General features: G+C 39.8%; 8 protein-coding genes and 1 non-coding gene across 14 annotated transcripts; all 9 read right to left on the bottom strand.

The window, feature by feature from the left end:
- Positions 1-265: 265 nt before the first annotated feature.
- Positions 266-16,368, bottom strand: nectin4a (nectin cell adhesion molecule 4a). Of its 2 annotated transcripts, none has more exons than XM_074623938.1 (11): positions 16,005-16,368; positions 12,093-12,290; positions 11,396-11,563; positions 10,498-10,776; positions 9,202-9,319; positions 5,088-5,242; positions 4,827-4,986; positions 4,414-4,489; positions 4,070-4,132; positions 2,942-3,112; positions 266-2,804 (listed from the first exon to the last, which is right to left on the bottom strand). In XM_074623938.1, exons 1-11 carry the CDS (start codon positions 16,057-16,059, stop codon positions 2,400-2,402), a joined length of 1,848 nt encoding a protein of 615 aa, XP_074480039.1. In that variant the 5' UTR covers positions 16,060-16,368; the 3' UTR covers positions 266-2,399. The 2 variants fall into 2 exon arrangements, with proteins under 2 accessions (XP_074480039.1, XP_074480040.1); XM_074623939.1 differs by having other exon boundaries at positions 2,966-3,112; positions 16,005-16,208.
- A 1,233-nt stretch (positions 16,369-17,601) lies between these two features.
- Positions 17,602-26,091, bottom strand: fcer1g (Fc epsilon receptor IgFc epsilon receptor Ig). The gene is made up of 5 exons (XM_074622797.1): positions 25,876-26,091; positions 20,417-20,508; positions 19,837-19,884; positions 19,366-19,389; positions 17,602-18,253 (listed from the first exon to the last, which is right to left on the bottom strand). Exons 1-5 carry the CDS (start codon positions 25,943-25,945, stop codon positions 18,200-18,202), a joined length of 288 nt encoding a protein of 95 aa, XP_074478898.1. The 5' UTR covers positions 25,946-26,091; the 3' UTR covers positions 17,602-18,199.
- A 225-nt stretch (positions 26,092-26,316) lies between these two features.
- Positions 26,317-35,305, bottom strand: ndufs2 (NADH:ubiquinone oxidoreductase core subunit S2). The gene is made up of 14 exons (XM_074622796.1): positions 35,147-35,305; positions 32,502-32,605; positions 31,873-32,063; positions 31,314-31,434; positions 30,940-31,052; positions 29,930-30,004; positions 29,692-29,769; positions 29,501-29,586; positions 29,272-29,391; positions 28,449-28,578; positions 27,928-28,023; positions 27,082-27,165; positions 26,621-26,678; positions 26,317-26,516 (listed from the first exon to the last, which is right to left on the bottom strand). The coding sequence occupies exons 1-14, from the start codon at positions 35,251-35,253 to the stop codon at positions 26,479-26,481; spliced, it is 1,401 nt and encodes a 466-aa protein (XP_074478897.1). The 5' UTR covers positions 35,254-35,305; the 3' UTR covers positions 26,317-26,478.
- Positions 35,306-36,275: 970 nt separating this feature from the next.
- kirrel1a (kirre like nephrin family adhesion molecule 1a) lies at positions 36,276-74,626 on the bottom strand. 2 transcript variants are annotated; one of them, XM_074622787.1, is made up of 15 exons: positions 74,342-74,626; positions 58,629-58,778; positions 52,188-52,337; positions 51,941-52,098; positions 51,698-51,848; positions 51,313-51,418; positions 49,983-50,131; positions 49,657-49,784; positions 47,750-47,876; positions 46,611-46,711; positions 44,389-44,605; positions 43,450-43,557; positions 43,080-43,207; positions 42,684-42,797; positions 36,276-38,858 (listed from the first exon to the last, which is right to left on the bottom strand). In XM_074622787.1, the coding sequence occupies exons 1-15, from the start codon at positions 74,388-74,390 to the stop codon at positions 38,136-38,138; spliced, it is 2,559 nt and encodes an 852-aa protein (XP_074478888.1). In that variant the 5' UTR covers positions 74,391-74,626; the 3' UTR covers positions 36,276-38,135. The 2 variants fall into 2 exon arrangements, with proteins under 2 accessions (XP_074478888.1, XP_074478889.1); XM_074622788.1 differs by having other exon boundaries at positions 42,684-42,761.
- Positions 74,627-78,402: 3,776 nt separating this feature from the next.
- On the bottom strand, positions 78,403-78,476 carry trnar-ucu (transfer RNA arginine (anticodon UCU)). Its single transcript has one exon. It is a non-coding gene; the product is annotated as a tRNA-Arg (tRNA).
- A 9,048-nt stretch (positions 78,477-87,524) lies between these two features.
- LOC141760192 (interleukin-13 receptor subunit alpha-1-like) lies at positions 87,525-100,033 on the bottom strand. Of its 2 annotated transcripts, none has more exons than XM_074622793.1 (10): positions 99,792-100,033; positions 97,983-98,116; positions 96,233-96,356; positions 95,977-96,079; positions 94,399-94,595; positions 94,024-94,151; positions 92,804-92,939; positions 91,423-91,513; positions 91,239-91,314; positions 87,525-89,943 (listed from the first exon to the last, which is right to left on the bottom strand). In XM_074622793.1, the coding sequence occupies exons 1-10, from the start codon at positions 99,853-99,855 to the stop codon at positions 89,851-89,853; spliced, it is 1,146 nt and encodes a 381-aa protein (XP_074478894.1). In that variant the 5' UTR covers positions 99,856-100,033; the 3' UTR covers positions 87,525-89,850. The 2 variants fall into 2 exon arrangements, with proteins under 2 accessions (XP_074478894.1, XP_074478892.1); XM_074622791.1 differs by lacking the exon at positions 87,525-89,943 and adding an exon at positions 90,229-90,339 and having other exon boundaries at positions 99,792-100,024.
- A 179-nt stretch (positions 100,034-100,212) lies between these two features.
- LOC141760194 (interleukin-13 receptor subunit alpha-1-like) lies at positions 100,213-112,145 on the bottom strand. Its single transcript, XM_074622795.1, has 11 exons — positions 111,875-112,145; positions 110,066-110,199; positions 108,316-108,439; positions 108,060-108,162; positions 106,481-106,677; positions 106,106-106,233; positions 104,895-105,021; positions 103,514-103,604; positions 103,330-103,405; positions 101,885-102,066; positions 100,213-101,705 (listed from the first exon to the last, which is right to left on the bottom strand). The coding sequence occupies exons 1-10, from the start codon at positions 111,936-111,938 to the stop codon at positions 101,983-101,985; spliced, it is 1,128 nt and encodes a 375-aa protein (XP_074478896.1). The 5' UTR covers positions 111,939-112,145; the 3' UTR covers positions 100,213-101,705; positions 101,885-101,982.
- A 1,540-nt stretch (positions 112,146-113,685) lies between these two features.
- LOC141760191 (interleukin-13 receptor subunit alpha-1-like) lies at positions 113,686-124,395 on the bottom strand. 2 transcript variants are annotated; one of them, XM_074622790.1, is made up of 11 exons: positions 124,114-124,358; positions 122,123-122,256; positions 120,366-120,489; positions 120,110-120,212; positions 118,559-118,761; positions 118,184-118,311; positions 116,980-117,115; positions 115,602-115,692; positions 115,418-115,493; positions 113,972-114,153; positions 113,686-113,791 (listed from the first exon to the last, which is right to left on the bottom strand). In XM_074622790.1, exons 1-10 carry the CDS (start codon positions 124,175-124,177, stop codon positions 114,070-114,072), a joined length of 1,143 nt encoding a protein of 380 aa, XP_074478891.1. In that variant the 5' UTR covers positions 124,178-124,358; the 3' UTR covers positions 113,686-113,791; positions 113,972-114,069. The 2 variants fall into 2 exon arrangements, with proteins under 2 accessions (XP_074478891.1, XP_074478890.1); XM_074622789.1 differs by lacking the exons at positions 113,686-113,791; positions 113,972-114,153 and adding an exon at positions 114,160-114,401 and having other exon boundaries at positions 124,114-124,395.
- Positions 124,396-127,421: 3,026 nt separating this feature from the next.
- Positions 127,422-138,193, bottom strand: LOC141760193 (interleukin-13 receptor subunit alpha-1-like). 2 transcript variants are annotated; one of them, XR_012592291.1, is made up of 11 exons: positions 137,834-138,188; positions 135,674-135,810; positions 133,878-134,049; positions 133,689-133,779; positions 132,298-132,449; positions 132,040-132,170; positions 131,799-131,943; positions 130,582-130,702; positions 129,964-130,392; positions 129,028-129,432; positions 127,422-128,083 (listed from the first exon to the last, which is right to left on the bottom strand). XR_012592291.1 is itself a non-coding variant. In XM_074622794.1 (10 exons), exons 1-10 carry the CDS (start codon positions 137,916-137,918, stop codon positions 127,994-127,996), a joined length of 1,188 nt encoding a protein of 395 aa, XP_074478895.1. In that variant the 5' UTR covers positions 137,919-138,193; the 3' UTR covers positions 127,422-127,993. The 2 variants fall into 2 exon arrangements, 1 of the variants encoding a protein (XP_074478895.1); XM_074622794.1 differs by lacking the exon at positions 129,964-130,392 and having other exon boundaries at positions 129,028-129,112; positions 130,603-130,702; positions 137,834-138,193.
- Positions 138,194-138,544: the final 351 nt, after the last annotated feature.

Genomic DNA, 138,544 nt, shown 5'->3' with positions numbered 1-138,544 from the left:
ATTCGTACCGCAAACTTACTGACACACTGCACACCAAGCCCAACAGGACACATAGACTATATGCACCTAGGGAGGAACGGGTGGTTCATAGGATCCACTACTCATTTTGTCCTTAGCACATCAATACGGCTCTTTTTTTTAAATTAACCCCTGCAAAAAGAAATCAGGAATCTCAACAGACAACTCCCCAGCAAACCAGAATAAATATCAGTGTAAATTCCCCATAGTTAGATGACCCAGAAAATAATTTTAGTTTGCATCAAAGTTTTACAAAAAAACATGCACTTTATTTTCAACCCATCGACACAAGCTGACACCCATACATAGCCCTTAAAATGATTGAAAATCCAGGAAAGTGACTAGTTTCCAAAATCACAGTGGAATGCAGAGTCTTTCATAGTTCTGTAGTTTTTGCAGTAGGCTCATTCGGGTCCCTGCACTTTCCAGCAGTACACAGCAGGGGGCACTGTCCGCAACAAATACAACCTACATTCACACATAATACCATTCATCATCTGCTGCTCCTACCTGTTGGATGTCAGTAAATCATATATAGGCACACTGTCTTTGCCATGAACTGTCTCATATTTGTGTTGTGTTTACAGAATGTAAATCCAAATCTAACAGTGAAGAACAAAATAATACTTCATATTTGCCAATAAAGCAAAAGTGATATTTTTATATATATATATTTTCCCTTTGGCACATTGTTCCCATATCAGGGCTGTAACATAACCCAATACTACTATATACAAAATGTATCTCCTATTATCCATCTACAGATAAATAATACATGCTTGGTTTTGCCACAATATTAAAGAGGACCTATTATGCGCATTTTCAGGTTCATACTTGTATTTTGGGTTTATACTAGAGCATGTTTACATGCTTTAATGTTAAAAAAAAACACTTTATTTTTCTCATGTCGGCTGTGCTGAAGCACCTCTTTTCACCCTCTGTCTGAAACGCTCTGTTTGAGCTCCTGCCCCGTCTGCTCTGATTGGTCAGCTGGTCCACTCTATTGTGATTGGTCAACCGAACCCAACTTTTTGGACTCCACTTCAGCTCCGCACTAACTAACTTTGTTTGAGGGTGTGCCAAACTAACCGCTCGGTTAAGTGTGTTACTTGGTGACATCACCACATTAATGAAGAAGAGGCGGAACTTCAAGCAAGGCGTTTCAGGCAGTTCAGGAGCAGTGTTTCTGTGGGGGGAGAAGAACTCCCTTTGGTGTGGACTTTAGGCTTTATAACTTTGCAGACCTTTTACATGCACAAAAAATGATAGAACACACTAACGGAAAGGGGAAAGTACAAAAGTATAATAGGTCCCTTTAAAAACCTGAATCAGTCCATGTCAAATTCTTCTTGGAAAGGCATCATCCTGTCTTGGATGTTGAAAAAAATCCAGCAGGCATAAGAAACTTTGCAGATAGGCTGTGTCCACATTTATCGCAGCTTTTTTTCTCGCTCTCTATGGTCCAGATGTATTCACAAAAATAGAAAAGTAGCACACAATCCAGTAGAAAAGAATAAAAAGGTATTTTACAAACACATGTGGACTATATGTAAAAAATAGTGTTAAAGCTTCCATCCTCGTAACATGGGAGCAAGAGCGTGTACGAATTATTTATCTGTATGCTAATTTACTGTTTACTATTTGAATTTAAAATTTTTAAAAATATACATTTTTTGTAAAGAAATCATTTGCACATTTGTACAGATTTACAGATCGCCAAATCACTAGGAAAGATTAGTCGTGTTTTGGCTGTATGAAGTCTTTATCTGATCCAAAATGTCGGAGCGATCAAGTCAAAGACACACGGACAGGAAGACAATATGGAGGTATGCGTGTTGCAGGTGTGGCAAGAGAGGAACAACCCCATGGTTTGGATCGGATCCCAAACCGTTGTGTAAGGGAACTTAACACAGGCACAGCTTCTGATGAACTGAGCACCACTCCAGCATGAATCCACCCTCTGTACAGAGGTGTTGCAATCTATGTTCTCTATGTACCAACTTTCCCACAGCCTCTTCTACCACTCCTGCATTTCCTGATTTCCTACCGTGCATGTCGACATCCCCCAATAAAAGGTATGTCAGCTGCATTCACCTGTTCGTTAAAGAGCAACAGATTGCAAAAGAATATTGTCTGCGATTAAACGCTGTAGTAGCTGCACTGGAAATACTGCGACATTGTCTTTGTTTGTGCCAGTAATCCCTCATTGCTGATCACCAAACATCAGAAGACAGAAATCCAATATCCAGAAATGCCCAGTAGATGCTTTAGAGTAGATTTTTCCTTTCAAGAGTTTATTCTATTGCACCACCACACAATAAAGAAGAAGCAGCATCAAGGTCCAGAGTTGTCCAGTCTTGTACTTATTGTCCAGCTGCCCGCTAAACTATCTGGGCCTTGTGGATCAGGGATGCATGGGGACTGACCAAAGTGCCCACCGCGGGCTTTGGCCGGATTTTGGGTCTGATTGTGCCGTTAGTCTGCTGATAGTGTGCACTGTGAGCCTCGGACACCTGGGAGCTGTTGGTCTCGCTGTCTTGGTCGTCAGGGTGCTCCTGACTGGCAGGACCCCCCAAACCTTCATCTACTTCATCCTCATCGTCTGTCACCGCTGGGTAGTTGCAGCTCAAAGGAGAAGGGTGCTGGTGGTTCTTGGTGACACTTCCTGATCGCGAGCCCCCATCTATTGGGATAATGGCGCTGCCGTTCAGCTGTCTCACAATCTCGGTGGACTGCACCATTGGGAAGGATGATGGCGTGAGGGGAGGGTGGAAACGAGTTTCCTGCTGCAAAGACACAGAGCAGACACTGTTCTTAATTGCATCATTAGGTGAGTATGCAGACGTTAATAAGCTGGGAGATAAGATGCATTCCCTAATTTGGTGAAATCAGGCTTTGACTTGCCCCAGAAATACACACTTACTAAAGAAATACTGCTGTTTCTCACGTATGTCTCCACTCGGAGTCGGTTCTCCTCGTCTCTGTCCAGAAGCCTGTCTCTTCCCCTCCGCGAGTTGTTGTGCAGGACTGGTCTGCCCAGGTAGTCAAACGCTCCCCGTCCACCTGAGAGAGTAGATCGGCTGCAGTGAGCATCCTATCAGGAAAAGACATTTATCAATACTCACTCATACACTGGTTAGACGGACAGATGTTAATGTCTTTTGCACCCTTAATCTAACTATAAAGCAAGGAATCTCTGTCTATATGTGTGTGTGTCCTCCGCATATCTCGAGAACCGCTCATCCGATCGACTTCACACTTGGCGGGTGTTTTGCTAGAGACCCCATGAAGTGCTTTGTTGAATTTGGTGCAATTTGAACAGTTTCAATATTAATAAACTTTGAATAAAGCGCTACAAGCACCCGAATCAACTGTTATCAGGCCATTAAATAGGCGTCAATAGGGGCCTATTACGTTGTAAAAATGAAAGTGAAACTTAAATGCAACACGTTCTAATATGTTGTAAAACTGCATGAAACGACATTTTTTGATCACAAAAAAGAAAAGAAAAAGGCCTCTTTAGGTTTAGGCAACAAATCTACAACTTATTTAGGTTTAGGCAATAAAACTACAACTTCTTTAGGTTTAGGCAGCAAAACTACAACTTCTTTAGGTTTAGGCAATAAAAAACTACTAAGTTAAGTTTAGGGAAAAACATTGTGTTTTTGGTTAAAATAATTACAAACACAAAGACAACTACACCATGTTGGTTTCACATGGGATGCAAACTCCAGTCTCCTGGGTGAAAACCCTGTGTATTGTGTCCCATCCATCATCCCTGGCCTCCACCCCATATGAAGTTTCACACTGTCTACACTACAGTGCCTGACTTCCGCTTCTGCTCCTGCTCCTGTCATAATTACTAAGGTCGCTGTTGTGTTCTTTTATACCTTCTTTCGTTAATTGATCATGTGACTAGATGATAAAACCTACTAGTGGGTGCAGTAGGCTCCTATTGACCCACATCTATGGGGCTTACAGCGACTGATAACGCCTATTTCATGGCCTGACAACAGCCTAATCAACTGGTTAGATAGATATGTAGACTGACCCCGAGGGAAGACAGGCTGGTCCTCATGGTTCCCTCCACCCTCAGAGGGATGTTCTCCTCCGTCTGCAATGAAAAGACACAGAGGGCTTGGTTAGATGTGGGACTGGAAAAAGTCTGTGTATCACAAAACATCCAAACCCACTGAATGACGGATGACAGACGAGATATTTGACTGCTGCAGTATTAGGTATTCATCACAGCGCATATTCTAAATAAGAATAAAGGATTGTGTGAAACATATGGGACCAGCAGCCTGAATCAGGTCGTGCAGACACATGAGAAAACACAAGACGATGCTGCAGTAGGACATGTACGCTCAGAGTGAAAAGAATAATTCAGTATACCGTTCCTCTGGCGTCTGTGCTGACAGAGTTCACTCTCCTGAAAGAAGCCTGTCTGGAGAGAGTGCTTATTTCCTCCCTGTGAGAAACAAGAGGAGAAAAAAAAGAGAGATTTAAATGATTCACTGTGAATTATAAGTTTTAATGTAGTTCATACTGCACATTTTTTATTAAGTTTCCATGCATATTTTTTGCTGTTATTTTGCACATCCAGCACTCATTTATCAACTGACACTTTTTGCTCCTCTAATTCTACTTAACACGCTCTACTGTTGTAACTGTCAGTAGTAATATGCTTAATAGCCCCTGATTTGCTCCATTCTTGGTTATCCTTATTGGCTCAATCTTCCCTGCGGGGATCATTAAAGTTTCATCTCATCTTATCTCATCTTAATTAAAAACAAATCTGGACGTACTTCCTAACAGTCAGCTCCTTCTCCAGCTTCTTGTTCCTGCGTTTGTGGTGGCAAGTGACGATTATGACGATGGTGAGCATCAAGATGAGCAGCCCCCCGGCCACGCCCCCCACGATGATCATCAGCATGCCCTCAATCATGGGCTGCTCCTCTTTAGGTTCTGTGAAGGGGAGAGTCAGCAGTAGAGAAGTTGGCAGGATTAGATGGATCTATTCTCACAGTTAAGTCTTAGTATGTGATGTTGACTTTGCCGTGATCTACCTGCCACGCCAACCTCCATCTCCGCCTTCCCCACTCCCACGTCATTCTTCGCCACACACTGGTAGGTGCCGGCATCTGACAAGCTGAGGGGTCGCCCAAAAGCTAGCGTTCCATTAGGGTGGGGGATCACACCCTCCGGCAACTCTCCCCCCATTCTGCAGACAGGACGAAACAAAGTTACATTATAATAAGTACTTACTCCTTATATAAGTCTTTAATGAACTGTGTAGCCAAAATATAGACACTCAAATCCTTAAGGACAAAAATGTTCCCATTGAAACCCATTTAAACCACAATCATTGATCCCACAGCCATTACAGCATAAAAGCATGCACTCTATTATATCTATTATTCTTTCAATATAGAGCACTGCCTTCAACATTGTAGTTTTTACTATTGTCCACCAGATTGAGCCGTTTTCTCATATTTGCCCTACGGGGCAAATACTTTATCATGTTATTTTCCTGGTTTCCTGCACACACACATAAAATGCATCAAAATCAATGTAGTTTCTAATCAATGATATATCCCAGACTGTGAAAAAAAAGAAAACGTCTTCATAGAAATAACAGTGACATTAAGTAAAGAAACTTAAATTTCTGAAAATGAATGAATATTTGGTAGTTATGATCAGGATTGATGTTAGCTAAAAAATATAACTCATTTGTCAAGTGGAAAATTACAATTTATATTATTTTTAAAGCGGTTTGGGAAGGGGACATCTTTGTCCTCTAAGGTAACATGTGGGTTGCTTTTTTTTAATCTGAAACTGCACAATCAATAAAAATGCATCAAAATCAATGTTGTTGTTAATCATTGACTGTGAAAAAAAACAGCATTTAATACCTATACAGAAATTATTCAATGTTTGTGTTTTATTCATAAACAACAGTACCATTATGTAAACAAACTGGCATTTAAAGGGTTAAAATGTTGAATATTTGTTATTTGTTATTTTTGTTATTTGTCATGACTGAAGTTGGTTAAATGATTTAACTCAGTGAAAGTGGAAAATAATATTAATAGGACATTTTTGTCCTCTAAGAACATCAGAGCAAAGTGAGACACACAGGATTAACACACAGACCTCTTCTTTATAATCTGGTGGTGATCTGACTTCCACATTTTTTTAAATGTCGCAACATCTTCAAATGTCAAGGTTTGTACTATTTTTTGCAGAGGAACTTTAACTGTTAGGGACTGTACACAAATTACTAGGGTGGGGTTGCTGAATACTGAATACCTCTACTCGCCCCCTCCAAAAATAATTGAAATTCATTCCACAAAAACAAAAAATACATAACCCCCTTCTTTTCTGAGCTCCTCTCCTCGCTAAAGATTCACACACAGTTCCTTAAGAAGTTGACATTTCTGTAGGTAGATCAGTTTCCTTTGTTCAGCCATGTTGTCTATGCCTGCACATGTTGACCACACCATCATTTCTGCTTTTTATTTCAAACTAACTGCGAAACAAACAAAAACATTTTTTGAAGGTCAGTTACGTTTGCGTTAGGGATAGGGGTGACTCAGGGAAAATGTTTTAGAAAACCTCGATGAGCAACACAATCCAGGGTGTTGCCTCGGTGTTGTTGTTTTGCGCGCATTTGATTAAATCAGTTGGAACATGCTTGAACTTAATCTCTGTGAACATTATCAGATATATCAGGTGTATTTCCACTATTATAAGATGCTCTGAAACAAACCTTAATGTCTACACTAACCCCTACCACTAGCAGGAAAGAGGAACTGTCTGTTTTTACATATGCAGTACACACACCTCCATGATAACATCTCACACTAATCCACACATTCTGCTTCCTCTTCCTCCTCTCGCCGCCCCTTGACTCACCCCAACCCCCTCTAACCTCCAGTACAGTACCTGCCCCCACTAGTTCACCTCTGTCATCGGGGCCACTCATCCCTTTCCCTTTTTCTTCTTATCCCCCTCTTCCTCCCTCCCTCGTGTGAAACTGTCTCATCTGTCTGCTCTCGGCACAAGCCGCAACACGACACTGTGACACCAGCTATTACTTCACCCACCGCCTTTTATTGACAAAGCCAACAGGTTCGCCCGCTGCTGCTACTTTTGCTGCTGCAGCCGCCGCACATTCGTGTGTGTGTGTTCATGTGAAATGCAAGGAGAGGCTGCTTGTAACTAGAGAGTGCTGACATGGTTCTGTGTGTGTCTGCATGAGTGTTTGTGTGCATGCCGTTTGTCTGGTAATCCTCAGCCTACTCACAAAAACTCATTTTTTACCCAAGGTGTGTTCCAGTGACTAACAGCAAAGTAATATACGCATCATCACCTGGCAAAAACAACTCAAATCAGAAGAAACCTCACCAAACATTTTACTTTCTTTACATTTTTAGACATCTGTGCGTAAGGAATTTCTCGCTTGGGGCCCTAACTGCCACTTCCCAGGATTCCATGCGAACTTCCAGTCACTTGTTGTGGCTCTCACATTTTTCAAGCCAAACTACGCCACACCCTGAGAATACGCACCAAAAGGAAACGGCTTAAAGATGACACCAGGTGACTCAACCAGAAGAAGTCAGGCACCTGAGTCAAACCTTAGTCTGGGTTTAAAGCTGGACAGCAAAGTGCTGCATTTCTATATGACACACACCACCATTTCAATATGTTAGTTTCCACTGAAGCAGCATAATCAGGAGGTGACAATGCCAGGACTTGTTTGGTTAAATCATGGGAGAAGGGTGGAAATCCCCACTACCTTATTATAAGTTATTTCAACCTGAGGTATATAAATGACCAGGCTACATTACCCCACCAGTTCTGATTGGTCAGCTGGCCTACTCCGATGTGATTAATCAACCGAACCAAACTCTTCGGACTCCGCTCGAGCTCCGCTTTAAACTAGCTTTGTTTAAGGGCGTGCCAAACTAGGCCGGTATTATGCAAATGTGTTACTTGGTGACATCACCACGCTACGGAAGAAAAGGCGGGACTTCAAGTGAGGTGTTTCAGGCAGTTCATGAGCAGTGTTTCTGTGGAGGGAGAGGAACTCCCTTTGGGGTGGACTTGTACATTTACAGACCTTTTACACGCACCAAAAAACTATATAACACACTAAAGGAAAAGGAAAAACCACAAAAGCATAATAGGTCCCCTTTAAACATTTGCATTGCCAATTTTTAAAATATTTTTAATCATGCATTATTTACATCCATGTTTATTGCTAGCAGTCTTTTTCACTGCCATTTATGGGCGCATTGCTACGTTTCTTCAACTGTCAATCAGTGGATTAGCCAACTACTAACAGAAAGCAGGAAACGAACAGAGACCCACCCATAAAAACATTGCTCCATAGCGCTACTAGTTGTTCCAATTCCACAGGGTACCTTTAAAGGTGCCGTGTACAGGATTTCACAGCATCTAGCGGTGAGTTTGCAGATTGCAACCAACTGAGAACTACGGTGGCCGACATGAAAACGTGAATGTCCATCTCTAGAGCCTGTGTTTGGTTTGTCAGTTCTAGGCTACCGTAGAAACATGGCGGCTGGCTCCGTGACGAGGACCCGCTCCCTATGTAGATATAAACAACTCATTCTAAGGTAACGAAACACAACGATTCTTAGTTTCAGATGATTATACACTAAAGAAAACATCAATATTATATTCCATTTTCATCCCCCTAATTGTTACACACTGCTCCTTTAACTAACCTGAACTGCTCAAATATATAGTATTCAAGCAGATACTATGCAGGTTTGCTTCAGTTACATCCAGTTTCAGGGTTAGTTTTTTATTTTCCATACAGTCTAATCAGCTCGTGACTCGAAACTGGCAAACATTTCTATTTAAATTGAGTTAATAGTAACAGATGAGTTAATTTCCCTAAACCAATTTTACATTTACAGTGTATGTCAATATTGCCACATGGAGACGTTTTTTACTCCGTTTGACATTTGACTTCTGAGGATGACCTGAGTGCAACCTCGCTGAACAATCTGCATTCTTGACTGGTGGAATTATAGCAAAATAATTGGCGTAATTACTCTCAAAGTTACGAGAAAAGTAACAGTGACCAGACGCATCAGACAGTTAGTCACATGCGTACCAGACAGCCAGAGAGGGAGGCGGGTCCTACTGTACCTGGTCCAGGTGAAAATCTGTGGTTTGGGGTTTCCTCCACTCACACACCTCAGGGCAGCGTTCTCCATACCCACGGACCAGTCTCCACTGTAGCCAGACACCTCTGCATGTGGAGGAACTGGGAGGAAGAACAATAATTGATCAGCTTTGCTCAGTTGAAGCACGTGAGGAGAAAAGGAGGCATTGTTTATCACTTCAAAAAAGGAAAGACCAGAATCTAATGTAGCTTTGGCTGAATGGTGAAGTTTTTAGCTGATGCAAACTGATGTCTCATACTTATCAAAGTTTTTCTGCCAAGGCTTTTTTTTGAGATATGAAAGTAATTCATTGTTCAATAGATATTAAATTCTTTTAATTATATCTATATTCTTGGTAGTTTATTGTGGTCCTTGGTATTTATATGAAGGTATTACTTGCCCCTGCATGTGGGGGCAGATGTAACATTTAACTTTTAGTGTTTCAATCAATATTGTGACTATAACATTGCTTGTAAAACATTTGATGACAGTTAACAAGTACAACACAAATACAAGTTACCTACATAAAAATTGTATCCAAATAGCTCAAGAGGTTTTTGAGTAATCAACTTATTAGACAGGCTATTAAATAGGCGTTATTTGTCGCTATAAGCCCCATAGATATGAGTCAATAGGGACCTACTACACCCACTAAAAGGTTCTATTATCTATTCACATGGTAGAGACCATAGTAATTATGACAGGAGCAGAAGCGGAAGTCAGGTGCTGTAGTCTAGACAGTGTGAAACTTCATAAGGGGTGGAGGGATGATGAATGGGACACAATACACAATGTTTTCACCCAGGAGATTGGAGTTTGCATCCCTTGTGAAACCAACATGGTGTAGATGTCTTTGTGTTCAAAGTTATTTTAACCCAACCATGATGTTTTTCCCTAAACTTAACTTAAAAGGTGTTGTTTTTGTTGCCTAAACCTAAAGAAGTCGTATTGTTATCTAAACCTAAAGAAGCCTTTTTGTTTGCGTTCAAAACATTTCACTGAGTTTTATGTGTTGCTTTTAAGTTTCACCTTCACTTTTACAACATAGCAGGCATAGAAGGCCCCTAATGACCCACATCTATGGTGCTTATAGTGACTGATAACGCCTATTTAAAGGCCTGATAACGATCAAATCGGGTGGAATAATGACATCAAAACCAATAAATGTTACAATTGCCCCAGTCTCCCCCTATGTTTTGAATGTGTCCATGTTTTGGTCGAGCGTGTGTTCAAACCTTAATTTGTATAATGTAACACTATAATTCTGGTGAATACTCACAGTGCACCACCAGCTTGTTGCTGAGCCTGCGGGGGGCCGTTAAAGTCGGATGCCACACCAGACAGTCCAGCTTCTTGCCGTTCATGCTCCTCAGCGGGTGCAGGGAGAACTGCGAGGAGACCGCCCCGTTGTTGTTGGAGCGATTGATGGACTGGCCATTCAGGTCGGTGTCCCAGGAGAGGCGGGGAGGTGGGCGGGCTACAGAGCGACAGGTAGCGGCCTGCCGGTAGTCCATTCCCTCCACCAGAATCACCGGGTCCAGGGAGAAGATGGGATTGGCTGGAGAAGGGGGGATGTTATAATGTTTAGGTCAGAGTGAAGATGATGATGAGAAGTCAACACACTTAGTATTGAATGCACAAATAGACTTAAAGAGATCTTTAAAGGCCCTGTAAACATATTTTCTCAATCAGCTTCTTACTAAGAGCAATTGTCTCTTCCTATCTTTTGAGTGACTGCACCACAGTAGCAGGCAGCGTGAGCAGTAGCATACGATAACAGCGAGTGGGCTAGTGGGAAAAGTCAGGGATTAATGATCACTCGGTCCGTTCGACAGGCTGACCCGGTACATACCGGACACTAAAAAGGGTCATTCAAAAAGATTTATTTGTCCATTTTTGCACATGATGATATCAAAACTTTAACTTTGATTGTTCCTTATTTAGTCATAAACATTTAACGCTATAGAGAATTCAAAGTTTTCAGGGCCTTTAAACTACTTTAACTACTTAAAATTAATAAACTAGTCTGCTAACTTAACTTGTTATTAATAAAATTATCGAACCCAGGTTGAAAAAGTGAAATGGCATGTTCAAAACTATAGCCATGCAAAGAAAAGAAAGGTTGACGGTGAAAACGTGCACTTAAGGATGATTATGGCCATGAGGAAGGGACTCACTCCACACGATGAGCGACATCTCTCTGTCAAAGTTGCCGGAGGGGAAGGTGTTGACGTGGCAGATGTACTTCCCCTCATCGGAGACTTCTGTGCTAAAGACGACCAGAGACGAGTCCTTGGTGGGGTCGCTCTCTTTAAAGCGCACACGTCGAGACCACGTCCCAAACGCTGCAGAGAGGCAGAATAGAGGAAGGAGAAGCAGAGAGTAAGGAGTTAAAAGACCTGTATGAGGAAGATCATTGGATGTGACAAAAAAAATTAAGTCCAGCAAGTGCAACACGGACCTGCAGGGTTTCTTTTGTCACTTTCACTTCCATGCACATGACTGCACCCTTTCGAGAAATTAAATTTACATTCTGAGCATTTAGCTCTTGCTCTTATCCAGCATGTCTCACACAGAAAAGTAACTAAGAATAAACAGTGCAAAAAGAGTCTCTGCACCCGTGAAATGTTCCTGTGATATCGAAGCAAAATAGTCAGTGTCACTCACAGTGCTTAGTTCATTTAACACTTGTGAACACTAGCCTATTTAAAGCTCTATTAGCTCTATGAAACTGACAAATCAACTTGTAATACCACTAGAATATTTGCTCAGTGGAATGAAGAGTGAAAAGGGGAAGTTACTCAATGTGAAAATATTCTTTAAGAAACTTTTTTTAGCATGCGTCAGAGAGAATGTCACTAAGCCACAACCGACCTGTCTGTCCATCAGTACGGTGTGCGACGATGATCTGTTCCTTGGGACGATCGGGTTGCACCTTATACCAGGTGACCTGCACCACAACATCTTCACCGGTGGCCTGGTAGCGACAGGGCAGCAAGGTCTCCTCCTCCGCCAGGGAGCGTATGGGATCGTTTGAAGGGAGATCCACAAAGTCTCCCTGTATCGCTGTAACTAAAAGAGGAGAGGGATGGGTTAGTAATTGCATCCAATGAGTGCTCAAGAGATATACTAAGACTAGAATCAGTGAAGGAGATCCTGCAATTGGCTTGTTTCAATGTGCAATCCAGTGACGCTGCGCTCAACACTAAATCCCTACCAGCGCTACCACATCCTTGACAGTGACCTTTGACCTACGAGTGTATATGAGGAATTTAATAGTATGAGACCTATGAGTAGATCACTCGCGAACTCCGATCAAACGGTCAAACTAGGCAGCACATCAAATATGAATCAATATTCTGTTACTGTAATGCCTATTTCTCTCCTCAAATGTTGTCAGAAACATCTTATAGTGTCCTGTTTAGCTGTATAATGAGAAAGTTTGTGACCCGGCAGCCATGTTGAGATCAAGTTGAGGAAATACCAAGCACCGCTCACATGGCTGGAGCACAGCCAATAGGAACGCTCTCTCTCTCTGAAACGACCTGTGATTGGCCAAAGTCGCTATATTTAAAATATGTTCACCGTTTTATCTTGCCATCAGACAGCCCTTTCCGATGCAAACTAAACTGAAAGTGAAACTTGTCTATGCTCTCTTCAAAGCCACCAAACAGTATAGAAAAGTTTCACTTAAAGTTCTGTAAAATATTCCGAATATACTGTACACTTAAAGGGATATACATTTTTGTAGGCGAGCCTTTCTTTAAGATGGCTAAAATACATTTTGCTGGTGCCCCCATCCACAGCAGTACATTGCTGTGCTATAATGTCGGTGCTCCTGTCTGCTTGTCCAAGCTGGGGGCGCACCGTCCACCATCTACTGTAAGTAATACACCTATACTATAGATAATACAACCCCACTTCAAAACACCCAAACCCTCCCTTTAATGTCTACAGAATGAGGTGAAAATATCACGGCATGCATGGAAATACAAATTCAGACTTCAAGGATTGGATTTCAAGACAATAGGAGCACAGACGGGGCTGTAAAAAACAAGGAATCCACACAGAGTGTGGACAGACACGAGGGAGGAGAGAGAAAACAAGCTGTCTATCAGTAGAACAAGTGAAGATATGTCGCTCAACTAGTTGTTCGAGATAAGCTTTCAAAGCAAACTAACAGAGGGTAACCTCAGTGTCTGGACAGAGCGAGACGTTTAAGGCCTCAGGAAACATACAGGACATAAAATACACACAAAGTGCGTCTGTAACACTATAAACCACAAACGCTAGCATGCATACTCTCTTTGTTTCACTGCTTTTGTCTCCTTCTGTTTGATGTCTCCTTACCAAGAAGAAGGCACGCTGCTAAAATACAATTCTGTTTTGTGAAGCTAATGCAAAATAAGTGTAATGTTTGCGATCTAAAAGCCGGGGCAGGTGATTCATCATCACAGTGTATTATTATATTGCTGCTCTTGGCATCAGGCTTGTGTTGTTGCTGGTGATTGATTCTCTTTCAGAAGGTGCGGTTTCCTGATGGACTGAAGACTGAAGGAAAACAGCTTGCATGGAAAATAAATTTCAGCAGGTGGTTTAATCCCAAACACTAATGATATAATGATATATCAACTCACAACATGACAGACCATCTGCATGCAAGCTAAAATACAATATGGCTGGTCTTTTCATCAGTCTAAAACGGCCTAATCAGTAAAGATTCGCCTCTTGAAGCATTTCTCTCTGATCACTATTCTCACTGTTTGCTATTACAAACAGTAGCCTATAGTTATTGTCCTGTAGACAGCAGTTCTAACTTGTTTTTACTGATCACTTAGCCTGCTCTGAATTTGTTTGCATAAGTCTACATTTTCAGGTTTCATGTTGTTTGATTAAGATCTAGTTTTGAGTCACCAAGAGTCTACAGTCATGCTAGAGCCTCTGTGATGCTGTACTTGCAGGCACAGCAGTGCGTTGAGCTAAACGCTAACGTCAGCATGCTGTTTAACAGGTCTAATGTTTACCATGTTCACCATCTTAGTTTAGCATGTTAGCATACTAACATTTGTTAATAGATTGCTGCAAGATTGAGTCCAAAACCAAGGCCGGAGGAAGGAGGCTGGGACACGGACAGACACGGGTCTTGGGGTATGGGGTATGACACTTGCACAGTGTAACTTGAGCTGCGATCGTGCGTTGCGATTGGCTCAATTTCGGCGAGTGCAGACCAGATTTTACTGCGCATGTATTCTACCGCAAAGAATTGACGCTTGACCCAGCCTCTTTCAATAGGCCTTTCCTGAAACCTGGAAATGAGTTAGCATTTTAGCACTTCCAGTTCCCTTGTCTCGAAGTCAATAGATGCCTGAAATAAAGTCTGTGGTTAACACAAGATTAAGATTTTCACGTCTAGTTCTATGACATAAAATACATCAGTAAACAGCGTACACCACTTGCGAATTTCATTCATCACGTTGAACCGCATCAAACACGGAAAAGTCCATCTCTACAGCCTGGTTGCGTTTATACTCACATTCTTGCAAACTATTCTAACTCAAACTTTCCAACTTGCTTTTGAAAAAGAGATAAGCCCACAAAATCAAATTACAAGTTGGAAGCTTAGCGGTGGTGACGTTGAAGTCATGCGACCGTGCCAGCGTAACCAGACGTGGTTACCGGGATTGTCCCGGTTTCAAGCTGGGTGTCCCGAGTCCCGACAAATATCTGTCTGTACTCAAATGTCCAAATGTTTTCAACAGTCACTCTGTAAAATGAAAATGAAGTGTTACCAACAGATCTCATGTGACTCAGAGCGTTATACTGTCCGTCACACATGTGATTCTGTTGCATCACACTGATTTCGTCATTTGCAACACGTTCACACGTTTGGGTGTTTGCGTGTATCGGCCTCATACTGAGCAGCTCTTACAGGTGATTCAAAACCTGATGTGGGAGAATCTGTTGAGATATGTCAGTGCGTAGGATGTGATTCATGCATTTACCAGCAGACCTGATGAGTGTACTCTGCAGACAGGTGTGTTTTTCCATGGATATGTGTGTGTGTGTGTGTGTGTGTGTGTGTGTGTGTGTGTGTGTGTTTGTCACCCTGAGGTTTAAACCATACGGAATCTGCCTGTGCTGCATTACTGGAATAACACTCCCATTTTCACTTTTATTGCCTGATATATTGTGTAAGAATTCACATTTTTGGCATCACCTATTTGATAAACTGGTTAAGGCATAATAATACATTGTGTAATACTGTAAAAACGAAACAGTAGAAAGATGTTTTGAGGCAGACATGCATAAGCTTGCAACATGTACACACACATTTACTCTTGAGCATACACAAGGAGGGTCCATGCAGTTCCTCTGAATCCGAAGGAGGGGAATTGATCTACACAGCAACCTGTTTTTCCAGAAATATCAGACAAGTGTTTTTTTAACGGCACTGAGTTAAGTCTACCCTTAAGTCAAGCTGGTCCCCTGCGCAGAGAGTACAAAACATAGCTTGTGAATATGCATGAGATACTTTTGGTCATCTTTCATAAGTGAGAAATACTTATTTTTGTGTAATTTGTAATGTTCTCCTCAACATTACCACACAGATATTCAGTCTGTCACTATAGTATGATGAACAGGTCTACAAGAGCACATAATAAGGTCACTACATACTCATTGTTGAGTTCTGCATGCGTTCTATGGCCCTGAAGGAATATCATATCTGACACAAGACCAAATAAAGACACTTCACTTTGGACAGACTGCATGAAAAAGCCTTCTTACCAAATATCCAGAGGACACAGAGACACACAGACAGTCTGTTCAACAGAGGTGTCATTCTTCTCGGCAGTTGCTGTTAACTGTGCAAAATCTGGGACGACTTCAGCACTGAACTAAAGTTCATCGATCCAGGTAAATGGTATCCTTAATGACAGGTATGAATGAAGCACTGAGGTGGAGTCATGCCTCCATCCTTGATCCCCTTCCCAAGTCTCGTCCCGTAGAAGAAATATGAATAGTTATAGTTGAATAAAGTCCTTGTTGAAAGTGTAAATCCTCTCTGTGTTGGTTTGTCAAGCGCACGCCATCATGTTTGCCCTTTAGAAAAAAGAAGGCGCAGCTTTACCTGTTTGGCATACACCTGTTTGTGCTACACCTCTCTCTCTGTCTCTCTCTCTCTCTCTCAGACACACACACACTTACCCACAAGCACACGCACTCACATGCAGACACACACACACACACACACACACACACACACACTTGCACCGAAAGTCACCTTTCCGGTTTGGTCGAGGCAACATGACAGTTATTTTCTCGTCGTTACATGCTCTGCTCAGAGGAGAGGCAGGTGAAAAGTAGACACGGTAGAGCCTGTTTCAACTGCATATCATAACAGGCTGCTGTACGAGGCTGACGCCAAAACAAAAGGTGCCTCCTCCCAAAGGAGAAAAACAAATTAATCCTTTGATTCTTTAAACGGGATAATGACAAATATTAAGATGAGCACCACTGAGACAATCTAAATCAGAGGAATAAACAGTAAGCTGCCCACTGTTGGTACATTTAATCTCCAAATTAAATGTCATCATCTACCTCATAAATAGGGCTGTCAAAGTGAACAGTTTTAAAGCTAGAGTGAAGATACTGGCATCATATGAAACTAGAAAACCTATACCTACTCATACTAGCTTGTCACAAAGGAGATTAAATAACGCTCCAAACTTATGCAACATTTTGTCATGGCCATTTTCAAAAGGGTCCCTTGACCTCTGAACTCCAGATATGTGAATGTAAATGGGTTCTATGGGTACCCACGAGTCTCCCCTTTACAGACATGCCCACTTTATGATAATCACATGCAGTTTTGAAGGCAAGTCATAGTCAAGTCAGCACACTGACACACTGACAGCTGTTGTTGTCTGTTGGGCTGCAGTTTGCCATGATGTGAGCATATTGTTATGCTAAATGCAGTACCTGTGAGGGTTTCTGCACAATATCTGTCATTGTTTTGTGTTGTTAATTGATTTCCAATAATAAATATATACATACATTTGCATGAAGCTAGCATGTTTGCCCACTCCCATGTTGATAAGAAGATTAAATAAATCTTTAGGAGCTTCATACAAACTGTGAGTAGCCAAACCACTGTCAGATAATTATTATTATTTTTGCGGTTGTTTACCTTATGACGATTGGAGGTTTACCACTCCTTATATAACATTATATCTTACACAGGGTTTCCCTAATTCAACACTGCAATTCAAAGAGAGACAAAGTCCTTTAATAAGCAAGTTAAACATTTAATAGTTTTTGTGGCTATATATCAGCTCTATGCATCTTACAGGCAGCAGTCTGTGATATTTATTTGACTTTTCTCCCCCGCTGGGAGAGGGAAGAGGGTGTTTGAGTATGAACAGCTAAGACCTCACCAAAGACACCATCACTGCCACCCTGTGGTGTGCAGGAAACACTGCTCGGTCTCTCTAAAAGGCTTGAGCATGGCTTTAACTTCAGTATATTCACCGTCTAAAAATATTTTTGGAGCTATTTGCCATTCCTATAAATAACAACTGACATCTTTCAAATGGCATAAACAGGAAGTTAGTTGGACAGTCTATACACGCAGACATTTTTTTGTTTAAAAGCATTACAATACAAAATGCGTCTGAAGCATCACAGTTTTCAAAACATGTTTGCATAAAATTAAATATGTGCAACAGAACAGCAAACAAAAATACCTTATGACAACAAAAGTAAGCTTTTCTTACATCGCCCGTCTTGGGCTCAACTTCCTTGTTTCTGTGTCGTCATTCTTAACTTCCCGTTAATTCTTTAAAAAGAAGTAAAAGGGAAATGAACACTGGTGCACGTAATCTTACATTCTCTCAAAATCTAAGCATGGTAGCAATGTTTAAATACAAAAAGAAAAAAGGTATTTAGAGGAAAACATCTGTCTTGGTCTTTCACTCATTGGGTCACTTCTTCATGCCAATAGTTTCATAAGTGTCCTGGGCGTGAGGAGTCAAACCCTGGAGGGAAAACAGAGAAGGAAAGTGGGAAATTCAGTCGAAACTATAATTTAAAGGGTAACTAACCCAGAAATTTTTCAACCTGGACCCTATTTTCCCATGTTTTTGTGTCTAAATGACTAATACAGACAACAATTTTTTAAATAGACAGCGTGTAGACAGCAGCTGCTAAACGAGCAACAATGTAATCCTATTGGGGCAAGCAGGCGCCGTCATTTATGTCCACTAAAAGTTCTTGTTTTTACCATTCTGATTGTTATTATAAATGTCTAACAACATTATGGAAAGGACCCTACAGAGAGATATTCTTTACCTTTCGCTTGATCCGGTCTGTTTTTTATTGTGTCTGACTAAGTCTCGCTCAAGGAGAAGTCTCGTTCTGAAATCTTGCGAGGTGACTGACGTGTTGCCGGAAGACAACAGTGGAAAAGTGGAATATATCCATGGTGGAAACTACGGATGCAACAATACCGATACCGGATCAGATATGGGGGTTAAACGGCTAGATCGGGTATCGGTGAAAATGGGGCCGATCTATTCAATTAAATTCTATGTTTATGTACTGACATTTTTTTCAGACACATTGACCCTGCTGACTTGCCCTCACAGCTTGTTTTGCTGTTGCCATGTTGCAGCATTATGCCTCAATAGAGTGCTTCAGGCATGACCTATTTTTGTTGTCCAACCAGGAAGTTAGCATCGCCCAGGGTTCCCTCGAAACCCAATGGGAGTTTTCCAAATTCACGAGTGTGGTATTTATGGATTTATTTTATGTCGTAAAACAAAACGTTAAAATCTCTTCAGCTTGTGTTAACCACAGACCTTATTTCAGGCATTTAACTAAACACCCATTGACTTCCAGACGAGGGAACCAGAAGTGCTAAAATGCTAACTCATTTCTGAATTTTATGACTCATTCCTGTAGCTCTCTATACTGGACCAATTTCAAATTGTTGTCCCCATTAGTCACTTAGGCACCAAAACATGGGCAAATAAAAAAGAAATACCCAAGTTACATTTTAATAATAATACTAATAATTTAACATTTAAGCAATAAATTATTTTAATCTGTCCCCCATCTCCTTTACATCCTCCACAGCATCAAAACTCACCGTATAGATGCCCTCTTCAGCAACCTGCCAGGGGAAGAAAACAACAATATCAGATACAGTATAACTAAGGAAACACACATTGTGGCATCGTGTCTTTCTTGGTAATTGGCTGTAACAGGATGCATGCTTTTCATTGGTCTGTGATGAGATAGCCGGTGCAGAGCGGTCTAAATAGTGTAACTCGCCACAGGCAGCTACAAGTGCGGGGCTTCTGTACAAAAACAACAATAGGTATGTGTTTCCTATCACTATAGTCTGAGGTTTGACCTGACTGGTGAGATTATTTTTGCCTCCAGAGAAGCTCTGCCTCTGGTTTGTCCACTGAAACTCCAGTTTGCGCTGTGGTTAATTGTATTCGCAGCTATAGCATTTGTTCTCACCCATCTGCATCCATTTTACACGATACAACTTAGGTCTTTATGTCTATTTTAGTTACGCATGTACAGTGTCTGTGTGTGTCTGTATTCTTACCCGCTTGCCCTTTGCCTGCTCAGTTGCATTCTCCCTAGCAACGTAGATCTGTAAAAGACAGAGTTAAATGATTCAATGATAATTGACAGACCCAACACGTGTCACACTGTAGTTTTACCATCCATTTATAGTTTTTTTAAATTGTATTTTCATCAACTTTTCAACTCCATTTACTGGCCATAAGAATATATTGGTGTATGAATATTGCACTTCATGCACTTGGTACATTATGCAAATGTGGGAGCAAATGTTAATTATTCCACGATCAAAAAATTTAAATCTAAAAGTAGCACTGATAAATGTTGTATGTCAGTACATCAGCATATGATATTAATGTATTCTAGCAACATTTTCATGTCTATGATACCTTTTCTTCCCTTTCTGAATGTGTAGCATGCTTCAATTTGCTGACGACACCCTATTTTACATTAACAATGTGCCAGATTTCTGTCTTTCGTCAGACAATTAAAAAAAAATGTCATTCCCATTTAAAATGACCCTGTTCTTGAATATATATTATACGTGATATGTGTTTGATGCATGTATGTTTCTGTAAAGAGCAAATATGTAGCATGCAAACCTTGATTCTACAGTAGAGAGCCGTCAGGATGATGCCGTACAAAAACAGGATACCGTCCAGCACGTAACAGATCTGTGGCTCTGTAAAAGCGGCTGAGGAGAACACAGAAGAACACTTAATAGGAGCACAGACATTACAACAGCACTTCAACATATGTTTGTCACAGAATAATTTAAAGTGGCACCGGAGTGACATCATCAAGCATTTGTCTCGGAGCCCTTCCTCCTTAAAGTTTGCCTAATTATTGCATAAATGTAATTCATCTGTTGGTTATCATGTGATGATCGCTGCTAGTGACGATGGGGCTGTTTCGTTGTAATTTACAAAACAGTATTATTGACTAACGGCGGTGTCACCATTTCAGATTGTGAAACAAACAGCAACAGCAGCCATTACATAAGAAAACATATGGAGCAAACCATAGGTATTATCTTTAATGGTACTTCACTACAGTCTATGGAGAACCTGATTTGACGGTTATCAGGCTATTAAATAGGCATTATCAGTCGCTATAAGCACTATAGATGTGAGTCAATAGGGGCCTACTACGTTGTAAAAAAAAAAACTTTAAAGCAACACGTTTTACCATGTAAAACTGAATGAAACATCACGTTTTGAACACAAACAAAAAGGCTTCTTTAGGTTTAGGCAACAAAATTACAACTTCTTTAGGTTTGGGCAACAAAACCCCCACTTTGTTAAGTTTGGGAAAAACACTGTATTTTGGGATAAAATAACTACAAGCGCAAACCAAAACTAGACATTGTTGGTTTCACACGGGATGCAAACTCTGGTCTCCTGGGTGAAAGCCCTGTGTTATAGCACTTGACTTCCACTTCTGCTCCTGTCATAATTACTTTAGTCGCTAGAGGTCGCTGTTGTGTTCTTTTATACCCCCTTTCGGTGGTCTACCATGTGAATAAATGATAAAACCTACCAGTGGGTGTAGTAGACCCCTATTGACTCACATCTATGGTGCTTATAGCGACTGATAACGCCTATTTAATAGCCTGACAACAGTCTAATCGGCTATTTAAGGGGAGGTAGCGAGGAAGAGTGGGTGTGCAACTTAATGCTGTTTCAAACATTGATATAAAAATACAAGAACATTTTAACATTAATAAAATCAGATTTAACGGAATTACTAAGGGGTGGGGGGGTGACATATGAAGAATACTTCCTTCTAGTCTCTCACTGAGAAATCACTCTGACTAATCGTTCACATGCACGAAAAATAGCAGGATTTCCGGCGATTAATGAGACTTATATCATGTACTTATCTAATGCTTTAGATAAGTACACACACAGGGCTACATATGTAATATGGTGCATGAGAAGATTCGTTATAATTTTGTTGAAAATATTTGCATACTGATTGTAGGAGTAGGATGCATGTGGAGGCTGACACGCTATCACAGATCATTTTGCTCCTATTGCTGTTATGATATTAGTTCAACAGCTGTATACCCATGTTAAATGGATATTAAACAACCAGAAAAGATGGACATTGTTAAGGCAAAAATCATATGGATATCACACTATCACTGTTGTCTCTCCAAAGGCCACAGTATGCACCTTTTGATTCACGTAAAAGCAGAAAACATTTAACAAATGTAACAACCATGCAAGCAATAATAAAGAAAAATCACTTCTCCTGTGAGTCCCCTGTAGACGCTTTTGCTTTTGAGTAATGCTATCATTTCATCAACTAATGCCATTTACGCAAAAGTGAGGAGAAAAAAGAGAAACTGTGGGTTTTGCGTCTCTCTTTTGCAACTCAACAGAGGCATTCGATTTTAAGCTGCAATGCACAACGACCACTTCTCACTGCACGGCGTGTGCAAAACCTGTGGCAAGACGTGTACCTTTATTAAAGGCTGCCGGAACTTCAAACCCAGCTTTTAAAAAGGTGTCGACTTCTTGGCCTGACTCCAACGCCGCAGAAGGCTTTTACGTGTCTTTAACCTTATGCACAGAATATGTTGCAGAAACAAAAGTAAGGTGACATAGGGTCACGTAAATATCTGACACCGAAGAAGATTACTATTTGGGACTGTGGATTTATAAAGGAGTATGTCCTCTACCCCTTGCTTTAATTGGTTAATAATAAGTTGTTAAGCAATTGATGCTATTGTGATAAGAAGTAATAAATGTAATGTGCATGTTGATTTACTTGTACTGACTTTATTAATGATGTTTCGGTCCTCAGACCATTAGGTAAAACTGATCAAAGTTGGCTTTTAGATGTTGTTTTGCTATTTCATTTGCTAATGTGTCTTCCTGCCATATTCCACCTCACAATTCACTACTTTACTATTGACTGTTTTCATTAAACGATCACTTAACTTTAAAAGTTACTAGTTCAATTTAAAAATCGAACTCTGATTGGGCAGAGGGAAAGAGAAGCTCTAACGCACAATACTAAAAAAAACAACACAGCAACAACACCGGCCAATCAGAGGTCTTATTGCTGTGAGTCAGACTTCCTTAAATTCCCTTTAATTAAATAAATAAAAAAGATGAGATTAAAAAAATAAATGCAAAAGTTTAAAAAGATGACGAATGAATTGTGAGATGAACTACGTATGACAGGAAGACACAAAGTGAAACATAAAGGCCTCTCAGAAACACAACTTAACATTTAATAAATTTTGCAACAGAATAATGAATCTGATTTAATGATTATTTTATAACTTAAATTGACATTTAATTAATCACATGTCAAGTTCTTTTTTTAATGTATTGTTCAATTTACTCATTCTAATTAATTAACCACTGGAAAGGATTCCTGTGGCACAGATCACACTCCATAGATTTTGTTGTTGCATGTTTAGATTAATTACATTTTATTAGAATTTAAATGTGATTGAGTCAGCTTGACCAGCACATTTAACATTCGCTTTTGACCTCATAGTGTACCTTAACGAGTAAATTTAATTAAACTAAGATAAAACTCTTACGTTTATTTTCTTCTGTACCATGACGACGCATTTATGATGAAATCCCCAGACAACACATGGAATTTCCCGTCCCTTTAATCCCACTTTCTTACTTCTCCATCACAAATTCAACGAAATGAACCACTTCTCTCACTTCCAGCTAAAGTCCCCTGTTCAGAGTAACAGTAAAATTAGAAGAAAAAGATGATATTATGCTTGATATTGACTGATGTGACATATTTGGCATGTTAGTTATGTATGGACAATTATATTAAAAGTGAAAATTCAGTTGTGAATGCCTGTGTTGAGCTGTACATGTTCTCTTAGCCTCAGAGATGTGGTGTGTTATCTGCATCAATAACCTCTTTTTGGTTTCCGCATCTCGCACGTTCGCACGTTCAGAGGAAATAATGTGTAACCCCCCAAAAATAACTGATAGTAAAGTGTGACTTATATTTCTCTATGTGTCCCAGCACATTACCCAGTTAGCATCACACTATATTCTACAACAAGTTGATCTCAGCACACTAAGGGAACATTTGTTTCTCGCGACTCCAGACACCTGAAACAGACTGTACAGTGGTGCTATGATGATTAAAACAGTGTGATCTACAGTGTCTATGTGCAGTTTTATGCATTGCAATAGAAGGTATATTATATTTTAGAGGTCTAATACGGTGTCAGGTGAAGTGCGATTACAGCCACTATCTTTTTTAACTCCTCAGTACACAAAGTGGATAGAGGAAAACTGTTTTTCAAAAGTGAGATCTTTCAATTTTTTTTAAATTTCTACACACCATTCGGCTGTGACTTTGCCTTATAAACCACAAATACTAGAAGTAGGCCGTAGTCAGCTGTGGTTTGGAATTAAAACTGAAATCTCTCAGCTGTAACATCTCTAACACACTGAATAAACCCGTTTGAAATTCTGAATTACACAAGAATATATTAATTGCAACTGTTTGTGATTATTTTATTATCGATGGATCTCCCAATTATTTTCTTGATTTATCAATTAATGATTTGGTCTATAAAAACTAAACAAAAATCTGTTTTTCTTTTATTTTTGTTGTTTTATTTATTTCATTTTATTTCCTAAGTCAAGGAATGTCCTGTTCTGTTGAAAATAATCAAATTAAATATAAAGTTAAAAATAATAATAATACAAATAATAATAATAATAATTTGGTATATAAAACATGTTTTTATTTTATTTTGTTGTTTATATTAATTTTATTTAATTTAATTTTCTATGTCAAGGAATTTCCTCCTGTTAAAAATGAAAAATGAAATAAAAAGTTTAATATAATAATAATAATTTGGTCTATAAAACATTGGTTTCTTTCTTTTATTTTGTTGTTTTATTTTTTTTATTTCCTTGGTCAGGGAATGTCCTGTTCTGTTGAAAAGTATCAAATTAGATATAAAGTAAAAAATAATAATAATAATAAAAATTTGGTCTATAAAACTTTGGTTTCTTTCTTTTATTTTGTTTGTTTAATTTAAATATATATATATATTTCCTATGTCCTCTTCTGTTGTGAAATGAAAAATGAAATAAAAAGTTAAAAAAAAATAATAATAACTTTTGTCTATAAAACCTCAGAAAAGTCAACAGTCTAAAGCCCAAAATTATTCAGTTTACTATAATGTAGCCAAAGAAAAGAAGCAAATGAGAAGCTGGAACCATTAAATATTTGGCATTTTTGCTTAAAAAAAATAAATTAGTTCAGATCAGTTCAGCTTTATTGATCCCCAAGGGGGCAATTCATTTGTAGCATTCCCAGTCCATACATCCTACATACAACAGACAACCAATAATTAGTTAAGTCAGAGGAAACATATTAAAGGCATGGGGCAGTTGGAGGGACAAGTTTTCAAAATTAAATTATTAACTGATTATTAAAATAGTTGCCAATTTTCTCTCAATCAGCTAATTGCTTCAGCTCTAATATATTTACTCTACTTTAATGTCATCTTGGCCTATTGGGCCCCCCCCAATACTAACTGACCTTTTAAGGCTAGACATGCATCTATACTTGTGCATAGAAAAGCATTACGTTACTTATTCTTCTTTAACATTATAGTTTCACTGCAGTTTACCGGACAGCTGTTAAAGCAGAGTGTTGTGTTTTTTTAGCAGTCCCGAAATACAGAATATATGCTGCAAAATAAAACTTTGGAGGCAGACGAAATGATTAGGAAACCAACACTTCTCTAATGAACTTATAAGTCCGAGGAAGGGTGTGACCGAGAGCTGGTCTGACTAGTGCAGCAATTAAAAAAAGTGGCCATGCACGCCAGCTTCAGTGCCCCATGTAACGAGAACCAACAGGGTCAAACCTCACTGCTCTAAATAAACATCTGAATTAGGTTATTTGTTTCTGCTGTTCAAAGTTTCCTCATAAGGTTGTTCTTCTTCATAAACTAAAAGTCAACACTGTGACGTCTTCAGACATCAAACCACCCAGAAGCAATATAAAAACGTTAGTTACATCCCAGTTTGATGTCTCAACTCACCAGCTGCTCTCCCAAAACTCATCCACAGAGGAATCGCCACCAGTACCGGGCTCCTGCCCCACACGGCCATGGTAATAACACAGGCTCAACACGGACAACTGGGCTCCGTTAAGTGGCCAGCACTCAGCAAACACGACGACGACTTGTGGGTGGTTTATTTTTTCCTCTTTCTTTGGTGAACACTCGAGTATCGCATACCTCGCAGCCAACAGGGGAAGTTGTGGTCTGAGCTCTAAGTCCATTTGTCTCACATCTCATCAGACCACTCCCCCTTTTAACACCAGCCAGAGGAAGGACCCACATCGAGGTCTCTGCTTGTCATGTGTAATACTTGATTTTCAGATAAGTTTTAAGGAAATGGAGCATTTGAAAAAGAATGGTGTTTAAGATGTTAAAAAACACCCTACTCCAACGTGACGGTAAAAAAGCACATCTCACTACTTTGCTTTTCAGTCATAAAATATTTATTAGGATTATTTGGAGCATTGTACATCACTGATTATAAGCAGAGTCATCTGCCTCACGACAGTGACTAGTGAACAGGAAGAGAACCCGACGCACAGATGTGTGAAGGAGAGGATCCAACGCATTCGCAGCATCACGTTAGCGGTCAACTTCGCCGAACACAATGTCCTGTGTACCTGTCAGAAGAAGAAGAAGAAAAGGGCTCAGTACAACGTCACACAAAAACTCATATTCTTTGAAGTATCGCCCTTCTGAAGCTGAACAATAAGCACTTTCTTACCGATAATGGCCACCACATCAGCCAGCATGTGTCCTTTGGCCATTTTATCCAGACCAGCCTAAAAAAGAAAACATTTATTAACATTCAGCATAACCGGCTATTCAAGGTTTATAAAACTGAATATTCATAATTCATGAGATTATAGCCTGAAGTTAACGCACTAACTACTCTAATAGTTTGTTTATGCAACTATAAAGACATTCTTAGCCTTGAAGACCAAAATTCAAATGACTACGTTAAACAGCAGTTCATGTACCCATGAGCTAAGAGATGAGCAGGAAGGAGGGAGAGGAAGAGGAGGAGGAAGAGGAGGAGGGGGTTCTGTACACTTTTAAAAATGGTTCTATAGTACTTTATAAAATCTACTTAATGAACTAAAAGTAGCCTTAAGGACAAGCCGTTAAACGTGCTGAATAATTGATACCCGGTGTGTGTTTAATATTTAAATATAAAGTGCGCACCAAGTGAGCGAATCCAGGAGCTTTGATCTTGCAGCGATAGGGTCTGCTGGAGCCGTCCGATACCAGATAAACACCAAACTCTCCCTGTAAGCAACACACAAAATACACCGTAGTAAGCATATTGCATCACAACAAAGCCCTGAAGGCCTCCAATTAATTAAGACTTGTGTATACTTGAGTTGTACACTTTTTGTTTGCGACGGATTATTGTACTACACAGCTAATCAGAGGAAAATAACAAAAAAAAAGGCAATTTTATACAGAAATATTATAGACCCTTTTGTGTCACGGTTACGTCACCGTGTTAGCTGGAGGCAAAACAAAGGAAAGACTGGAGGCTAACACTAGCAGTGGGCTAAAGTCACACATCGAATATGTCATCTTGCTGTGTTGTTTGGTGCCAGAATTGAGATATCACATACATTTGAGATGACAAACTGTGATTCGAGAATCTAGCAAGCTACAATATCGGCAAAGCGTTTCAGAGATGGAGAGAAAAGACTGCTAATATTTAGACTTCTCCTAACTGCAGCTGTGAGCTGCGGTTAGCAGAAGGCTAAACTATTAGCAACCCTTTCTCTCCATCTCTGAAACGCTTCGCCGATATTGTACGACTCTCTTTTTGACTGACTTTACTGAAGGATAGTTACCTATAGGCATCTTAATAATTCCTCCATGCTGTCATACAACACAGAAAATTAGCTGTTGTCACTCATCCGGCAATAGCACTACTTTCCTACGCTCTGACAAGAGTGTGTATGAAACATTAAGTCGGAGCTACTTTGTTAACGTCACCATGTTTACTAAGAGGAAAATGGGGTCAATACACATTATGAGCGATCTCACCTTGGGTGCCTCCACAGCTGTGTAGGTGGCCCCCGGGGGGACCTGGTAGCCCTCTGTGTACAGTTTAAAGTGGTGGATCAGAGACTCCATGGACATCTAGGGACAAGGAGCACATAAAACATGTTACGTCTCAGCAGCTCTTTTGAAAATGTTGCACACAAACGTTAGAGGAAGTTGAGTCTTGCGCATGTTGACAGAAATGTAAAACTGTAACACTGAGGTGATGTCAAGCCTCGGAGGCAGCCGAAATAGAAGTGCATTTCACAGCAGAATAGTGTGAAGACAAATTAGTGACACTGCTGACATTTAATTAACATATAGAAAGGGTGAAGCACAGGGGGAAATTAGGGCTGCACAATTAATCAAATTGGATTTTGTCTTCCCGCAATTAAATGAACATGATCGACTGCGATATTGACGTAATATTGCTACATAAATAAAGCGCTTCCTAAAGTAACAGCTAGAGATGCACCGTCAAGAAAACATTGTGAGGTAGGTTCAAGCATCCCCACTTTGCTCACCTTCATCTCAGACCTCTTGGGTGGTGCAATCTTGGCATCATCCACCTTAATCTCTCCTTCTGGCATCTTGTTGAGCGCCTGGTGCATGATCCTCAGGGACTGCCTCATCTCCTCCGTCCTGCACAGATACCTGGAGCACACACAGAGTACGTTACAGATGCTGATAATACTGTGCATCCGTAAATCGTGATCAGCTTGTTGTCATTCTGTAGAGATCATCGGTGAGGAGTTGATCACACAAACTGCGTCTGTCCTTTCAAACAAAAGGTCATTTCTTTTAATTCTCTCCCAACAAAGCACTTTTGATTACTGTGTTGTATTCGACACTGACAGCTCAGTTTGATTAATCTCTCAGACTGTGTGACAGTGAACTGTGCAGGATAGAAAGCCTATGCTGCCTCAACCAGCAACATTGAGCTCACTACGACAGCGTATTAAGGCAGGAAACAAAAAAAGATTACAGAGCCGGGGGAGGAGGGGTAATATTGGTATATGGTTGTCCAGTAATGCCATAAAATCCCGTCTAATAGACACCGTGCTAGATTGAATGTCGAATGTTTAAATGATGTGGCATACTGGCTGCAGAATTTTATATGTTTTTTCAATGCAGCTTTTACAAAATAGCAATGACATACCACTGCAATTCAAAGTGTGAGTGGGTGTTCGATGTCTAAATGTGTTTGATACTAATAAATGAGTGGTGGTAAGGTGATGATTTTGGTGACGATGCAGGAAGAAATTATCTCACAGGTACATGTAGCATATTTGGTGAAAACGGGATTGAAAAAGGATGAGCAACTAGAGCCATTTGCTAATCTTTTACCTGTCATAGCAGTCTCCTTTGCTTCCAATGGGGACGTCAAACTCCACTTCGTCGTACTTGTCGTAAGGCTGAGACTTTCTCAGGTCCCACTTGATGCCCGACCCTCGCAGCATCACTCCGCTGGTGGAGGGGGGCGAGGAGAGCGGTGATAAATATCAGAGTTAATACACATTTCTGCTAAACTAACTAACTAAAATAGTGGTGCATTTCATAACAATTAGCTGGCTACCTGAAGCCGTAGTTGAGGGCCTCCTCGGCAGTAACCACCCCGATGTCCACAGTACGATTCTTCCAGATGCGATTGTTGGTTAACATCTGCACAGAGGAAATCCAACAAATATGAACATTCACTGATAGTCTTCACCACATCCTTCCCACGTTAAGAGCTTGCGGGGATTTACAAAACGATAAGTCATTCACCTCTTCCACTTCATCGATTCTGATGGAGAAGTTCTTGCACCACTCATAGATGTCGTCCATCAGGCCGACGGGCATATCCTGAAACACATTTAAGATCATTAGCACCTCACTGATCATGAATCATAATCTGATTTATAAAGTGATCTGCAGCTCATATGCTTGATACACATTCCCCAAAGAGATAGCGTTATATTGTGATAAAAATGAACGACAGGCATGATTCAATGAATTCTCCTACCTGATGCACACCACCAGGTCTGACGTATGCAGCGTGCATTCTGGCTCCGGACACACGCTCATAAAACTCAAACATCTGAGAGGAAACAAGGGTGACACAGTTAGAGAGCTTCAAGTAGTCAATCTAAGAACTTCACTGGTGTTCTATCGATCACCTTGCAGGGTATTTGATCAGGCTTTTAGCTTGAGGGCAAACTGATTGTGGAAGTGGTTTTGATCTGACTGGAAATCAAAGTAGCTGTGTCAGGGAAAATGTTCGGGGCAGAGCTTGCGCAAAGAAAACCTACAACAGAACAAGTGCATATTTCCTGAGGCCTAGGTAGAAGGTATATAGCTAGACACAACTAATGCAGTCCAAGAGGCTGTTCAAATGCCGCGTTTTTTGCACCCTCAAATCCCTTGTTGTCAATGTAGATGCGCAGCAGGCGCGCTCAAATGCGTGACGACGCCGTTGTGACGTGCAAGCGTTCCCAAGTGTCTATTTTTCAGAGCGCGACGGCTGCGAACCTTTGGAACGCATCAGCGTGCACAAGGATCAACCAATCAGAGCCGGCAGATATCTTTTCTTTCTTCTGTAAATATCCGTCTACGGTTAATATATGAAGGAGAAGTGCAGGGCTAGCCAGAGCTTTACATCTGTCCCACGGACTATTTTACTGGCTTCCCCCTTTTCTGTCCGAGGACGTCACAACATCCTGTTGAAAGGTCAGCCAAATTGAGAGAAATCGAGCAGTAAAGCTACTGTCAGGGATTTACGCTGCTGGAAATCCATGTTCTCTTTGTTTTGACTTTGTTTAGTTTAGTCAGTGAAGCTTTTACTGCTAAATTACCGCAACTTTATCGTCATCATCATCATTGCAGCATGCAGGTTTTGGCTGCTTAGTAACGGCAAGCGCGAAAGGAGAGCAACCTCCCAAGCAGGATGAAAACGGATGATGAAAAAGGATGCACAGCTGGCATTTTCCACGCGTTTTAAGTTTTAAAAAGAACACCGGACAGATTGATCATTACCTTTTCTCTCTCCTCAAACATCCAGAAGAAGGGGGTCATGGCACCAATGTCAAGGGCGTGCGTAGTGATGGCCATGATGTGGTTCAGGATGCGAGTCAACTCTCCGTACAGAACTGCAAACACAACACAGAACACAACAAACCGTTTAAAGTTGATGAGTCTATTGACCAAAAAGAATAAGATTCACAATTGTCTTTGGGGTAAACTGAATATCTTATGAATGGCAGCTCTATATAATTCCATATGCACATCAAAATAAAGTGTAATAGGAAAGCCTGTCATCAATGGTGGACAAATAAGATCATCTAAAATATATTGGAGACATTTTAAGGCCTTATAGAACCTGCGGACACCAAACCATTTCTAGTGTGTACCTCTGATCCACTGCGCTCGCGGTGGAGCTTGGATGTTGAGCAGCTTCTCCACAGCCAGAGAGTAGGCCTCCTCATTACACATCATGGAAACGTAGTCCAGACGGTCAAAGTAGGGCAGAGCCTGTAGCATTTAAAAGAAGAGGAACTGAGGCGTACTGGGTAAGGGACTTACCCAAGAATTATGCAACAAATGACACATGATAAAGGTCCTCTTAATCTTTGATCAAGAAGTTTAATTTTGTCACTTTCAAGTGAGGGGGTGAGATGCTCCCATGCTCTTGCACCATCTATTTTTCACACAGTAAGTCCAGCTCATGCTTCTCAGTATGTTGTTGTGTTGAAAACAGTAAAATGGGAAGTTCGTTGTGTTGTAATTTACTGTTGTGTCCTTTGAATCCACCACAACTGCGGCTTCTTAACCTGGTTAAGAGCAAGAGGAGCACTTCCTGATTTGACAAACTTCTATACATGCATACATAGAGAATGAGCTATTCAAAGCATGACCTAATAAATATTAGAGAATAGAGAATCCCTACAGATATTGCAAGTGGTTTAGTACCTGCAGGTAGGTCTTGTACTCGATGAGCTTCTCTGTGCCGCGGTGCAGCAGGCCGATGTGGGGGTCACATTTCTTGACGGACTCTCCGCTGAGCTCCAACACCAGACGCAGCACGCCGTGAGCTGCAGGATGCTGGGGACCAAAGTTGATGGTCAGGTTGGACACATCCTTCTCTGCAGGAGGATCTTTGTCTGTGAGAAGGAAACAAAGCAATATCGTGCAGGATAAGGTAAATGAAAGCACTGAGAGTAAAAATCTAAGTATTGCTTCAGGATCTGATTATCTAATCCAAATAAGAACTAAGAAAGCAAGAATAGCAGCTTTTTACACCTAACATATGAAACTGGTGAAGTTTATGTCCATGTCCTCGGGAAAAAAAACGTTTACACTTCAACTGCAGAGTGAACAAATGTGTAATGCTCATTTGGGCCCTCTTCTGGCACCACAGGCCAGAATCCAATGTTGAATGGTAGTACACCTGTTGAGTATGTAGTGCATAGTATGTGATTTCACACTGTCTTGGCAACCCAACATTTGCCTTTTGATTTAGATAAATAACGTCTTGAAAAAAACAAGTAGGCTTTAACTAGTAGCCGTAAAAGTGCGACTGTGTGTGTGTGGGATGGTACCATTCCAGGGGGGTGGGGTCCATTTCTCATTGATGGCAGTGGGGTACATCACTGCCCCGGCAAACTGCTCTGTCCACTCCACATCTGGCTGCCATTGTTTCTGCCTGCGGAACAAAACATTGAAATATATACTTAAAGGGGATTTACGCCCATTTTCAAAATTCATACATGTTATTCCTGTGGTCTAAGACAGTCCAAAAAATATTAGTAAACATGAACAACTCTCTCCCAAATACAAAAACTAGAGTGCTAAAACTGTCATAGGGTATAAAGTGTGGAGCTGCTCCATAGACAATGAATTGGGAGTGATGTAACATGAGGTAAGATTGTGTTAGTAAGCCTTCAGTTTGGAGCCAACTCACACATTTGGCTATGTGCTAGATAGTTGCCACCTCTCAGGCTACTTGCATGTTGCCAGAGAGATTTTAACCTCATTTAGAAAGGCTGATGATCTGAGCTACACTGTGCTTGCCTGACATCTGATAATCATAATCTGATAATCATATGAATCATACTGATGAGGGAGACACGCAGAGCAGTAGATATGGATCATGCTGGTATTGCAAAATGTGTTTATTTATGCAACATCAATACATGGCTATTTAAGTATCTATAGACCTCCTATAGTATCAGAAGAACACATCAATAACAAGTCAAGTTCAAGTCCTCTTGACTTTGGGTGCTACATAATCAGCATATGTAGGAATGAAGACCATTTCAGAGACCTCTAAACTGATTTTAGTGACTGGTAGTCGTTAATAAAAGGCAGGTTTTCTTTATTTATGTGCCATTTGCATAAAAGATCTTTAGCTACAATGGTTGCAAACAGATACTGTTTACTCTTCACTGTGGTTAACTCATCTGTGGTGTTAGGGTAAATATTATTGAGGCAAGGTTGTGTTAGTAAACCTTCAGTTTTGACCCAATTCACACATGTGAAAAGTTACAAAAATAGGATTATAGTGATAGATAGGATCCACCTCTCATGCTACTTGCATGTTGCCAAAATTAATCTAGAAAGGGTGATGATGTAAGCTACATTGTGCTTGCCTGACAACTGATAATCATCTTGGCTGATAAGGGAGACACGCAGAGCAGTAGATATGGATTATGCTAGTATTGCAAAATGTATTTATTAATGCTAATTATTGCATTACATCAATACATGGCTATTTAAGTACCTATAGACCTCCTATGGTGTCAGAAGAACACATCAATAACAAGCCAAGTTCAAGTCCTCTTGACTTTGGGTGCTACATAATCAGCACATGTAGGGATGAAGACCATTTCAGAGACCTCTAAACTGATTTTAGTGACTGGTAGTAATTAATAAAAGGCAGGTTTTCTTTATCTATGTTTTGTTTGTTTATTTATTTTGCACAATTTAAGACAAAATAAATAAATGAAAAATATAAAGGGCAGGAAGAAACCCACTGGGCTTATCAGAAGCCTTCACCTAGAGACAAGATTAATATAAAGAAATAATATGACTACATAATAGTGATAAATAATTAGGACAAGATATATATAATAACAACAATAACAATACAGTAAATATATAAAAAAAGACAAATGTGTGTGTGTGTTGCGTGGAAGTGTATGGTTAGTGTTTGTGAGGAGGATATTGATTTAAATATCTATAAAGACTTCTTCAAACAACATTGTGAGTGGGAAAAAATAAAAACAGATACATGGACAACATGGGGAAAAGCAATTACAAAACAGCAATTAAATGATCCTTTAAGCAACTTTTGAAACATTTTACAGATGAACAGTTTATTGATAGATGTGAAAAGCTACTCCATAATTTGCTTCCCCTAAATCTTATCGAAAATTGACCTCTACTAGTGAGGAATTTAGGAGGATGAAGATCTAGAGACTGACTGGTTGAGTAAGAATGGACCTGAGATATTTGTTTATTGTTCCATTTGCATTAAATGTCTTTAGCTAGAATGGTTGCAAACAGACATTGTTAACTCATCTTACAGCCTCATAACCAGAAACTGATCAGTTTTGTTTATAAATCTTGCAAAATATGGGATATACTTTAGCCTTATACAGAGAATAAAGGATGCAAGGGGATATACTTTAGCCTTATACAGAGAATAAAGGATGCAAGGGGATATACTTTAGTCTTACACAGAGCATAAAGGATGCAAGGGGACATACTCTGACCTTACAGAGAGCATAAAGGATGCAAGGGGATATACTTTGGTCTTACACAGAGCATAAAGGATGCAAGGGGACATACTCTGACCTTACACAGAGCATAAAGGATGCAAGGGGACATACTCTGACCTTACACAGAGCATAAAGGATGCATAACAGTGAGGTAAACACTGGCACACAGTTAGCTAATCAAATGACTGACAGCTTAGGTAACAACTAGACAACAAGAAAGCTTATCTAACCTGCAACCTATAAGAGCTTCAATGACGACGTTGCTATAATAGATACATGCCAAGACGTTTTCCATTCATAAAGAAAGTAAGGAGGAGACTCAAACATATTTTAGGAAACCAAAAAGTCATCTTATGTATCATTATGCTAACATTAGCATCTCTGTGTGCATCTTTATGTGGACTTTAAAGCTAAGACAGCTGGTAATACAGTGTCCACACGAAGAGTAAAGTGTGCTATCTTACCTGTTTTGCACCACAGTACAGCCAGGACCCAGCAGACTGCTGTTTAATATGAGTTTAGTTGAAGGACGTCCTAGTTTGGTAAGCGACCTCAACATCGTGGCTGCCATCTTGGCTCTTGGTCGTCTGCCCCAATGACGTCATGACGTAGACGAGCGTCGTCTTCTTCTTCTTCTTCTTCTGTTGTTGTTTTGGAGGCGCACCACGTGTGTAACCAGAGTGTGCGTGTCTGCCACCTATTGGTGTGATGTAGCATCATACATAAAGTAGAATACATGTTACAGTAATGTGCAGTGTAGTTTTTTCCAAATAAATTATGTATTTAAACTGGATAATATATGATAAATAATAATAAATTAATATATATAAATATATGATAAATATAGGAACAATTTACAATAAGGATAGCCCACTGTTAAGGAGTTTATAGGAGTAATATATTTCTGAAATAAATTAGATTCTATTAAATTTGGTGTGTATGTGGGCCTATAAATGTAAATTGTGATGTCAGCAGTAACTGAGAAATCTTACTTAATTATTTTGTATGATTTGTTATCCTTTTAGCTCACCCTATACTTACCTGGGCAGGTGGTGCGTTCCAGTTAGGTGAGGAGTATGTGTGTCGGTCAAGGCCACAATTGCAGGGCTATCACTAAATTGACTGTGCATTTTTCTCATTCATTTGTTAACATCATTACTGTGATTGTTCATAAAAAACTTAGGAGAGTTCCCACACATAAAATTCACCTCCGCAATGCCTTTTGATTATTTTTTCAAGACATTTCTCATGGTACACTTATACATACACACATATATAGTATACATGGCAATGAAAGAGGCAAATGAAGAGGAATTTTAATGTTTTCTGTGGGTGTTTTTATGGGATGTGGATCTTTCAGATCAATATGAGGAGTGCCTTTGGTTTGCATGTTCCACATTTTATCGTGTGTCATGTCTCAACCCCTCAAAGTGTTGGTCTTGTCTCAGTCTCAATACACTCTGGTCTTGGTCATAACTTGGTCTCGGTTTAGGTGGTATTGACTACAACACTGCTATTCTGTGTCTAAGCATATAACACATATTTAAAATGTAGATCTTGTCCTAAAATGGACCCAAAGACGACAAACTCCGCTTTTTTATAAAAAACAGTGCTTTTATTTATGTAATACTGTGGAAAAATAATTACATACCATTTTTAAAAAATATTGAAGATAATGAAATTAAAAAATGAGAGTTTGATAACGTTCGTTGTACATCTTTTTGAACAGTTTGTCTCTGCTACGAAGAACAGTACAATAAGATAAACATTGGATTTTTCTAAATTCAAAGACACAATAATACAGGATACAGTCCTACCAGAGGTATAAAAGTACTGTAACAGGATTGTGAGAGAAAATGATATGGACATATACTGAAACACACACACCCTCACACATAAGACACAGACATGCATACTGTATACACACGGACATGCATACAATAGCCGCGCGCGCACACTCGAAGTCGGGCGCTGCGTGTTTACAGTATGCCTCCCCATACAGTCATTCACACATCTATACAAACACGCTGTACAAATCGATGTGCGCGCCAATGCCCACACACTCCTTCTTGATCTCTTTCACACTCACACACCCACGCACTCCGCAGTCACACACACTACTACATGTCAATATTGTGGACAAGCCTTCGTTGAACCTCTCCGTACACATTCTCCTCCGGCCGTTTTTTTGGCAGACAGACGATGAGGAATGATTCAAAAATGGAAATGTACGACATGTTCCCCTATAAGGCCACTCAGTTCTAAACCCAACATCTGTGTTTTTCTCTCTCTGTCTGCACCAAGCTTGTAGTTAGGAGCTCTGAGGAGGAAGAAAAAACAAAAAGAGCTCCTTTAAGCCTACGATAATGTCTGGGAATGACTCAAGGCCCCAAGCCTGGTTTGTAAAGCAACAGTCACCAATAGAAGGAGCTTCTACTGCATATACATGGTCTAAGGTGAAGAACAACATGAACACTTGGCACTAGGTTTCTTTTATACACTGATATACCCTTCTGATGTGAAATACGCCCCCGTTGACACAACTCTTCACTCAGCGGAATCACCAACGCCCGAGTTAAGTGGGCTCAAACTTTTGGTCCATACATACACATTACATGTTTTTACATAGACAAAAATAATTCTGTAATGTTAAAAAATAGAATACAAAGCTCTAGTCTGGTGTGCAAATAAAAAGAAGACATTACACAGATATAGATAAGGGACGTCTAAGCATGAATACTGTAGATGCAGTGCAAAATGATGACAACCCACCACCCCCCGGGGCCCCACCTACACGCCGTCGCCGCCCAACAGGCATGATGGCGTGTACCACTGTACAGAAGGGCATTCTGGGATACTATATATATATGTGCTCTATGATCATTGAGTAAGACAACCAGCAAAAAATAACAAAAACAAATGGTGGCCAGAAATGACTTCCACTGGTTGAGGTTTTTCCAGATCAGCGCGTACCATATTTGAGTCCGTTTTGCCGTTAAGACGTTCTCTCTCATCATTTACAAATAGTTCGTAGCAAAAGCTACGGGGCTCCAAAGATCTGTGATCTCTCGTCCTCTCTCTGGTTTCTCGCTCTCTTTCCCAGTCTTGATTGTGACTTGCGCCGTCCGCTCTTTCAGAGCTCAGATTATACAAACACATCGGGAGTGAGGGAATTCAAAATTGTGTGGAATTTCCCTTCCCTGTCTCGCTAAAACTCCTTTTTCTCTCTTTCTCCTGTTTCTCATTTTGCTCCCTGTCTCATGGGCATGGTCTCCTGACTCTGTGTGATGTTTTTTCTGTGTGAAAATATGTGCGTGTAAATCTATGATTGTGTGTGTGTGTGTGTGTGTGTGTGTGTGTGTGTGTGTGTGTGTGTGTGTGTTTGTGTGTTTTTCGGATGTGACACTATTTATAAGATGCGTCCTCATGCTCTGCTAAGACTGTGAGGTGATCTCACACGTGAGTCTGCATCCTCTGTGTGTGTCGGCTGTGGGAGTAGTCAGAGTGTTGCGAGGTGTAGGAGAAGCGAGTGGAGCTGCCGTACTTCCCTAGTCCAGTCTCTGATCCCGATGGAGCGGGGCCCCCAGGGCCCACGCCGACCCCAGGGCCCCCGACCCCGGGTCCCACCCCGGGTCCCACCCCGGGTCCCACCCCGGGTCCCACCCCAGGTCCCACCCCAGCTCCGACCCCGTACATTTCGTAGGACGGGCAGGCCTCCAGCGGCGCCAGGCTGGACGGGGCAAAGCCCATGCGGTAGGTCTGGTAATGCGACGGGTATCCGTAGTTGTCGTAGGCCAGCTGGGAGGTGGAGTCCAGGAGGCTGCAGTCTCCCGGGAAGTCGCTGGCGACGGGGGCGGGGTTAGGCGGGGGCTGCTGGCTCTGGCCCGCGCGGGTGAAGGTGTTGAACTGGGCGTAGCTGATGTGGGACAGTCTGGATGGGGGCCGGGGGTCATAGCAGGCCTGGGGGCGGCCAGGGGAGGTGAGGGGGCCGGGGGGGCCGGGGGCTCCTCCGCTGGCCGTGGCTCCTGAGCCTCCGGCACTGCTGCTGATAGATGCAGCTCCCCCTGGTGTTCCCCCAGGGGAGCGGTAGTCAGAATAGTGCAAGGTGGAGCGGGAGGCAGGGCGGCCTTCATCGTGGGTGGAGGCTCGCACGTTGTAGTAGCCATTGGTGGGGTCCTGAAGACAGAGGCAGAGACAAACACCAAGAGACAAAAGCACAGAGTGGGCATTAAGAAAAGATACAAATCATTTTCTATATGCCAGTATATAGATTCAGGGTCAAAAGGGTGCTATAATAATAATGTTCTGTTCCCTCCTGATCCCCAAAGAGAAATTCTCTTGTAAAAGGTCAGAGGTCAGGGTGAAGTGCGTGTCTCGAGCTGGTCAGCATCCAGGTCCAGAAGCCTTAAGATTGTGCTGCGAGGGCAGTTTGTGTGACTCAGCTGCTTGAGATCAGAGTCCCTTTTCACAAATGTATGCAAATCAAGTTAAGGAGGAAACAAGTCCTCAAAAATTCCTATGACACTAAGAGCGTGTGCAAATTTACATAACTATTAGGGGTTGGGAAAAAAAGGAAGAAGGAAGTTAACACTTTTATTGTTGTAGTCTGAGTAACGTCATATCCGCAAATTTCATGTTAATTAGGTGATAATTAGCAAGTAACTTATTTGAAATTTCTTTGGAATTACTGCCAAATTACCCCAAAATTTACCTCAAAATGTATCGACAATTACTTAATATAAACATTATTTAATAATTATATGCTTAAATAGCATATAATGGTTAAAATAGGGCCCTTAGGCTTGAGAAGCGGTTCTTCATCGGAGGTGGAAAACTAATAGAAGACACTTCTGATCAGACGCAAATCTCACCATTATGTGACTTATTGTCTACACAACCTGGTAGCTAATGTCATGATTTAGGGAGTTTTTTTAAGAAATTTCAAAGAAGTTATTTGCTAATAAATTAAATGTATTATTATATTATTAAATAAATTATCAGCTATTGGGAAATAGCAAAATATAATTATTAAATAATGTTTATAATTAAGTCATTTCCGATAAATCTTGAGGTAAATATTGGGGTAATTTGGCAATAATTCCAAAGAAATTTCAATTAACTAATTATCCCCTAATTACCATGAAATTTGTGGATCTGTAAAATGAAGATTTACCAAAAAAAACACTGTAACATACAGTAAGGTACCATGAAAAAAAATACTGCTGTGTTATTCTACATACTAATAGTACCGGTATCTAAACCAATTTTTTCAGACTACTGTTATTGAAGTTAGTATACAAGAAATGAATGCACTTTGCCATACAAATAATAACAAGAGATTTTTTTTGACCAAGATAAAAACTGAAATTCTGATTTGACCATTTTTTGCTCGTGAGTTTGAGCATCTCTCCAGCAGGGTGGATCCCTTCCAGCATGCGCGTTGATCCCAGATTGTCTGGGTGAACCAAGGATGCTCTCCCTGCTCACTACACCCACTTCATGTTGCTCTACTATTACTTCTGACATGATTCTGCCATCTCGTTGTCTCTCGTGTACCCGACTACTTCTCCCCCGTCCAACTTTGTCTCTCTGCTTTGGCGCTTCAGGCGGCGGGGAGAGAGAGAAAAAAAAAGCAGTATGGCTGAGGCTGTTGTCGGGGTGATCTAACCATCACCTGGGGTGGATTCATGTCTGTGTTTCTTCAGAGTGATCCAAGGCAGCACTCCAGCTAGAGGGGTGGTGTGTTTGCCCTCACAAAATATTCATTGGGAGGGTGGGGAGTTCCAGCAGAACATTTTGGCAGCTTCACGCGTGAAAGTACATTCATCACCTAAGCCCAGCCCCACGGTGTCAAAATGTATAAATGATTCATGCCAGCTGAATGGGCAGAGTCTGCCTAAACATCCTTTTTTTATTGTTTTTTTTCCTTCTAATTTGTCTTTAAATGTCTTCAAAATGCAATCAGATAATCTAGTTGCCTCACAGCTGGACTGAGAGTGAAGGACACAGAAGACCAAAGGAGCTCCGGGAATTTAAGACTGCAAAAATATGTTGGTCCTAAATATCCTGCTCTAATATTCTCACAGATATGGAGCGCTGAGGTCAGAAAGAGGTCTACATACTCTTGAGGCTTGAGACAGCTGAGGGGATTTTGCACCGGAGGTGGAATTGTTTTAACTGGACCGTAGTCATAAGTAATAAGTCATATTTGCTGGCTAACAACAGGCTGTGCTCTTATTCACTATAGAAGATAGGAGTTACTCCATAAAAGACCTGGCAGTCAAATGAAGGGGCAACAACTATTGAAATCATTTAATCCTCAAGACAATCTTGTCTGAGGATGTATAGTGTTTAAAATGTGAATTTATAAAAGCTGTTTATAAAGACAACTCAGGTCTTTTCAATTACTTTTTTTGAAGGTGCCAGATTTGAAAAACAGTGAGGTATTTTTGTGCTTAATAAGACATAACTAACGAATGGGCTAATTAGCCTGCTAATAAAGTGATGATCTTCTGATAATCTAACAAGGTAAGCATCCATAAACTTAGAATGTAAACAGGTTATTTAAATAAAAACAAAATGATATCGCTTTTAAGAGTCCGTAGCGTGAGCATTAACATTGATGAATAGGAATAAACTCATAACTTATTAGACCCGTTTTTGTCTTTTTTAGGGGGGAACAGAGGTACTTTAGGTGGAGATAGCAGGTCAGCAGTTAATTCATCAAACACATTTATACCGTATGCAAAAAATGCATATTTTTTGCCCCAAACTGCATGTGATTATCATAAAGTGGGCATGTCTGTAAAGGGGAGACTCGTGGGTACCCATAAAACCCATTTTCATTCACATATCTTGAGTACAGAGGTCAATGGACCTCTTTGAAAATGGTCATGTCAATTTTTCCTCACCAAAATGTAGTGTAACTTTGGAGCGTTATTTAACCGTTACGAGTAGATTCCTTAGGTTTTTCTAGTTTCATGTGATGCCAGTATCTTCACTCTAGCTTTAAGGCTGAGCCCGCTACAGCCTCTTAAAGACAGTAAAGTCGGCCAGGGTCGTCGGCGATCCCGTGGGTCTTAGAGAGTTTTTTTCATATTTATAAATGATCAAAGGGCCGGATTTACATGGTACATTTAATATCTAAAAAGAAGATGATAGTTACAAATTGTGTTCCAAGCACCAGTTTGTTATCCAGTTTAGACAAACTGAGACTTGATTCTGCTTTCTGCTTTAAACCTGCATTGAATCTTGACTGCCAGACTGGAGCTGTCTATTCAGATCCCTCTTCTTTGTCTTCCTCTGGCTACTTCACATGCACATGTGCACCCCCTAGAGGGTTAAAGACGACATTTTAAAACAATTTTTTTTTTTTTAAAGGAATTCCAGCTTTTAGAACATATAAGCATTACACCTAAATTTAGAAAACATCAAATTCAATCTTTTTTTTGCAGTGCTCATGAAGCTGCTATAAACTATAATTTAGGACAACACCTGTTTTCTAAAAGAAAAAATCAATACTTGTCAGTGCACCTGGATTTATGAGATCAATCAACTGTCAGATGGGATTATATATTAATGAATGAGGCTTCATTTATAGTATAAAACTCTCAAAAAAATACTAACATGTAATATTTCTGCCTGGCAGATACTCTCAGTGCGTGACACTACTTCTGCCAGGCAAGAAAGGCTGGATGAAAGTCATCACTCAGAGTCACCATGTCAGTAATGATTAGAGGTATAATTAGAATGAAACCTTGCACCAAAATGAACTCCACAAGACCTCACTTTGACTTTGGCATCATTTTATAATCAAAGTTATGTTGATTTTTCACTTTATATTGAACATATGTGTGTTTTTCTAACTATTTCTGTACTCGGGATTGTAACCCTTCTCTGTAATTTGCCATTTCTGAGTCTTTTAGTAGGAAAAAAGAAAAGTCAGTTTGTTTAGATTTTGAAGACAATCGTTTGATATAAACGAGTGTTTAATGAGCTCACCTTAAGGTCATACTCCTGGCGGGTGTCCAGGGTGTCGCTGCGGAGGTCAGACTTGAGCTCTATGTCATCTTTAAAGGGCTGATTGGAAGGAGAGAAGGACACAGAGGGGAGAAACTAAACCGTCAAACAACGAAACAAAACAAAAACAAAAAGGAGGAGAGAAGGTGCCGCAACAAAACAGAAGAGGGAAGGAGGCAACAGAGTATGACAGGAAAAGAGAAAATTAAAAGTGTTAAAAAAGGAGCAAGCACAGGGGAAAACACAGAGTTTGTTTTTAGTCAAAAGGTACAGTGTGGCGTAGGGAGAGGTTACTGAGTTAATCTGAGGTTTTCTTCTACGACTACAGGCTGTGTAAACAGTGTCCGGCCCAAGCACACATATCCCGCTGCTGCTCACCGAGTACATGGCCTTGACCATGCGCGAAGCCGTGGATACGCTGCCGGAGTCCTCCTCCAAGCTGTGGGTCTCCTTGTTTATCGTCTCCACCTTGATGTCGGGCTTACCCAGCGTGACCCCGCGTCGACCTGGAAGCAAAACACGGCAAGGTTGAATACAGCTGGACACACGCATCTCCGCCGGTGTGTTTTCACAAGTTCAGAGGGGACCTGCATCCATATGGTGGAGAGGAAGTCGTAGGTTTTTCTTTGGTTTGCTGCAGGTTATTTAGTCCAGTGATGACGAGCATTTATACATTAAAACCCTCTGCTGTACATGCAGATGTGTTCTTTATACTGTATGTGTTAAGCACATGGAGAGTATGACTCACTGCCTTTGCGTTGCCGGTAGAAGATCAGAACGAGGACGAGCAGGAAGATGAAAAGGAGGATTGTGGAGCCCACCGTCCCACCAGCTATTATCCCCACTGGGACTTCCTCTGAGATGAGGGGGTGAGAGAGGGAGAGGGGAATGGATCGAGTCAGGAATGTCTGTCAGTAGCTGCGCCGTAGACTAAAGATAGACGACATGACAGCTCTCCAAAAGTGAAGCCAAAACATCTGGATCGCCCCCCTGGTGGCTGGCTGCAGTATAGGTCATAAAGCCCGCCCCCTCCAGATGGGACAAGGGCCAAACTTAAAAGTCAAAGTACAAAGATGATTTCTGTCATTTTAAGTAGTTCTTATCACGCTGATGTTTGTTCAAGTGTTCATTTTTCTGATGAGTTTGGTTTTAATGAGTTATTTGATGCTACAAAAAGGGGGTGAGACGTCATGATTGACAGCTGTGATTGATGGTGATTGACGATATTTTGGCTTCACTTTTGTACAATGGGAGGAAGTGGAGACGCGTCATCCATCTACAGTATATATAGAGTCTATGAACTGTACAGTCAAGATATTAAAAATACATCTTGCAAACCTAAATTACATATAATAACAAATAAACAACAAACATCAGTCAAAGACAAGACAGTAAAGCACAGAGCTCTTTGTAGTAAAGATGCAAATACAAGAAACTAAAACGTATTTTAAGTAAAGTAGAAACATAGAAACTACGTCCTTTCTTTTGCATTTAGCAGATACATATTTACAGATAATTATTTTCTTTTCATAATAAGTAATGGTGCAATAACTAATTTGAAGCTGTGCATGTCTTGCTCTAATAGTCAGAGTAAACTTCAGCATTTTACAAACTAAAATCATCTGTTTTCCCTGATGAAACCACTACATGCTGTCTCGTTTTCCCTGTCTCATTCATTAAAACACACCGGTCTCCTCCAGTGTGATGATCATGGTGCCCGGGCCGAACGAGTTCCAGGCCGTGCAGTTGTAGGTGGACAGGAAGTCGGACTCCATCACGTTGTTGATGGTGAGGGTGGAGAGGACGCCGCCGCCCTCGGCTGACGGTTTGCTCTGCTCCACCGTGTACCTCTCCAGCAGCGTCCCCTTCTCCTTCTCCCACACGTTCTCCTTCCACGCCCACACCTGCAGCACGCACACACAGGAAGCCATATCAGATTATATCACAATTAGTGAAGCGCCACTTGGGATGATAGATATTTTTCTGCATATAGACACTTGTAACTGAACATGTTTCCAGGATTTGAATCAATCAATGAATCGTTTCTATAACAGGCCATCTACCAGTAAAACCAATCCACTTCAAACAGAGCTATTATAGCACTTCTTTAACTACTGCACACAATTATACAGTAAATTATCACAGTCAAGTCATATGCATGCAGTAATGCACTCATGCGTACACGCAGATGAACACATTAGTCTGCCACATTAGATGTGTCTACATTTGACCAGAATGGTAATCATGTCAGAACCAGAAACAGCATTTACACATCATACGACACTATATGCTGCTACTCAAACCCTTATGGATGAGTCTATTAGCTGGTACCGTGTTACACATACAGTAGGTTATTAAATGCAGAATTAATCCAGAAAAATATAACTGAAATGGGAGGAAGATTAAAGAAACGATATATAACCTCTGCAGAGACAGGCTAGCTGTTTCCCCTTGTTTCCATTCTTTGTGCTAAGCTAGGCTAGCCGGCTGTTTAAAGCTGCGGTTGTTAACTTTAATAAAAATAACCTTTAGTCATATTTAGCATATTTTTTATGTTAAATGCAGTACCTGTGAGGATTTCTGGACAATATTTGCCATTGTTTTGTGATTTCCAGTAATAAATATATACATACATTTGCATAAAGCAGCATATTTGTCCACTCCCATATTGATAACAGTATTAAATAATTTGCAAATCTCCCTTTAAGGTACATTTTGAACAGAAAAAAATTTATGATTCATTTGCAATAATCACAATTAACTATGGACAATCATCACATTAATCGCGATTAAATATTTTTTTAATCCATTGACAGCCCTAGTTTTAAGAAAAGCTCAATTCAATTATATAAATTCCTTTGTGTGTGTTTTTTTTTTTTTCATTAATTAACCCATATTTATGTTTGTGTTTCTGTTCTTTTTTTTATTTTAAAATCATCTTAATATTAATACCTGGAAAGTTTCAAATATAGGATTATAGACTATATATATATATATATATATATATACACATTATATATATATATATATATGTATATACAGTATACATACATGGATTCATGTGTCTAACTCGAACACATACTGTAGGAAGGTATGACAGAAATAGACCATATAAATCTACATCCCTCACATGTAAACACACATTGTGCGTGACTCGCTAAAACCGGCAACAGTTTCTATGTTTCTGCAGACCGAGGTGGAGGTGGGTGGGGTTGACTGAGCTGGCGAGAATCTTGCACATTCTCCGATTTTAAAGCCACTAAAAGCAGCTGTATTATTCAGCATTGAAGTACCGTACTAAAGCGAGTTAATTATGCATAAGCCCACATGTTCCCATAATCTGCCCACTTATTCCAGAGGAGGATAATCTCCTGGCTGTGGCGTTTACTGGGACAACTGTTCCTCTTCACTCCTTTATATTTTATAAATCTTTTTCTGTCCCAACCTCCGCCGCTTGCATTAGGAGCGCGCACTGTGAGTCAGGATGGATCAGTCACAGAGGGAACTACTACTACTGCATCTCCGTGATACGGCCGAGTGGAGAAAGCATCCGGGGCTGATTTCTGACGCAGGAGCTAAAAGCGGACCGGCTTAGCGTTAGTGTTGGTTTGTTTATGTGATGGGATGGAGGGAAATTCTGTTTGAGTTTAAGGGTGAGTCACCACTCAAAAAGAAAAAAGGGGACAGCGCCTAAAAGCATTTACCGTGCAGGAGTGGAGCCATTTAGGAACAGGAAGGTACAGTAAGAGTAAAATCGCTGTCAGACTAAAAAGAACAACCTTGTGCTCTTTGTGATCGAAGCTTTTCCTTGTTCGTCGGGTTTTTTTTGTGTCTGAATAATTGATTCTGGGCTAAAAGGTGAACATTTTGGTGCCAGAAATGTTTCACATTTTTCTTGTTTTTACTTACAATCTTATCTGGAGGAGGTGTACTGGCTATGTAGCATTTCACCTCTCCTCTCTCGCCTTTCACTGCATACTGGACTGGATCACTGGAGATGATGGGGGGACCTGCATTGGTCAAAAACGAGAGGATATGTGAGTGTTTGTGAAAGAGAGATATAAAAGAAATTGTATTTAAAATACTCAAAACTACTCCAGGAGGTTAAAAAAGCAACAAAAATGGGAAAGAGAAACTGACAGTTGCATTCCAGAGGAACAAAATATTGTGAATTTCAGTGGAGGATATCAAACTCAACCTCGTGGAGAACGTTTCGCTGGAAGAACCTTAGTAGATACTTTATTAAACCTGCTCAGAAATCTCACCACTCAAGCTCTTCCAGCTGCTGGAGGAATTGTGGCTCCCAGGAAGCATATCACTACCACGTGTTTTGGTTTTTACAAAAGTAAATACTATTTGGCGTAAGATTTATAGAGAATTAGTGACTATATCTCGGACAAAAATTGCTTTTAATTGAGACACTTATTTTTGGGCTTCCACTTTCTAACATCCACAAATATTAAAACAAAATCCTTATTTGGAAGACTGAGTGTAGCTGCTGGAAAAGCAATTATAAAGAAATGATGATATCATTTATGATTTTTTTATAATGTAAAGAATCACCTTCTCCATGAGGCTTCAGGAAACTAAGTTTGAAGAAATTTGGGAGAAGTGGAAAATGTATATGTCCCCAAAAAGCCCTTCTTTTGTCTAGATTTGTGTGTTTATTTTATTTTATTTATTTTGTTTTTTATCTCAAATGAAAAACACCCCATGGTCTAATTTTGTGTTCTATTTTGACATTGTAAAAAGCTGAAAAAATAGGATAATTCTGTTAAAGTAAAGCAAAAGATGAGCCCGAATAAAGCAAAAAATGTAAAAAATAAAATAAAATATCATATTCAAGCCTGTTGTTTGTTTGTTTTTTAAAGACATTGACCTTACCAAGCCTGCTCAAGAGGAATTGTGCTATTTTCAAAATAAATGCCCACCACTTTGGACACACAACATTTCTTTTTTTTCAATTACTGACAAGCTGACCTTTTAGAAAAGCACACGATTCTCATCTACAAGCAGTGGTACATTAAATTGTGTGGATGTTTTCTGACCGTTGACGGTGAGCGTGACCTCAGTCTCTCCTACTCCAATCCGTGGGACGATGGCCTTACATACATACTGGCCGGCATCCGCTTGGCTCACCGACTTCAGATACAGCTGGTTGCTGTTACTCAGAACCTGTGGGGGAGTGAAAAAAGAAAAGGACACAAATATAAACAAGACAAATCTGCTAAACGACGGGAGGGGATAAACAAAATAAAAAAGCCCACATGTACATAAGTAGAAGAGAGGATAATATATTGAACCTCCCCCTGTGTGCATTATTATTGTAACAGATCATGTTGCATACTGTATGTGCACGTCTGGCCTTATTTGAGTTCTACTACTCTGACCCTAACTGGCTAACAATGCAAACTTGCACATCCACTTTTAACCCATCACAAAAGGTTTTACAGTTGCCTAGCAACCACATCCATCGTAAAAATTAGCTGTGGGAAAAATTATGGCTAAATATGTGACCACCTAGAGAGAGAGAAATACCTGAACAACACTGATTACACAGATGTAGGTGAAAGTCAGCCCATAGTTTGCTAAGGCAGACTTGTGATGAGGCAGATTTAATTTACTGTGCTCTAACTGTCTTGTCTTTAGTTCCTGATCTCTACTCTCTAAACCCTCTTTTTTTAAGAGGGGGTTGTATGAGGTACTTATCCATAGTCAGTGTATTACCTACAGTAGATGGCGGTCAGCATCTTGCCTTCAGACGGCTCTTTCAGACGGGGAACTGAAGCCGTTATCTATGCTCTCTTAAAAGCCACCAGACTCCATTGACAAAAACAGCAATTTTACCTCACAGAACACAGGAGCTGCTGGTCTACCGCTGCCTCGATCGGTTAGTTTGTTCGTGTTATTTTGTGACTTTGGTGTTTTAAAGGGTTAGTTCAGATTCATCAAAGACACACAGAGGTTAAATTACTGTTTTTATCAATGGAGTCTGGTGGCTTTGAAGAGAGCATAGATGAATACAACAGCTTTAGTTCCCTGTCGGAAAGGGCTGTCTGACAGCAAGGTGAAGCTGTGAAAATATTCTAAATATAGCGTACACTTAAACTGATATTGATTATTTTAGGTATCTAAAATCCGTTTTACCGCTGCCTCCGTCCACAGCAGTACATTGCTTTCTGTTTCTCCAAACTGGAGGCGTGTTGACCGCCATCTACTGTAGGTAATACACTGACTATGGATAAGCACCTCATACAACCTCGCTTCAAAATATCCAAACTATCCCTTTAATGTTCACATACACCTATTATCCATGTCTTTAGCTTCTGGTTGGTGCACACAGTAGATCTTAACAAGAAAACAGTGATGGTTAACTCATTAAATTCAATTATTTAGGGATAGAATAGGGAGTCCCGGTGGCCTAGTGGCTAAATTTGTTTTCTTGTCGAGAGATAAATGAGAAGATTTATACCACTCTCATGTCTGTATTGTAAATATGAAACCAAAGCAGCAGACAATTAGCTTAGCTTAGCATAAAGACTGGAAACAGGGGGACACAGCTAGCCTGGCTCTGTCCACTGGTAACAAAATCGAAAGCGAAAGCGAATCAATGCAGAAACCCCCTGTAAAACCACAACACTTTCAACAACAGAGATGAAACAAATGAGATATAACATGTTAATTAGTAGGCGTATTTAGTCATGTGACTTTATTACAGCCATTCAATTTATTAAATACAATCCGACCTTATGTGACAAAAGGAATATAAGACAAAAGAAAAAAGTGAAATTGAGAGAAATGACAGGGAAGAAGAGAAGAAAGACATCTCGGTGTACAGACGAGATATTGCCCTTGAATGACAGGCTGCTTTTGTAAACACAGGAGAAGAAAGTGTGAACTGTAAAAATAGTGTGAATACAAGAACAGAGGAAAGCGTGGGCTCTTAGCTTCTTACCATGTTTGAACCCTTTTTGAACCAGGTGAGTGTGAGCGGAGGGTTTCCGGCCCATTTGCAGTTGAGGGTGACATCAGAGTCAACGTCTACTGTTTTTGGCTGCGGCTCCACCAGCAGAATTGGACCGACTGGAGACACACAGAAACAGAGAGAGGTGTTCTTTGTTGTGTGCTTGGGTAATAACGCGGTAGGACTAAAGGGGAGAAGCTGCTCAGAGGAAAAACAAACACAACAATGGTGTGTTTTATCCCTCTGACTCCAGACTGCAGCGAGTGAAGTGGGCCACAAGCGACTGAACAAGGTGAGATGAGTGTTGCGTGACTCACAGTGAACGTCCACCAGGATGCTGACGTTGGTCTTTCCCACAGCGTTGAAAACCAGACAGGAGACGGGCTCGGTGAAGAAGGAGTGGTCGGCTTTGGTGGTGAGCACACTCTCCCTGGCACCCTGCAGCACCACGCCTCCCTTAGCCCAACTGGGGTTCAAATGTTAGACACAGTGAAAACATGGAAACCTCAAATATTATTCTAAAATGTCTGTTTCTGATAAATGGATTTCCATTTTTTCCTTTGGTCACTTAAGGTGGATTTAAGAATACACAATCCTATTAAATGTTCCCTATACAGAATAGAGGGCTCCGGGGATGACGTACTTTTGTAGACCAACCAGGAAGTTAGCATCGAAAATAAACTCTGTGGCAAACAAACGTTTATGATAATAAACACAAGATAATCTCCACAAGTGAACACCACTTTTAGGATTTTTTTTTGTTATGAGTATACACAACGAGGCTGTAAAGGCGGACAAGTCGGCGTGATGTCATTTAGCCACTTTTCAAGAAATATAAAAACTTCAAAATTCACGAGTGGGGTATATGTATTGATTTATCTTGTCGTAGAACAAACTATAAAATCTCTTCAGCTTTTGTTAACCAAAGACCTTATTTCAGGCATCTCACTAAAAACCTATTGACTTCCAGACAAGGGAACCGGAAGTGGTAAAATGCTACTTTGTTTCATTTTTAGGACTCATTAAAGAAACACAAACCATGGATATTTTAAACAAAAAATCGTATTAAAGGCTCTCTATACGGAATTCAAAACATTTCTATTGCCTCCACACGGCTCTCAACATGGCAACGGCTCGCAGTTAACAGTGTTAATAGCACTAAAAGTGCAAGCAACAGTGCTGACAGAGCTAACAGTGTTAACCTGAAGAGGAACCGGAGGGTGGGTGCTATGCTTCTGCCACAACGTCGGGACGGTGTTATCAGGAGTAACTGCTGTCACTCGTCCAGTGACAGCAGTTACGCTATTCTTTTCCCTGATTACGCTACATTGCGAAAAACAATTACGTATTGAAATCGGCAGGAGGAGAGCTAGTTTTTAGCTGTTAGCTCTGTGCATGGGATTTATTGTATATTTTTGTTTTTTACCGTGGTATCGAATTGGTATCGAGAATCGTGGAATTTCACTTGTATTGGTATCGACTACTAAATTTCTGGTTGGTAGCTATTACTCCACTATATCTTTACAAAGAAAATAGTTGTTTGCTGCTATATTAATGCTCTGAATCCTGTACATAGACATTTAAAACCAAAAAAGAAATACAAAGTTTCTGTCATACAAGGCGCAGTGAGAATGAGAATGTGCAGACCTGTAGCCCATGATGGGAGGGTTGGCGTGAGCCTGGCAGGTGAAGGTGACTCTGTCCCCCTCCAGGACAGAGCGAGGCTCAATGGACAAGGTCACTGTCGGCGGATCTGGAAGAGAGAGACAAAGAGACTCGCATAACATCGGCCTTGTTGCATCTAATATATGCTGCAATCTGGAAGATGGCTGCCATGCATTACTTAGTAGCTGCTATAAAACATTCAGCGGCTGGCAGATGTTTTACGTTTTTAAAATATGCCTGAATTAGTCTGAAATGTTAAAAATAGTCATGTATGTGATAATTAACAGGGTAGTATAATTAGCAAATAGCCACAAAGCAATGACACTTCTCGAGTTAAAATCCGTCTCTGTATTATTGAATTGCTTACGGTGGACGTTGAGGGTGACGGTTGTGCTTTTGCCGGAGGGAATAGCCAGGTTGGTGGCCACACAGCTGTAGTTCCTCCCGGTGTCGGTGTCGACAGGCGCGATGGGCAGGTAGCTACGTGTGGTCACCCTCTTCCTGTCTGGAAGCACCTCCTGGTGACGGAGGGCAGAGGGACATCGATGAAATACTGTAACTGCGTTTGTTTAGTGTGTCTTGGTGAACGTGGTCTCTATTTTAGACTTACAGTGGTACTGGCGGCCCCCTCAACAGGCAGACCGTCTTTAAGCCACTCGATCATAGAAGGCGGTTTGGCCCCTCGAGACACGCAGCTCAGGTTGTAGGACTCCCCCGCATTCAGCAACACCTCCGGACCCCCATCGATCACCGGGTTGTCTGGGGGGACTGGAGCGGGAGAGGATGAGTGTTAGAAACATCTCACATACTTTCTGTAGAAATATGTGCACGCTGACACACATGCAGACAAAACGTACTGAGGACGGTGAGTTTGGCCCTCCTGGACCTCAGGGCGGCATCAGGGGCCTGGCACTCGTACAGGGAGTCATCAGACAGGTCAGCTGACAGGATCTCCAGGTTGTACTGGCCCAACTCCTGCACACGCAGCACCCGGTACCTGGGCCAGGCTGGGACACACAGACACACACAGTAGATTAAATAACTTTTATGGGGCGCACACTTAAGATCCACTTCAGGTCTTCATGATGAATTTTATATCGGACTTGGGTGGCTTGTTATATCTATTTAAAGTAAGGCTGTCAATGTAACGCGACAATAACGCAAATTTGTTTTAACATCATTCATTTCTTTAACGCATTAACTTGCCGTTTTTAGGTCATAGTGGGCTCAGTTTTAAAGCTAGAGTGAAGATACTGGTATCATATGAAACTCAAAAACCTAAGAAATACATTGGTACCAACTATGTCATACTACCTTGTCGAGAAGGAGGTTAAATAACGCTTCAAACTTACACTAAATCTTGGCGAGTTAGACAGACATTTGATTGCTGATGACCCAGAGATACCAAGGTTGTTATACTATTGGCTCACAAGCCTTGTCAGAAGTGGGAAGGTCAGATATCTTCCACAAAGATAAACAAAACATTCATTTTGAGCCTGTCAAATTTTTTTAAATGATTAATTCACAATCACATTTTTTTTTTAGGAAAAACCATACTTTTATTCAGCACCTTTCTTAAGACTCTGTGGATGTATTATGTCAAAGAAAATATTCGTCCACATTAAAATGTTATCAAGAAGACCTTTAAAATTACAAAACATTTAATTACATTATAAAGTGACACAGATGTCAGAGCAACAAAATGTGATATATTCAGTCTTATGCTTGTGTTGAGTACATTTTAGTTATAGCTTCACGCTGATCAAGATACTTTTTTCCTGTTGTTCTTGTTGCTGGCTGAAGGTGAATTTATGTCACCATATCTTTAATATTCAAACTCTCAAAAACAAACTGTTAATTCGTCACGTCTCAGGATCCCCACATACCCATGTGGTCTGTATCAGAATTTAAAAAAGAAAATAGGACACCACGCAGTGTGTGGCAGTTCAACGCTGATAAGAAAACATCAGGTCTGTGTCACACATGAGGCCGACTTTTTCAGGCTAAATGAAACATACATAATGTACACAACTGCATGATGCACACACACACACACACACATGCAGCCCAGCCTCTCCAATCCTCCCTTTCCCTTCCCCCATCCGCCACACAGCCCAGCTGTGTCACTGCTGTACATTCTCACCGTTAGGTGGCATCCATGCTCTCTCTCACCAGAGGGGTGGGAGGGTTGAGGGGGGGTGGTAGAGAGATGAATGCATTATGACAGCAACGTTTTAGAGGACTCAAATCGACTCCAGTGCATGGTGCAGAATTCATGTTCGCTGCCCAGACGTAGATCGCATGTGAAATTCTCTGTGTCGTCTCCATGTGCAGCCTCCCGAGCGGAGCCGTGCTGCTTGCCTAACCTTGTGTGTCCTTGTTTCTGCATGCATGTGTGCGTGTGCCTTGCATATACGTGCATTTGCATGTGAAATGTTGAGGGCGAGAAAGCGTATGAAAAGCCCAGAGAACGAGGGAGGAGAGGGGGGGGGCAAAGGGACAGAGCCTCATACACAAACACACACAGCCATGTGTATGTGTGCATGAAGCGGCCAGTGTTCATTCACGTTTTTATTTAAAAGCTTTGGCTTGAAGCACTGGACCATTACAGTAACAATATGATTCAAAGAAAGGGAGGGAGGGACGGGAAGAAGAACAGAGAACGGACAGACGAGGACGAAGAGGAGGAGAGGAAGAAGAGGGTTGACAGAAAGAGGAGAGCATGAACTGAGAGTGTGTCAAGCGAGATGAGGGTGAGGAGAGAGACAGAGAGGCGAGGTAGAGAAGTTAAATGAAGAATAGGAGGGAGGGCTCAGTGCAACAGAGGCAGCTGAAAGAAGGAGAACAAGAGGGAGAGAAAGGAACAAGGGAGCGTAGATGAGGAGGTCGCAGAGGAATAGCATGACAGGAGAGGAGAGGACAGGCAACTAGACTAGAGGAGAGGACAGGAGACTAGAGGAGAGGAGAGGAGAGGAGACTAGAGAGGCTAGAGGAGAGGAGAGGAGAGGAGAGGAGAGGAGACTAGAGGAGAGGAGAGGAGAGGAGAGGAGACTAGAGGAGAGGACAGGAGACTAGAGGAGAGGAGAGGAGAGGAGACTAGAGGAGAGGCTAGAGGAGAGGAAACTAGACCAGAGGAGAGGAGACTAGACTAGAGGAGAGAAGAGGAGACTAGAGGAGAGGAGAAGACGCTAGAGGAAAGGAAACTAGAGGAGAGGAGACTAGACTAGAGGAGAGAAGAGGAGACTAGAGGAGAGGAGAAGACGCTAGAGGAAAGGAAACTAGAGGAGAGGAGACTAGACTAGAGGAGAGGAAACTAGACTAGAGGAGACGAGGCTAGAGGAGAGGAGACTAAACTAGAGGAGAGGAGACTAGAGGAGAGGAAAGTAGACTAGAGGAGATTAGAGGAGAGGAGACCAGACTAGAGGAGAGGAAAGGAGGCTAGAGGAGAGGAGACTAGACTAGAGGAGAGGAGACTAGAGGAGAGGAGACTAGACTAGAGGAGAGGAGACTAGAGGAGAGGAAACTAGACTAGAGGAGAGGAGAGGAGAGGAGACTAGACTATAGGAGAGGAGAGTAGATGAGAGGAGAGGAGGCTAGAGGAGAGGAAACTAGACTAGAGGAGAGGAGAGGAGAGGAGACTAGACTATAGGAGAGGAGAGTAGATGAGAGGAGAGGAGGCTAGAGGAGAGGAAACTAGACTAGAGGAGAGAAGAGGAGAGGAGACTAGACTATAGGAGAGGAGAGTAGATGAGAGGAGAGGAGGCTAGAGGAGAGGAAACTAGACTAGAGGAGAGGAGAGGAGAGGAGACTAGACTATAGGAGAGGAGAGTAGATGAGAGGAGAGGAGGCTAGAGGAGAGGAAACTAGACTAGAGGAGATGAGACTAAACTAGAGGAGAGGAGAGTAGAGGAGAGGAGAGGAGGCTAGAGGAGAGGAAACTAGACTAGAGGAGAGAAGAGGAGAGGAGACTAGACTATAGGAGATTAGAGGAGAGGAAACTAGACTAGAGGAGAGGAAAGGAGAGGAGAGGAGAGGAGAGGAGAGAAAAAAAAATCCTAAATCATAGCATACAGTAGAAGACAAAGAAAGGAAAGGAAAGGAAAAGAAAAGAAATCATGATAAGCAAAGCAAAGGAAAATATATAAAAAAAATAGCAGAATATTTCAGCACAAAGTCTGGCGAAAACAACAGCAACATCAACAAAAAAAAACAAGGCAACAGCATGCCACGATGCATGATGCAGTCTCCCTCTGGACCAATCAGTTAAAAATATACCCACTTGTTTTGACCAGTAATTGTACATCCCCCCCCCACCCTTTAGGCGAATCAGTGCAATCCAGAAAATGCTGCAACATAGCGACGGGATGCATCATTCCCCCAAGTTTGGTCAAAGTCACACAGAGCTTCGTCTTAAATCGTTGTTGACAGACAGACAAGCGGGATACATAATAAATCAAACTGTAAATTTTATCACTAGGGACGAAAATGCAAAGACAAACTGGGGTGAACAGTGAGGGCAGCTGCGTAATAGAATGAGGGCTACATACATATTAGCTGCTTTTCAATAAAAAATATACTTTAATAGAACAGATATTAGCTATTAGTCAGTCGTCAGCCCACTGCTGATATGACAGAGGTGATGATGTGATGCTCCTCAGCCAAGTTGAAGGGTGTCAATCTGTAAAATGTGCCCGAGGGAGTTTCCCATCAAGCATCGGGATGATATGTGTAGAAGGTGGCCAAAGTTAACATCAGCCTAAATAAACATGGTGTGATGGCTGCTGTGGAAGTCTAACAGTAACCTCTTACATCACATGGCCAAAACTGCTCTGCTGGCTCAATCTAGCTGTAACTACAAAAATATTTTGTCAGCATACACTTACAGCTGCATACACGCAATGTCATAGTGGGCGAGCGAGTATCATTCAAAATGCTGTGAGAGAGCTTTGCATTTGGGAAAACCAAATTCCACATCTGTAAGACATGTAACAGCACACTAAGTATATTCAGCAAAATTATTTACTGGTAAAAAGATATTTTTGTCATACAAACCTCCGGGCCTGAAAAGTGAAGCCAATGCAGAAGTGCCTTAAACTTGCATTCTTTCTAACAGCCAGCAGGGGGCGACTCCTCTGGTTGCAAAAAGAAGTCTGATTGTATAGAAGTCTATGAGAAAATGAACCTACTTCTCACTTGATTTGTTACCTCAGTAAACATTTAAACATGAGTTTATGGTCTCAATCGCTAGTTTCAAGTCTTCTTCAATACAGCATGATGTTCATTTAGTAAATTATGGTCCCATTTAGAGTCAAAAAGACCATAAAGACCATACATTGTAACATTTTGGTCACATAAAATGTCTTATTCAGTTTTCGGTTGTACTTAGCTCCACCCTCAGAGTCTGCAAATTGCAAAATCTGATCTGAGATCTGCAAAAACTTGCAAAACCTCTTGCGAGACTCGCAGCCCGACGACCTATCCTAACCTTAACTATTCGAGGTCTATGCCTAACCTTAACTATTAGAGGTCAATGCCTTACCTTAACTATTAGAGGTCAATGCCTAACCTTAACCATTAGACGTCAATGCCTAACCTTAACTATTAGAGGTCAATGCCTAACCTTAACCATTAGACGTCAATGCCTAACCTTAACTATTAGAGGTCAATGCCTTACCTTAACTATTAGAGGTCAATGCCTAACCTTAACCATTAGACGTCAATGCCTAACCTTAACTATTAGAGGTCAATGCCTAACCTTAACCATTAGACGTCAATGCCTAACCTTAACTATTCGAGGTCTATGCCTAACCTTAACCATTAGACGTCAATGCCTAACCTTAACTATTAGAGGTCCATGCCTAACCTTAACCATTAGACGTCAATGCCTAACCTTAACTATTCGAGGTCTATGCCTAACCTTAACCATTAGACGTCAATGCCTAACCTTAACTATTCGAGGTCTATGCCTAACCTTAACCATTAGACGTCAATGCAGTCTATGGTCAAATATCAGCCAACAGCTAAGAAACGGAGGGGTGTCTTGAGGAGTCTGCCTATTGTAGCTGGTAGTTTAGTGTTATTGTGATAATGAATATAGCTGACGTTAGCCTTTAGCTCAAAATACTGCTGTGTCTAAGTACATCCTCACAGAGCTGCTAGCATGGCTGTAGACTCTTAGTCTGGTTTCATTATAGCTGAGTTACTCCATTATCTATCCACATACCCTCTGGTAACTGCAGAAATACGCCTTGGGATACAAGTGCCCCTGGTTGGATATCACTGGATTTCTACAGTTGTGCTGGCATGCATGCTGGAACAGTGGTGCTTGTGCATTTGTAGTTTTTGTTGGGTCTAAAATATAAAATTGTATGCAAAGTTTATACATTTTACGTTTGAGTTTGAGTTCAGTTCCAGAGCACTGCACTGCAAATGTTGCTGCAGATGCCACTGTAAGCATAAACTTTACACATTAAACTAGGGATGCTAATTTAAAATTTCTTTTAACCGATAACTGACCCTTTTATCCGATTATTAACCGTTAACCGACAAGATTAGTGCCGACAGCGGTGCGCCAGCTGCAGTGCATGTGCAAAACAGACAACTCACCCGTCCGGGAGAGTTACTGTAGCAGCCACGATGCTGCATGCATTGTCCCAGCAAGTCTTGCTTCGTGCTCGCCATTGTCACACACGTATGGTCTGTCAGCACGGTGTAACGTTAGCGAGCGACTAACAGACCGTGTGTGTGTGTGGCGGCGGTGAGTGTGTGTGTGGCGGCGGCGTTATAGCTGTGAACGTAGCTGTAGCAGTGTGTGTACAGTTTATTTGTCGGTGAATAAATTATACAACTCCTCAAGACCTGAGCCAACTTCCAGTACCCTGCAACGCTGGCTCAGACTCACTTAAGGTGGGCTGTTAAGGTGGACCAGCTTTTCTCCTTTAAGTGACAAGCCACTCCTCTGAGTTTTGCTCAGCCTTTTAATTAATTTTTAATATTTCGTTCAACCGTTTAATCGGTTAAAACTCTTAATAGCGGTTAATGGTTAAACGGTTCATTATTGACATCCCTACATTAAACACACGTCGTCCCTTTGCACTCTGAAATGTGGCGTGACGAGTAAAAGGTGAGTGCCAGAAAAAGAAATGAAGACATTCACAACATTTCTACAGCTTTAAACATGCAACGTCACATTTTTGCCTATCAGCAGCTCCAATCCAAAAGTATCAGCATCAGCTTTGAAAGAGGCATCTTAGTCACACGCTGAACAGAGCGAAGGAAGCCTGAGTATGATGTCTCACCCCGGAGGTCCTCTCCGATGCCCAGAGCCAGGCCATCTTTGGTCCACTGAACAATGCCTGAGTAGTTGAAGACAACGCAGGACAGGATCACCCTCTGGCCCCGCACCACCGACTGGTCTGCCGGCTCCTGAGAGAACCTCGCCGTCCACACTGGAGACACAGATAGAGAAAAAGGAAAAAAGAGGGATAAGTTAGGGACTTTCTGATTTTCACGAGCTACTGTCAAATCATCCCCACCGCATACATAGCATGTTATTGTATCCGTGTGGTTAATTGATTGGAAACTGCATTCCCCCGGCAGAAATGGAATGCCATCTTTGATCACACGTTGGCTCGCGGCCATTAGCCGAGCGCCGCCGAGCGAGGAGCGGCGCGGAAAAGACAGAGGTGTCAAAGAAGGGGAAATCAGAGAAGAAGAAAGAAGAGGTGGTTAACGCTGACTCAGGAGAGAAGAAGAAGCTGGGAGATCAAACGGGCAACTTCAGCCATAGGGTTTCTCACACCCCTTTTTCTTCTAACTTTTTATTCCTTCAAAACTCTCCAGCCCTCCCTCTCTCTGTTTCTTCATTCCTCCCTATGAGTCATCTCCCAGGCTTCCACTCCACAACCAAAACTACAGTGGCTGTCATTGTCTACGAGACTCTCTCCCTCTAGTCCACTACCACAGCAGATAGCCCAGCGCCGCGCTGGCCCACCGACTGACTGTCTGATATGAGGGAGAAACAAGAAAAACCCCTCTTCTATTGTTCCACGCTGCATGATGACAACTTGTAATTAGCTGTCCCTTGAAGACATGACACCCGCACAATAGAGGAGAGGCAATCACCGTGGAGGGATTTGCATCTCGCTTTAAATTTTCCATTCTGTCTCTCGCTTTCATTTCTCTCCCACTTGTTATTTCAAAGAATCTACAGTAGATCATTAACCCAATGCTGCATAGTACACCCCCTCCTTCTCCTCTGCCATTACCTCTCCTTCTATTCTCTCTCCATAATGTTGTATGTCCTTTACCCAAATTGCTTTGCCTCACTCTCCGCTTTCCCCCTCTATATATGTATGCATCCCCACTCGCCCGCTTCTCTTTGTACATCTATAATGCTGTCTATGAATGTCCTTTTGCCTGCACTGATTTTCCTCTACAGTATGTACACGCCTCCTTCTTTCTATATACATATATAATGCTGCTGTATATGTCCTTTTACCCATAATGCTTTCTATTTCTGTGTTCCTCCTCCTCGCTGGTTGGAAGGGGGTTAGAGGCGGACTGTCACAACTCATTTATCACATTAAATATCAGCCCTCCAGCATTTCTCTCTCCCTTTCTTTCTCGTTCCCCCGTCTCTCACTTTTTTCCCTCACTCCCTTTCTTCACCTCCTACCATTTACATCTCTCCTTCTCACTTGTCCTCTCCACTTTTTTTTTTATCACTTCCCCGTACACTCCCTCTCTCTCATTCCCTCACACTTCTCCCTCGGAGCCCTCCAGCGCTTTTCTGAAGGTTCCCATCTCTCTCACTATTTTTTAACAACTGCCATATGCCTCTCGAGCACCCCACCTCCCGCCTCCCCCCGTCGTGACCCTCGGTCCCTATCTCTCGCCTCTCTTTTCTACAGACGTGCAATCTCCCCCTATCATGTCAGATTTGCAGAGGTACAATATGCCTGATAATACAAAAGAACCCAGTCATGCAAAAAGATTTCCTTACCAATCATAACAATGGCTTCTGACAGTGCAGCGCATTAATATTCTGAAGATAAAGGAGACGTGCGAGGATGCACGGCGAAAAGGGAATCAGATGCAGATGGAGCTCTGCAGCGTGCATACCTAGAATAATTTAGCACTGAACCAAAAATAATAATAATAGCGGGCCTTAATTTGCTCCCTGAGGAACGCCCAAATGAACTGGATTAATAAGATAAACAAAGCAAACAACATAGCAACAACGATTGGCTATGAAAAGTTGGGGAGTAAAATCATGCCTCTGAAAAGGCATCACAAGAATGCGTGTTTTCACCAGCCAGCAACCAGCATAGCTCAAAGTCTGGTGGCTTTAAAGAGAGCATATCTGGCTCTTTAGCTGTTAAATGCTTCACTAATGTGCTCACCAGCTAGATGATAACTTTGTCTTTGTGCCATTTCGGTGATGGGGAGGTAGTGTAGAGTCAGCGGGTTTGTCTGAGGTTTTTCACTGAAAACAGCTGTCTGTCTGCTGGTTGTAAAAATCAAAAGTAATTAGCTGAAAGATGCTAAAATGCTTCATAGATCTGAGAAGGATGATCATTCTCTGTGGGTTTGCTATTATGAGCGACCCCTCTCACATAAAAGTAGTCATGTGCTCCACTGTAAAAACAAAAAATATATTTATTATAGCTATATCTTTAAGATGTGTATGATGCTCCACTTTCTAGTAGCAAGCATGTATTGCAGTGACGTAGTGGTAATTAAGGTTGAAAATGTATAATTAGCAAGAAAAACTAACATTAAAAACAAAAGGTAATTTCTAGACGGTATAGATTTTTGCCTTCATTTCCTTTATGCACCCCAATTTGACTCTCACATCCGCCTAGTGCTAATTACAGGAATGTACAGTGTGGGTTTATACCATCTTAAAAAGCATGAACAGCCTTTTCTCAGATGTACATGGGTGTAAAGAGAGTTTAGCTGGGTTTAAACTACCACGCAACCCTGACAACAGCCTGAGGGCAAGCAAATCCTTTCCTCCACCACCTCAGATATGCTAGCTGGAGGTATTCCCTCTACTGCCTCAGTAAACCACAAACATAATCCAAACTGAACACTCCTGATTGGAGGCTACACACAATCTGCAGAGAAAACACCCATGCAAAGGCTGAGGACTGAAAACACTGACTCATTTAAACATGTGCTCATCGCCTTCTGATTTCCATATTATCCAGTTAACACTTGTCAACATGAGTGTGTGTGTGTGTGTGTGTGTGTGTGTGTGTGTGTGTGTGTGTGTGTGTGTGTGTTTAAAGAAGGAAATCTACGCGCAGAGAGCAGTCAGAGCAAAGGCAAAGAGAGTGTATGCGAGGGAGCTTGTATTCTTTCATTATGTGGGTTATGCTGCAGTGACAAATTTAGAGTGTGTCCTGATTTCCTTGAGTCACTGATCCCCAAGATACCACCGGGAGACTCCGAGCACCCTGTCCACACAAAGACCACGGCCGCAGAGACCATGACCACATGCACACACACACACACACACACACACACACACAAACACAAACAGATGACCTAACCTTCACCACATGGGCTAACCAACACACACAAACACAAACCCAAACATGTAATCGACACGTCGACGCGGTTTCCTGAACATGGATTACACCACGACTCGGGACTAAACCGTCGAGCGAGCGGAGCATCTCCATCTCCGTCGGGGACGGGTCTCAGTTTAGTCTCGGATTAAGCACAGCCCTAGTCAAAGTTTGGAAAGGGATTAGGATTAAGCCGGGGCCTAGGACAACAGCCCCTGCAGACACTGTGACACCAACCTCGGATTGTCAAAGCAGACACAAAGCCAGAGGCGAGCGCGCACGGCTCGGCCGGGTGACTCACCCAAAAAGCACGGCCAGCACGCCGCCGTGGTGTGAACCACCGCGGCTATTTAGCCCAAGAGCACCTCTCGCACCATGCGGCGGTGTTTTAATAGCAAGGTAATGAACCGTCAATTTGTTGCTGGAAATGACTGAAAGGGTATATGCATGCAAAGATGTGTGGAGCTATTTATAGCTGCTCATATGCCCTGCATTTCTTAATTTGCCACACGCCCTGCTGCGAAGAGGTGAATGTCAAAGCTTGCTTTAAATGCAGGCTTGCCTCGCCTCCGTCTACGGGACAGGAGTGATGCCATGCAGCAGAGGGTTCTGGGAAACGTTCACTTTCAGTCTCATTAAATCAGAAGCTATGAAATAAAATGGCATCTGTATGGATTGTTATGCATCGATCTAATTATCTTTGTGTCTGGCCCCCTCCCCGTACCCCTCTGTACCCCTCCGACAAAGTCCTCCCTGCCTTCCTCTCCACTCGCTTCCTCTCCAGCCAATCCCCCGCTTCGGCTGGATCACAGACTTGCGTCACCATAGCAACAGCTGACGTGTAAAGTAACTGCCCAAAAAAAAAAAGTTTTCTGTACGAGCGTGTCTGCGAGCGCACACGCGTATGTGCATCTGTGTGTCTGATGAAATCCTCCCCAGTGCTCGGTACACCCATTTTTCCTGAAAAAACATTTTTCAATGACCTCATCCTCCCTCCACCTATCCAATTAATAGTCAGGCGGCCGCACTGGTCTCTCATTATTTCTCTCTTCCCCCCACCCCTCCTTCCCCACTCCCTTCACTGTTAGTCAATCCGCTCCAAATTGATTTTGTTATCTGTCTAATTCCATATCGCCGCCGCGTGTGGCCGATGTGTTGGTGTTACGGAGGGGCTGCCGGAGAATGAGATGCAGGAATGGGGGAACAAAGAGACGGCGAGGTCCACAGACAAGGAGCCGTGGAGTGTAACGGAGGGGGATGACATCATTGTTTCAGGACAAAGTTGCAGCCACAGGAGTCATGCGGCACTGACTTCGCCCCCCCCCCCCCTGTTGTCTGTATATGACTGTACATACATCTAGGTGTCAGTCCATCAGTCAGTCTGGTGTGCTCTGACACATCTGTCAGGGTGTGCATGAGAGCCTTTAGACTTTACTACTGTTCTCTCTTTGTGAGCTCCTTTTTAATTCAGAAAACGTATTCAAATCACAAATGTTTGTTTTCTTAAAAAGCTGACCCGCAGATATGAGGATTTAAAGCAGTTCAGCACTGTGCAATCTAATTGTATATATGCACTACTTATGCATTAAGCCTGAATACATTTAAATTACGGGCTGCCCCCTCGTTTTGGTATTAGTTGACTAAGATTTCTTTAGTCGATTAGTCGTTTTTTTATGCTTTTTTTCATGCTGGATGACTTATTTCCAAGAAACTGATGAACACATCTCAGATTTAAAGTGGTGCTTTTGTGTGATTCTTTGCGGAGAAACTCACTTTTACAGATCTGTCGATTAAATCAATTAATTGATTAGTTGACAAAATCCATATACAATTTTATGAATGTATGCAATTCAATAGGGCTGCGCAATATGGCCAAAATCTTCTATCCCAATATCGGTCATTTCATATCTCGATAACGATTTATATCACGATGTAGCATGTTTTCTGGTAATTCAATAAATAAATAGTCTGTATAAAATAACCGCATGGTAAAGCCTATTTTTGTATACTCCTGTATGAATTAAATACTTGACAAACAAAAAGTACTGAGAGTATTTTCTCATTTTAAGAACTTGAGTGCAAAATGAACATGACAGTTTTATGTGAAATTATTGATAAAAAAAGAATAAATATAAGCGTAGCCTATATCGCGATAGGAACAATTTTTTATATCCTTTTGACGGTATATATCATCATATTGCCCAGCCCTAATTTAGAGTGGTGCTTTTGTGTGAATCTTTGTGGAAAAGTCAGTTTTACAGATCTGTGGATTAAATCAACTAATCGATTAGTCGACAAAATCATGATTAAGTGTGTTAATTGTGTAAAAGTGTTAATTGACTAAGAATTTCTTTCGTCGAGGACAGCCCTAATTTGTAAGAATGTATGCAATTCAATTTGTTTATATAGTGTCAAATCATAGCAGAAGTTCTGTCGAGACACTTTTCATATAGATCAGGTCTAGACCGTAAGAGATACCCCATTTCAAAGGGCGACAGTGGCTAGAAAAAACTAGAAACCTTGGGCAGAACCGGGCTGCCTCGACTGGTTGGGTTGGGAGAGAAAGAGAGAGAGGGAAAATGCATGGTGTAGGCACTATATGTGACTTATGTAGACATACATGTACTGATTATTTTCATTATGGAGTCATCTCCAGTCTACAAAATGTCAGCGGAAAAACTCCCATCGCAATTTCTTTGAGGCCATGGTGACATCATCGAAATTGCTTGCTTTGTCCAACCAACAGCCCAAAGATGTTCAGATTGCTCTGATATAAAACAGAGAAATGTACTAAAACCTCAGAGAAGCTGCTTGACAAACGGATTTAAACAACTATTCATTTATCAAAGTTGTTGTCAGCCAACTAATCAATAAATCAACAATGCTTTCAGCTCTAAACTCTACACATGTGAGTGCATGCCTCTGTTTATCCGGCTGTGGGAACTCTACCACCTGTGCCTGCCTCCTCTCAACAACATGGCTGCCTGGCAGGACGGCCATAATAACCCGTAACCATGGCGATGGCGCTATAGGGACGAGCGAGAGAGACGTAGATGGAGAGGAGCACGGGGGGAAGTGAAAGGAGGCGTCCCACCGAGCCCCGCTGACACCGTGTCACTCAGACACAAAGGTGACTCCTGGAGGTGGGGACGGAGCAGAGGGGAGATCAGGCCGGGGAAAGATCCAGAAAGACTCCTTCCTTTGTTTGCCGCATTGTCTGCCTGCTCGCTCCCTTCCTCTGTCACCTCACCTTGCCGTCCTCCCCCTTACTAGCAGTCGGCGACCTCTCTCTTTCTTCATCTCCTTTGTGGCCTTGCCCCCTTCTCATTCCCCATTCACTTCCTTTTGTCTGGCGGGCATCTACTTAGAAACGATCACTCCTCCTTCTTCCCTCCCTCTACCACCTTATTCCCTTCTACCTTTCCACCTTCAAGCTGCTTCTCTTTCCTTCCATCACTCCTCCCTTTCCTTCTCTCCATTACTATCAAAATGGTTGCTGTGGAAACAGGTTTATTTGGAAATGGCGGGAGGGAAATTATTCTTTGTCCATTTTGATAGTGTGCATGAGAGCGCTCCTGTCAAGGTGTGCGTTTTCTATGAATGTGTGTGTTTGTGCGGGCAGTGTGTGTGTGTGTGTGTGTGTGTGTGTCTCCTCTCATTTCACATCTGAAGGGCTTTATTTGTACCGAACCCCTGTTACAGACATTGTTACCATAGCTACAGCCAGCGAGGACCACTGACACAATGACAGACACAGTGGCCATGGCAACCCCAGGATCAGTGGTGGGTAATATGATAATTCGTGGACGAGGCATCCGACACATTACGGGCACATGAATATGCTCGAGCGCAGGAAAGCCGGCCCGACGCTGGTAATCCACGAGCCTTTGTGCGGCCAACACGCCGAGCGGCTGACAAAGGATACTCTGCCGTAACCAAGGGTGACCAGAACTAACAATAGCCGTCCTCTGGATAAGCTCGAACAAGGGGATACATACATATCAAGCTGCTACTCTGCAGCAGTGCGCTCTGTGTGTAGCTTGTAGCGCATGGGGTCGCCACAGAATTCAACTGGCACAATCGATATCATAATGAATCGATAATCCGAGGCAGTAGTTCCCCATTGATTTTGGGCAGCGACCCATTCCTAAAGCCACTCTGCCTCCACGTGATCTGAAGCACGTAAACATCCGCACCACCATCAGCTGTGACAGCTTTCAGATGGTCTGCCGATCCACCTCAGCACGGCGTGGTAATGGAATCCAGCAGCAGGACTATTTTACAAGCAGCGTCCCATCGATAAATCACCTCCTCCAAGGTCTGCTTTAATTCAATCCAGGGTAATCTAATTTTATTGGTATGTACTGTAGCTTCTTGCAATGTCATCTGTCACAAACCATCCAATAAAAGCCCGGGGCCTTGACCTCCTAGAGCGAAGTAATATTCATATACAGAGCCCCTCGCCAAGACCACAACCACCAGTCAGTGCACACTGACGCTTTGAAGAGGAGGCTTCTTTGTTGATAGCAAACACACTTAAAGACTGGAAAGCAAAGAGAGCGGGGTGATAATAAATCTGGGTTGAGCAATCTAGACTTTAAATTTTAAAGCCTCTGGATAGCATTAGAAAACTACAGCTTGACTAAAGAATTTGGTCCCAAATATGGACCAAAACCTTTTCAGAAAAACAATGATGATACTTTATGTGACTGAAAGTATGTCCACATAAAGGCCTTTACACACTGGGCGTGTTTTTTGGCAATTTTTTGGTAATATATCTTTACAACCTGTTGTTTTTGTCATGAATACTTTCACACAGAATGCAAATATTACACAGAGAAGAAGCAACAAGGTTGATTTTTATGAGCTTTCTCACCTCAAGTATCAACCAATCACGTTGCGACGAACAGGATGAGTTGTTCCTGTATTGATGAAACAACAACACAGAGGATCCACAGTCCAAACCAAGATGGCAACTTTTGTTACTCCTTTCAATCTTGACAAAGGCAGCACAAACCAGAACCATTCCTTCCGTTCTTACCTTTCAAAATAAAAGCCCTTGACATATAATATTCGCAGGTGAGTATTTCACATTTTCAAATAAAGGCATCAACCAATCATGTTGCGCCGAACAGGTTGAGTTGTGCTTATATTTATGATACAATAACACGAAGGATCCGTATTCCGAACCAAGACGGCAAACTTTCAACCCTGACAAAGGCAGCGCAAACAGGAACCACTCCTTCCGTTCTTACCTTTCAAAATAAAAGCCTTTGACATATGATATTCACAGGCCAGTACTTCGCATTTTTATGTTGTTTAAATTTGTCACGCCCGCGGTGTGTAATGGGCCTTTCACAGAGAACGCGGCAACAGAATTCAACTGCGGTCTGAAACCCATTATTTCCAATGGCGGACCGCACAGCTCGTGGTGTGCCCAAAGTTCCACCTGGTTAAATTTTGGGCACAGGGCACAGAGATGTGGCGGCGAACACAGCCAAGGTTGGAAATAAGCACCAGCCACCAGCCAAATGCTGGTAAAATATGCAAGTGGCTGCTAGATTTGCTTCACTCAGCAGCCAAAAAAACAATGAATCTGGAGTCCACCAGTCAAAGTGGCAGGTATTAAATATTAATATACAGTGATATTTTAGACAATAGTGTGATTCCAGCTTTGTGGCGAAACTTTGCGTTTGACCCTTTCCTGTTTCGACATGATAATACCTCCCTGTGCACAAAGCCAGCTCCATAAAGAAATGATTTTCCCAGTTTGGTATGGAGGAACAGCTTTGGGATAACCTGGAACGCCGACTGCGAGCCAGGTCCCATAACCCAACACCAGTGTTGGACATCTCTAATGCACTTGTGGCTGAATGGGAGCAACTCCCTGCAGCCAGGTTCCAACATCTTGTGGAAAGCCTGAAACCAGGAGACCGAAGCCTGTGACAGCAGCACATTAACGCCCAAGGTCCTCGTGTTTTTGGCCATGTAGAGTATCTACCATCATATTGAAATGACAGGATGTAAACTGGGTGAAGCCTGATGTGGAACCAACAACATGGGTACACTGAGTTAAGATCAACCTGGGTATACACTGCATGATATTAGAAATGTTGTCGGGTACTTCCGACTCCTACTGTACAAGTAGATTGTTTGCGACGTCAAGCCAAAGCTCACGATCTATGGGCCGGTCGGCTCCTGCGGACCGTTGACAGTTGTCAATAAAGATAACAAGGCAGAAACATGCTGCCTTGATCATCTGTGCCTTCCTGTCTGCTGAAAAAAAAGAGCAGCGGCCTAACGTTATATGGACTCGCTGTGACTAGGAAGACGTGGACAGTATGGCTTGTCCATTTTGCAGAGAGAATTGGAGGTCTGTTGTAGCCTACATTGTTATCTTGATAGCTACGCTCTGATTACTGTAGAAAAAAGGCGCTGATGTTGAGGAATCAGCTCGTGGCTCTGCTTCAACTGTGCGAGAGGCTGTGGTCGGCCGACCAAAATTTCTGGATTCATCCAACTGCCGGTCGAGAGGAGTTAATCGGTCCTCGGTCCCCCCTGTACACTGCACGGCAAACGACGCCAGACGAAGCTGAAATTCGGTCCGGCTCTAAAATGAGTCGTGCGGCTCAAAATTCGGGCCAGAAACGGGCTAAAACCGTACAGTGTGTTCCCAGCTTAAGCCTGGAGGGTATAGTGGGAGTCTTTCTTCAAATAATGCATCTGCACAGAATGGTTTTAATGAGTGGATTTCAAGGCCATTGATGATTATTCCTACTAAGAGATGGCTCACTCATTATTTGCAACAATTTAGCCCGCGGGCTGTTACATTACATGACGAGGGGGACGGCGAACGTCGCCGTGCTGCGGTAACCGATTTAGTTGGACGGCTGACCCTAATGTTGTTATCGTAAAGGGAAGATGGATGGAGCAAGTCGAATCTCTCCCTCCCTCCGTCTCTCTCTCTCTCTCTCTCGGCCCTGTCCCTGTAGAGGAGCAGAAACTGGGAGAGCGGAGAAATGAAGTGACATCATCAGCGTCAGCCACATTCCTGCGGAGGGAGGGGGCGAGGAAGAGGAGGGGGGGGGGGGAGACGGAGGAGGAGGAGGAGGAGAATGTCCCAAAACTTTTGAGGTTACAGGACCGACATCCCCCCTCCCCCATCCCCTTAAACACACATCCATTCTCCCTCCCTCTGCTTTTGTGTGTTTTCCAGTGCACGTTTCTGTCTGTGTGTGTGTGTGTGTGTGTGTGTGTGTGTGTGTGTTACAGTACTCCTCTTCCTCATCATGCGCTCCCTGTTTTAATTCATGTGCTTCTTCTCCTCCTGTCCCCCCCCCCCCCCCCCCCCCCCCCCCCCACCACTCATACCACCCCCTCCCCTCTTCTCTTTCTCTCTCCACCGACCAGAGGAATGCAAGAACCACATCTGGAACTTATTAGAGAGCAAGAGAGAGAGAGAGAGAGAGAGAAAGGGGTAGATGGAAAGAGACGAAGTAATGGTGGGGGGGAGAAGAAAAAGAGTCAGAATGAAAAAAGTCCAGGAGGGGGGGGGACAGAAAGAGAGCAGAAAAAAAAGGGGCTCATGTTTGGGCGAGAACGCCAAAGAAGAAAGTTAACAGCAACACCGATTAATACCAATTAACCTCAGCGGGGACGGGGCAGAGGAAGGGCTCGGCTGGCAGCTCAGATGTGGGTTCAATCACTCCAGATTCCAGCGCAAACGTAGCCTTTGAACCAGCCTCGACCATATTCTGTCTGAATGAGCGGCTTCACTGTCCCCACTGAGGGAGCAGTCAGGCCTGAGTAATAGTCCCTTTCTCTCCGCCGCTGGCCTCCCGACCACTCCTCCTCCTCCTCCTTCGTCCCTCTCTCCCCGGCTCGCTTTTCTTTTCATCCAGCACACCCTCCTCCTGCACTACAATACCGTCTCTCCCCCCCTCCTCACCACCTTTAAAACAAACAAAATCCAATCACTCTCCATCAGGCTTCACCCACCTGCCCGAGAGACCCCTCTTTGTCCCCCCCCACCCCCAAAAACAACTTTTTCCTGTAACCCGCCCCCCCCTCTTTTCTCCATCACCCCAAATTGGTCCTCCTCGCTGCAGAATGTGGCCGTGCAGTTTGGGAAAACAAGGCCAATAGATTCAGTCAGATGTGATGAAGTGTTCCTCTCTTGCTCGGGGGATTCTGCATAAAGAAACATTTTTAAGGGGATGTTTGTTTGTTTTTCTTCTTCGTCTTTTTAAAAACTTGGATGCCCCCGGTCTGCCAAACACAATCAGATTATGGGGGCTTCACTTGAGAGATGTAGGGAAATGTGTACACTGTTTTTGATTGAAGTTTTACTGACCACAAGTTTGAACTATCTAACTAAATTCTTCAGGTTTTTACTCGATCGCCATGCTTCTTTTTCCTCCAAGCGCCACTTCAAAAGGCATTACAGGACACTCGTGTCCAGAGGAATGCCCTTAAACAAACATATCAACTGAGAGCAGCGATCCCCCATGTCACACTTTGACAAACACCCGCCGGGACAGAAATGCCAAGAATTTGTTGATTGAACGGAGCCCAATGGGGGAACAACAGGCGTGGATGTACATTATAACATTACGGGCTCCATTCCCAGACTGAGCTTTACAGCTGCTTCAGTGATTGCTTTCAGTGGCTGATGTCAATTAGAGACGCTTTTCGGTAAATAGGCTTCGTTCAGATCCCGTAAGAAAAAAAAAAAAACATGACCCGAATTTGCGTAGGATGCTCCTCCAGAGCCATATCACGCTCGCCGGGGTCAAAATCAAAAACAGACTTCTGCCTCGCTACATGTGTCGCTCCAGATCTAAAGGGTTCAGTATAGCACAGCAAAATGGTCGGTTAGCCTTCAAACCATGGCAGAACGCTTCCAGAAAGGTTCATGGAGCTATAGATAGCTCTTATCCACGAGATCCTTTTTATCTTCATCCACCACATAGCTACTACAGCTCATGTTAAACCTCTCCTAGCCGTTATCTGAGCAGAAACTAGTCCTCCCAATAGCAGTTTTAGTGGTTTTTACAGCCCCCCTATCCTTTTGTAACCAACATTAACGCTTGAATTTCTCCAGATCTGCGTGAGCTTAATGAGACGGAGGTCTGGCTATGTGAGATAAGCTCAAGTTAACTCCTCAGTTCTTTATTTATTTATTGTGAAAACAGAAAACACTAGCCAAACTAGGGATGCACCGATACCTGATCGGATATTAGGGATGTGCAGTCCAAGCAAAAATACTGGGAACTAGTCGATGACTTTTCGAAAATCGCCGCCTACCCCCCTAACCATTCAGCTGAACTGAACGTGCCACACACGTTTTACCGGTAGTAACGTTACAACCAGGCAGCGCCTACGACGGTTAAAACAAAGGAATATATATATATTTTTCAGACAGGACGATAGCCGCATAAACTAGTCGATTTTTTATAATTTAATCACGGATATCAGGACGATACTGACTTAAACAGCTGGATCGGGTATCAGTGACAATGGGGTCGATCTATTCAATTCAATTCTATGTTTATATACTATATACATTATATACTTGAATTTTAATTCCTGTTAAACCAATTTGTTGCTGAATTAAAAAGGTTTAGACTTGAATTGTAATTAATGTAAATAATTCCTGTTAATTTTTAAGATTTTTTAAAAAGTTTCTGGTGTACAATTTATTATTTTAATAATAAATAACAATTCAATACATTTATATCTATGTATTTATTTGTTACATTTAGTTTTATAAAGTTAGAAAAGTGATGTTTAAGTCAGGCCTGATGTTGCCTTACAGATAAAAGAATGATCCCAGTCACTTCCATACAGCTTATTAATTGGTACACTGGTATCGGATCGGTACTCGGTATCGGCCGGTACCCAAAGCCCAGGTATCGCTATCGGTATCGGCACTGAAAAAAGTCGGATCGGTGCATCCCTAAGCCCAACAAATGGAAAAGATTTCATGCACCAGCAGAGTCACTGTATATGAATCAGAGTGGAAAAATATGGGATTTATTTAGATGAAAATGTCACAGAGAATTACTGGCAAGAATGCATCAAATGTTGTAAATCAGCACTTTTAACAGAGTGTTTTAGTATCGCACTGGATTCTTTATGAGGCTTTCCTAATTCTTCATTGCTATTTGAACCATTACAGCCCACTTTGAGTCATTAAACATCCCACGTATAGTAGTAGAACCACAACCTCGCTGATGAAAACAACCCTTTCTGGGGTGTGAAAGCCCCACGAACGTGTCTGACTCCTCCAAAATATCTGAATATTTCCTTCGCTGCGCACAACACAGGAATCTGTCTGAGGTCTATGATTCACAGCTTCGGCTGTGTTGAGCGTTCAAGCGCTACGGGGCAGCGCGGCCTAAACAAAAGGACAGAGGCTGACAAATGGTACACCTGCACCGGAGCCTTTGTCCGAGTCAGCATTTGAGCCCTTAACGTCTGGGGGGGCCGTATAGGTGCAGTGCTGCAACCTCAAGGCTCTCCTGCTCATTAGGAAGTTAAAGGTGTTTGCAATGATTGATTATGCAGTAACGTTTAACAGCTGCATTAATGGTGGCGCTTGCTTGGGACTTATTACCAGGTTGGTATGTAGACACAAGGATGGGATGCTAAATCAATCACTCCGGCAGTGTTGCTACTAGAGAGCTAAATAACTTAAAAAAAGATGCACCAAAGCTTTAATTAGCTGCTCCGCTAATAACCATCCAGTCATTAGCACTAGTAGGCAATTACATGTGTGCAAATTGCAGGCCATGAAATACTGTTTTACTTGTCTAATGAAGAGATAAGAGTCTATCTCTTTTCGAGGCGGTATTCTTTTCAGGCTGTGTTTACTCCTCTTTCAAACACCCGAATGCAATAACCATTTGAGACCTTACATTTACTACTACACCATTTTAAATCTCGCCGCACAAAACTGCAGCCTGCTAATCTTGTCTTCCTTTGAGAGCTTTGTGTTTCGAGGAGTAATAACGGTAGTAACAGACAATAGGGCGCATGGCTTCACACATGTAAATAGGCTGTGTGTGTGTGAGTGTGTGTGAGAGTGTGTGTGTGCACATCTGCAAGTGTTACTGAGCTAGTCATGCGGACTGAACGGTTTATGAGTGGACAAACAGGGCAACAGCATGTGACAGCAGCAAGGGGTCTCGATGGAGAAGGAGCAGCAGGGGGGGGGTCTGTGTGTGTGTGTTTGTGTGTTTTGCGACGACAGACGCCAGATTGTGTCATACGTGGACTCGTGGAGCGCCCTGGTTTAAGTCGTTTGAAAAGGAGCCTTGATACTGTATGTGCTTGCGTGAACTCCTCGGCAAACGCAAACATGATGGGTGGATGCTGAGCGATTACAAAGCCGTGGCAGACACGGTGACATCATCCCTTTCCATACCTTCCCTTGCCACCGAACACGCCCCCCCCCCCCCCCCCCTCTATACCTATGATGGAGTGGTCGCCAGCAGCCAGCAGCAGTGCACGCTCCACCCGGTCAGCCAAGGTAGACAATAGGTGGTGGTGGTGGTGGTGGGGGTAGCGTGGTTACATCTTGATCAAACAGGTAGCTTTATAGACATCCTCCTCCTGTCTCCCAGCAACTGTGATTATCATGAGCCAATAGCCTACCTGGCTGGCACCCCACAGGTATGGAGGGGGATTAGATGCATGGTGCTGCTGCTGCTGCTGCTGCTGCTGCATATACGCCTCATTGTGCTGTTGCAGGTAGGACACAAGGACAGGAAAGCGGAGTGGTGTGTGTGTGTGTGTGAGTGAGGGGGTGAGACAGAGGGGGGGACATAAGCTGTCTTTCACTACAGTGGGTCTCACTGACTGACTGACAAGCCATTCAGATAGCAGTGTGTGTGTGCAGAGTGCTGCTGGCATGTAGAGCAGCGCTGGTCAATCACTGTCATTCACGTCACGTCCTCATCACCACCACCACATATATATGCAAAAAAAAAAAGGTCATTAATAAGGCCAGGTTGTGTATGCATACGTGCATGCATGCACCAAGTCATGTTCAAGTTGCACGCACACATGCACGAGCACAACCCATGTATAATGCACATACAGAGGCGCGCGACAATGATTATTATTATTATTATAATAAAAAAAAAGTGTGGTGATCCATTGCTGCGGTGCCAAGTCACACGCACGCGTTTTCTCTCTCCCTCTCTCACACACACACACACACACACAGTCGTGGCGGCACGTGCACGCGCACACGCCTAAGGTGATCCATTGCTGCGGTTCATATGGAGAATGAAATCCCATTATATGCCTCTTCTTCTTTTCTTCACACACAGACACACTTGGAGGAATAAAAGCAGTGTGGCTGTGTTAAAGTGACACATTTAAATAAATAAATATATAATAAAAAAGAGAATAATTTGCAGTCTTACCAGTTTGAAAACTCAGCAGCAAAGTGAGGAGCAGCAGCAGCCTCTGCATGGTTTCAGCCGACCAATAAGTCCGTTATTGGCTCAAACCTCCGTGAGGACAGCATCAAAAAGCGGGACAGTTTACTGACTTTTAATTGGTAATTAGACTAAAGAATAATCCTCCTGCGTCTGTCTCCAGTCCTCCTTCAGCTTTTACACCATTTCACTGCCTTTTTTTGTTGTGTTAGCTCTCTCTTCTCTCCTCTTCTTTGCTCTCCAGCTCTCCTTCTACTCTACACTGAGGAGGTGAAGCTGGCAGATATGTTAACCAGCAGCAGCGACACAGGAAACACTTCCTTCAAAATAAAATCCACCATGAGCTAAAATGAGCTATATTTTGGGATTCATTTGGTAGAGCATTTTGAGGAATTGAAATAAAATAATATGTAATATTATGCCATCAATAAATGCCATACTTGCAAACCTTGTTGTTTGTCCTTGTTATGTGCAATAACATATGCTGATGCAATAATTATATGATGCTGTGCAATAATTATATAATTATCTGATGGACACTTTGTGCAATAATATGGCAAAACTGTCATCTCATCAATATACACATTGTATTTTTATATATTATATTGTATTATCTTTTATATTTTTTATATTTATATTGCACATCTCTTTTTTTATTGTATTATCTTTTCATTAGCACCTATGGGATTGTCACAATCTAATTTCGCTGTACTACACAATGATCTTGAAGATAAGATAAGATATTCCTTTATTAGTCCCGCAGTGGGGAAATTTGCAGTGTACAGCAGAAAAAGGGGATAGTGCAAAAAACAAGATGCATCAGCTAACACAGTAAAAAAAAAGAGCTAAACAAAGTGTAACAAAATATGAACCATTTAAATAAAAGGAAGTATAAAAATAGGAGCAGTATATACAGTATTGACAATAAACAGACTACTAACAAGTGGAAAATGATATTGCACAGTGAGAATGAAATGAAATTCCAAACTGTGCAAACTTTGGTTAATTCCCATGCATGGGAAGGCAGATTTCCTAGGAACAAATAAAAATAAAACAAAATAAAATATAAAATAAAATAAAATAAAATAAAATAAAATAAAATAAAATAAAATAAAAAATAATACTGAAAAAAACAAAATAATAAAAATTCACCAATGTAATGTGACCACAATCTACTTCCGGTGCTGTCCTCGCTGTAATCTCTCTGACTTGACGTCATATTCTCATTAACAGGGCATTCCTCTCTCTCTCTCTCTCTCTCTCTCTCTCTCTCTCTCTCTCTCTCTCTCTCTCTCTCTCTCTCTCTCTCACGTCAGCACCACAGCTCTGCCCCCCTTTTTCTCTCCCTCTGGATCTTGCACAGGCCAACACTAGCAAAAAAAAAAATACATTATGAAAAAAAATAAACCAGCTTAGAGAGGCATAATCATTTTGACACATTTGCTATAGTCGCTTGGTTTCTGTTGTTCACAGTGTGCCATTTAGATAATGAAGTAATTCTAGATTAATTTACCTCTATATCCACCTAATTGCATCATTTATACATGATGAGAATGATGTCACACTTCAGATATTAATATATTGTAGATAGCTGAGATAGCATGCATGAGGTCAGCTGTTACTGAACGTAATTGAACATAGTGTATAGTTAAAATATTAAAGGATTCCCTCAAATCTTTTGAAAAAGACTTGGAAACCTCTCCTAAACTATACTGAATCTCTGACCTCCTTGCCTGGTTGTGAAGACTGAGCCTCCTTATTTGTTTTGTTGGATTGGCGTTGTTATTTTTTATTTTTTTATTTAAAAAAAATAATTATTATAATTAATAATTATTATATTATAATTAATTAATATTTTTTTACTTTATTTTTATCTTTTAATCTTATTTTATTATAGTTATTTATTTTATTTTGTGTGTATATTGTTTGCGTTTTATCATTTCATGTGCGTAGTGTGTTTCTAATTTTGATGTCATTGCTGCTTTAAGTCTTGTTGTAACTGTATTGGTTATTTCCTTTATTGTTTTGCTCTGTAATTAAAAAATGCCTTGCAATGTTCTTCCAATTTTTTTTTTATATTAAAGGAGTTGCTGTAGTTATAGGAAGCAAAAAGTACAGTAGGAATATTCACAGACCCTACTACTTCCTATAGAATAATATTGACTATATAGTGGGGTAAGGCAGTGATGTCACTATGATGAAATATATGATGAATAAACAGACCATGTCCTCGTTCCTGTCACATAATGTAAGGCTACAGATTTTGGTGATGGTCCCCCATGATACTGGAGCTGTCACAGCTCAGTAGGCCTGCACAGTGAGCCGCTTCCTCCCATCTCAGACCAGCAGGGGAGAAGAGGACTTACACCGATGCTGGAGCTCCCCCTTGCGTCCTCGACCCGGGACGACCCTGCATGTGCTCAGAGCACAACTGGAGCAAGATATCCCAAAATATCTGTGCATAATGACCTGAGATACTCACTGTTTTATTTAGAAAATATTTGGTTTACATCCACATTTATACAGCCTGACAAAAGCCTACAAGAGGGGGTTGTAAATACATAATATACAAGTAATAATTCATATGTGAATGTATTAAGAATGGTTCATGTGGGTCGTTTGGGGAAAATAGGCCACAATAGTCTAAATGTTTTATAATTTCATATTTTTTCATGTGAGGTTCACTTGCAATAGTATATTTGTGCCACACTTTTTTTATTTTATTAAATAATAATATATTTTTAAAAAAACGTGTGGTACAAATGTACTATTGCAAGTGAACCTCACACGAAAATAGGCCACAATAGTGTAAATGTTTTAGAATTTTATATTTTTTCGTGTGAGGTTCACTTGTAATATAATATATTTTTTATTATTATTATTTAATATTATTTTTAAGATTATTTAACGAGATTCTTTTTATTATTATTATTTTAAGGCCAGGTAAAATAATTTTGTTTTTATTATTATTATTTAAGATTATTTTTAAGATTATTTTAACCTATTGCTACTCATGCTAAGATGTCAAATCTCCTTTTTTCCCAGCAGAAATCTAGCTGAAAAAGCATAATAAAATAAGATATTTTTATTATTATTATTATTTTAAGGCCAGATAAAATAAAAAGTAGCCAATAATAAAAATATAAGAAAATGTAAAGAAATATATGCATGTGCCCCAATAAGACGGTGGTTTCAGTATAGACGAAGCAGGCTCATATGAGTACACCTAATTCAGTCATCACTATTTGTTCAAATTTACTAGAAGAGAACAAATGATTTATAGCACGCGTAGAAGAAGAAGGATGGAGCAGTGTCTCAATCTAGTCACTGTAACTCGCATTATAGCTCAGACAGTGAGGATCGACTATAATAATCTGCAACCAAAACATCTTCATTGTTTCCAAAAAAAAAAAATCCAACCCTAAAATTAAGCTTGGAATCTCTAACTAATAATATTATTACAGAGTGAAAATTAATGTTGGGACGAGAGTTGAAAGAAAAATACCCATTATATTAGAATCTTTCGTGTAGCGCACAGTTTTTTGAAGTAAAACTCCCAGTAAACAGTCAATATATAAACAATAAACCAAAATATGGAGAGCGCCTGAGTATATCTTTATCAAATGTACATAAATGTTGTATTATAGTGTATTTTCATCAAATGTATTTTTTTATTATTATTATTTTAAGGCCAGGTAAAATAAAATGTAGCCAATAATAAAAAATATAAGAAAATGTAAAAAAAAAATATATATATATATGTGAGACGGTGGTTTCAGTATAGACGAAGCAGGCTCATATGAGTACACCTAATTCATCCATCACTATTTGTTCAAATTTACTAGAAGAGAACAAATGATTTATAGCATGCGTAGAAGAAGAAGGATGAAGCAGTGTCTCAATCTAGTCATTGTAACTCACATTATAGCTCGGACAGTGAGGATCGACTATAATAATCTGCAACCAAAACATCATCATCATCATCATCGTTGTTTCAATATGATAAAAATGACCGCAGGTCTGCCAGTGTGGCACACAGAGTGACTCATCTCTGCCGGGACTCGAACCCGGAGCCTCTGGATTAGAAGTCCAGCGCGCTATTCCATTGCGCCACAGAGACTGCGCCAGGATATCTCGGTGCTGGCACGCTTTATGTACATCTCTCCTCTCATATCGCTGCTCCTCCTGCATCCTCGCAGCATCAGGACCAGTCTGAGCAGACATGTTGGCTCTGACGACCACTAGAGGGCGCTGTTGCTACGCGACTGAGATGGGAGGCACCATCAGAGATGAGTCAGGTTAACTGGAGTATAACAGGAAGTGCACAGCTCGAGTTTAAGAAAATAAAAGTCACCTTTGTTTTGTTACTTTTGTTCTTACTTTTGTCAAACAAAAAGTAACTTTCGTGTGGAAATGTGTTACTTTACATGAAAGAGCAAAGGTGAATTTTCTGTTTACAGTAGGCTACACGTCAGATTTTGATGATTGAATGGATAATTTTGCATGTGATATCTCTTCTATATTTATCCCCAAGGGGGCAATTCATGTTTAGTATTCCCAGTCCATACATACATACATACATACATACATACATACATACATACAACAGACAACCAATAACTAGTTAAGTCAAAGGAAACATATTAAAGGCATGGTGCCGTTGGAGGGACAAGTTACAATAAGAACCATATAAATACATAGGATTATAGCAATAAAAGCCCAAAAATAAGAAACAATAAATAAGAACAACATATCTTAAAATTCCTCTAAATAACAGTAATTTAAAGTGGGTATGGTCTGTGTTCAGCAGCTTAACAGCAGAAGGGATAAAGGACTAGGAGTAACGATTTGTTCTCCTTAAGGGCACATTATAACGTCGGCCTGAAGGCATCAGCGAAAATTCAGCCGAAAGAATGTGATCTGCCAAAAGAATGTGACTCGAACGATGAAAGAAAGTTTAGAAGTTGTGAAGACAATTTCACTGAGAATCATCTCATCAGGTTTGATCAGCAAGACGTGTGCGAGTGGTTGTGCAAATTGTAAACAATTGGACTGACTCTTTTTTCACACGTGCCAAAACACGTACAATTGGCTTAAATTAAAGCGGAATTCTAATCTGTTGTGACCAACAAACTAATTGTTCAGAGATTTGAAGTTATTGTTTTGGGAAAAAAAAAAAATTCTCATTTGAAAGCTAATGAGAAACTGAGGCTTTTATTTTGAAAACTGAGCCACCAGGAAGCTTGTTTAATTTATGCTGACTTAGCGTTCGACGCTCAACAGAGCCAAAATGGCGCCTATTGGAGCTTTTGTTTTCACCCGTTTTCACATTGAAATATAACATTTAACATTTGTGTTGTCGATTTGATGGATTTATAAAGAAAAGCGAAATGGGTCAGATTAACATAGGCAGCTCTACAGACATTTTGAAGTGTTAGCAATGGAATGTTTTATTTTTATTATTTTTTTTATTTTTTTATTTAATTCTATTTAATGGAAAATAAGACATTTTACAGCTATTTTACTCTTCATAGCTCGGATTCATCGTTTTCCTGTCACATGTAGGCTTACTGTGGAGGTCCTTTCTATGTAAATGAGTGCAGAGCTCTCACTGTATATAGAATAACACTAGATGGGTTATAGAATAACACTAGATGGGTTACACCAGGATTGCATCAGATAGCCAATTATGCACCTCCCTCCTGCATGCCCTTCACCACAGTGTGACACCATAATTAATTTCTTGTCATCCAGGCTGTTTTTGCACACTTTGTCATGTCAAGGACACCAAAGTGGAGCATATAGACCCGTGCAAGGATTTTATCCCGTGCAGCAGGGATTGTGGAGAATTGTGTCCAGTGTCAGTAAAATAAATCATAATGCACAGTCTAATACTGCAGCCAGAGCCCCTGTAAATCACACAAAGCAAAATCCAACCCTAAAATTAAGCTTATTAAGCTTCTATTTGTGCCACACTTTTTAGATGTGAAATCTAGCTGAAAAAGCACAACAAAATAAGACTTTGTATTATTATTATTATTATTTTAAGGCCAGGTAATATATATATATTTTTATTATTATTATTTAATATTATTTTTAAGATTATTTTAACCTATTGCTACTCATGCTAAGATGTAAAATCTCTTTTTTTTTCAGCAGAAATCTAGCTGAAAAAGCATAACAAAATACGATTTTTTAAATTATTATTATTTTAAGGCCAGGTCAAATAAAAAGTAGCCAATAATAAAAATATAAGAAAATTTAAAACAATATATATTTGTGCCCTAGTAAGACGCTGGTTTCAATAATATTATTTAATAAAATAAAAAAGTGCGGTACAAATGTACTATTGCAAGTGAACCTAACACGAAAATAGACCATAATAGTCTAAATGTTTTATAATTTCACATTTTTTCTTGTAAGGTTCACTTGTAATAGTATATTTGTACCACACTTTTTTATTTTATTAAATAATAATATATATATATATATATACATATATATATATATATATATATATTTTAAGTGCGGTACAAATGTACTATGGCAAGTGAACCTCAATATACATCTGATAACCTGGACATATTTCTTTACATTTTCTTATATTTGTATTATTGGCTATTTTACCTGGCCTTAAAATAATGATAATAAAAAAATCTTATTTTGTTGTGCTTTTTCAGCTAGATTTCAGCTAAAAAAAAGAAGGAGATTTGACATCTTAGCATGAGTAGCAATAGGTTAAAATAATCTTAAAAATAATATTAACTAATAATTATAAAAAAGTGTGGTACACATATACTATTACAAGTGAACCTTACACAAAAAAATATATATGAAATTATAAAACATTTAGACTATTATGGTCTATTTTCGTGTAAGGTTCACTTGTAATAGTATATTTGTACCACACTTTTTTATTCTATTAAATAATATTATTTTAAAGATTATTTTAACCCATTGTTACTCATGCTAAGATGTCAAAGCTCCTTTTTATCCCAGCAGAAATCTAGCTGAAAAAGCATAACAAAATAAAAAAATGTTTTATTATTATTATTTTATGGCCAGGTAAAATAAAAAGTAGCCAATGATAAAAATATTAGAAAATGTAAAGAAATATATTTATGTGCGCACAGTTTTTTTAAGTAAAACTCCCAGTAAACAGTCAATATGTAAACAATAAACATGACCAAAACATGAGTATATCTTCATAAAATGTATAATAAATGCTGTATTTTAGTGTATTTTCATCAAATGTATAGTTACAGTTGTAGTCAGATTGTACTTGAATACATTCAGTTGCATCACTGTCTGTGGGATCTTGGTTTTAATGGTGATATTGCCTTTGAAATTCAGATTTTATACTAGGTGAGGAAAAAAAAAAAAAATCTTATTTTCTTTTTTGTTGCTTCTCCATTGTAATCTCCATGGTGATAAAGTTTAGTCGACTTACAACTTATTCATATTCCATAGCTTTCTAACCTTTCAAATGGGACCAAAAATATGCATATGGTTTTAGAACTGGTTCCGATTAATTATGGGTAGTTACTTTAGGTGTTTTTTCTTTTTTTGTTTGATTTTTTGAGGAATAGGGCTAGGACACAGGACGTTAACTAATGATAATGTGGTAAAACAATAACGGCCCACATTCATTTTGGGACGGCTTAAAGGGGACATATCATGCTCATCTTCAGGTTCATGTTTGTATTTTGGGTTTCTACTAGAACATGTTTACATGCTTTAATGTTCAAACAACACATTATTTTCCTCATACTGTCTGTCTGAATATACCTGTATTCACCCTCTATCAGAAACACTCCGTTTTAGTGCTGTAGGGATTTGGCAGTAACAGGTTTGGTTATTAGCAAATTAATTAATAAATAATAATAGAATTATTAATATTAATAAAGATTATCAATAAACATTAATAATAAACGGGGCACCACCCTGGAATCAGGGACCAATAACCAAAACGTTGATATAGTCTCATTATATATGCTAAACTATCAATTTGGAACGTTGATTAATAATTAAATTAATAACTATAACCAAAATAGATAGTAAAGGTTGAAGGATATCGGAGCTCTTGACATAGCAGAGGTTGGCATTATTTACTCTTGTACAACATTAAACAGACCAGCATGTATATTCCACAAACATTTATTTACAAAATGGGGAACATGGCGGTTACGCTCAGTGTCCTTATGCAGCCTCTTGTGACCCCCCTTCGACCTGTTGTGAAGGTGATCTTTTGAGGTGGCAGATCTGCTTGACACGTCAGTGTTTGAGCTGGTGGGCTCAGTTGGTTTGCAACCCTTTTTGGAGATGACCAGAGATTCCCAAGCTTTCTGTGTCATCTTCCTTATCTCACACAGTGAGGGGTTACCCTCATGCGTCCTCAGTACGACGTGAGTGCATACACATGGATGCAAATTCTGCAAAAACAAGGACTTGAAGAAGGCGTTTTCTTCTAAGCCTGGTGCATTCTTACCTTGGAAGTATGCATGCCTTAAACGTTTGTAGTAATCTCTAGGATTCTGACTACGTGTATGTTTAATTTTAAGGGCTGCAAACATCGCTGAGGTCTCGTCAGCAGTAGAAGAGAATTCTTCTATCAGTGCATGACGAAGCTCACTATAGTCATTTCTGACACTGGGAGGTTGTGACTGTATAAACTTGTGCACAGCTTTAGAGCTGGTTTTCCACACAAGTTTAACTTTCTCCCTTTGGGTGGCGTGTGTTAAGTCAATTAGATTGTGATCTAATTCCCTAAAATAGTCATCAATGTGATGATCACAGTTGTCTGGATCAAAACATTCAATGTCTTTAGCTAAAAATTCAAGCTCTTCATGGCGGGGACTCTGGGGGGTCCTTTCTGCTGAAGGCAAGACTAAATTAGTATTACAATGCACTGGTGCATCACATGCTAAAGTTCTCTCTGGCTGAGAACCAGAGGCTGAACAGCTGTCATCACCCTTGTGACAGAGTGGAAAGGAGGCTGAGCAGGCTGAACTTTTGGAGGGAGGAGCACAGAGGAAGGTGTCATTTCTCTGTGGCTGAGAAGAACATGAGGCAGGATATCTTCTTGAAGATAAACTACATGTGTCTTCACTGTCAGTTTCAGAACAATAGGAAGTCAGGTAGCCGTTCACTCTTTCTCTCAGTGGAGGTTGAGGAGCTGACTTCATTCCCAAGGACTTTGAGTCGGATGGAAATCCTTCACTTCTGAGTGGAGAGGGAGATAACCTCTCATCAAGTGAGGAGTGTGAATCTGAGTAGCCAGAATCACAGTGACTGACAGACTGTGGTGGGGAAAGACATTCTAGTCTAAGCCCTAACAATTTTTCTTTGTATTGAAAAAGAGCTAACTGTGCTGAATGCAGGTCTTCTAAGTAACGCAAGGCTTTCTTATCAGCTGTCTGAACTTCGTGGAGGAGACTAGCATTTTGCGTTCTTAGGCTATCTACCTCTTTTTCCAGGGCTGCTTTACTCTGAATGGCAAGACTAGTTTGCCTGTGAACAATCAGAAGTAAGCATTTCAACAATGAATCTTTGGATGCGGTCTGCGCATCCCACTTGTCTGTGAGGAGCGATTCTATTTCTTTCCTGCACTCACTGCAACTCAACCTGCTGATGAGTTCAGGGCAGCCAGAGTTTAGGCTCTGTGCTAGGGAGGAAATAAAAAGCTCAACACAGGGGTTCTCCATTGTTATACCTGGAATTAGAGGGTGAAACTAAACAGGATGTCTAGTAGAAAACAAAACAAATGTTGTTGGCTATGGTGTTGCGTTGGCTAAGTCACAGCTAGGTGCAAACTTATATCACAGGGCTGTTAGCACACTGTGGCTCTTATCTTAACTCAGGCTGGAATGCTTGGCAGTTACACAGCCATCTACAAGCTCTCTATGTTACACAGGGCCGGTGGCACGCTGTGTCATTAAAGGAACACTTAGATTAACAGCAAAATATGACAACTAGGCTAGATTGCATTGAACACTTGGTATTCAAATGCTGAACCAAAATCTTTCAAGTTCTACAGCGTAGGTCAACTTGAATTAGCCGCAAAAGCAAATCTCTCAAATAAACAACTCCAACCACAATGTACTTGTTTAAAAGTACAGCTGGACTTCTACTCCTGTGGAAGACTATTGGAGTAGGATGTAAACACTTTTGGTTTGTTTAGAAGTGGAATATGACATTTTTGTTTTTGACCAAAGATTATGCTGAAAATTTATATTGCACAATTATGAACAATTTGCAAACAATAATACTATGCCTCACACGGGGCACCAACATGTAGGAATTTGGCAGTAACAGGTTTGGTTATTAGCAAATTAATTAATAAATAATAATAGAATTATTAATATTAATAAAGATTATCTATAAACATGAATAATAAACAGGGCACCACCCTGGAATCAGGGACCAATAACCAAAACGTTGATATAGTCTCATTATATATGCTAAACTATCAATTTGGAACGTTGATTAATAATTAAATTAATAACTATAACCAAAATAGATAGTAAAGGTTGAAGGATATCGGAGCTCTTGACATAGCAGAGGTTGGCATTATTCACTCTTGTACAACATTAAACAGACCAGCATGTATATTCCACAAACATTTATTCACAAGATAATAAAGGTTTAAAACACAATATTAATCTAACTAAATAACTAAACTAAACAAACCAAACAAAGTGTGTGGGCATGTGTGTGTCTGTGTCTGTGTGTGTGTGTGTGTGTGAGAGAGAGAGAGAGAGAGAGAGAGAGAGAGAGAGAGAGAGAGAGAGAGAGACAAGATGGCTTCCTGTCTCAAGATGTCTGCCTACAGACAAAATGGGGCGAGCACTGTAAAACTACAAAGATGGCGGGATCAAAGATGGCCGCCAACATGTCACCACATGTCCTCTTTGTTCTTCGGAACACATGTGCTCAGGAAGGACAAAGGGGGGGGGGGTGATATGGGGGTTAAGATTATCTGAAGCTGTATGTTTATGTTTAACTAAATCACAGTTTCTGTATGTGATCTTAATGTGTGTGAGATATGCAGTGGGTTAGAAAAGATGGTTAGTTTGCATGCAAGACCTTGTCTATGTGAAGCATAAACTAAACACATCAGATGTGGCGAAGCCACCTACCCAAATATCAAATACAAATAAATCACCACAGTCAAACTCAGTGAATAACATTAAACCAAATCAATACAAGTACATTCTAGAAATCAATGTTGAACAGTCTTGCTCAGCCATGTGCAATTGCTAATGCTAAAGTAAGCCCAGTACGTTACCGATCCATGGAAGAAAAGGGTTTGTAATTCCATGTGTTGAAGTTGTGGTTCCAAGTCAAAGATGTCGTCTTTGCTGTGCAGATTAGAGGAAGCTGATCGCTCCAACACTTCTTCCCAGCAGCTTGATAGCTTGGTGCTAACTTCCTTGCGGTTGTTGCTTGAAGTTAGTTGGTCAAAAGGCAGGCTCTCGCGTCTTCTGCTTTTTGGTTCCTTGTGTTGCTATGGCTGTTTCCTAACAGGCCATAAGATCAGAGCAAAGCTGCTTTGCAGCTACTGGTCTGGAGAGCAGCAGCTCACCTCAAGCAGGTCAGCTTGGGTGAGAAGGTGAAGAAAGAGCAGAAAGAGAAGGAACAAAGAGATTCCTCTGGTTTTGTCCTGGGTGAATTTCACAAGTAGGTGTGAATGCTACAGTAGCCAATGGCAGCTGAGCTGAGTCCATGGGTCAAGGATCATGTTACTGAGTTCATGTGGTCACTGGCCACCAGCCATTTTGCTGGGTCCCTGCAGTGCATTTCAACGGAATGGCAATGGTGTTGCTAGGAAACAGCTTGGGTCCATGTTTACTTCCTGTCAGCTGATGTCATTCACATACACTGCAACCAGAAATAAACTGGGACACACTGTTTACGTTTAAAACCGTGTAATGGTCTAAATATTGTAGATTTGTGACATCACAAATGTACAGAAATCCGAACGGCTTGTTTCAAATGCAGAGTTTCTGAATATGGGCTGTGTGTATTTATCTGTGGATTGAGTGTTTTGATACTTTCACAGTATTTATATAGAACATAAACCTGCTTTATAATATAAAAGACGTGAAAATCTCACTTTTTACAATATGGGACCTTTAAGTTGTATTTCGGGAGGATGGTGAAAAAAGCTAGTTGAGGGCCCTGTACATCAACAAAACAGAAACATGCTCTCTTTTTTTTATCAACTGTTTTAATTTAAAAAAGAAAAAAAGTAGAACAATAATCATTGCCATAACCATCACAAAATAACAAAAACTGACCAATAAATGTCATCCACCCCACCCCAGCCTAGACCCATATACCCACAATGGTTCTACATACTGTAGTGGCCTACAAACATTCATAGTTTTACAACAACACAACCGAGTTCATTTTTAATGCCATACATGTACATTCAAGCCTATCTCTATAGCTCCATGTATTATAGCTATAGATTGTGCCATATGCTACCGTGTACGGTCGATTGAATGAGGAGCTGCACGAACCTCCAGCTAAAATATGAGATTGTGAGGTCGACAGATCTAGTGATCAAAAAAAAAAAATGAAAAAGCCACAAGATCTGCAAACTTAAGCAATTTTAAAACCAATTTTGAAACTTCCTCATCTGTCTGGAGTTAATGAAGAAATTCACTCAGACTTTAAAAGGAGAACTGAAACTTCTCTGTGCAGGTAATGAAACATCATGACCCTGAACATTCTTAGAACTTAGCTTTCGAATCTGGTTATCACACCATGACTTGATCGGCCTTACATTGGTTTGGATAATACACAGTTGTTCACCAGCTGATCCAAGGAACTGACACAAAGAAAAAAACGCATTACAGTCATGACTTAGAGAAGTGGATATTGTGAAACTTTGTTCTACTGAATTCCGGCCAATATTGTGAAATTCTTAGCATACAGTAGGCACTGACAATGTCTTCACCAAAGCTTGTAAACTATTCGACTCTTATCACTCGCTGCTGCACCCGATTCGACTGTTATCAGGCCATTAAATAGGCGTTATCAGTGGCTATAAGCACCATAGATGTTGGTCATTAGGGGCCCACTACGCCTACTACGATGCAAAAGTGAAAGTGACATTTAATAGCAACACATTCTAAGAGGTAAAACTGAATGAAATGTCACGTTTTGAACACAAACAAAAAGGCTTCTTTAATTTTAGACAACAAAACTAAAACTTCTTCAGGTTTAAACAACAAAACTACAACTTCTTTAGGTTTAGGCAACAAAACTAAATCTTCTTTAGGTTTAAGCAACAAAACTACAACTTCTTTAGGTTTAAGCAACAAAACTACAACTTCTTTAAGTTTAGTCAAAAAAAAAAACACTTGGTTAAGTTCAGGGAAAAACATTGTGTCAAACACAGAGACAACTACACATTGTTGGTTTCACACAGGATGTGTTTCCTGTCTCCTGGGTGAAACCCTGTGTTTTTAGAGGAAACTGTTGTGTTCTTTTATACCTTCTTTCAGTGGTCTACCATGTGAATAGATGATAAAACCTATTAGTGGGTGTAGTAGGCCCCTACTGAACCACATCTATATGGCTTAAAGCGACTGATAACACCTATTTAATAGCTTGTCAACAGTCTAATCGGCTGACTCCCTTGATTAGATTATTGTAACTATGTATTCAGAAATTGGTCCAAAGTGAAAAGGACAAATATGACTTGAGGGAGGTAAAAATAATTACAAAAAACATGAGGAAGAAGAAAGGATGTTGCTCATTACAGAAAAAACATATAGATAACATATACATAGGGTACATAACCGCCCATAAAACCACAATATGATGCTTTAAAGTAAACAAATTGGATATAACATGTTAAGTGTGTAAAAGTGAATTCTATAATTAAAATGTTTCTAAATTCTAAAGTGAACATTAGAGGTACTTTATGAGAACCTATTATGCTTTTGTGCATTTTCCCTCAACTTCGTTGTTGTTGTTGTTGTATAGTTTTTTGTGAGCAGCATGTGTGTAAGAATGATTCTGTCCCAAGCGGTTGATCACTGTTACCGTGATCACTATAAGCGTTTTCCAGTGTTTTTTTGAACATTAAATCATGTAAACATGTTCTAGTAGAAACCCAAAATACAAGTATGCACCTGAAAATAAGCATGATAGGTCCTCTTTAGTAACAGATACATTTTTTGAGACAATAAAAACTGAAACGTCTGCGCAGAAATGGCAACTTCAAATATATCAAAGGAAACAGCATAACGCGTATTATAAAATCCTTCAAAAGTGGCGCCCAGCATTGGCAGCAGTCTGGGCACGTCATCAAAACATTCAACCTTTTTGCTTTACCGTTTCAAACTGTACAACATCAATATTAATGCATCAGCAGTTTTACACAAGGGTGGTAATACTTCAGTAGATGGGAGCTCCTAATGTCTCAGGTCAATAATGAGATGTTGAGAAGCATAATCGTCCCGCGACTCCCTCAAACATTTAACATCCATTCAATACAACTGTATTTCTGTGCATTTGAGAGAGAAAATGTAATACCCTTCATCTGATTTTCCGGTACAAACGCTTCTGAAAGCAGAAATAAAGGAAATCATAGGAGAAGTTAACCCTCTGAGAGCCACAATAGAGCCATTTTTGTCTTTTTTAGGGAGATACAGGAGGTCTTTAGGGGGAGCAGCAAACTCAATCAGTGAGATCATGTAGGGCAGCTCTCTGTCCAAGAAATGTGTATGTAGTAACTAAGGACTCAGCTATTGCATTGTGCAAGAGTCTAGCGTTTCCCTGACCTTTTGTCCAAGCAGATATCAAACAATCGTGTGAGTTCTGTGTAGACCATGGGGTGCATCCCACGTCTCTTAATTGCATCCACGTTTCTCTGACTTGGGATTTGCCCGATCCTCACTCCTCCGTGCAGAAATAAGAGCTTTGGGACGGTCTTAAAGATGGCGCACCGGAACAACTTTCGGTTCAAGCAATGAGCGAGGAAACGACAAATACTTGAGATTTGAGATGCACCTCATGTGGGTTCAGTCCTCTCACCTTTATAGAATGTGTTCGGCCACTGAAATGAGCCACAGCTGACGACTTGCTCGGCACACGTCAATGATAAACATAATGATGGTGATGAGGATTCTAGAGCGAAGTATTGATGGCAATGCGAATTCGGCGTAAAGTGCATGGTGGCACATTGGGACTGATAAGGACCTTCAGTTCCATATCATTCAGTGTGACTCACTTCTGCATTACTCTGTCTAAACAACATTGAGTAAGCGTAGTGCATCAGTTTGGCAACAACAGTGCACAGGAATGCAATAGCTACCACCGTTTGTTTTTGTTCAATGGAAGTTTGAGGTCTCCCTTGTTGATGCACTCCTGGATTCATCAGTTAAACAGTTAAGTCTCTATTTTTCTTGTTAATTCAGTACAACAAGAATTTGGGAGACTCTGCAGATTCAAGGTGTTGCCGCTGCAGAGATGTGTCATCAGTCCAGAATGTTGCTATGGGGATCTCCCACCAGAGTGATTTTACAGTTTTCTTCTTCCTCTGCCGGGACGTACAGGTTGCGAACACTGATCTGAGAAAAAGAAGAAGAAAATAAAGTGAGAGAAAGCCAAACACAGTGTGGCATTTAATAATAATAATAAAAAAACATCATTCTATCAATTGTTGCCATTGTGGGCACGTTTGGTTTGAGCTCTGGTGAGGATAACTTTTAAGGCTGCATTTTAGATGCCATTATATTTATCAGATACTAGGTAGGAGACAATAGGAGGTAACTGCTCCCGGCACAAAACCACAACACTTAAAGGTGCAGTGTGTGTGTGCAAAGCCTGTGGGAGAACTACGGTGGCCAATGCGAATGGCTCTCTCTAAGCTAGTGTTTGGTTTGTCCGTTCTGGGCTACTGTAGAAACATGACGGCCGGCTCCGTGAAGAGGACCCACTCCGTATGTAGATATAAACGGCTCATTCTAAGGTAACAAAAACACAATGATTCTTACTTTCAGGTGATTATACACTAAAGAAAACATACTTATTAATTAGGGCTGTCAATCGATTCAATTATTTAATCGTGATCAACCACATGATTGTCCATGAGCAAACACAAATTAATCGCACATTGTTCAAAATGTACCTTTAAAGAGATTTTTCAAGTATTTAATACTCTTATCAACATGGGAGTAAAATATGCTCAAATCATAACATGGCAAACTGCAGCCCAACAGGCAACAACAGCTGTCAATGTGTCAGTGTGCTGACTTGACTATGACTTGCCTCCAAAACTGCATGTGATTATCATAAAGTGGGCATGTCTGTAAAGGGGAGACTCGTGGGTACCCATAGAACCCATTTTCATTCATATATCTTGAGGTCAGAGGTCAAGGGACCCCTTTGAAAATGGCCATGACAGTTATTCCTCGCCAAAATTTAGCGCAAGTTTGTAGCGTTATTTAGCCTCCTTCATGACAAGCTAGTATGACATGGTTGGTACCGATGGATTCCTTAGGTTGTCTAGATGCATATGATGCCAGAATCTTCACTTTAGCTTTAAGCTAGTCCGCTACAACGTCCGAAAGATCGTTTGCGTTAGAAAAATTAGTGGCATTAAAAAATTTGCGTTAACGCCCTAATATTAATATTATATTCCATTTTTGCCAATAGATCCCCTAAATCCTACACAGTGGCCCTTTAAACGTTTACATATAGGTACTTAACTTAGCTTCATATTTACCATACAGACATTAAAGTGGTAATGACCTTCTCATCTAAGTCTGGGCAAATACTTCCCAAACTACTATTCCTTTAATGAATCAAGGAGACCGGATAATCAGGGAGTAAGCCCAGTCTTAATATTTTAACAAATAGTCACCTTATTGTTGTTGTCAGAAATATCGCTGAGGAAGTCCCGAGGTTCTGGTACTTTGGGGAAAATAATGTCCTTATTCCTGTACAGAGAGAGTTAAATATTAATATATAAACAGTTAAATATCGGAGGCAGGCAAACAACTAAAACCAATTGGAGCAAGAGCAAAAAAGATGAAGACTTTACGTACTTCCTGAAACACACAAAAATCAGGGCTGCCAGGCCAGCGAACATCAGTGGGATGATAATGGTAGCATACAGCCACAGATTTGTGTCCGCTTCTGCATGCAAAAAAACATCAGCAACATTATGATCGTCAGAGAGTGACCGGCAGTGTTTTCAAGTTACAAAATGCAGTGTTTTTACAGGGAATATAAAAAGCAGTGATGGAGGAAGTACTCAGATCCTTTACTAAAGCAAACCAATACAAAACTGTAACAGTTCAATTGTTCAAAAGCTCAAATCAGATATACTGTTGGGTAGTTTAATATTTATGCAGGATATTTTTTTAAGTTCTTCATATGCTTTGTATGTTTGTAAAGTAACTACAGCCATTTGTCAGTCAAACGTAGTGGAGTGAAAAGTAAAACATTTCCCTCCGAACGTGATGGAGTAGAAATATAAAGTGTCATAAAATGGAAATACTCAAGTGAAGTAAAGATACCTAAAATTTGCTCTGAGTAAATGTACTTAGTTAAATCCCACCACTGTTAAAAAACAATCTCAACTTCAGGGGGGATAGAATGTATTTCTGTCTACCGGTATTATTCTTAAAACAACCACTGGATTGAGGTAAAATTAGTAATTTTTTATTTTTATTTTTTTATTTTTGCGGTCGAAAAGTAAAAAAATTACGTCCTAAAATCTTTTCCTAACCACTTTTCCTCGACCACCTTGTTAAATAGCGCTTTCAGTGACAGACTGCTTCACCTGCGGTGTGTGAAAGAGAGATACCGTTGTTCCTTCGGCTGCTGTAACACTTTATCAGCATATAATAAAGGATTATCTCACCTAACGTGGACAACCGGTAATAAAATATCACTTCATTAAGAAGGTTGGAAATAAAAAAGGAATAACCCACAGGCTACCACAAAGTTCATATGATAAATACAGAGTTATTTTTTAGCTATGGTGAAGGAGTAGAACCATTAAATGTATATTTCTTCCTTTTCGAACGTAATATTTATTTATGTTGATTATTTGTTTGCTATATGTTCATTTTATTTGTTATTGTTGTTTTTTTACTTATTTGTTACTTGGTCGACATAAATAAATAGAAATAAAGCAAAACTACGTTTTTGTCACTGTCCACTCATATTCATCAACATGAATCCAATTAGTATATGACTGTATGAAAATAATATGCAAGATAAGCATATCGTTTGTTTTCATGAACGGCAGAATGGTGCGTCGCTATTAAAAGTTGCGGCCGCAAGGAATTGTGGGACGGCACTATGTCCTTTCCTTCGGTGAAGGATGGTCCTGTGTATCCAATGTTAAAGGAGATAATAAAAGGTGTTTGTGATGGAGCTCTTCAACAGGATAAGAAAATAGAGAGACGATGACCGTACCAAAATACTTCTCTTCACTCCGTGGCGATTCACGTCCTTCCACATACAAAGGCTTTGTTCTTATATCCATACGGTACGGACAGTTAGAGACCACGTCCCACACAGCTGATGTTTCTCCTTTTTCATAATGTTTATACTGTGAGAAAATGCAGGCACAATTGTAACAATTAGTTGACAGCACAATAATGAAGCGGACAATATGACTGAATTTGCTGAATTAAGTCTCAGAAGCGACTTCATCCCTTTTTGTGAATTTAACCACTACCGTTTACATAATTAGGGCGCGAGCAACGACAATTGCGTTTCATTTCTTAAAATGAATCGCATTTTTGAGAGCCTTAAGGTGCAACCAACTACCCAGCAACTCTTGGGCATAGCGTTATTACTATTACCGGTTTGTTTAAAGAAGAAGTTTGGACTGATTTCGTTGTCTTTTTTTGTACCCAAATGGGCTTTATTCTATTGTAGTGTTGTCAGTTGTGAAACAGAAAATGTTCCCATATACTCAGAACATCCCCCTGGGTGCTCTCAGGGTCATCTACAACATCTCTCCCAATTCATTGTCTATGGAGCAGTTCCACACTTTATATACCCCATTACATCACAAGTTGGAGTTTTAGCACTCAAATTTTGGGATTTGGGAGAGCGTATTAATATTTTTTGGACTGTCTTAGACCATAGGAATAATGTGTATGAATTTTGAAAATGGGTGTAGTTCCCCTTTAAAGGTGCCCTGTGGTGTCTTTGACCACTAGTAGCGCTGTGGAGCAATGTTTGTGGGTCCTGTTTTGTTTGTATTGTGCATGCACACGAGAAGCAGGAGGAGCACGGCGGCAACGCAATTCACAATCCTGCCTGATAGCAATGCGCCAACAAAGGCAAGAAAGAAATGGAAAAAATATAAACTATTTAGGATTTAATTATTTGTTTTAAAAGGTCGTTGTAAAAGGAAGGAAATGCCTTCAACACGTTTGTTAGACCTGAGGGATAAACATAACACATTTACATAAGAAACACTGACTGCAAACACAGCTATTGTTTGTTTGCAAAAACACTGAAAGTAACCTCGTGGAAATTTCATAAGATGGTTCAATAAGATTCAAATTAGCAGAGCTATTATTTACGTCCATTGGATTCTTATATACAATAAACAGACTAAACAAGCTTCAATTTAAAGAACTTAGAGACAAATCTAATTATTGCACTGGTGTGTCTCTTACCTTCGTGTCATTACACTCGGTGTATCTAATTGTAGTGTTCCACTGAACAGGGATGTTAGGAAGAGTCCAGTTGATATAGAATTTACCCCCAGTTTTAGTGACTGTCCAGTTAAGGGCAGGAGGTCGCACTGCATGGAGACAGACATTACAGAGATTTAGTAACTACAATCCAGTCTTACATAATCATAAAATTATTACACAGGAACGGACTGTACACAAGGGCACACACATCTCCACACCACAATAACTGCTAACACATTTCCAAGAAAGGACAGGGAGCAACTTCTCTTAGAAGTCTGAGACTGAATGGGGAAGTGCGACGTGTTTCAACAGAATGTCACTCTTGATAATAAATAAGTACTGGTTACTGCATACCGTAAGGCTCTATCTTGTCGGTGTACAAGACATGCGTGTTGTTCAGCGTTCCATTGATCAAGATGTGGATTTCGTCGCTGTTGTCCGCCTCCAGATCACAACCAGTGAAGCCGTCGGGGTCAATGTACGATGAGCACTCTTGCACTTTTTGATCGGACTTGTCGTAAATAGATACAGAGCCATCATTACGCAATACCCTTGGAAAGATAGAGGCAAAAGGTTGTTTAATTTCACGTTGCTCACAATTTGTGCAATCCTAAAAGGAATAAATTAATAAAACAATTAATTAAATAAACCATTTCATAAATAAGCCCAGTTTTTCCCCGATTATGCTACTCAGACCTGGCCAAGTGGGAACATAAAACACCGTTCAATAAAGATAAGGGAGTAGTTGGACATTTTGGGAGGATCATTACCACTATTGTTTGTCTGTTGAATATGAAGCTACAGTCAGCAGATGGTTAGCTTAGCTTAGCATAAAGCCTGAAAACAAGGGGAAACAGCTAGCCGGGCTCTGCAGAGGTCACAAAATCTGCCTACCAGCACCCCTAAAGCCCATTAATTAACACAACACAATGCAATACAAAACCCAAAGAATAAAAAACACATTTAAAGGACAGCAGCAGTGACTTCCTGGTTGCCTGGCAGCCTCGTGTGGACGATAAGATTCCAGGAAGTCACTGCAGCCAGCCAAGAAATGTGTTTTTTATACTTTGGGAATAAATTACGTAAACTATTTCTTTAATCTGCAGAGTTTTCAAAACTTTAAAGAAGTTGATTTGGAAACCTGATTGTTATCCTACCTTAACAGTGAAGTAAACAAGCTAAGTAACCTTTTACATGTGGGACTAAATGGTTGTTGTTTAGTTAGGTAATGGATAAAATCATAAATAATCTTGACATGTGAATTGTCCAGTCATCAGAGGCCATGAGCCGCAAAAAAACAACAACAAAAAACAACAACATAGGCCTATATACAGTATATTATTGTAAGACTTATTCCCTGTGACATTTCAGAGCAAACTAATATATTTTGCAGATTATTGATTTTAAGGATTTATTATGAAAATGGCAAAATGTAAATGTTCTTCCAAAATAGATTTAAGGAAATTCTTTATTTAGCAGCTAGTGGTGTGCACCACACAACACCAGTTTCCTTAAATACCATTATCTAAGTGAATGTAAAGCACTATTAGGCCTATGTGGCGTTCCTCAGAATCACCAGTGTGGGATGGACCTTTATAAGGTTAACTTCATTATACATCTGTTTTAGCTTCAGTCCAGCAGAATCCAACTGTGCTCGTTTTGACACAGCTGCAGTGAGGTCAAACTTAAACTTTAGCTGAACTCGATCTAAACTGCCTCCACTAACCAGTCAAGTCTACAGTTTACAGTGAGGTCACAGTGACCTTTGACTTTGAACACCAAAATCCAATCAATTCATCCTTGAGTCCAAGTGGACGTTTGTGCCAAATTTTTAAAAATGCGCTCAAGGCATTCCCGAGATATCACGAGAATGGGACGGACAACCTGAAAACATAATGCCTCCGGCCAAAAACAATACAAACCCACACATACCGATAGTAAAACCGAAGATCAGCATGTCTGTCTGGGGCCTGGTGCCAGGAGCAATGAGTTTGTCTGGTGGCATGGACGTAGCACTCCAAATCCACCACCAGGCCTGGGAGGAAATGAGACACACATCTTAGTAAGCAAACACAGATGCTAATGCAGTATATGGTTCAAAAAGCACATTTCTTTGTCTACTTAAAAGCATTCACACTTTGAGAACAAAATAGTGTTATTAAAGTTAATGGTGAGCAAAATTAGTTACCTGGGTAAAATAGGTTGACCTTGAACGGCTCACTACTTCCAGTTTCACAGACAGTTATAATCTCCAATGGCCGAGAGCTTCTTTTCATCACAACGTAGAACTTTTTGGTTTGGCCTTTGACATCCTGAATCCATGAAGAACAGAGAAAAATAGAATTACCGCCTCGCTGTTGTATGCCTCCGCCAACCAGTCAAGTTGCAGTTTACATCCATGTCTGTCCTAAATGTCATCACTTTATCATTTTATCCTGTTTGACGTTTGTGCAAAATTGTCATAATTAGGATATGAATTCTTGAGTTATGGCCAAAAACGGATTTTGTGAGGTCACAGTGACCTTCACCTTCGACCTTTGACAACCAAAATCGAATCTTGAATCCAAGAGGACGTGTGTGACAAATTTGAAGAAATTCCCGTTCCGGCATTCCGGAGATATCTCATTGACAAGAATGGACCGGATGGATGGACGGACGGACGGACAACCCGAAAACATAACGCCTCTGGCCACAGCTGTCGGCGGCGCGGAGGCATAAAAACACTACGTCAACAACAAAAACCTCATCAGTAACACTGTACATGTAACACATTTAAAGTCAAAAATGCAGTTGTGGAGTTGTTTTATAAAACATGCACTAGCCATTATTGATTGTAATATTGTAGATATGTAATGTTATGGGTCTTCTGTGTTGTTAATAGATTTTTGGCAGACAATTGATCAGTTTCAAAATCTCATATAATCTAATGCACACATGCAGACTGCAGAGGGAGACTAACATTGTATAAAAGTAAGATGGACTCAGGCACATTGTCATTAGTCACATAGGTCAAGCAAGCATCAATAGAAAGGCAGTTCATGCAGGTGTTATATGATAAAATCTATACATTTAAAGCCCCTATGTGAAGAACGTGGTCAGTGGTGGAACATACTAAGTACATTTACACAAGACCTGTACTTAGATACAATTCTGAGGTACTTGTATTTTGATTTGATGCTACCTCTACGACTCAGAGGTTATCATTGCACTTTTTACTTACATTTATTTGACAGGTATAGTTGACTTTGCAGAATAAGATTAAACATATGATCAGCTTCTAAAATAGGATACATTCTTACATATTGAACTACCCAACTGTATATAAAGTAGTTAGAATTCTCCATCCTGCATTAAAATGCTGTGTATTTGCATAATAATAACAAAGCAATATACATAAGTATGAAAGGGGCCATTCTGAAAAAAGAGTAATTTTGCTTTTGATACTTTAAGTACAGTTTGCCAATCATACTGCTGTTCTTTTACTTAAGTCAAAATGTTAATGTTGGGCTTTTACTTGTATTGGAATATATTTTACATTACATATCTGCATCTATTTAACTACTCCAGGTCCTTCTTCCACCACTAATTATAGCATCTGGCAAATTATTCTGATGACATAACTTTTTGTTTCTAGAGAAATGAGTGGTGTACATTGCTTTGTAAACACAGCGGTTGTCTATGCAAAGCTAGAGATGGTGTCAATTTTGGGAATAATGCCCAACAGTGTATAAATAGTGACCCTTGCACTGCGCTTACTGCAGTGCATTGAGATAATAATCTGAAAATATAAAATATTCAAATATTCAGAACTGCGTCAGGGATCCTCAAATAAGATTCAAAGATTGTTGTGGAATTGCATTCATCAAACATTTAATGAAAAGCATGTATAGCTATTGAATAGAATTGCATTTTAAATAGATAAATACATGCATACTCACATATTCAGCCTCATTGGGGAGGATCACAGTATACATGCAGTTTTCCATTGAATGTTGTGGTGGTTCCCAGGACAACTGTATATACAAATCGTTAATCCATTGCAGGGACACATTTTGTGGTGGTAAGATTTGGCCTTAGGTGGAGAAAGAGAAAGGAGAGAAACCTGAAATGTCAGTGTGCCTTTAATTTGCCTGTTGATCTGTGAACACCACCTGACTTCTCTTAGACTCCTTTAGTCTAGACTCGTCTAGTTTACAGCAGTCCAGTGGGGTTATTTGTTCATCCAGAGGGACAAATCTGCCTCAAGGAAATGACTGAACTGCCAAAAAATCTTTATGTAGACAAACTGCTGGCAAACATCTGCCCTCTTTGGAGAGAAAAGATAACTTTCCCACGCAGCTCGTAAAAAATAGCCACATTCATACTCACAGATCAAGTTTATGTTGTGTACTGTAGCCAATGAGAACTGGCAACAGTACACATATTTTCTTTATCTTTAACCTTTCTATCAGTGAAGTTGGTTTTAAATTGGATATTCAACAGACATTGACTCCGGATCCCACAGTGTCATCACCCCATGTTGGCAGTCCCCTAAGTATTTAAATAACACAATGACTGGTTGGTTTTTTTCAATACCTTCACAGTGAACGAAAATATGTACTAAATCGGTCTCATGTTGCACTTATTTTGATTGCTAGTGTGTAATTCCTTTTATTTTGATAGAAAATAATTATAATGATTCTTCAATATCTTCCTTGTAATGTGACCCAGTGGGTCATGTATCAGTCACCTTCAGCAATTATGTACAAATGTCTTTTTGCCACACCATAAATTCTTAGAAATTAAGCTATATTTCCAGGTACAAATGTAGGACATTTATTTTGGAAATTCTCTAAATTGATACAGTAAAAATGCTTGTAGTTAGAGTTATACTTCATTAAAATTCATCAGTTAAGGTAAGGAATTATGGACCAGTGTGTTTTTACAGCACCTCAAGTTTCAGAAACTGAGGTATTTCAAGGTATAAATGTGGGACTTTTATTTTGAAAATTCTCTAAATTGATACAGTAAAAATGCTTGATGTTGAAGTGTATGTAGTCAGAGTTATCCTTACTTAAAATTCATCAGTATTTACACATTACAGCACCTCTTAAGTGTCAGAAACTGAGGCATTTCAAGGTATAAATGTGGGACTTTTATTATTATTATCAAAAATGATGAACCAATGTCATTTTACAACACCTCAAATTCTTAGAAATTAAGCTATATTTCCAGGTAGAAATGTGGGACTTTTATTTTGGAAATTCTCCAAATTAATACAGTTAAAATGCTTGATTTTGAGTCTGTAGTTAAGAGTTGTTCTAAACTTAAATGTATCAGTCAAAGTAAGGAATTATTTTTTTATTTTTTCCAGCAGTCAAAGAATATAGAATATAGAATTTAGAATATAGAATATAGAACATAGAACATAGAATATAGAATATAGAATATAGTTTCCACACAATTTTGTGTTTTTTTATTTATTTATAAGGGATACTTCCTGTAAATTGTATCCAATCAATGTTATTTCTGTATTTTTTTTTATATTACATTCATGTAGTTCTTCATTGTCACAAATGTCTTTCCTCTCTCCTAAGACAGTTTTACTTGTCTTGCTCAACAGCGCAGGTGACGTCAGTGCTGGGAAACACACAGTAACTTCGGCTAAGCTCTGACAAAATTGGGAAAAGTCTCCAAGGAAGCAGTTCATAACACAAAAGGTTAGGAAAATGACAGAAAAAACACAGAATTAAAGTATATTTTCTCACCTCCTTGGGATGAAACAGTTAGAAAGAGGCAGCTTAAAACGAAAAAGTCCAAACTTTGAAACATCCTGGTTCTCCACCTCTGAGTCCTTTGAGTTGAGTTCTTGAGGATACAATGTTTTCCTTTGACTCCTGCCAACTGTTGTCTGCTGTCCAGTCTGCCTGTCACTGTTTGTAAGAAGTTGTACAGCAAATGTCGGTGTTTCAAATACGACTTTCGCTTCCAGTCAACCTTTTCCTGGAAGGCAGCATGAAATCTGTTGTGAGGCTGGAAATAGGCGGAGACTGAGTGCTTCCCTTTTTTTTTTTTCTTTTTTTTTTTTTTTTACGAATGCATGCACACACACACGCACACATCCGATTAGTCCCACAAAGTCACTCAAGGACACTTCTAAATTAACTAAAGAGAAACTATAAATAAAAATCAGAATCAGAAATACTTTATTCATCCCTTGGGGGGAATTGAGTTACATTTTGCTCCCACTCTAGAATATAAACATAGAAATAATAAATAATATTACCAGACCATGCAAGTAAAATGGGGCAACAGTGTCTCAGCCTCATTTGGGGTAAGCAATGGTGTCAAACAAGGGGGAATTTTTTCCCCAGTTCTTTTTAATTTGTATATTAAAGGGGACTGTTTGTAAGAATCAGAAATGCTTGTTAACAGCGACACCTGTGGCCGTTAAGTCGACGAAAGTCAGCGTCGGGCTCGCACTTGCTCGCTCTAAATAGACATGAGTGAGCATCGCTCAAAACAGTGAGGCGACACACGTCAGCTAAAACCACAATATCACTCTATATTTCACCTGTGTTGTGTGTTCTGTCTTGTGTTACACAAAATCCCACCGACAGAATTAGCACAACACGCTGAGACTGTCTCTCTCTCGCTCTCTTCTTTACCGCCTCCTCCTCCTGGAGATAAATGAACGGAAAGCTGCCGATACCGGAGGTTTCTGGGCCTCTAACAGGTCCGAACGACAGGAGAGCACAAAACTCTCAGCCCAAAAGAAAACAAGAGAAAAGTCCCGTTAGAGAAATCAACGAATGAGGCAAGAGCGGCCGATGCTGTGGGCGGCGTGCGGCGGTGCGGCTCGTCGTTGCAGCAGCAGCCAGACGGCTGCCTCGCCAGGAGGAGAGCGAGTGAGAGACGGTGTGTTGCGCTAATTCTTGTCTCATTTGTGGTCTGATGAACAGTAAATTCATCTGAGCTGGTTTGAAAAATTAAGCAATCTGGTTGAGAAATTTCCATGACTATTAACCAAACTGCCATTCTCTGCTTGAGAAAGAACTGTTAATCAAAAAACAGGAAGTACAACTGGCTGAGGAGGCTTTCAGCAGAATAGATCCTCTTTAAGAAGAATTTAAAAGACATACCTAATGGCACGGAACACCAGCCTACCTTCAAAGAGGACATCATATCTGACTATATGACCAGTAATGAGGAATTTTCTTGGTCATTGATTTTCATTTATGTTCTCAGTCACTGTATACGTTGTTTTTATTATTTTGGCTATAGTGTGGATGCCTGTTGTCATTGTTATTATAATCATTAGTTTTATTGTTGTTGATTTATTGCTTTTTTGTTGTTGTTTGTTTTTTGTTCCCTTTTGCCCTTGGATTTGTAATTTATATTATGTTGTAATGTTTACTTGTGTGGACCCCAGGAAGAGTAGTTGCTCCCTTTGTTAGTGGCTAATGGGGATCCGTGTGTGTGTGCACGAATCATGCACACACACGCGCACACATCCGATTAGTCACCTTCATTACACATGTTGATGCCATTTTTTTCACTAAAAGTATCGACAATGTGTTTTTGAATAGATTTATGTAGCCATGATCTGCATCCTTTTCCCACAAAGTCACTCAAGGACACTTCTAGATGAACTAAAGAGAAACTATGAATAAATATCAGAATCAGAAGTATTTTATTGTTCCAGGGAGGAGGTGGGATGGGGGGGGGGGATTGAGTTACATTTTGCTCCCAATCTAGAATATAAATATAAATATATAATAGAAAATAATATTACCAGACCATGCAAGTAAAATGGGGCAGCAGTGTCTCAGCCTCATTTGGGGTAAGCAATGGTGTCAGACAAGGGGGAATTTTTTTCCCAGTTCTTTTTAATTTATATATTAAAGGAGACTGTTTGTAAGAATCAGAAATGCTTGTTAACAGCAACACCTGTTGCCATTAAGTCAACAAAGTCAGCGGATCTTCCACCAGAGTGATTTTACAGTGTTCTTCTTCCTCTGCCGGGATGTAGCGAACAGTGATCTGAGAAAAAGAAGGAGAAAATCAGATACTAGGTAGGAGACAATAGGAGGTAACTGCTCCCGGCACAAAACCACAACACTTAAAGGTGCAGTGTGTGTGTGCAAAGCATGTGGGAGAACTACGGTGGCCAATGCAAATGGCTCTCTCTAGAGCCTGTGTTTGGTTTGTCCGTTCTGGGCTACTGTAGAACATGGCGGCCGGCTCCGTGAAGAGGACCCACTCCGTATGTAGATATAAATGGCTCATTCTAAGGTAACAAAAACACAATGATTCTTACTTTCAGGTGATTATACACTAAAGAAAACATACTTATTAATTAGGGCTGTCAATCAATTAAATGATTTAATCGCGATCAACCACATGATTGTCCATGAGCAAATGCAAATTAATCGCACATTGTTCAAAATGTACCTTTAAAGAGATTTTTCAAGTATTTAATACTCTTATCAACATGGGAGTGGGCAAATATGCTGCTTTATGCAAATGTATGTATATATTTATTATTGGAAATCAATTACCAACATAAAACAATGACAAATATTGTCCAGAAACCCTCACAGGTACTGCATTTAGCATAAAACAATATGCTCAAATCATAACATGGCAAACTGCAGCCCAACAGGCAACAACAGCTGTCAGTGTGTCAGTGTGCTGACTTGACTATGACTTGCCTCCAAAACTGCATGTGATTATCATAAAGTGGGCATGTCTGTAAAGGGGAGACTCGTGGGTACCCATAGAACCCATTTACATTCACATATCTTGAGGTCAGAGGTCAAGAGACCCCTTTGAAAATGGCTATGCCAGTTATTCCTCGCCAAATTATAGCACAAGTTCGTAGCGTTATTTAACCTCCTTCACGACAAGCTAGTATGACATGGTTGGTACCGATGGATTCCTTAGGTTGTCTAGATTCATATGATGCCAGTATCTTCACTCTAGCTTTAAGCTAGTCCGCTACAACGTCCGAAAGATCGATTGCGTTAAAACAAATTAGTGGCATTAAAAAATTTGCATTAACGCCCTAATATTAATATTATATTCCATTTTTGCCAATAGATCCCCTAAATCCTACACAGTGGCCCTTTAAAAGTACTTAAAGTACTTAACTTAGCTTCATAGTTACCATACAGACATTAAATGGTAATGACCTTCTCGTCTAAGTCTGGGCAAATACTTCCCAAACTACTATTCCTTTAATGAATCAAGGAGACCGGATAATCAGGGAGTAAGCCCAGTCTTAATATTTTAACAAATAGTCACCTTATTGTTGTTGTCAGAAATATCGCTGAGGAAGTTCCGAGGTTCTGGTACTTTGGGGAAAATAATGTCCTTATTCCTGTACAGAGAGAGTTAAATATTAATATATAAACAGTTAAATATCGGAGGCAGGCAAACAACTAAAACCAATTGGAGCAAGAGCAAAAAAGATGAAGACTTTACGTACTTCCTGCAACACACAAAAATCAGGGCTGCCAGGCCAGCGAACATCAGTGGGATGATAATGGTAGCATACAGCCACAGATTTGTGTCCGCTTCTGCATGCAAAAAAACATCAGCAACATTATGATCGTCAGAGAGTGACCGGCAGTGTTTTCAAGTTACAAAATGCAGTGTTTTTACAGGGAATATAAAAAGCAGTGATGGAGGAAGTACTCAGATCCTTTACTAAAGCAAACCAATACAAAACTGTAACAGTTCAATTGTTCAAAAGCTCAAATCAGATATACTGTTGGGTAGTTTAATATTTATGCAGGATATTTTTTTAAGTTCTTCATATGCTTTGTATGTTTGTAAAGTAACTACAGCCATTTGTCAGTCAAACGTAGTGGAGTGAAAAGTAAAACATTTCCCTCCGAACGTGATGGAGTAGAAATATAAAGTGTCATAAAATGGAAATACTCAAGTGAAGTAAAGATACCTAAAATTTGCTCTGAGTAAATGTACTTAGTTAAATCCCACCACTGTTAAAAAACAATCTCAACTTCAGGGGGGATAGAATGTATTTCTGTCTACCGGTATTATTCTTAAAACAACCACTGGATTGAGGTAAAATTAGTAATTTTTTATTTTTATTTTTTTATTTTTGCGGTCGAAAAGTAAAAAAATTACGTCCTAAAATCTTTTCCTAACCACTTTTCCTCGACCACCTTGTTAAATAGCGCTTTCAGTGACAGACTGCTTCACCTGCGGTGTGTGAAAGAGAGATACCGTTGTTCCTTCGGCTGCTGTAACACTTTATCAGCATATAATAAAGGATTATCTCACCTAACGTGGACAACCGGTAATAAAATATCACTTCATTACCAAGGATGGAAATAAAAAAGGAATAACCCACAGGCTACCACAAAGTTCATATGATAAATACAGAGTTATTTTTTAGTTATGGTGAAGGAGTAGAACCATTAAATGTATATTTCTTCCTTTTCGAACGTTATATTTATTTATGTTGATCATTTGTTTGCTATATGTTCATTTTATTTGTTATTGTTGTTTTTTTACTTATTTGTTACTTGGTCGACATAAATAAATAGAAATAAAGCAAAACTACGTTTTTGTCACTGTCCACTCATATTCATCAACATGAATCCAATTAGTATATGACTGTATGAAAATAATATGCAAGATAAGCATATCGTTTGTTTTCATGAACGGCAGAATGGTGCGTCGCTATTAAAAGTTGCGGCCGCAAGGAATTGTGGGACGGCACTATGTCCTTTCCTTCGGTGAAGGATGGTCCTGTGTATCCAATGTTAAAGGAGATAATAAAAGGTGTTTGTGATGGAGCTCTTCAACAGGATAAGAAAATAGAGAGACGATGACCGTACCAAAATACTTCTCTTCACTCCGTGGTGATTCACGTCCTTCCACAATAATTCTTATATCCATACGGTACGGACAGTTAGAGACCACGTCCCACACAGCTGATGTTTCTCCTTTTTCATAATGTTTATACTGTGAGAAAATGCAGGCACAATTGTAACAATTAGTTGACAGCACAATAATGAAGCGGACAATATGACTGAATTTGCTGAATTAAGTCTCAGAAGCGACTTCATCCCTTTTTGTGAATTTAACCACTACCGTTTACATAATTAGGGCGCGAGCAACGACAATTGCGTTTCATTTCTTAAAATGAATCGCATTTTTGAGAGCCTTAAGGTGCAACCAACTACCCAGCAACTCTTGGGCATAGCGTTATTACTATTACCGGTTTGTTTAAAGAAGAAGTTTGGACTGATTTCGTTGTCTTTTTTTGTACCCAAATGGGCTTTATTCTATTGTAGTGTTGTCAGTTGTGAAACAGAAAATGTTCCCATATACTCAGAACATCCCCCTGGGTGCTCTCAGGGTCATCTACAACATCTCTCCCAATTCATTGTCTATGGAGCAGTTCCACACTTTATATACCCCATTACATCACAAGTTGGAGTTTTAGCACTCAAATTTTGGGATTTGGGAGAGCGTATTAATATTTTTTGGACTGTCTTAGACCATAGGAATAATGTGTATGAATTTTGAAAATGGGTGTAGTTCCCCTTTAAAGGTGCCCTGTGGTGTCTTTGACCACTAGTAGCGCTGTGGAGCAATGTTTGTGGGTCCTGTTTTGTTTGTATTGTGCATGCACACGAGAAGCAGGAGGAGCACGGCGGCAACGCAATTCACAATCCTGCCTGATAGCAATGCGCCAACAAAGGCAAGAAAGAAATGGAAAAAATATAAACTATTTAGGATTTAATTATTTGTTTTAAAAGGTCGTTGTAAAAGGAAGGAAATGCCTTCAACACGTTTGTTAGACCTGAGGGATAAACATAACACATTTACATAAGAAACACTGACTGCAAACACAGCTATTGTTTGTTTGCAAAAACACTGAAAGTAACCTCGTGGAAATTTCATAAGATGGTTCAATAAGATTCAAATTAGCAGAGCTATTATTTATGTCCATTGGATTCTTATATACAATAAACAGACTAAACAAGCTTCAACTTAAAGAACTTAGAGACAAATCTAAATATTGCACTGGTGTGTCTCTTACCTTCGTGTCATTACACTCGGTGTATCTAATTGTAGTCTTCCACTTAACCTTGATGTTAGGAAGAGTCCAGTTGATATAGAATTTACCCCCAGTTTTAGTGACTGTCCAGTTAAGGGCAGGAGGTCGCACTGCATGGAGACAGACATTACAGAGATTTAGTAACTACAATCCAGTCTTACATAATCATAAAATTATTACACAGGAACGGACTGTACACAAGGGCACACACATCTCCACACCACAATAACTGCTAACACATTTCCAAGAAAGGACAGGGAGCAACTTCTCTTAGAAGTCTGAGACTGAATGGGGAAGTGCGACGTGTTTCAACAGAATGTCACTCTTGATACTAAATAAGTACTGGTTACTGCATACCGTAAGGCTCTATCTTGTCGGTGTACAAGACATGCGTGTTGTTCAGCGTTCCATTGATCAAGATGTGGATTTGGTCGCTGTTGTCCGCCTCCAGATCACAACCAGTGAAGCCGTCGGGGTCAATGTACGATGAGCACTCTTGCACTTTTTGATCGGACTTGTCGTAAATAGATACAGAGCCATCATTACGCAATACCCTTGGAAAGATAGAGGCAAAAGGTTGTTTAATTTCACGTTGCTCACAATTTGTGCAATCCTAAAAGGAATAAATTAATAAAACAATTAATTAAATAAACCATTTCATAAATAAGCCCAGTTTTTCCCCAATTATGCTACTCAGACCTGGCCAAGTGGGAACATAAAACACCGTTCAATAAAGATAAGGGAGTAGTTGGACATTTTGGGAGGATCATTACCACTATTGTTTGTCTGTTGAATATGAAGCTACAGTCAGCAGATGGTTAGCTTAGCTTAGCATAAAGCCTGAAAACAAGGGGAAACAGCTAGCCGGGCTCTGCAGAGGTCACAAAATCTGCCTACCAGCACCCCTAAAGCCCATTAATTAACACAACACAATGCAATACAAAACCCAAAGAATAAAAAACACATTTAAAGGACAGCAGCAGTGATTTCCTGGTTGCCTGGCAGCCTCGTGTGGACGATAAGATTCCAGGAAGTCACTGCAGCCAGCCAAGAAATGTTTTTTTTTATACTTTGGGAATAAATTACGTAAACTATTTCTTTAATCTGCAGAGTTTTCAAAACTTTAAAGAAGTTGATTTGGAAACCTGATTGTTATCCTACCTTAACAGTGAAGTAAACAAGCTAAGTAACCTTTTACATGTGGGACTAAATGGTTGTTGTTTAGTTAGGTAATGGATAAAATCATAAATAATCTTGACATGTGAATTGTCCAGTCATCAGAGGCCATGAGCCGCAAAAAAACAACAACAAAAAACAACAACATAGGCCTATATACAGTATATTATTGTAAGACTTATTCCCTGTGACATTTCAGAGCAAACTAATATATTTTGCAGATTATTGATTTTAAGGATTTATTATGAAAATGGCAAAATGTAAATGTTCTTCCAAAATAGATTTAAGGAAATTCTTTATTTAGCAGCTAGTGGTGTGCACCACACAACACCAGTTTCCTTAAATACCATTATCTAAGTGAATGTAAAGCACTATTAGGCCTATGTGGCGTTCCTCAGAATCACCAGTGTGGGATGGACCTTTATAAGGTTAACTTCATTATACATCTGTTTTAGCTTCAGTCCAGCAGAATCCAACTGTGCTCGTTTTGACACAGCTGCAGTGAGGTCAAACTTAAACTTTAGCTGAACTCGATCTAAACTGCCTCCACTAACCAGTCAAGTCTACAGTTTACAGTGAGGTCACAGTGACCTTTGACTTTGAACACCAAAATCCAATCAATTCATCCTTGAGTCCAAGTGGACGTTTGTGCCAAATTTTTAAAAATGCGCTCAAGGCATTCCTGAGATATCACGAGAATGGGACGGACAACCTGAAAACATAATGCCTCCGGCCAAAAACAATACAAACCCACACATACCGATAGTAAAACCGAAGATCAGCATGTCTGTCTGGGGCCTGGTGCCAGGAGCAATGAGTTTGTCTGGTGGCATGGACGTAGCACTCCAAATCCACCACCAGGCCTGGGAGGAAATGAGACACACATCTTAGTAAGCAAACACAGATGCTAATGCAGTATATGGTTCAAAAAGCACATTTCTTTGTCTACTTAAAAGCATTCACACTTTGAGAACAAAATAGTGTTATTAAAGTTAATGGTGAGCAAAATTAGTTACCTGGGTAAAATAGGTTGACCTTGAACGGCTCACTACTTCCAGTTTCACAGACAGTTATAATCTCCAATGGCCGAGAGCTTCTTTTCATCACAACGTAGAACTTTTTGGTTTGGCCTTTGACATTCTGAATCCATGAAGAACAGAGAAAAATAGAATTACCGCCTCGCTGTTGTATGCCTCCGCCAACCAGTCAAGTTGCAGTTTACATCCATGTCTGTCCTAAATGTCATCACTTTATCATTTTATCCTGTTTGACGTTTGTGCAAAATTGTCATAATTAGGATATGAATTCTTGAGTTATGGCCAAAAACGGATTTTGTGAGGTCACAGTGACCTTCACCTTCGACCTTTGACAACCAAAATCGAATCTTGAATCCAAGAGGACGTGTGTGACAAATTTGAAGAAATTCCCGTTCCGGCATTCCGGAGATATCTCATTGACAAGAATGGACCGGATGGATGGACGGACGGACGGACAACCCGAAAACATAACGCCTCTGGCCACAGCTGTCGGCGGCGCGGAGGCATAAAAACACTACGTCAACAACAAAAACCTCATCAGTAACACTGTACATGTAACACGTTTAAAGTCAAAAATGCAGTTGTGGAGTTGTTTTATAAAACATGCACTAGCCATTATTGATTGTAATATTGTAGATATGTAATGTTATGGGTCTTCTGTGTTGTTAATAGATTTTTGGCAGACAATTGATCAGTTTCAAAATCTCATATAATCTAATGCACACATGCAGACTGCAGAGGGAGACTATAATTGTATAAAAGTAAGATGGACTCAGGCACATTGTCATTAGTCACATAGGTCAAGCAAGCATCAATAGAAAGGCAGTTCATGCAGGTGTTATATGATAAAATCTATACATTTAAAGCCCCTATGTGAAGAACGTGGTCAGTGGTGGAACATACTAAGTACATTTACACAAGACCTGTACTTAGATACAATTCTGAGGTACTTGTATTTTGATTTGATGCTACCTCTACGACTCAGAGGTTATCATTGCACTTTTTACTTACATTTATTTGACAGGTATAGTTGACTTTGCAGAATAAGATTAAACATATGATCAGCTTCTAAAATAGGATACATTCTTACATATTGAACTACCCAACTGTATATAAAGTAGTTAGAATTCTCCATCCTGCATTAAAATGCTGTGTATTTGCATAATAATAACAAAGCAATATACATAAGTATGAAAGGGGCCATTCTGAAAAAAGAGTAATTTTGCTTTTGATACTTTAAGTACAGTTTGCCAATCATACTGCTGTTCTTTTACTTAAGTCAAAATGTTAATGTTGGGCTTTTACTTGTATTGGAATATATTTTACATTACATATCTGCATCTATTTAACTACTCCAGGTCCTTCTTCCACCACTAATTATAGCATCTGGCAAATTATTCTGATGACATAACTTTTTGTTTCTAGAGAAATGAGTGGTGTACATTGCTTTGTAAATACAGCGGTTGTCTATGCAAAGCTAGAGATGGTGTCAATTTTGGGAATAATGCCCAACAGTGTATAAATAGTGACCCTTGCACTGTGCTTACTGCAGTGCATTGAGATAATAATCTGAAAATATAAAATATTCAAATATTCAGAACTGCGTCAGGGATCCTCAAATAAGACTCAAAGATTGTTGTGGAGTTGCATTCATCAAACATTTAATGAAAAGCATGTATAGCTATTGAATAGAATTGCATTTTAAATAGATAAATACATGCATACTCACATAGTCAGCCTCATTGGGGAGGATCACTTTATACTTGCAGTTTTCCATTGAATGTTGTGGTGGTTCCCAGGACAACTGTATATACAAATCGTTAATCCATTGCAGGGACACATTTTGTGGTGGTAAGATTTGGCCTTAGGTGGAGAAAGAGAAAGGAGAGAAACCTGAAATGTCAGTGTGCCTTTAATTTGCCTGTTGATCTGTGAACACCACCTGACTTCTCTTAGACTCCTTTAGTCTAGACTCGTCTAGTTTACAGCAGTCCAGTGGGGTTATTTGTTCATCCAGAGGGACAAATCTGCCTCAAGGAAATGACTGAACTGCCAAAAAATCTTTATGTAGACAAACTGCTGGCAAACATCTGCCCTCTTTGGAGAGAAAAGATAACTTTCCCACGCAGCTCGTAAAAAATAGCCACATTCATACTCACAGATCAAGTTTATGTTGTGTACTGTAGCCAATGAGAACTGGCAACAGTACACATATTTTCTTTATCTTTAACCTTTCTATCAGTGAAGTTGGTTTTAAATTGGATATTCAACAGACATTGACTCCGGATCCCACAGTGTCATCACCCCATGTTGGCAGTCCCCTAAGTATTTAAATAACACAATGACTGGTTGTTTTTTTTCAATACCTTCACAGTGAACGAAAATATGTACTAAATCGGTCTCATGTTGCACTTATTTTGATTGCTAGTGTGTAATTCCTTTTATTTTGATAGAAAATAATTATAATGATTCTTCAATATCTTCCTTGTAATGTGACCCAGTGGGTCATGTATCAGTCACCTTCAGCAATTATGTACAAATGTCTTTTTGCCACACCATAAATTCTTAGAAATTAAGCTATATTTCCAGGTACAAATGTAGGACATTTATTTTGGAAATTCTCTAAATTGATACAGTAAAAATGCTTGTAGTTAGAGTTATACTTCATTAAAATTCATCAGTTAAGGTAAGGAATTATGGACCAGTGTGTTTTTACAGCACCTCAAGTTTCAGAAACTGAGGTATTTCAAGGTATAAATGTGGGACTTTTATTTTGAAAATTCTCTAAATTGATACAGTAAAAATGCTTGATGTTGAAGTGTATGTAGTCAGAGTTATCCTTACTTAAAATTCATCAGTATTTACACATTACAGCACCTCTTAAGTGTCAGAAACTGAGGCATTTCAAGGTATAAATGTGGGACTTTTATTATTATTATCAAAAATGATGAACCAATGTCATTTTACAACACCTCAAATTCTTAGAAATTAAGCTATATTTCCAGGTAGAAATGTGGGACTTTTATTTTGGAAATTCTCCAAATTAATACAGTTAAAATGCTTGATTTTGAGTCTGTAGTTAAGAGTTGTTCTAAACTTAAATGTATCAGTCAAAGTAAGGAATTATTTTTTTATTTTTTCCAGCAGTCAAAGAATATAGAATATAGAATTTAGAATATAGAATATAGAACATAGAACATAGAATATAGAATATAGAATATAGTTTCCACACAATTTTGTGTTTTTTTATTTATTTATAAGGGATACTTCCTGTAAATTGTATCCAATCAATGTTATTTCTGTATTTTTTTTTATATTACATTCATGTAGTTCTTCATTGTCACAAATGTCTTTCCTCTCTCCTAAGACAGTTTTACTTGTCTTGCTCAACAGCGCAGGTGACGTCAGTGCTGGGAAACACACAGTAACTTCGGCTAAGCTCTGACAAAATTGGGAAAAGTCTCCAAGGAAGCAGTTCATAACACAAAAGGTTAGGAAAATGACAGAAAAAACACAGAATTAAAGTATATTTTCTCACCTCCTTGGGATGAAACAGTTAGAAAGAGGCAGCTTAAAACGAAAAAGTCCAAACTTTGAAACATCCTGGTTCTCCACCTCTGAGTCCTTTGAGTTGAGTTCTTGAGGATACAATGTTTTCCTTTGACTCCTGCCAACTGTTGTCTGCTGTCCAGTCTGCCTGTCACTGTTTGTAAGAAGTTGTACAGCAAATGTCGGTGTTTCAAATACGACTTTCGCTTCCAGTCAACCTTTTCCTGGAAGGCAGCATGAAATCTGTTGTGAGGCTGGAAATAGGCGGAGACTGAGTGCTTCCCTTTTTTTTTTTTCTTTTTTTTTTTTTTTTACGAATGCATGCACACACACACGCACACATCCGATTAGTCCCACAAAGTCACTCAAGGACACTTCTAAATTAACTAAAGAGAAACTATAAATAAATATCAGAATCAGAAATACTTTATTCATCCCTTGGGGGGAAATTGAGTTACATTTTGCTCCCACTCTAGAATATAAACATAGAAATAATAAATAATATTACCAGACCATGCAAGTAAAATGGGGCAACAGTGTCTCAGCCTCATTTGGGGTAAGCAATGGTGTCAGACAAGGGGGAATTTTTTCCCCAGTTCTTTTTAATTTGTATATTAAAGGGGACTGTTTGTAAGAATCAGAAATGCTTGTTAACAGCGACACCTGTGGCCGTTAAGTCGACGAAAGTCAGCGTCGGGCTCGCACTTGCTCGCTCTAAATAGACATGAGTGAGCATCGCTCAAAACAGTGAGGCGACACACGTCAGCTAAAACCACAATATCACTCTATATTTCACCTGTGTTGTGTGTTCTGTCTTGTGTTACACAAAATCCCACCGACAGAATTAGCACAACACGCTGAGACTGTCTCTCTCACTCGCTCTCTTCTTTACCGCCTCCTCCTCCTGGAGATAAATGAACGGAAAGCTGCCGATACCGGAGGTTTCTGGGCCTCTAACAGGTCCGAACGACAGGAGAGCACAAAACTCTCAGCCCAAAAGAAAACAAGAGAAAAGTCCCGTTAGAGAAATCAACGAATGAGGCAAGAGCGGCCGATGCTGTGGGCGGCGTGCGGCGGTGCGGCTCATCGTTGCAGCAGCAGCCAGACGGCTGCCTCGCCAGGAGGAGAGCGAGTGAGAGACGGTGTGTTGCGCTAATTCTTGTCTCATTTGTGGTCTGATGAACAGTAAATTCATCTGAGCTGGTTTGAAAAATTAAGCAATCTGGTTGAGAAATTTCCATGACTATTAACCAAACTGCCATTCTCTGCTTGAGAAAGAACTGTTAATCAAAAAACAGGAAGTACAACTGGCTGAGGAGGCTTTCAGCAGAATAGATCCTCTTTAAGAAGAATTTAAAAGACATACCTAATGGCACGGAACACCAGCCTACCTTCAAAGAGGACATCATATCTGACTATATGACCAGTAATGAGGAATTTTCTTGGTCATTGATTTTCATTTATGTTCTCAGTCACTGTATACGTTGTTTTTATTATTTTGGCTATAGTGTGGATGCCTGTTGTCATTGTTATTATAATCATTAGTTTTATTGTTGTTGATTTATTGCTTTTTTGTTGTTGTTTGTTTTTTGTTCCCTTTTGCCCTTGGATTTGTAATTTATATTATGTTGTAATGTTTACTTGTGTGGACCCCAGGAAGAGTAGTTGCTCCCTTTGTTAGTGGCTAATGGGGATCCGTGTGTGTGTGCACGAATCATGCACACACACGCGCACACATCCGATTAGTCACCTTCATTACACATGTTGATGCCATTTTTTTCACTAAAAGTATCGACAATGTGTTTTTGAATAGATTTATGTAGCCATGATCTGCATCCTTTTCCCACAAAGTCACTCAAGGACACTTCTAGATGAACTAAAGAGAAACTATGAATAAATATCAGAATCAGAAGTATTTTATTGTTCCAGGGAGGAGGTGGGATGGGGGGGGGGGGATTGAGTTACATTTTGCTCCCAATCTAGAATATAAATATAAATATATAATAGAAAATAATATTACCAGACCATGCAAGTAAAATGGGGCAGCAGTGTCTCAGCCTCATTTGGGGTAAGCAATGGTGTCAGACAAGGGGGAATTTTTTTCCCAGTTCTTTTTAATTTATATATTAAAGGAGACTGTTTGTAAGAATCAGAAATGCTTGTTAACAGCAACACCTGTTGCCATTAAGTCAACAAAGTCAGCGGATCTTCCACCAGAGTGATTTTACAGTGTTCTTCTTCCTCTGCCGGGATGTAGCGAACAGTGATCTGAGAAAAAGAAGGAGAAAATCAGATACTAGGTAGGAGACAATAGGAGGTAACTGCTCCCGGCACAAAACCACAACACTTAAAGGTGCAGTGTGTGTGTGCAAAGCATGTGGGAGAACTACGGTGGCCAATGCAAATGGCTCTCTCTAGAGCCTGTGTTTGGTTTGTCCGTTCTGGGCTACTGTAGAAACATGGCGGCCGGCTCCGTGAAGAGGACCCACTCCGTATGTAGATATAAATGGCTCATTCTAAGGTAACAAAAACACAATGATTCTTACTTTCAGGTGATTATACACTAAAGAAAACATACTTATTAATTAGGGCTGTCAATCAATTAAATGATTTAATCGCGATCAACCACATGATTGTCCATGAGCAAATGCAAATTAATCGCACATTGTTCAAAATGTACCTTTAAAGAGATTTTTCAAGTATTTAATACTCTTATCAACATGGGAGTGGGCAAATATGCTGCTTTATGCAAATGTATGTATATATTTATTATTGGAAATCAATTACCAACATAAAACAATGACAAATATTGTCCAGAAACCCTCACAGGTACTGCATTTAGCATAAAACAATATGCTCAAATCATAACATGGCAAACTGCAGCCCAACAGGCAACAACAGCTGTCAGTGTGTCAGTGTGCTGACTTGACTATGACTTGCCTCCAAAACTGCATGTGATTATCATAAAGTGGGCATGTCTGTAAAGGGGAGACTCGTGGGTACCCATAGAACCCATTTACATTCACATATCTTGAGGTCAGAGGTCAAGGGACCCCTTTGAAAATGGCTATGCCAGTTATTCCTCGCCAAATTATAGCACAAGTTCGTAGCGTTATTTAACCTCCTTCACGACAAGCTAGTATGACATGGTTGGTACCGATGGATTCCTTAGGTTGTCTAGATTCATATGATGCCAGTATCTTCACTCTAGCTTTAAGCTAGTCCGCTACAACGTCCGAAAGATCGATTGCGTTAAAACAAATTAGTGGCATTAAAAAATTTGCATTAACGCCCTAATATTAATATTATATTCCATTTTTGCCAATAGATCCCCTAAATCCTACACAGTGGCCCTTTAAAAGTACTTAAAGTACTTAACTTAGCTTCATAGTTACCATACAGACATTAAATGGTAATGACCTTCTCGTCTAAGTCTGGGCAAATACTTCCCAAACTACTATTCCTTTAATGAATCAAGGAGACCGGATAATCAGGGAGTAAGCCCAGTCTTAATATTTTAACAAATAGTCACCTTATTGTTGTTGTCAGAAATATCGCTGAGGAAGTTCCGAGGTTCTGGTACTTTGGGGAAAATAATGTCCTTATTCCTGTACAGAGAGAGTTAAATATTAATATATAAACAGTTAAATATCGGAGGCAGGCAAACAACTAAAATCAATTGGAGCAAGAGCAAAAAAGATGAAGACTTTACGTACTTCCTGCAACACACAAAAATCAGGGCTGCCAGGCCAGCGAACATCAGTGGGATGATAATGGTAGCATACAGCCACAGATTTGTGTCCGCTTCTGCATGCAAAAAAACATCAGCAACATTATGATCGTCAGAGAGTGACCGGCAGTGTTTTCAAGTTACAAAATGCAGTGTTTTTACAGGGAATATAAAAAGCAGTGATGGAGGAAGTACTCAGATCCTTTACTAAAGCAAACCAATACAAAACTGTAACAGTTCAATTGTTCAAAAGCTCAAATCAGATATACTGTTGGGTAGTTTAATATTTATGCAGGATATTTTTTTAAGTTCTTCATATGCTTTGTATGTTTGTAAAGTAACTACAGCCATTTGTCAGTCAAATGTAGTGGAGTGAAAAGTAAAACATTTCCCTCCGAACGTGATGGAGTAGAAATATAAAGTGTCATAAAATGGAAATACTCAAGTGAAGTACAGATACCTCAAATTTGCTCTGAGTAAATGTACTTAGTTAAATCCCACCACTGTTAAAAAACAATCTCAACTTCAGGGGGGATAGAATGTATTTCTGTCTACTGGTATTATTCTTAAAACAACCACTGGATTGAGGTAAAATTAGTAATTTTTTATTTTTAATTTTTTATTATTGCGGTCGAAAAGTAAAAAAATTACGTCCTAAAATCTTTTCCTAACCACTTTTCCTCGACCACCTTGTTAAATAGCTCTTTCAGTGACAGACTGCTTCACCTGCGGTGTGTGAAAGAGAGATACCGTTGTTCCTTCAGCTGCTGTAACACTTTATCAACATATAATAAAGGATTATCTCACCTAACGTGGACAACCGGTAATAAAATATCACTTCATTACCAAGGATGGAAATAAAAAAGGAATAACCCACAGGCTACCACAAAGTTCATATGATAAATAAAGTTATTTTTTAGCTATGGTGAAGGTGTAGAACCATTAAATGTATATTTCTTCCTTTTCGAACGTTATATTTATTTATGTTGATCATTTGTTTGCTATATGTTCATTTTATTTGTTATTGTTGTTTTTTTACTTATTTGTTACTTGGTCGACATAAATAAATAGAAATAAAGCGAAACAAAATTTTTGTAACTGTCCACTCATATTCATCAACATGAATCCAATTAGTATATGACTGTATGAAAATAATATGCAAGATAAGCATATCGTTTGTTTTCATGAACGGCAGAATGGTGCGTCGCTATTAAAAGTTGCGGCCGCAAGGAATTGTGGGACGGCACTATGTCCTTTCCTTTGGTGAAGGATGGTCCTGTGTATCCAATGTTAAAGGAGATAATAAAGGTGTTTGTGATGGAGCTCTTCAACAGGATAAGAAAATAGAGAGACGATGACCGTACCAAAATACTTCTCTTCACTCCGTGGCGATTCACGTCCTTCCACAATCAAAGGCTTTGTTCTTATATCCATACGGTACGGACAGTTAGAGACCACGTCCCACACAGCTGATGTTTCTCCTTTTTCATAATGTTTATACTGTGAGAAAATGCAGGCACAATTGTAACAATTAGTTGACAGCACAATAATGAAGCGGACAATATGACTGAATTTGCTGAATTAAGTCTCAGAAGCGACTTCATCCCTTTTTGTGAATTTAACCACTACCGTTTACATAATTAGGGCGCGAGCACCGACAATTGCGTTTAATTTCTTTAAATGAATCGCATTTTTGAGGGCCTTAAGGTGCAACCAACTACCCAGCAACTCTTGGGCATAGCGTTATTACTATTACCGGTTTGTTTAAAGAAGAAGTTTGGACTGATTTCGTTGTCTTTTTTTGTACCCAAATGGGCTTTATTCTATTGTAGTGTTGTCAGTTGTGAAACAGAAAATGTTCCCATATACTCAGAACATCCCCCTGGGTGCTCTCAGGGTCATCTACAACATCTCTCCCAATTCGTTGTCTATGGAGCAGTTCCACACTTTATATACCCCATTACATCACAAGTTGGAGTTTTAGCACTCAAATTTGGGGATTTGGGAGAGCGTATTAATATTTTTTGGACTGTCTTAGACCATAGGAATAATGTGTATGAATTTTGAAAATGGGTGTAGTTCCCCTTTAAAGGTGCCCTGTAGTGTCTTTGACCACTAGTAGCGCTGTGGAGCAATGTTTTTTTTTACAAGTGGGTCCTGTTTTGTTTGTATTGTGCATGCACACGAGAAGCAGGAGGAGCACGGCGGCAACGCTTGCCAACAAAGGCAAGAAAGAAATGGAAAAAATATAAACTATTTAGGATTTAATTATTTGTTTTAAAAGGTCGTTGTAAAAGGAAGGAAATGCCTTCAACACGTTTGTTAGACCTGAGGGGTAAACATAACACATTTACATAAGAAACACTGACTGCAAACACAGCTATTGTTTGTTTACAAAAACACTGAAAGTAACCTCGTGGAAATTTCATAAGATGGTTCAATAAGATTCAAATTAGCAGAGCTATTATTTACGTCCATTGGATTCTTATATACAATAAACAGACTAAACAAGCTTCAATTTAAAGAACTTAGAGACAAATCTAATTATTGCACTGGTGTGTCTCTTACCTTCGTTTTATTACACGCGGTGTATCTAATTGTAGTGTTCCACTGAACAGGGATGTTAGGAAGAGTCCAGTTGATATAGAATTTACCCCCAGTTTTAGTGACTGTCCAGTTAAGGGCAGGAGGTCGCACTGCATGGAGACAGACATTACAGAGATTTAGTAACTACAATCCAGTCTTACATAATCATAAAATTATTACACAGGAACGGACTGTACACAAGGGCACACACATCTCCACACCACAATAACTGCTAACACATTTCCAAGAAAGGACAGGGAGCAACTTCTCTTAGAAGTCTGAGACTGAATGGGGAAGTGCGACGTGTTTCAACAGAATGTCACTCTTGATAATAAATAAGTACTGGTTACTGCATACCGTAAGGCTCTATCTTGTCGGTGTTCAAGACATGCGTGTTGTTCAGCGTTCCATTAATCAAGATGAAGATTTGGTCTCTGTTGTCCGCCTCCAGATCACAACCAGTCCTGACGCCGTCGGTGTCATTGTACGATGAGCACTCTTGCACTTCTTGACTTAACTTCTCGTCATATATAGATACAGATAAATCATTACGCACTACCCTTGGAAAGATAGAAGGAAAAGGTTGTTTACTTTCATGTTGCTCACAATTTGTGCAATCCTAAAAGGAATAAATTAATAAAACAATTAATTAAATAAACCATTTAAGCCCAGTTTTTCCCCGATTATGCTACTCAGACCTGGCCAAGTGGGAACATAAAACACCGTTCAATAAAGATAAGGGAGTAGTTGGACATTTTGGGAGGATCATTACCACTATTGTTTGTCTGTTGAATATGAAGCTACAGCCAGCAGATGGTTAGCTTAGCTTAGCATAAAGCCTGAAAACAAGGGGAAACAGCTAGCCGGGCTCTGCAGAGGTCACAAAATCAGCCTACCAGCACCCCTAAAGCCCATTAATTAACACAACACAATGCAATACAAAACCCAAAGAATAAAAAACACATTTAAAGGACAGCAGCAGTGACTTCCTGGTTGCCTGGCAGCCTCGTGTGGACGATAAGATTCCAGGAAGTCACTGCAGCCAGCCAAGAAATGTGTTTTTTATACTTTGGGAATAAATTACGTAAACTATTTCTTTAATCTGCAGAGTTTTCAAAACTTTAAAGAAGTTGATTTGGAAACCTGATTGTTATCCTACCTTAACAGGGAAGTAAACAAGCTAAGTAACCTTTTACATGTGGGACTAAATGGTTGTTGTTTAGTTAGGTAATGGATAAAATCATAAATAATCTTGACATGTGAATTGTCCAGTCATCAGAGGCCATGAGCCGCAAAAAAACAACAACAAAAAACAACAACATAGGCCTATATACAGTATATTATTGTAAGACTTATTCCCTGTGACATTTCAGAGCAAACTAATATATTTTGCAGATTATTGATTTTAAGGATTTATTATGAAAATGGCAAAATGTAAATGTTCTTCCAAAATAGATTTAAGGAAATTCTTTATTTACCAGTTTCCTTAAGTACCATTATCTTAGTGAATGTAAAGCACTATTAGGCCTATGTGGCGTTCCTCAGAATCACCAGTGTGGGATGGACCTTTATAAGGTTAACTTCATTATACATCTGTTTTAGCTTCAGTCCAGCAGAATCCAACTGTGCTCGTTTTGACACAGCTGCAGTGAGGTCAAACTTAAACTTTAGCTGAACTCGATCTAAACTGCCTCCACTAACCAGTCAAGTCTACAGTTTACAGTGAGGTCACAGTGACCTTTGACTTTTGAACACCAAAATCCAATCAATTCATCCTTGAGTCCAAGTGGACGTTTGTGCCAAATTTTTTAAAATGCGCTCAAGGCATTCCCGAGATATCACGAGAATGGGACGGACAACCTGAAAACATAATGCCTCCGGCCAAAAACAATACAAACCCACACATACCGATAGTAAAACCGAAGATCAGCATGTCTGTCTGGGGCCTGGTGCCAGGAGCAATGAGTTTGTCTGGTGGCATGGACGTAGCACTCCAAATCCACCACCAGGCCTGGGAGGAAATGAGACACACATCTTAGTAAGCAAACACAGATGCTAATGCAGTATATGGTTCAAAAAGCACATTTCTTTGTCTACTTAAAAGCATTCACACTTTGAGAACAAAATAGTGTTATTAAAGTTAATGGTGAGCAAAATTAGTTACCTGGGTAAAATAGGTTGACCTTGAACGGCTCACTACTTCCAGTTTCACAGACAGTTATAATCTCCAATGGCCGAGAGCTTCTTTTCATCACAACGTAGAACTTTTTGGTTTGGCCTTTGACATCCTGAATCCATGAACAGAGAAAAATAGAATTACCGCCTCGCTGTTGTATGCCTCCGCCAACCAGTCAAGTTGCAGTTTACATCCATGTCTGTCCAAAATGTCATCACTTTATCATTTTATCCTGTTTGACGTTTGTGCAAAATTGTCAAAATTAGGATATGAATTCTTGAGTTATGGCCAAAAACGGATTTTATGAGGTCACAGTGACCTTCACCTTCGACCTTTGACAACCAAAATCGAATCTTGAATCCAAGTGGACGTTTGTGACAAATTTGAAGAAATTCCCGTTCCGGCATTCCGGAGATATCTCATTGACAAGAATGGACCGGACGGACGGACGGACGGACGGACAACCCAAAAACATAACGCCTCTGGCCACAGCTGTCGGCGGCGCGGAGGCATAAAAACACTACGTCAACAACAAAAACCTCATCAGTAACACTGTACATATAACACATTTAAAGTCAAAAATGCAGTTGTGGAGTTGTTTTATAAAACATGCACTAGCCATTATTGATTGTAATATTGTAGATATGTAATGTTATGGGTCTTCTGTGTTGTTAATAGATTTTTGGAAGACAATTGATCAGTTTCAAAATCTCATATAATCTAATGCACACATGCAGACTGCAGAGGGAGACTAACATTGTATAAAAGCAAGATGGACTCAGGCACATTGTCATTAGTCACATAGGTCAAGCAAGCATCAATAGAAAGGCAGTTCATGCAGGTGTTATATGATAAAATCTATACATTTAAAGCCCCTATGTGAAGAACGTGGTCAGTGGTGGAACGTACGAAGTACATTTACACAAGACTTGTACTTAGGTACAATTCTGAGGTACTTGTATTTTGATTTGATGCTACCTCTACGACTCAGAGGTTATCATTGCACTTTTTACTTACATTTATTTGACAGCTATAGTTGACTTTGCAGAATAAGATTAAACATATGATCAGCTTCTAAAATAGGATACATTCTTACATATTGAACTACCCAACTGTATATAAAGTAGTTAGAATTCTCCATCCTGCATTAAAATGCTGTGTATTTGCATAATAATAACAAAGCAATATACATAAGTATGAAAGGGGCCATTCTGAATAAAGAGTAATTTTACTTTTGATACTTCAAGTACAGTTTGCCAATCATACTGCTGTTCTTTTACTTAAGTCAAAATGTTAATGTTGGGCTTTTACTTGTATTGGAATATATTTTACATTGTTGTATATCTGCATCTATTTAACTACTCCAGGTCCTGAGTACTTCTTCCACCACTAATTATAGCATCTGGCAAATTATTCTGATGACATAACTTTTTGTTTCTAGAGAAATGAGTGGTGTACATTGCTTTGTAAACACAGCGGTTGTCTATGCAAAGCTAGAGATGGTGTCAATTTTGGGAATAATGCCCAACAGTGTATAAATAGTGACCCTTGCACTGCGCTTACTGCAGTGCATTGAGATAATAATCTGAAAATATAAAATATTCAAATATTCAGAACTGCGTCAGGGATCCTCAAATAAGACTCAAAGATTGTTGTGGAATTGCATTCATCAAACATTTAATGAAAAGCATGTATAGCTATTGAATAGAATTGCATTTTAAATAGATAAATACATGCATACTCACAGGTACATTCCCATTGGGGAGGATCACTTTATACGTGCAGTTTTCCATTGAATGTTGTGGTGGTTCCCAGGACAACTGTATCCACAAATCATCAATCCATTGCAGGGACACATTTTGTGGTGGTAAGATTTGGCCTTAGGTGGAGAAAGAGAAAGGAGAGAAACCTGAAATGTCAGTGTGCCTTTAATTTGCCTGTTGATCTGTGAACACCACCTGACTTCTCTTAGACTCCTTTAGTCTAGACTCGTCTAGTTTACAGCAGTCCAGTGGGGTTATTTGTTCATCCAGAGGGACAAATCTGCCTCAAGGAAATGACTGAACTGCCAAAAAATCTTTATGTAGACAAACTGCTGGCAAACATCTGCCCTCTTTGGAGAGAAAAGATAACTTTCCCACGCAGCTCGTAAAAAATAGCCACATTCATACTCACAGATCAAGTTTATGTTGTGTACTGTAGCCAATGAGAACTGGCAACAGTACACATATTTTCTTTATCTTTAACCTTTCTATCAGTGAAGTTGGTTTTAAATTGGATATGCAACAGACATTGACTCCGGATCCCGCAGTGTCATCACCCCATGTTGGCAGTCCCCTAAGTATTTAAATAACACAATGACTAGGGTTTTTTTCAATACCTTCACAGTGAATGAAAATATGTACTAAATTGGTCTCATGTTGCACTTATTTTGATTGCTAGTGTGTAATTCCTTTTATTTTGATAGAAAATAATAATCATGATTTTTCAATATCTTCCTTGTAATGTGACCCAGTGAGTCATGTATCAGTCACCTTCAGCAATTATGGACAAATGTCTTTTTGCCCCACCTTAAATTCTTAGAAATTAAGCTACATTTCTAGGTACAAATGTAGGACATTTATTTTGGAAATTTTCCAAATTGATACAGTAAAAATGCTTGATGTTGAGTGCATGTAGTCAGAGTTATACTTAATTCAAATTCATCAGTTAAGGTAAGGAATTATGGACCAGTGTGTTTTTACAGCACCTCAAGTTTCAGAAACGGGGGTATTTCAAGGTATAAATGTGGGACTTTTATTTTGAAAATTCTCTAAATTGATACAGTAAAAATGCTTGATGTTGAGTGTATATAGTCAGAGTTATACTTAATTGAAATTCATCACTTAAGGTAAGGAACTATGTACCAGTGTGTTTTTACAGCACCTCAAGTTTCAGAAACTGAGGCATTTCAAGGTATAAATGTTGGACTTTTATTTTGTAAATTCTCTAAATTGATACAGTAAAAATGCTTGATGTTGAGTGTATGTAGTCAGAGTTATCCTTACTTAAAATTCATCAGTATTTACACATTACAGCACCTCTTAAGTGTCAGAAACTGAGGCATTTCAAGGTATAAATGTGGGACTTTTATTATTATTATCAAAAATGATGAACCAATGTCATTTTACAACACCTCAAATTCTTAGAAATTAAGCTATATTTCCATGTAGAAATGTGGGACTTTTATTTTGGAAATTCTCCAAATTAATACAGTTAAAATGCTTGATTTTGAGTCTGTAGTTAAGAGTTGTTCTAAACTTAAATGTATCAGTCAAAGTAAGGAATTATTTTTTTTATTTTTTTCCAGCAGTCAAAGAATATAGAATATAGAATATAGAATTTAGAATATAGAATATAGAATATAGAATATAGAATATAGTTTCCACACAATTTTGTGTTTTTTTATTTATTTATAAGGGATATTTCCTGTAAATTGTATCAAATCAATGTTATTTCTGTATTTTTTTTTATATTACATTCATGTAGTTCTTCATTGTCACAAATGTCTTTCCTCTCTCCTAAGACAGTTTTACTTGTCTTGCTCAACAGCGCAGGTGACGTCAGTGCTGGGAAACACACAGTAACTTCGGCTAAGCTCTGACAAAATTGGGAAAAGTCTCCAAGGAAGCAGTTCATAACACAAAAGGTTAGGAAAATGACAGAAAAAACACAGAATTAAAGTATATTTTCTCACCTCCTTGGGATGAAACAGTTAGAAAGAGGCAGCTTAAAACGAAAAAGTCCAAACTTTGAAACATCCTGGTTCTCCACCTCTGAGTCCTTTGAGTTGAGTTCTTGAGGATACAATGTTTTCCTTTGACTCCTACCGACTGTTGTCTGCTGTCCAGTCTGCCTGTCACTGTTTGTAAGAAGTTGCACAGCAAATGTCGATGTTTAAATACGACTTTCGCTTCCAGTCAGCCTTTCCCTGGAAGGCAGCATGACAACTGTTGGGATGCTGGAAATAGGCGGAGACTGAGTGCTTCCCTTTTTTTTTGTTGCACGAATGCATATACACACACGCGCACACATCCGATTAGTCACCTGCATTACACATGTTGATGCCATTTTTTTCACTAAAAGTATCGACAATGTGTTTTTGAATAGATTTATGTAGCAAAGCTCTGCATCCTTTTCCCACAAAGTCACTCAAGGACACTTCTAGATGAACTAAAGAGAAACTATGAATAAATATCAGAATCAGAAATACTTTAATCATCCCTGGGGGGGGAAATTGAGTTACATTTTGCTCCCAATCTAGAATATAAATATAAATCTAGAAATAATAAATAATATTGCCAGACCATGCAAGTAAAATGGGGCAACAGTGTCTCAGCCTCATTTGGGGTAAGCAATGGTGTCAGACAAGGGGGAATGTTTTCCCCAGTTCTTTTTAATTTATATATTAAAGGGGACTGTTTGTAAGAATCAGAAATGCTTGATAACAGCGTCACCTGTTGCCGTTAAGTCAACGAAAGTCAGCGTCGGGCTCGCACTTGCTCGCTCTAAATAGACATGAACGAGCATCGCTCAAAACAGTGAGGCGACACACGTCAGCTAAAACCACAATATCACTCTATATTTCACCTGTGTTGTGTGTTCTGTCTTGTGTTACACAAAATCTCACCAGTGGTTTCAGTGGAAGTGAAATGTTTGTGTCTGCAGACATATTAAGAAATCTCATGTACAAATTTATATGCCGGTTTAATCACTCTGAGAATCTTGCGGTTGTCTAACATCAGATTTTGCACTACACGCTACCAATCGCAGCTGTGGAGGCACTGTTATAGTTCTTTATATGTAAGGCATTGATGTATGTATATATATTTTTAATATTTATATTTTTAATATCTTTTAATCATGACTTCTTTATAGTGATTTCTGTATTGTAATGTATTATATGTAATGCATTGTTGTTGTTTTTTCTTTTTTCTTATCTGGACCTTGAGTCTGCAATAAAGTTTGAATTGAATTGAATATATAATAACAAATAGAGAAATTTTAAGATATAAATATAAATTAAAAGAAAATATGTATAACAACTGTGCAAATAATAACGCTGAAAAATAGGATCTATGCAAATAATATAAATGCATGCATAAATAAAAATGCAAGAAAAATATTTGTTTAAATGTTCTGTATAAATAAATGCATTGTTAATGCCGGAATAAATTGCACAGCTGAATTATTAAATTATTGTTAAGTCAGTAATGCACAGTTGAAGATATAATCAATTATGAACATCGTTATCTAGACTAGACATTTGATCCTAAATACAATCTATTTACTTTATGTTGTTGACATCTGTATGACAATATAGTAGAATACATTAAATGTCTCTTAGTTTGAGCAGTTTACAGTAAATCTTTGTACCGGTAGTCGCACTGAACTTACATTATTTTTTAGTACTTCAGTTGAAATGTTAGAAATAACATATCTTGACGCTGGGACTACTGACAATAAAATCCAACAACAATATCTGCAAGCTGTGACAAGTCATGATAAACCTGTTTATCTGTCTTTCTAGTTAGTTAGCTAGTTAGGTGTAGTTAGCTACCCCAGCTTGTTGCATTAGCTAATGTAGGGTTTTCATTTTATCTTTTAGTTTCCTCCACCTTAGTTTAGTGTGTTTAATTTCACAATGGCATTTGTGTTACACAAAATCCTACTGACAGAATTAGCACAACACGCCGAGACTGTCTCTCTCATTCGCTCTCTTCTTTACCGTCACCTCCTCCTGGAGATAAATTAACGGAAAGCTGCCGATACCGGAGGTTTCTGGGCCTCTAACAGGTCCGAACGACAGGAGAGCACAAAACTCTCAGCCCAAAAGAAAACAAGAGAAAAGTCCCGTTAGAGAAATCAACGAATGAGGCAAGAGCGGCCGATGCCGTGGGCTGCGTGCGGCGGTGCAGCTCGTCGTTGCAGCAGCAGCCAGACGGCCGCCTCGCCAGGAGGAGAGCAAGTGATAGACGGTGTGTTGCGCTAATTCTTGTCTCATTTGTGGTTTGATGAACAGTAAATTCATCTGAGCTGGTTTGAAAAATTAAGCAATCTGGTTGAGAAATTTCCATGACTATTAACCAAACCGCCATTCTCTGCTTAAGAACCGTTAACCAAAAAACAGGAAGTAAAACTGTCTGGAGAGGAGGCTTTCAGCAGAATAGATCCTCTTTAAGAAGAATTTAAAAGACATACCTAATGGCACGGAACACCAGCCTACCTTCAAAGAGGACATAATATCTGACTATATGACCAGTAATGAGGAATTTTCTTGGTCATTGATTTTCATTTATGTTCTCAGTCACTGTATACGCTATTTTTATTATTTTGGCTATAGTGTGGATGCCTGTTGTCATTGTTATTATCGTCATTAGTTTTATTGTTGTTGATTTATTGCTTTTTTTGTTGTTGTTTGTTTTTTGTTCCCTTTTGCCCTTGGATTTGTAATTTATATTATGTTGTAATGTTTACTTGTGTGGACCCCAGGAAGAGTAGTTGCTACCTTGGTTAGTGGCTAATGGGGATCCAGATAAATAAATGAATAAATAACCAGCGGCACGTCATCACAAACATTTTCACTTTCTCTTTCTTTATTCTCTGTTAAAGCAGCGGGAAATCGTCGCCAACCGCCCAACAAAAAGTGTCTGCAAATGTAACAAAGCAACAAGAGACAAAAAAATAAAAAAGAAGCTTTCCTGGGTTTAAGGAAGGAAGAGTGTATGACTAATGGTGACATGGCGTTTTGGGTTTGGGTGTGAGCAAACAAGATCACATCACACAAATGAACAGACTGACAGGTTGAAATGGGGTTAATGTGTGCTCTGCTCTAGTATTGTTCTCTTTGCTAGAAAAAAGGTGTGCACAAACTAACTACATATTTTAAGTTTAGGGATCACTATGTGCTTTCCACTTATTGCTTCCTGCCCATTGTCTTGCTGCCATGTCGACAGTCATACTGCCAGTTGCTCGTCATTCCAACAAACCAGACTCACGCCGTGCTAAGACATATGCCTCTTTTATTTCTCCCACCTTCTTCCTATTTGTATTCTCTTGTCATCTCTTACAGTAGATTTGTACAGCAGATATCCAGCTCCTCTTACCAGTAGGAGAGCTCCCTTTAAATACAGTAGTCCTCCACTCTATCCAACCAAACACACGGCCCGCCCTCATCCTCCTCTTCCTCCCCAGTGCTCAACAGGAGGATATCAGCACAGTGCAGGCATGAGAATACTTTCTTGTCCTGCTTGTATTTCCGGGTCCATAAGCCTTGTAGCTTTATTTTAAGGCATAGCTCCGAGGATTCATTTCCTTATCCTGTATGAGACAGGCCTCAGCAGCGTACCTTAAAAAGTGAATAGCAGCTGAATATCTTGTTTGTTGCCGACCTCTAGTGGTTGAAGTTCTTCTCACAGAAGCAGCTCACCACACCTGTTAGACGTGCAACAGACGTTTATACCAGAAGAGGTCAGTGGAAGCAAACATTTCAGTTACTCTGTAAAAATGTTCCCTGATGAATTCGCCCAGAGCGGAAGTCCAGCTGCACTGCAGGCGTCACAGCGTATGTGTACATGTCAGGAGTTTTCTCTGTTTTCGGTAACAAGGGTGATTTTGCAGGGTTCGATGGGTTCTGGCACCGGCGTGTACAGACTCCCTGTTGTGGTCTGAAAAACAGAAGAGAGCAATGAGTTGTTTGTGAGAGCAGGTGAGTAGCAGAGTGTTTGTATTATGCCTCCACGGAGGCATTATGTTTACGTCACATTCTTGTGATATGCAAATAGGGGGAATTTCTTAAAAATGTGGCACGAACACTTGGATCCACTCCACTTGGATTCAAGGATCAATTTTGGTTGTCAAAGCCAAAGGTGAAGGTCACTGTGACCTCACAAAATCTGTTTTTTTGCCATAACTCAAGAATTCATATGCTAATTATGACAATTTCACACAAATGTCTAACAGGATAAAATGTGATGACATTTTGGACAGACATGGATGTAAACTGCAACTTGACTGGTTGGAACGCTTTAAAGGAATTTCTTAAAATTTGGCATAAACATCCACTTGGACTCAAGAATGAAGTGATTACCATTTGGTAGTCAAAGGTCACTGTCACCCCACAAAACACGTTTTTGGGCCATAACTCAAGGCTTCATATGCTAATTATTAGTGATGTCTGGCGCTGTGCCGAGGTTTCGGAGCGTGTGTCGAGTAATCCAGTAAGTTTTCTGTGAAGAGCGTATTGAGGTTTGTATCGTTTTGGACCGATGAAGACGTCCGAAACGCAATTGAGAACTTATTATTCTTGAATAAAAATGAAAAATGTCTCCCATCTATCATTTTCCTATACCTACACAAGCACATTCACTGCCCTCTGCTCGGTTAAACCACTGCCACAAATCAGGAATATATCTGCCTGTTTTACACTCTTTGACCAACAGGTGGTGTTGTGTGCACATGAAGCCTCATGAAGCCATATGACAATTTCACACAAATATCTAATAGCATAAAATGATGACATTTTAGACAGACATGGATGTAAACCGTAAATTGACTGGTTGGCGGAGGCATACAACCGCGAGGTGGTAATTCTACTGTTTTTTTTTCCTACCTTAAGTTCTTTGTTTCCGTTCATCATCATTTCCTTGAATATTGCTGAAGGATCTGGTATGATGGGGCAAATAATGGAGCTGTGCCTGCAAACACACATGACGACAGAAATCAACAACCAGCATGCAAAGTTTCCACCTCCAAAATATAAGAATATGTCAACAGAGAGATGTTTTTGTCTCAGAAAAACAAACATAATTTTGCTTTTTTAGAACCAGATATTGAACTTTTATGTGGACAAATCATATCAGACGCAGATTATTATTCAAAGCAAAGCATTAGTATATGTCTTAAAATATGTCTTAAAAGCCCTAAATGACTTAGTGCACAACGAACATTCCTTTCCTATGATACTCACCTTTAAACACCTCCCTATCTGTGTCTGAAGGTGGGGCGGGTATCTTAGCTATGTTCCACCCACACGCTCACTCTGTCCTCTAATTAAACCCTAAAGCACTCCAGTGGCAGCGCTCCCAGTAAGCCAGGTGCAGTTAAAAGTAAAGGCAACTTCCTGTGACTTCTAAGTTTCAGAGTTTGCCTGCTGGTGGCATGCTCAAGCCACCAGGATGATTAGTTTAAAGGGATAGTTTGGGTGTTTTGAAGTGGGGTTGTATGAGGTACTTATCCATACTCAGTGTATTACCTACAGTAGATGGCGCTCGGCACGCCCTCCAGTTTGGAAAAAACAGACAGGACTACCAGCACAGGTGCAAAGCAATGTGCTGCTGTGGACGGAGTTAGCAGCAAAATCAATATCAGTTTAAGTGTACACCCCTTCACCTTGCCGTCAGACAGCCCTTTCCGTCGGGGAACTCAAGCCATTATCCTCCAAGCTACCAGACTTCTTTGACAAAAACAATAATTTTACCTCACAGAACACAGAAGTTGCTGGTCTACCGCTGCCTCGATCGGTTATTAGTTTGTGTTATTGTGTGACTTTGGTGAATCCGAACTAACCCTTTAAAACACCAAAGTAACACAAAAACACAAACAAACCAACCAATCGAGGCAGCGGTAGACCAGCAACTCCTGTGTTCTGTGAGGTAAAATTACTGTTTTTGTCAATGGAGTCTGGTGGCTTTGAAGAGAGCATAGATGGATATAACAGCTTCACTTTCCCGTCAGAAAGGGCTGTCTGACAGCAAGGTAAAGTGGTGAAAATATTCTAAATATAGCATACATTTAAACTGATATTGATTTTTTTAGGTTGGGTAAAACCCGTTTTGCTGCTGCCCCCGTCCACAGCAGTACATTGCTTTGCTCCCGTGCTGGTACTCCTGTCTGTTTCTCCAAACTGGGGGGCGTGCCGACTGTCATCTACTGTAGGTAATACACTGACTATGGATAAGTACCTCATACAACCCCACTTCAGAACACCCGAACTATCCCTTTAAAAGGGCATTCGTGCACAACATATTTCGTGACAATCTGATCACCAAATCAACCTTTCTGTTGCACAGAGGTATATGCTTTACAACATCCACTCTCAAAATAGATTGCAAAATTCTGGTAATGTGGGCAATCTATGAAATGTACTTCGTACAGTCGGGCCTACTGTTCTGTTTCCGAATCATACCTCCTGAAGCAGTAGCAGGACAGAATCATGCAGACAGACAGGATGATGGGGATGACGATGGCAACCACAGTCAGCGTCTCATCAGGAGGCTCATTTGTACCTGTGATGAAGAGGAGACACATTTCCTTCAGCTTTCAAGAGTGTTGCAGCATATAAGGAAGTGGAGAAACTTCCAAGGTCATTGCAATAAATACAATGATTTTTTTTGTCATAAAAAGCATCAGTTCATAATGTCTATGTGCAGGAAACCCACCAAACATGACATGCATGACAATATCCCTCTAAGACCGTTGGGATCCAGACAGACATTACTGTCGTTAAGAGGCTGCAGCAGGCTCAGTCTTAATGCTAGATTGAAGATTCTGGTATCATATGAAGCTAGAAAACCTAAGGAATCCATTGGTACCTATTATGTCATGTTAGCTTTTCTGGGAAGAGGCTAAATAATGCTCCAAATTTAGGCTACATTATAGCAAGGGAAAACTGGCATGGCCATTTTCAAAGGGGTCCCTTGACCTCTGACCTCAAGATATGTGAATGAAAATGGGTTCTATGGGTCAAGGGATCCTATGACAAATATAGTCTGCGAGAAAAAGTCCATCTCAATGTGTCATTTAGTAATAATTGAGTTGATATAAATGTTGTTTTAGTGCACTTAATGAACTCTGAGATACGACGGAGTATTAGGGCCACATTGAGGAAAAATAAATACATCTCAGATTTCGAGAATAAAATCATAAGTTTATGAGAAAAAAAGTTGTAATATTATAAGAATAAAGTCATAAGTCTAAGAGAAAAATATCGGAGTATTATGAGAATAAAGTAATAATATTATAAAGTAGTAATTTTACGTGTTATTTTAGAGGGGAAATAGAGCAGCGTGTGTGAAAATGAGGAATGTGGAGCATCTTGTGAAGTTTTACTTTAGTTTAGGTTTCACAAATAACCAAATACTTCATCTTTTGGCACATCGGCACCACATTATCATCATTTTCAGGACCTTGAAAAGATTGTTTCCAAAGCAAGAACCACACGGACCTGATGGGGAAACTGCCTCTTTTGTGGAGGAGGAAATGTTTTTTTTTCTCGTAATATTATGACTTTATTCTTGAAATCACCGATTTCTTTTTCCCCTCAATGTGGCCCTAATACTCGTACTGAGAAATCAGTGTAAGTATAATTGTTTGGGCTGTTACCATAATGTACAACATCGCTGAAGTCGCTGGATACTGTCAGGCAATCTACACCCGCGCTGACTTTGGATTTGAACTCGTAACGGCAGCTTCTATCGTAGGCGATCGGCATCTGCTCTCCCTTTTGTCCCATTAGTTCCAGACACTCCTAAAAAATGGTAAGCACACAAAACCAGTGTTGCACTTTGTCAGGTATACAGGAACTATGTGACTTTAACATTTTAGGGTCAATTTGACTACTTACTTCGGGCTGTTTGCACCGCTTGTAGCAGACCTCGTATTTCCAGGTACAAACTTTTCCGATCTCTGGAGGTGTCCAGCTCAGATTGAGGTTATCTCCAACTTCTCTGATGCTCATTTTAGGTGAATGTATCTCTGAAGAGATTGTAAAAGGACATTACTTTCCACTTATACTCTGCAGCAAAAGACTAAAAACAAAAAAAGTATTTTAACAGCAAATGTTTTCTATTTTTTTCATCAAACTATTAGAGGTAACACCAACCATGTTTAGCTTCAAAGGAGCTTGACTTATTTCCAAAGTCCACATGCACACAGATGTCATCTTTGAAGTCAGCTTTCAGGACACAACCATTCCTCGTCGCACTGCTGTAAGGCTGATCACACGTTTTTAAACTCTCATTGTCTCCACAATTCCTGTGATGACAAAATGAACAGGTGCTCAGAGAAATTGAACAGCTGAAACACGTTTCTGCAATCCCTTCAGTCGCCACTAGATGTTCATAAAGCCCACAGATTATCTGCTCCCTATTAATATCTGTGTGTGGACTGAGCTCTTTCATGCAGAGATCACAATATCCTGGCGCTAAGAGGCTGGATGCTACAAACAAAGATATGAGGGGATATTTTTCTGTAAAAATAATCCCATTTAAGGCCTGTTGTTCTGTTCTATTCACTTGATTAAATAAAAACAAACTGCTGCTACATGATTTGACCAAAGTTACTTGTGTTCATTTCTGTGGTAACCCTCTGAGACCCACAATAGAGCCGTTTATGTCTTCTTTTAGGGGGGGTACAGGGGGTCTTTAGAGGGAGATAGCAGGTCAACAGTAGATGTCACATAGAAGTGGTGTACATCATCTGAAAGCTGGTAACCTGAAGATTAATTTGAGATGCAGCTCAGCACTGTGTGTCAAGTTGTTCTAGTCATAAATCAGATATAAACATGAATTAATTAATTTAAATAAATTGTAAAAGTGTATAAAGGTTTAGAACATTATGATGGAAGTATATGATGGTCATTCCCATGTTCACTTGTGTCTCATAAACTGTTGCAGCACTTTTTGGGTTGATGCTATTTGTAACACAGATTTGATGCTTAATTTAACCTTTTCTACCACTCGAGAATTGATAAAAATGATCAATAATCCCTCCAAAATACCACATTAAGACACCAAGACCTTGAGGAACACCATAGAAAAAGACATGCTGTGATTTGAGATCAGAAACTTTTGACATTTGGAGATCTCTGCAGGAATTGCATTATTCGACGATTGGATGGCGAGCGCTTCTGTTGTGTAAACTGCTCAGAAACCCCCTTATTGTCAATCTAGCTAGGAAAGTCATCCGTCTTCTGAATGCTCTAGGTCTCTAGTTTGTGGCTGTAAAGTTTCATGAGGCTGTGATTATCCTAGAGGTCACCACAGGTCATTTTATACAGGGAGGTCAAGTATCAAAAAATGGTCTCACTACAATGAAATTGCTCCTATGGGGACTAACATCATCACACATGAATACAGTTGGGCTCATTGGATCCACAAGAGTCTCAGCTTTACAGTGATACCCAATTTATGTAATTCCAAGACTGTTTAGGGACCCCAGTATGCAGAAATATTTATACACACTATTATTTTGTGGCGTTGCTGTGATGCTCACCAATAGGAGACGTTAAACGATTGACTTCCTGGGGTCCAGGAACAGTTCCTTTCTTTGAGGGAGGTGAAACATCTGATGTCCTTCACTTCGGCTGCACAGCACAAAAACAAAGACGTCACATACATGTAGCAAGATTCATATATGACTTAAATGCATCATGATGTACAGTTTCAGCTCTCTGCTTCTTACCTCGGGGCTTTTTGGCTTCAATGGTAATGTTCATGATCGTGCTGGGATTCCTACTGTTGCAGGCTGTAGGGCCACGTCCAGCGGTCCAAACGAGGTACGTCCAGCGATCAGAATTGGTCTCTTCTGTGAGAAGCCTTTTTGTGAAATTTCTCGATAGCGTGCAAACCACAGACTGGAGGGAGAACAACACAGGCTTCAATGACAGCTATGCTAACATATATTGAAACACTCCAACCACCTCGGGATGGAGGTCTGCTAGGAACGAATAAACAACGCAGTAGTGTGGTCATGCATCTTCAAGAAGGGACAGTTTGGAAAAGTTCTTATTGTTTGTGCGTTCCATAAAACTCACACATTCACATATTTTTTTTGCATATTATTTGTCTTCATAACTTAACAACATTATATATTGCTGTGATTTCACAGTAATTCATGGTTTGTATGTATGGGTCTTTCTGCAACTACGGTCACTTTTAACTCTCCCAAATTAAAAAAAAATCAAACTCTATGAATTTTAATTTTGACCATCAGACTATGTAATACATATAAACAGGTACACACAATTTAAAATAAATTACAATAAAGATTTTAATCTGTAACAGGTTTATTTTTTATGGTTTTCATCACTTGTTCTTACTAAATGCCCATAACTACCGCAACACTACAATAATGTTCATTTTTAGCATTTTCCTTATGTTAAATTTGATATTATTTTGAAAATATTTAAATAAATTTTCATCAAGCTTTGTGCATCGTTGTAAATATTGATATAAAAAAAATAAGGGATTTCTTGATTTTCTCTACACCCTGAAAATGTAGACAGTAGACGGGTACTTTCCTTCCCTTACCTCACCCCAACCTTCAGACCCAAACCAGAACATTTGGCATTTAGGCTGTCTGTTTAGATTCAGTTTGGAAAATTCAAGTTTCTATAGGAATTTTTTATAACCTGAGCAAATCCAAATTATGGTTTGGCTACTGTACAGTCGATAGAGGAGTGTCGAACTAGGTGACTATAAGGGATAGAACGGAGTTGATGACTAATGTTCTGTGAAATGTTGTTCCAAGTGCCCTTAAAACATGACAAATTTTCCTCTTAGTCTTCATACACAAAAAATATAAAAAAAATGTTGTTTTTTATGACACATATTGCAATTCTAATGTCCGACAACACCTAAAGCTGTTGTGGAAATTACATTTATGCTAATATTGCAGATAACTGGCAGCTAGTAAGGTCTGCTACGTTATAATATACATGAATTCAACTGTAATTTAAAGTTATTTTTTAATGTAGTATGCCATTTCTGATGATGACGTTCGCATGTACGGTGGCTCTGAGGTGTCAAACAACCCTCTATAGCGTTTTGACAGACGCGAAAAGAACACAGAAAATCAGCTGGTTGCAATCTGAAACCACACCACAAGATCAAACCACAAAATCTTACACACTGTCCCTTTAAGAGTGTGTTTTGTTGTCATGAGGAAGAGTAATCATATGGTCTATTAATAATCTAATCAACATACAACAGCCGACTCTGAAATCTGGATACCAGAGATTCTTTGTATGCATAGTTAAGGAAGATTCTTCTAAATTGTTCCTTCTAGTGAATGAATGAATAAATAAACCAATGAATGAGTAATTAAATAAATAATCAAATACATGACATAAAGTAAAACGTTTGTCTGGCATTGAAGTAATTTAAAGGTGCATGTGATGTAAGCTTTTAGTGAAGTGGAGGTAACAACCTAGAGACCACCCAAATACCCAACAGACCCAGATTCATCATGTTTCTTACAGTATCATCTCCATCCTTCGGGCGGTATTTGTACCAGACGTCACGGCCCGACAGACCGTCGGGCTCCAGCCAGGACACGTTCACCGTAAAGTTGTCGAGCCATACAACTTTCAGATTTCTGGGTGGAGGAGGGCTATCTGTAGGACAAGAAATTAAAAAAAATATTTTTTTTAAATGTATGGAAACTTGTTTCTTGTCTTTGTCCTTTCTGTGATGTTGCAAATGGAACTGCTGTGATGCAAAACAAATTTCAGACCTGTCTGACAATAAAGTATTATCGTATTATCGTTATTGTATCGTAAACTGTGCAGATTTAAGCGGAATATAAATTAGACAGACATTAAATCCAAATTGTAGACTACCTCTCAGCCTTGGTAACGTGTCCCACATTGTCCCACAGAAACATACTCTCATAACGACCGATAACGCACATTAAATGAGCTGGTAACAGTCCGAATCGGGTGCGTCAAAGTCTTTGGGGTTTTACTTTGTAAAACAGTGGCATGAGTGATTCTACGACAGAGTATTAGAGCCACATTGAGGAAAAATAAATAAATCTGTGATTTCGAGAAAAAAAGTCGCAATATTACGAAAATAAAGCCATAAGTTTACGAGAAAAAAAGTCGTAATATTATGAGAATAAAGTCAGAAGCTTACGAGAAAAAAAGTCATAATATTACGAGAATAAAGTCAGAAGTTTACGAGAAAAAAAGTTGTAATATTATGAGAATAAAGTCAGAAGTTTACGAGAAAAAAAGTTGTAAAATTATGAGCATAAAGTCATAAGTTTAAGAGAAAAAGACGTAATATTACGAGAATAAAGTCATGGGATCTTGGGATCTGGTCACCCTACTTGTGAATCGATGATAAAAACCTACTAGTGGGTGCAGCAGAGCCCTGCTGACCCACATCTATGAGGCCACTGATAATTCACATTTAATGACATTTAATGACGCGTCTCGACACCGCTCATATTTAGGAGGTTAAACCAGACATTATTTTATAAAGTTTAAAATAGAAAAAAAAAGCTACGTCATGAAAGACAATTCACTTCCGTCTGCACATAGCAACCAAACACTGCAGTTAAGTGTGTAGGCTTATCTGACGCACTTCATCATTTTTGTTGCGCGTCTATTTCCCAATCACGTTAATTGATTGGTGAGTTGTGGCTCTTAATCTCTCATAAAACACTTTTCCTTTGCAGGTTTTTTACTGAATGTCCCAAAATATATTTAAATTATATTCCTATAAATAAAAATAATAATAAAATTATCTTACATAATCTCAGTGTATAGGCAAACCAATGTATTGAAAATCCAGATAAAATCACCATTGGAACATAAAATTGTCCTCAGATTTGACATGTGTAAGACTAGTTAGTTATGCACAGTAATAATGATAGTATATTATAGAATATAATAGGAATTAATTGGGATTTTTAACATGAAAGAAAACTTTGCTTGAGATGTCAATAATGATGAAAAGTTGTTGTTTTTTTGCCTATTGTTTTTTTTTTTTTTCTTTTATTATTTTGAGATTTAAATTGGTTGAGTTTACAGGTGCATCCACTTAGAATTTTCTTAACAAATTAAAATAAAAAAAATTTAAATTGCAAGAAAAGAAATATTTTTATATCCTCGAAAGAGATCCAGGAAATGGATTTTTTTCAGTTCACTTTTACTAACTTGTCTCAGTCTGTTTTGGCACCATATTGTCACATTTTCAACATATTGCAAGTTTTAATATAAACCAGTTCACTGTAATTGCAAAATAGAGGCGCAACCACATCTAAACAAGTTTGTAAAAGGTAGAAAATTCTGTTATTATTGAGCAGCCGACATAAATAGTGTTTGTGTATTGATAAGACTTTTTTTCTCTCTCTCTATCTATTTGTGACTGTCAAGTATTTATCCCAGTAAAATTCGCATTATGTACTAATTACAGAACAGGTACTGTCTCAATAATAGGAACATTTTTGAATTAATAAATTTAGCCATAAATCTCAGTAAAATGAGAGAATAAATCAATCAATAAATCAATCTTTTTTTTTTAATGACAGCTGAAAGTGCGTCATAATCACCTCCTAATTGAACTCTGATCTTTTGACTAAAAAACCCTTTATCAATAATTACAAGGTTAATGAAGTCAGCTTTTTTTTACCTGCTTTACAGTGGCACACCATCATCATCATCATCATCACCATGATGAAGGTTAAAAAAGCGACAAAGTCCCGACGAAGAGTCATGTTTGTCGTCGTGCGTCTTGGAGCGTTTAATCCTGTTTGGAGACGCGTAAAGTCCACAAGGTCCTTAGGGAAACTGCTCCAAGTAATAAAAAAAAAAACACCTTCTAACAGGTAATGTTACTGTTTATAAGAAGAAAAAGTCAAAAAGAAGAAAACACAAGAGGAAATGGGAAGTAAAGAGTCACCAAAAGCACCCGATAGTCCTCTCTACAGGCGCTCCTGCTCAGTCTACCAGGAACAGCAGGGAGGAGCTGGTGAGAGAGAGAGTGGGAGGAAAGATGTGATGGTGACACGGAGTCACCTTAATCATCAAGGGGAGGAGTCTGGAGAAGGGGAGGATATATATATATATATACATATACATATACATATACATACATAATATATATATATATATATACATATACATATACATATACATACATAATATATATATATATATATATATATATATATATATATATATATATATATATACATATACATATACATATACATACATAATATATATATATATATATATATATATATATATATATATACATATACATATACATACATAATATATATATATATATATATATATATATATATATATATATATATACATATACATATACATATAC

This window comes from Sebastes fasciatus, chromosome 22 (genome assembly GCF_043250625.1).
Source record: "Sebastes fasciatus isolate fSebFas1 chromosome 22, fSebFas1.pri, whole genome shotgun sequence".
In the NCBI taxonomy this organism is placed as follows: Eukaryota; Metazoa; Chordata; class Actinopteri; order Perciformes; family Sebastidae; genus Sebastes; species Sebastes fasciatus.
Note: the sequence above shows the minus strand (reverse complement) of the source record. Positions and strands in the feature narration are given on the sequence as shown.

Bases quoted from the DNA above. Each gene is read 5' to 3' on its own strand.
- LOC141760194 (XM_074622795.1), bottom strand. From the start codon at position 111,938: ATGTTTCAAAGTTTGGACTTTTTCGTTTTAAGCTGCCTCTTTCTAACT. The intron at 110,200-111,874 runs GTGAGAAAATAT...TCTCCACCTAAG, and splicing joins AACTGTTTCATCCCAAGGAG to GCCAAATCTTACCACCACAA. The intron at 103,406-103,513 runs GTACGTAAAGTC...CTCTCTGTACAG, and splicing joins ATTTTTGTGTGTTGCAGGAA to GAATAAGGACATTATTTTCC.
- nectin4a (XM_074623938.1), bottom strand. From the start codon at position 16,059: ATGACACCTCTGTTGAACAGACTGTCTGTGTGTCTCTGTGTCCTCTGG. The intron at 10,777-11,395 runs GTGAGTCCCTTC...CCCCTTCTCCAG, and splicing joins GATGTCGCTCATCGTGTGGA to CCAATCCCATCTTCTCCCTG. The intron at 4,133-4,413 runs GTATACTGAATT...TTTTCATTGCAG, and splicing joins GCACAGACGCCAGAGGAACG to ACGGAGGAGAACATCCCTCT.
- LOC141760192 (XM_074622791.1), bottom strand. From the start codon at position 99,855: ATGTTTCAAAGTTTGGACTTTTTCGTTTTAAGCTGCCTCTTTCTAACT. The intron at 94,152-94,398 runs GTATGCAGTAAC...GTCTCCATGCAG, and splicing joins CGACAAGATAGAGCCTTACG to TGCGACCTCCTGCCCTTAAC. The intron at 90,340-91,238 runs GTGACTATTTGT...TTGTTACCTTAG, and splicing joins TTTCTGACAACAACAATAAG to AATGAGCCGTTTATATCTAC.
- ndufs2 (XM_074622796.1), bottom strand. From the start codon at position 35,253: ATGGCAGCCACGATGTTGAGGTCGCTTACCAAACTAGGACGTCCTTCA. The intron at 28,579-29,271 runs GTAAAAGATTAG...TGTGTGCTCCAG, and splicing joins AAAGGAGACTGCTATGACAG to GTATCTGTGCAGGACGGAGG. The intron at 26,517-26,620 runs GTAAGAAAGTGC...TTCTTCTGACAG, and splicing joins TGATGTGGTGGCCATTATCG to GTACACAGGACATTGTGTTC.
- LOC141760193 (XM_074622794.1), bottom strand. From the start codon at position 137,918: ATGACTCTTCGTCGGGACTTTGTCGCTTTTTTAACCTTCATCATGGTG. The intron at 133,780-133,877 runs GTAAGAAGCAGA...TGTGCTGTGCAG, and splicing joins TGAAGCCAAAAAGCCCCGAG to CCGAAGTGAAGGACATCAGA. The intron at 130,703-131,798 runs GTAACAGCCCAA...TCTTCATCACAG, and splicing joins CAGCGATGTTGTACATTATG to GTACAAATGAGCCTCCTGAT.
- kirrel1a (XM_074622787.1), bottom strand. From the start codon at position 74,390: ATGCAGAGGCTGCTGCTGCTCCTCACTTTGCTGCTGAGTTTTCAAACT. The intron at 50,132-51,312 runs GTCTGCACATTC...TTTGAACCCCAG, and splicing joins CCTCCCATCATGGGCTACAG to TTGGGCTAAGGGAGGCGTGG. The intron at 42,798-43,079 runs GTGAGCAGCAGC...TTGACGGTTTAG, and splicing joins TGGTCAAGGCCATGTACTCG to TTTCTCCCCTCTGTGTCCTT.
- LOC141760191 (XM_074622789.1), bottom strand. From the start codon at position 124,177: ATGTTTCAAAGTTTGGACTTTTTCGTTTTAAGCTGCCTCTTTCTAACT. The intron at 120,490-122,122 runs GTGAGTATGCAT...TCATGGATTCAG, and splicing joins TCCCCAATGGGAATGTACCT to GATGTCAAAGGCCAAACCAA. The intron at 115,494-115,601 runs GTACGTAAAGTC...CTCTCTGTACAG, and splicing joins ATTTTTGTGTGTTGCAGGAA to GAATAAGGACATTATTTTCC.
- fcer1g (XM_074622797.1), bottom strand. From the start codon at position 25,945: ATGGCCGTGTGGGGCAGGAGCCCGGTACTGGTGGCGATTCCTCTGTGG. The intron at 20,509-25,875 runs GTGAGTTGAGAC...TGTTCTCCTCAG, and splicing joins GAGTTTTGGGAGAGCAGCTG to CCGCTTTTACAGAGCCACAG. The intron at 19,885-20,416 runs GTTTGCATGCTA...TGTCTTTTACAG, and splicing joins CTCTCTACTGTAGAATCAAG to ATCTACGTTGCTAGGGAGAA.